The sequence below is a fragment of the Mauremys mutica genome, chromosome 2 (assembly GCF_020497125.1).
Source record: "Mauremys mutica isolate MM-2020 ecotype Southern chromosome 2, ASM2049712v1, whole genome shotgun sequence".
In the NCBI taxonomy this organism is placed as follows: domain Eukaryota; kingdom Metazoa; phylum Chordata; order Testudines; family Geoemydidae; genus Mauremys; species Mauremys mutica.
In genome coordinates, this window is record NC_059073.1 from 284,862,829 (window position 1) to 284,994,335 (window position 131,507).

General features: G+C 49.1%; 1 protein-coding gene across 2 annotated transcripts; it reads left to right on the plus strand.

The window, feature by feature from the left end:
• Nucleotides 1-72,495: 72,495 nt before the first annotated feature.
• GARS1 (glycyl-tRNA synthetase 1) lies at nucleotides 72,496-110,910 on the plus strand. 2 transcript variants are annotated; one of them, XM_045006728.1, is made up of 17 exons: nucleotides 72,496-72,650; nucleotides 76,876-76,977; nucleotides 81,218-81,320; nucleotides 84,014-84,155; nucleotides 85,400-85,488; nucleotides 87,005-87,081; nucleotides 89,134-89,279; nucleotides 90,438-90,587; nucleotides 93,347-93,509; nucleotides 95,400-95,564; nucleotides 98,630-98,737; nucleotides 99,571-99,716; nucleotides 102,578-102,663; nucleotides 105,147-105,256; nucleotides 106,425-106,518; nucleotides 107,755-107,945; nucleotides 110,600-110,910. In XM_045006728.1, exons 1-17 carry the CDS (start codon nucleotides 72,591-72,593, stop codon nucleotides 110,738-110,740), a joined length of 2,073 nt encoding a protein of 690 aa, XP_044862663.1. In that variant the 5' UTR covers nucleotides 72,496-72,590; the 3' UTR covers nucleotides 110,741-110,910. The 2 variants fall into 2 exon arrangements, with proteins under 2 accessions (XP_044862663.1, XP_044862664.1); XM_045006729.1 differs by lacking the exon at nucleotides 72,496-72,650 and having other exon boundaries at nucleotides 76,696-76,977.
• The last annotated feature ends 20,597 nt before the right edge of the window (nucleotides 110,911-131,507 follow it).

The window sequence follows — 131,507 nt, forward strand, 5'->3', positions numbered from 1 at the left end:
GCCCCGGTCCCTCCCCGCGGAGGTGCGCCGGTGCTGAGCTGCCTGGCGGGGCAGTGAGCTGAGGCTGCCGGGGAGGGGGAAGAGCTGGGGGCTAGCCTCTCGGGCCGGGAGCTCAGGGGCCAGGCAGGGCAGTCCCGCGGGCCAGATGTGGCCTGCAGGCTGTACTTTACCTACCTCTGACATAGATTCATGGATTCTTCCCAGAATAGAGTCTCCCATCCTGTAAGTATCGCCTATGTTCTTTGTTCCTGGATACGTACAGTTACATTTAGCCCTATTAAAACACATATTATTTGCTTGTGCCCAGTTTACCAAGCTATCCAGATCACTGTGATCTGTCCTCATCATTATTTACCACTCCTCCAATTTTTGTGTCCTCTGCAAACTTTATCACTGATGATTTTATGTTTTCTTCCAGGTCACTGATAAAAATGTTAAATAGCCTAGGGCGAAAAACTGATCCTTGTGAGACCCCACTGGAAACAGACCCACTTGATGATGATTCCCCATTTACAATTACATTTTGAGACCTATAAGTTAGCCAGTGTTTTATTAATTTAATGTGAGCCATGTAAATTGTATATTGTCCTAGTTTTTTAATCAGAATCATAGAATATCAGGGTTGGAAGGGACCTCAGGAGGTCATCTAGTCCAACCCCCTGCTCAAAGCAGGACCAATCCCCAACTGAATCATCCCAGCCAGGGCTTTGTCAAGCCTGACCTTAAAAACCTCTAAGGAAGGAGATCCCACCACCTCCCTAGATAACCCATTCCAGTGCTTCACCACCCTCCTAGTGAAAAAGCTTTTCCTAATATCCAACTTAGACCTTCCCCACTGCAATTTGAGACCATTACTCCTTGTTCTGTCATCTGCCACCACTGAGAACAGCCGAGCTCCATCCTCTTGGGAACCCCCTTTCAGGTAGCTGAAAGCAGCTATCAAATCCCCCCTCATTCTTCTCTTCTGCAGACTAAAAAATCCCAGTTCCTCAGCCTCTCCTCATAAGTCATGTGCTCCAGCCCCCTAATCATTTTTGTTGCCCTCCGCTGATGTCATGTGGTACCATGACAAGTGCCTTATATACGCTTAGTGTCAATGAGACTTCAGTATGCCCCCTAGTGGTAATATAGGGAGGAATTTTCTGGGTGTGTCATGAAGCATGACAGGGTCTGTTCAAATGTCTCAGGGTTATATGTAAACAACTCGTGGATCTTTAAGTCTTTACAAAGACCTGGACATCAAAAAAAGCTGGACACCTCTTTTTCCGTTGAGAGTTCACTTTCTGCATGTGATGTAAAGCATTCCTGCTTTAACTCCTTCCCCTAAGGGCGATGGCAAACATCCTTCGCAGCATATACGGGGGGCGTTTGATCCATACATCAGTGATGCCCCGGTGTGAATGGCACCACCTGAACAATAAATGGCTTACAGTGCGAGAGCCTGAATGAAACTTCCACATGCAAAGCTCTTCACCCACCACTGGAGTGCAGCTCTCTCTGGAGTGGGACCTGCCCATTGTCCAGCACCTTTGAGCAATACTTTAGACTGTGAGGTGCACAAGAATACAGAATCTGATGAAAGCACCGGAGGTGGGATTAAGTAGCCAGGATATAATTGCCAAAGTGGCAATTTGGCCAGAACAGTGAGGATTAGCATTCTGCTCTTGCAAAAAGTGCCAGGGGCCCTTTAGTGACCACAGTTGGTCAGGAGCTGGGTTTTGCAGCTCATTGGAAAGACAGAGTGGTGCTCCTCACCAGGCCTGGGGCAGTATGGCAGGACCTGGGCCCCACTCGTCCACTGATTATGGTGGGACACCTCCCAGCCGGAGGCAGCACTCAGCGCAAACAATGGGGGTCACAATCTAGCTCGCAGTCAGAAACAGCTAAAATCACCAACTCTTTCCTACCAATCCACTCTGCCCTTTCAGGTTCCTGCCAGCTGCAAACTCTCCTTCTCCCTCTCGTTCTCTCTCTCGTAATTATTTCATCAAATCAGCCTTTTTTTTTTCTTCCTGACTGTGAGTTTCAAGCCGTCCAACTCGGCTCTGTGATAAATCTTCCTAAAAGGACAGCTGCTTCCTCCTCCCCCGCCGGCTGGGTGGGTTCTTGTGTTTTCTTTTACACACATCCCCACTACATCAATATATATATATTTAACGTGGCCTTCTTTTCCTCTCAATGATATTTCCTGTCCGCCCTCTCCCTCTTTCTCCCTGTCTCACTCTGTGCTTCCTCTTTCTCCGCCCCCGCCCGGCAATTTGTCACTGCTCGAGTGTATTTTTCTTTTTTAGAACTGTGTTCGCATGGCTGTCTCCCACCAACACAAAGTGCCTGGCCCATTAACTTCAACGGCACAACTGACAACCTGAACGCCGAGTCACGTTGCTCAGTGATATACAAGGCCTTTGAGCTGCCGGAACCTGCCGGCAAAGCATTCCAGTCCTTGCTTCGCCCACACGCACTAGGAAAGCAAAGTACTCGTGGGGGAGGGGAAATACGCTCTTGAATTTTTTCTTCTGGCTCATGAATTATAATCTTTTACTTATTAAAGTTTTACTGTTTCCTAATGGGCGTTTTCTTGCAGGATTTTTAGCGGTTTGCAAAGGGTGCTAACTATCCCAGGAGCGCTTCAGCTCCGCTCAGTGGGGTTGGATCAGGTCACGCTGGTAAAGATCTATCCAGTCGTGTTGCCGTATTATTAACTCAGAGAGAGGCAATATTACGCAGATACCGTGACTTGCCCACATTGAAACGAGCAAGTGCGCATTAGAGGGCTCATTAGGCATCGCTGCTAATTGCACATTGCCGATAATGAGAGCGTTATACTGACATGTTGCTGTTGCTCCCGCCATCTTTTAAATGACAATTTAAGACATCTTAAAAGACAGCCAGCGAGGAGGCAGGGTGACTCCAGAGGTTGTTAATAGACTTTGGAGCTCGTGCTGCTCTCAGTTACAGATTTGATTCCAGCTTAACAGATGCCTGGGTAACAAAGACGATTATCTGAGTTGATGGCATGTAAAGAGCTGCCAGAGGAGGCCGTTTGCAGGGCACAGCAAAGAGTTTTATTGGTCCAACACCAACCCAAGAAGTATGTTACATATTCTTGAGACCCATCTGCTTGCTCCTTAGCTATTAACTATGTACATACTCACCGCCGTAGAGCACTCTTGTAACAACCAGAGGACAAAGATTGGCTGGGCCTGTGTAATCCACACCCGGAGAGTTACTTCTTGTCCTCTCTGGCGGCTACCCACATAGCAGTTACTGAGTCTGCTTTGTGGTGCATTGATTCTGCAGGCCTGACTGGCACCAGCACAGTGATTCATTCCTACAGCGAAAGGCTGTGCAGGTGCATTGCTAACAGTTTGGATCACTGGCTGGGAGACGCTGTAACTCCCTTGCATGTCACTTTTATGAAGGAAAATAGGTCACACCTCAGAGTAAGGGCACTGTAATGATAGTGCAGTTAATTGCAATTATACTGTGCTTATCCTATTTGCTACCTGTAATTAGCACTAATTCATAGAACTGGAAAGTTCACTACATGATTACACTGCATGCCATGTAGTTAGTATACCTGGATTCTAATGGCTTCCCCCAACCTCCATGTGACTGACAGCCGTGTCTGCTGGGAACATAAAAGGAAGCTTGCTCTGAGTAGGTGTAGGGCTGGGAGGAGCAGCAATGAGCTAGGAGGGGTCTGCAGAAGGCCTGGTAGTTGTTCTCTTACTGAGATGAAGATGGTGAAGGCGTCACGAAAGAGCCAAAGAAGATGCCTAGAGGCAGGCTACAGAAGGACTGTGAGGAGGGGGTTGTGTAGGGGCCAGGGGCGGCTCCAGGCCCCAGCACGCCAAGCGCGTGCTTGGGGTGGCACGCCACGGGGGGCGCTCTGCCGGTTGCTGGGAGGGCGGCAGGCGGCTCCGGTGGACCGCCCGCAGGCGTGCCTGTGGAGGGTCCGCTGGTCCCGCAGCTTCAGTGGAGCATCCGCAGGCAAACCTGCGGGAGGTCCACCAGAGCCGCGGGACTGGCGACTGGCAGAGCGCCCCCCGTGGCATGCTGCCCTGCTTGGGGCGGCAAAATGGCTAGAGCCGCCCCTGCTCCAGGCCCCAGCACGCCAAGCGCATGCTTGGGGCGGCATGCCGCGGGGGACGCTCTGCCGGTCGCCGGGAAGGCGGCAGGTGGCTCCGGTGGACCTCCCACAGGCAAGCCTGCGGAGCCGCGAGACCAGCGGACCCGCCGCATGCACGTCTTCAGGAGGTCCACCGGAGCCGCGGGATCGGCGACCGGCAGAGCGTCCCCCCGCAGCGTGCCGCCGTACTTGGGGCGGCAAAATGGCTAGAGCCGCCCCTGGTAGGGGCAGCCAGAGAAGAAGGCCTGGCAAGTGCCAGGTAATGTAGAAAGTGGCTTAAGGAAACCGCAGAGCAGAGCAGTCTTGGGCTGAAGGCAGAGGGCTATGCACAAGTTAGGGCATGAGCCCTGGGATCCATAGTACAGGGAGGGTGTGCCACCCACAGAAGTACCATGGGAGCCAGTGCACCACGGGAAAGGAGTGTTTAACCCAGGGAGCATAGGCACCGAATTCCCCTCTTCCCGGTGGGTGCTCAACCTCCCCCTCCCCTGCACTGCCCTCACCCCGCCCCTATTCCACCCCTTCCCCAAAGTCCCCGCCCCAGCCTCGCCTCTTCTCCGCCTCCTCCCCTGAGTGTGCTCCGTCCCCGCTCTTCCCCCTCCCTCCTGGAAAGTCCTAAGCAGCGTCAAACAGCTGCTGGCGGGGAGGGGGACGGGAAGCGCTGGGAGGGAGGGTGAGGAGCGGGGACGCGGTACGCTTGGGGCAGGGGGGAGAAGGAAGTGGGGAGGAGCTTGGCACCCACCTTGGGGGTGTGTGGAGCACCCACTAATTTTTCCCTGTGGGTGCTCCAGCCCCGGACACCCACGGAGTTGGCACTTATGCCAGGGAGGGCTGATGAAGGATCTGTTTGGTTTGTTGTTTGGACTTTGGCATTGGCTGGAGAGTGAAAAGCACTAACAATAACCCGGGGGAGACTATAGACTAGACCAGAGATTCTCAAACTGTGGTCCACGAGCTCCATTCAGGTGGTTCACGGATAGATCCCTCTAAGGTGCATGCCCGGGCGGTCGCGCACGGGAGAATGAAGGACCATCCACGTAATTACTGGAGCCGCACAGAGGGTAGGTGGGAGGGGGCAGTGAGATGAGAAGACAGGGTGGGGGAAATTTTGGATGTGCAGAGCTGTGGTGGCCAAAGAAAGAGGCGACTTTCCCCAGCTCCAGGGCTGCGGCTGCCAGGGAGAGATGGCCCTCCTTCCAAGGCCCGGCTCTGGGCTGCTGCGGCAGGGGAGAGAGGGAGAGACCCTCCTTCTTCCCTTCCCCAGCTTGGGGGCTGCCACGGCGGAGGAGAGAGGGAGAGACCCCACTCCTTCCCAGCCCCAGCTTGGGGGCTGCTGCCACAAGGGAGAGAGGGAGACACTCCCCTCCTTCCCAACCCCAGCTTGGGGGCTGCTGTGGTGGGGGAGAGAGGGCACATCCATCGCATTAGAAAGGTAAGACAACTGATATTAAAATATGAGTTGTGTGCTTTTATTTGTAGAACAAAAAAACGTTAATTATTATTACTTTTTTATATATAGCACTTTTATTCCAAGTGCTTTCCAATAGTTAGCTGTCGGTAGAAACAACATTTGGAAAGATCATGTAGTGGTCCGCTGAGACCCTCAGCAATTTTCAAGTGGTCCGGGAAAAAAAATAGTTTGAGAACCACTGGTCTAGATGGAAAAACGAGAGCGGGCAGGGAAACTGAGGCAGCAGGTCTAGTGATGTAAGAACTCATGACAAGTCTCCTTCTGACAAACTGACTGTGTAGAAATAACCACAGTATCAAGTGTTGCAAGCATGAGGGCAAAGGTACTTTGGCCCGAGCAATGAGAGAGCTTTGGCGTATAGCACAAACCAGGGAGAAGACCCACAGGTTTTGGTTTTGCTCATTACCACTAAACCATAAAGGGGGAAGTTTTAACTACCTGACTCATTTTCAGATAAACAATTAAGCGTCACAGATACTTTTTCTTTCACGAAATGACACGTCTTCCTCACCCCTCCTTAATACCAGCCAAAGATATGGCCTGAGTGCACTCAAACGCCCATAACTATTTATTCTGAACCTATTTCATTTTGAGTGTCTTTTGGGTTGGCAGGAGCCACATGTGGCTTAATTATTTTTCAGAAGTGACTAGTAATTTGGGGTGCCACAGTTTTCGGGACTCAACCTGGGAAGCCTTAAAAGGGCCTGATTTTGTTAGAGGACAGGTTCTCGGCACTCTCTGAAAATCAGGCTCAAGATGTCTCAAGCTGGGCACCCTACAGGCCTTGTCCCATCTGAAAGTGTCGGTCCTGTATGTCTCTTTATCAACCGGTCACCATAAGGCCCTCCCCCTCCAGTGCTTTGTTTCCCTTTCTTTCTTGAGGTGAATGGGTCACTTCTATAGGTAACAGGATACTTCTGTCTCCAGAGCTGCTGAAAGAATGTCCGTGGTGGGGAGAGGAGGTCAAAGTCTCTCCTACTCTTCTGCAAACAGGACCTACATTCTGCAGCAAGGATGCCTGTCTACAGTGCAACAGACAGGAAATTCTGTGGCAGCTGCAGGAGGATGGAGGTTTTCAGTGAATGCAATATGAAAATGAATGATGCAATCAGCACAGCATGCCTTGCTTTACTTCGTTTGAGGCTGAATTCAAGTTAGTTTATCCTGCCCCACAGTTTCTACATTGTGCTGATTTTTGCGGCAGCTGCACATAATTGCATTTGCATTGTAGAAGTTGTTGGGGACGCAGGGAGAAAGGGGAAGAGATAGGACTGTGGGACAGCACCTCAAACTAAGCCACTTCCTATGGCTTCTCGAGTGCCAAACACACCAGCTGGACACTTCTGCTAAACTGATCACCAGGCAAAATTGCTGGCTAAAGCTGACATTCTAAAGGCCAACATTAGATTTCAGAGTATAATACAATGGCTGCTGCTCATGTGTCCCCTTGTGGCCAGGGGTGTCTCCGCAGTGCCCTTCTTCAGGGCTCCTTAAACAAAACTCCACACAGTTTTGCTCGTCAAATCACAGCCTTTCTTGGGGTCTGGCGTCTTTATTAACACACAGTTCCAAAAAGCAACCATAAAAACAAATCTTCCACCCAGCCTCGAGCTGAGCACAGCCCCTCCTCCCTATGGCACTATCCCTTCCCGCTGTCTGAGCAGCTACCAGGCCTGGCCTGCCTTCTCCCAAAGGGAAAACAAAGCTTGCAGCTGGGTCTTCTTACCCAGCTCCACCTCCTCCTCCAGGGACCACTGCATGAGCCCCCTCTCCCTGCAGCTTCACTCTGCAGTCCTTGCTTTTCCACAGACCTCTGAGACTTTATAGCCCAGACGCAGCATGAGGACCTGCCCTGGCACAGGAACACTGGCCCTATTTCGGTCATAGCAGCCCATGACACAGTGTCCTCATCCCCTTGAGGTGACTGGGGCAGCTCACACCTCTGCTAGGATGACTGCAAATTCCGGAAGGCATCACTGCATCGGTTACATTTGGTTTGCCTTTTTAAAAAGCTTGTCTAAGGACATAAGGACTAGAAACAGAGTTTCCTATGATAAAATGGAGTTTAGATTCTGCAGCACAATTTTTCAACCAGGGGACGATGCTGCAGCAAATTCAGCAGCTGCAGAATATTTGAAGATGCATGATCCTGACCATGGCGGTGGCTGTCATGTGCACACATGTGCAGTAGAAAATGGACTGAAGCCATTATGGACCATGTGTCAGATGATAACTTGCAAACATTTCCAATCTGTATTGGGTGCAGACCAAGGGCCTAAGACAGCATTCTAAACTATCCAAGCCCATTCTTTCTGAGCCTTAACTCCATCTTCTTTACAACCCACAGAACAAGTATCCTCTGCTAGTCTATTAAAGCACGGCAGTGACATCCGGGGCCTATTTCATTTGCTATTGAGATAATCCCAGTGAGTTTTCCTCCTGGTACCCAAAAGCACATGTGCCTGATCCAAAGCCTGGAAAGATTCCACTGATTTCAACAGGCTTTGAATCTGGCCCTTTCGTTCCATTTTTTTAATAACAAAAATGAAATTTAATGTGATTATTAATGTGTGTCATAGAAGAGTGACACTAAGTTCTCTTTCAGTTCAATATGACAATGCAGGTTTGCATGTTAAGCCTCTCCCACCAGAAATCATCATCTCCATCAGAACAATGAGTGGCAGCATTAATGCCGGTGTACACGTGTGGGCTTCTGCTTTATTTAACCATATGGAAAGGAGAGGCATCACACCCCTGCAGGTGGGTCTTTGGGCACAGGAACAGCAGGTAGGCTGATAGTGACATAGGCCTGGTCTACACTAGGAAATTAGGTCAGTATAACTATGTCTCTCAAGGGTGTGAAAAATCTATACCCTGAGTGATGCAGTTAAACTGTCCTAACCTCTGGTGTAGACAATGGTAAGTCGATAGGAGAATTCTTCTGTTGACCTAGCTACCACCTCTTGGGGAGGTGGATTACCTATGCCAACAGGAGAACCTATTCCGTTAGCGTAGGTAGTGTCTTCACTGAAGCGCCACAGTGGCACTTTAAGTGTAGACAAGCCCTTAATGCTTTGTATGGATCACTTAACACCCTCTTGTGATGTATGTAAGGGCTAGTCTACACTTACGAGCCGGGTCGACGCGGTGAGTTCGACTTCTCGGAGTTCGAACTATCGCGTCTAATCTGGACGCGATAATTCGAACTCCGGAAGCGCCGCGGTCGACTCCGGTACTCCACCACTGCAAAAGGCGGTGGCGGAGTCGACCTTGGAGCCGCGGACTTCGATTCCGCGGCGTCTGGACGGGTGAGTAGTTCGAACTAGGGTACTTCGAATTCAGCTACGCTATTCACGTAGCTGAATTTGCGTACCCTAGTTCGACCCCGCTTCTTAGTGTGGACCAGCCCTAAGTGTCCATGGAGAGTATCACGATTGTGCTAACACTCAGAATTACCATCTCTGAAAGTTCATAGATTCATAGAGTTTAGGGCCAGAAAGGACCAGTATGATCATTTAGTCTGACCTCCTGCATAACACAGGCCAGAGAACCTCACCTAGTAATTTAGTCAAGCCCCTAACCTCTGTCTGAGCTAGATCAAGAGAGATTAGAAAGACATCCAGTCTTTAAATCAATACTTCAAGCGACGGAGAATTCATCACATCCTTTGGTAAGTTGTTCCAATGGTTAATTACCATCACTGTCAAAAATGTGCCCCTTATTTCTAGTCTGAATTTGTCTAGCTTCAGATCCAACTGATGGATCTCATTACCCTTTGTAGGTGTTAGTAGACTGTGATCAAATCACCTCTTAACTTTCTCTTGGATAGACTAAATAGATTGAGCTTCTTCTGTCTCACTATATGGCAGGTTTTCCAGATGCCCAATCATTCTGGTAGCATTTTTCTGATCCCTTCCAATTTTTATCGCTGTTGTTTTGAAGTGTGGGCACCAGAACTGGACACGGTATCCAATAATGGTCTCACCAGTGCCGTATATATTGGTAGTAACTACTTCCCTACTCCTAGTTTATGTTCCTCTGTATACACCCTAGGACTGTGTTTTCCCTCTTAGCTACAGGATCACACTGGGAGCTCATGTTCAACTGGTTATCTACCAAATGTCCTTTTCTGAGTCATTCTTCTCCAGAACCCAGTCCTCCCTTCGTATAAGTGTGACCTACATTCTTTGTTCCACAATATATGACCTTGCACTGGGCTGTGTTGAAATTTATATTCAACAAAGGAACCCACTTTACCAAGTAATCTAGATTATTCTGCATAATTTACCTATCCCCATCATTATTCATAATTCCACCCATTTTTGGGTCGTCTGCAAATTTTTCCAGCAACATGCCAGCTCTCTGAAAGTTTTCCTTAACATTCATGCAGGAGATGAGACTATGGGTCTGCAAATATTATAATGTTCTCTGGCTATTTGATCTTCCAACTCTTTCTTAGCTAGGCCCTCCTAACTTTCATTTTACATTTCACCTTCCAGACTTTTTTCCTTTTATTGGCTTCATTTGGCTTCGATTTCTGTTTTCTGAAGGATACTTCCTGGCTTGAATAACTGCACAAAATGGCTGGACCTTGGTCCAAAGCCCTTTGAAGTCAACGGAAGAGCTTCCATCAACTTCAGCAGGCTTCGTATTAGGTCTAGAACGCTTGTAATAGGTATCAGTCCCGCATTGGCCCAGAAATGGACTATATGGACTGCAACAACGTGGCAGTACTCAAAAAAAATCCTATCATTCTACCAATTTCAGTGACATTCCCTACACTTAAAATAGGGGGCTGGTAGTCGCTCTGAAAATCGAAGAAACTTTTCAAGGGCAGCCATTGGAAGTTAGTCTCCAGTGTCTGTGCTTCTTAGCAATGGGAAGTTTTCCTGATAGTCAAGCAACTGTCTTTTAAAAGTATTTTCCCACTATTCCAGATTGTTGGCAAATAGGTAGGCTTGATAAATGTTGTTAGCCATTTGTACACCCATAAACGGACAGAAAAATATTTCTATCAAGAATAATTGAAATTTACAGATAGGCAAAGCAAGAAAAATGCTTATTGAGAGCTTTCTAGAGCTTGATTGAAGGATATTTACTTTGTATATTTTGACATGTGATGTTGACAGTTTGTGTTTTAACAGTTATAGAACTTTAATTTTTTGAATCTCAATGTCTACTGGAATTATATAATTAGTGTGCTATCCCCCCATAATTGCCTGCAAGTGTGAAAGTGAATATAGATAAAAATTGAAAAAAGGCTTAAAAATAAACATCACTATTATTCATTGAAATTATGAGAAATAAATCAAATTCCATCCCATCTACAAATAGGGAGGAAGGGAATTGAACAGCTACGGACTAAACTAAAATACAACAGAAACTTTTTGTATAGATGGGTCTGAGAGGCAATTTGGGATTAGGGTGACCAGACAGCAAGTGTGAAAAATCGGGACGGGGGTGGAGGGTAATAGGAGCCTATATAAGAAAAAGACCCCAAAATTGGGACTGTCCCTGTAAAACCAGGACATCTGGTCACCCTACAGGGATCTGGGTCTCAGTTTATCAGAAGTTATTATTTTCCCCTCTGTTTGGAACTAGAGGCACTATTGGGAATAGATCTGAACAATTGTAAAAGGAACTGAAAGCAAAAGGTGGTGTTTCTAATCTCGTACCTTCAGTCCCAGGCTGGAAAACAGTGGGCAGTAATGAATTGCCCAGCTAGGAAAAATAGACAAGAAATGACTGTCTATAAATAAAGCCCTGTGAAAATTGTGATTTTTATGCCTCTGTGGAAATTGTGAAATTAGCCCAATACCACAATTTTTCCAATATTATTTTTTTAAAAGAAAGAAATGGAGACCAAGGTCACATGATCTTGTCGTGTTCTTCCCATCTGCTATTTTAGGTTGCAGCACCATTATAGCAAGAAAAGGAGACACAGTAGCCAACTGCTGCTGTCACTTGGACCATGAGCAGCCATGACTTCACTAAGAGAGACTAAGTGACATGCCTAAGGACACACAGGAAGTCTCTGGCAGAGCAGGGACTTGAACCCAAATCCCCGGCTAGTCCCCTAACCGCTGGAACAGCCTTTGTCTTTTCAGGCCATATGATTGGCCATCTATGTCACATGATGTGGTTTCTGTTCTCCCGACTGGCAGACCTAAGCTAATATAAAGAGGAGAACGCTACTCAGTTTGCAAATAATTTGTGATCCTTCATCATTGTTTGGATCTATTGTGCAAATAATAAAGAGCTTTTCAAAGTGGCCAGAGTGAATGGTCTCGTGCATATTTATTTACATTAGTATTTGTTTTCCATGAAAATAAAAGTGAGCTCACCTGAATAAAAGAGACTTTTTTTTGCAAGGATATTTTTTTGTTTCTGTCTGGCACTAGATACAATATATTACATTTGAGGCAGTAACTTCTATGTAACTAGAGTCTCTGTTGTAATGCCCTAACTAAGCATGATTATGTCTCCCTTTTTTAGCTGTAACGATCTGCTCCTTGCTGAGGCTTAGTAGAGTTTGCATTTGGCTCCAGGGTGGTGGCCTGCGGTTGTGCTGATGAAGATCCTGGATTGTATTTATACAAACAACCATAGTATCTAAGTGTTATGGCAACAGTGCATTGCAGAGATGTACAATGGGATAGAGCTAGATTCTAACTAGTTACTTATATGGCCCCTCATGCAGTAATAGCTCATTGCCTTGCAAACATTGATTAATTTGTCCTCACCTCCCTGTGAAGGAGGGAGACACTATTTCCCCCTTTTACAGATGGGGAACCAAGGCACAGAAGGATTAAGTGACTTGTCCAAGGTCACACAGGAAACTTGTAGCAAAGGCAGGAAATGAACTTACATCTCTTCTAGCCCACTGCCACTGTCATGACCACTCTGCGTGAGCTGGACTTCCAGCCCAGAGCCTTTGCTAAAAGGCTGCCCTGCACTGGAATTTCCAGGCTTTGGAGTGTTTAATTGTGCTACCTTAACGGTCACTGAGAGGCTTGTTTTGTTTGTCTGTGGTTTTGCATGCTGAAAGAAGGAAATAACTGGGAGGTTTCTGGTGAAATTATTCTAACCCATCCAGCAGACAATAATATTTAGTTGCTTTGATCAATTTATTGTTACAGTCTATTTAGACAGCTTGCTGCAAATTCCCCAGCAGCAGCTGTTAGCAACGTGGTATGTGAGGCAGCGCCCAAACTAAAAAGGATTCCTAAGTGCTCTGGAGTGGCACTCGAGCCTCAGCCAGGCAGCATGACGTCACCCCTCCTTTAATTTGTTTTCCAGAAAATTCATTTCGAAAAGTGGTCTGTGAATCACTTGGCAGCAGCAATGGGCTTGTAAGTACATCAGCTGCCATGCGCCTCTTCACCTGCAGGATTCATCCAGGGCCAGATCCTCAAGTCCAAATGCAGGGTGTATGTAGGTCATGCTAGATTGTAAGCTTCTGGGGGCAGGGACTGTCTTTTTGTTCTGTTTGTACAGCACCGAGCACAACGGCGGCCTGGTCTGTGGCTGGGGCGCCTAGGTGCTACTGCAGTGCAAACAATAAATAAGTCAGTGGCTCTGGAGAAGCCGATGAGAGTTTGGTTTGGGTAAGTATAAAGATGTCAGAATTAAGCCATGCTGTCTTTTCTGTCCTCTCTGGAGAGGAACAACTCTCCGTCTCATCCCCCACAGAATCTGAGCACCCAGCACTATCCAGTCTCCTCCAGCTACCGAGTTCCAAACCGTTCATAACAGGCGAAAGGATGTGCCGTGTGCACTGGGCCAGCCAATGTGGAAGAGGAAAGAGATGGGCAAAGTGACTCTGCCGGCAGCCCTGTCGGTGGTAGCTTGGTGAGTGGTTTATCTGTCCCTCGGCACCCATGGGGGGAGGGAGGGTAATAGGCCCTTCTTTCTTTGGGGAGGGAATTTCTTCCTTCAGCCATGTGGTAATCAGTTCCTTCCTACCGGCGCTGTTATTGGTAATGTGTATTATGACAGTGCCTAGAGGCCCAACCTGAGACCTGGGACCCTCACACTTGCCATACACACAGTAAGACGGTCCCTGCCTCAAAGAGTTTACAATCTACTTAGCCAAGACTGACAAAGGAAGACATCCTAGGGAAGCTGAGATGGAGAGGGAGGAAGTGACTTGCCCGAGGCTACATGGGAAGTCTGTGACAGAGCCAGGAACTGAACCCATATCTCCTGAGTCACGTCCTGCCTTACCATAGGGAAAAACAAGCCCTTCTTTCCCGCAGCAGGTGTAGGCTCTCCTCCTTTCCTCTCCAAGGCAGAGATAACCCCCTTCTTCCCTCTCTTGGAAGGACAATGGAAGAAAGGCTGCTTCTTCCCATGCAAGGTCTTTGACCTACGGTTGTGTATAGCTGTCTGGTGTCACACGGGAAATGTGCTGTAGGAATCTAGAATTCATTGATAATGCATATCTTCATTCTTTCCTGGGAGGAAGGGAGCTTCATTGTGTCCATCATGGTTTATCCATAGTGCACGTTCCATTCTGCCCCCTTGGGGAAAGAGGCCAGCCTTATGGATCTGGGAATTGGGATTCAAATCCCAGCCCTGCCACAGACTTTCTCGATGACCCTTGCTCACATGGGCACCTGGCCAGCAAAGCACGTCTACCTGTGTGTAAGCAGAAGCATGTGAGCAGTCCCATTGACATCAGTGGGATTTAACATGTGAGTCCAGTTACACACGTGCTTAAGTGCTTTGACGGAGTGGGGCCGGGGTTGCCTAACACTAGGCACCTAAATAAGAGCCTGATTATTGTAAAGTGTAGGGCACCCACTGCCCTCATTAATGTAATCAACTCTCAATGTCAGCCTCATGGGGCTTGAACCTCGGTCTGTAGGGACTCATCATGGGACCTAGCAGTTAGCTTGCATTACCTAGAACCAGAGCTCCATGAAGCCCAGCCAGTGCTTAATTTGTAATGAAAGAGGTACCAGGGCTCAAGCAATTAGATGCCAGGACTCAAGCAATTTTTCTACATTCATAACTAACGCAGCAATCTCAGAGGTGCCGGGGCTCTGAATGGCCGAGCCCAGAGGTGCCGGGGCTCTGAACTGCCAAGCCCAGAGGTGCCAGAGCTCAGCCCTGGTACAAATTAAGCACTGAGCCTAGCTCAGAAAGGAGGCTCCACCTCTGGGCCCCAACTGGTGGAACACTGGAGCTCAGACTGGCCTGCTTCCCCGACGTAAGCCAGAAGGAGGAACAGGATGTTGTCTGTACAACTGGGCAGGGCCGGCTTTAAGAGGTGCTTTAGGAGGTGCACGGCCCAATTTGAACAGTTTCGATGGGGCCCTGGCAGAGATGACTTAAAAGAAAAAAAACCCACATAAAAAAACACGTGGGGCTTGCACTCCCCGGGCGGTGCTCCAAGTCTTTGGCGGCACTTTGGCGGCGGGTCCTTCACTCACTCCAGATCTTCAGCGGCACTGAAGGACCCGCCGCCGAAGTGCCGCCGAAGACCCAGAGCAAGTGAAGGACCCGCCGCCGAAGTGCTGCCGAAGACCCGGAGCGCCGCCAGGTGAGTAAAAATGAAAAAGGCGCCTCTAGCCAGGGAAGGGATTCTCACTGGGCGCGGGGCCCTCTTAGGCGTGGGGCTCGATTTGGGGGGAATGGTGGAATAAGCCTAAAGCCGGCCCTGCAACCGGGCTCCATCCTGCTTTGGACTGTTCACTCAGTGCTAGCTCTTGTCTAGGGTTACCATATTTGAACATTCAAAAAAGAGGACACTCCATGGGGGGTGTCGGCCCCGCCCACAGTCCAACCCTGTTCCTCTCACGCTCCACCCCCACTCTGCCCCAGGTCCCGCCCCCTCCCCGCTTGGCCCCGCCACCGCACCCCTCCTCACCCCCTGGCCCGCCGCTGGCTTGCTGCATCCCTCCTCAGTCCCCCACCCACCGCTTGCCTCCGCCCATCCGCTACTCACCTCCTCACTCCCCTGCCAGAAACCCCCATGCCCGCCCCGAGAACCCCCGCCTGCTGCTGGCTCACCGCTTCGTGCCTCCTCACCCCTGCCCGCCCACCCGCTGCTGGCTCCCTCGCCGCTCACCTCTTCAAGCCCCGCTGCCCGCCACTGGCCTTTTCACCCCCCGTCCCCACTCACCTACTCAACCCCCGCGGCTCACCCCTTCGCCTCTTCACCCTCTCACCTACTCACCCCTCCTGCCACAGGTCCCTCTGGCTCCTAGGATCACGGGCAGCCCAGGGGTCTCCGTGTGCTGCGCCCGCCACGAGCGCGAGCTCCGTGGCTCCCATTGGCCAGGAAAAGCACCGATGGGAGCTGCCGGAGCCGCGGAGCACGGCTTGCAGGCACTGGCAGCGTGCAGAGAGCCCTCTGCCTCTCCCCGACCTGACCCGACCCTAAGAGCCAGAGGGACCTGCCGGGGGGCAAGGTGAGGAGTCCCAGCAGGGCTTACCTGGGGCAGCTCCCGGGAAGCATCTGGCAGGTCCCTCTGGCTCCTAGGGTTGGGTCGGGGGGAGCGGGGGGGGCGGAGGGCTCTCTGTGCGCTGCCCCGCCCCCGCAGCTCTGATTGGGCAGGAGGGAGCCAGTGCAGTACACAGAGACCCCCTCCGCCTCTTTGCCTAGGGGCTGCCAGCACTGCAGGCTCCTGACGGTGGACGGGCACCGGGAGCTGCTCCAGGAAGCGCCACCAGCCCCGGGACTTTGGACTTAGGGTTACCAAATGTCCGTATTTTCCTGGACATTTTTAGATATTTTAAAATTCCTCCCAGACGGCGATTTAAGAACTAAAAAGCCAGACATATCCAGGAAAATACAGACGTATGGTAACCCCGCTCTTGTCTCTTAGTCCTGATCTCTTGGTGTCCTGACTTGACCTGATTCCTGGTATCTGCATCATGGCTCCTGACCTGATCCTGAAGCTTGGCTGGTGTGGGGGCCCAGCCCCCTGCCCTAAGCTAACCACTAGGCCTGGGCCTGGCAGTCAGGCTACCATTATTTTGGCTCCTAAATGATGGATTCAAGTACCTAAGTGTAGGCACTGAAATCTTTGGCCTAAATGTCCCTGATCCTCTATTTCTCCTTCCCCATTATGGGACTAGTAGCACTTACATCACAGCGCTGCTGTCCAACTGAGCACATTAGCATTCATAAAGCATGTGGAGATCCTCATCTGGACGGTACAAGAGCAGAACCTGATCCAATGCCCCTTGACTTCAATGACAAGACTCCCAATGACTCCCAAGGGCTTTGGATTGTGCCCAAGTGGCACGTATTAAGGCTTCCTGCTGTAGGTGATTGGAAGGGCAGTGCATTCGTTCCAGCTACCTTTCTGCAAGTCACCTTGCCCATAATTCACCCAAGTCATTTGCTGGTGTGGGGGGAAGGGGGGATACTTGAAGAATTCAGTTGGCCAGATTGGGTTTTTGTCCATTTGGAAAAATAACGACGTAGCGATTTCTTTCACTCGCCCTCTCCTCTGCTGCACCGGTAGCTGTGCTGGCAGCCTCTGAAGCTGATTGATTAGTTTAATAACAGGCAGTTGATATGCAGCCATAAAATTATGCACTTTTACTCATCAGCCTGATTGAACTCCTCTGCTGCTGACAGACCAGGAGCAGAACAGCAGGGTTATAATAATGAGGGAGACAGCCAGGGGAAAAGCTAGGGTGTGGTATTTTGTTGGGATTTTTTTTAAAGCCAAGGAAGAAAATGACCCTGAGGAGCCGTCTTTGGATAATAAATACCGAAATACACAGGGAAATGTTCAGATGCAATTAGCACTGAAGTGCCGCTAAACATTCACAGAGCAGTGAGGCATCAGCATGGCTTCTTTTGTACAAACCCTGCCTCTGGTTTCCAAAGGTTGTGGGGCCTGATCTTGCGAAGTGCTGAGCCTGCTCCTGCAAATAGCTGAGCCGTCTCCATTTCCATGGATGGCGGTGGGAGTCATGGGTGCTCAGCGCCACGCAGGATCAGGCAGATTCAAGTTGGGTGCCATATCTGCTGGGACATGAATATGGGGTGCTGGACGACGTGGGCTTCCGTTCTTGCAGATTCCTAGCAAGGAGGAAGGGATAGCAGTAGCAGACTGGAGTGGAGGAGAACACGTGTCTGCAGCGTGAATCGCTTCCCCCAGGGCAGTTCTAAAGGGGGTGCTAAAGGGGGTAATTGCTAGAACCCAAGTGGAGAGAGGATGGAGTGGTGAGAGCCTGGGAAGATATTCAGTGGGACTAATTACTAGGGCTCCTGCTGTCTGGCCTGTGCCACATGTGAATATTCCCCGGCCTATCGATTATGCTTTTCAGGCTGAACTCTGCTCTCAACATCACTGGAGCCACTCCAGATTGACACCAGTGGAACTGAGATCAGATTCTGGCCCTTATAAATTACAGCATGCAAATGTAAAGCAGCCAAGGGGAAAAGAGAGACTTTATCTGGCTGCAAATCGATGTGCTGGGGGAGGGAGAGAGCTTCCTGATGAAAAACAATGCCGGGCGCCCCCCCCGCATGGATGGGCTCTTAAGAGTTTCTTTCCCTTTTACTTATTTTTCAGCACTGTTCAGTGCTCGAGTCTGCAGCACTGACTGTCACGCACGGTGCCTATTGCACATTTTATTTATAAGATTAATTTGTCTCTGAGCAAGGTGGCTGCTTGTTATATCTGGGATCCCTGTTTGTCTCACTGCCACGAAATGTTTTAACTGACGGTCACCGTGTGCTGCATTTCCAACAGGTGTATTACATGAGTGCCGGGACTAACAGGCAGGCATGGGCGTGACAGAACTTAGGGCCTGACCCAGGGCCCATACCAGCCTTCCCATTGACTTCAAGGAGCTTTCGGAGCAGGCCCTAGGCTGCATGTACAGCACTGTTGGACGTTATACATAGCATGTGTCCCCATTCAAATCCATGTCAGTGGAGTGTTTCTTTTTCTTCTCCACCTCCCATTTACCCCATTTATGGGTTCTGTCTCCAGTGAATCTGACCTGTTCTCATTGGTGATAGGTAATGGAGGCTGGGGGAGGATAAGTCTCCCCAAACCTCACACTGCTGGGAGGGGGCAGTGGTGGGTTTGGGGACCCCCTGCCATGGCCCTGGGGCTGGAGGAGCCCTCCCTCCCACGGCAATGGGGCCACAGTGGGGGCACAGAGCGTTTCCAGTCTTGGGTCCCCAGTGGGGGGGTAGTGTCCCCAAGGGGAAGCCTCACCCGCTGCCCATGCCTGTTCTCATTCTCCGCTTGTCATCCATGGTCTCACACTGGGCATGGCTACACTTGCAGATGTAGAGCGCTTTGAGTTAAACCAGCCTTCATAGAGCGCAGTAGGGAAAGCGCTGCAGTCTGTCCACACTAACAGCGTCAAGCACACTGGTGTGGCCACATTTGCGGAACTTGTAGCGGCATTGGGAGTGGTGCATTATGGGCAGCTATCCCAGCATGCAAGTGACTGCAGCGTGCTTTTCAAATGGGAGGGGTGGGGTGGAGTGTGACAGGGAGTGTGTTGTGTGTATGTGGGGGGGGAGAGAGAGTGGGTTTTGGGGTTCTGAGAGCGTGTCAGCATGGTGTCTTGTAAGTCCAGACAGCAGCAGACCCCACCCCCACCCCCGCCTCTCTCACACAGCATTCCACAGTAATGGCTTGCATAGCGGCTGTCAGAAATGGAGCTTTGAAAGGGCATTTCCGCATTCCTACAGTGATTCAAAGCAATGACAAGAATGACCACTTGACTTAAGGGGATTATGGGACGTTTCCAGAGGCCAATCAGAGTGCAGTAACGCAACACCTCATTCACACTGACACATGGGCATTGTAGCCAAGGTGCAGCAAACGTTATTCCTCTCGCCGAGGTGGAGTACCAGCAGCCCTGTAGCCACGGAGTCAGAGTGCTCTACTGGCCTTGCCAGTGTGGACGGGTAGTGAGCTAGTGTGCCCGGGGCTCCTTTATTATGCTGTAACTCGCAAAGGTAGCCAAGCAATCTGTGTCCACTGGCTACCACTGAAACTTTTGGCTACCACAAAAACAATGAGGAGTCCTTGTGGCACCTTAGAGACTAACAAATTTATTTGGGCATAAGCTTTCATGGGCTAGAACCCACTTCATCAGATGCATGAAGTGAAAAATACAGGAGCAGGTATAAATACATGAAAGGATGGGGGTTGCTTTACAAAGTTTGAATAAAGACTGGGAGTGGTTGGGTCATTACAAAACTCAGGGGCGGCGCTTGGCATGCTGGGGCCTGGAGCCGGCCCTGCAAAACCTAAACTTAATGTGCCCAATACTAATTTCTCCCTACAGTTACTCACACCTTCTTGTTAACTAACTGTCTTTAATGGGCTACTCTTTTACCACTACAAAAGTTATTTTTCCTCCATTGGTATCCTGCTGTTAAGTGATTTATCTCATTAGACTGACATCACACTTGGTAAAGCAACCCCCATTCTTTCATGTATTTATACCTGCTCCTGTATTTTTCACTTCGTGCATCTGATGAAGTGAGTTCTAGCCCACGAAAGCTTATGCCCAAATAAATTTGTTAGTCTCTAAGGTGCCACAAGGACTCCTCATTGTTTTTGCTGATACAGACTAACACAGCTACCCCCCTGAAACCTATTGACTACCACTATTTCTATGTATAATAGAGATCTGGATGCTTTTGTTGCAGACATAGGTCTGTAGTGTAGACCAGGCCTAAGTTTGAGGGTGTTTATAAGTTAATGGAGTCCACAGTTAGATTCCAGCACTCAGTGTAAATAGCTTAGGAGGGAGTGACTAACATTACATGAATCCCAGCCTAAGCCTTCTCCCCAGGCATTGTTGCCACTGCCTTCAGAACTGTCTGTCCCCGAACCTACCCATTTCTTCCGACCGACTACTTCCACCTCCCTTGAATTCAGGGAGGAGTCTAATGGGTCACATCTGCTCGGAGTCAGCCAGAATTACCACACAGCTCCCTACAGGGTTCCAGCACCTGCTGTATCATGTCTTTGCCAGTCTCTTTCTAGCGTCTACCCTTAACCCTGGGGCTAGTTCACTGCCAACTAAAATCAGTGGGAGGCTTTCTGTTTTGGAGTTGGGTCAGACCTGAAGAGGAATATTCCTGGCCGATCCCAAGAATTGGGGGAATGTGATCCTAGAACTAGAGGTGAATTAAGATTTATTGGGGTCCTGGGCACAAAGAACACTTGGGCCCCCCACATCCCAGGGACACTGGAACCAGGGAGCCAAGTCTCCCCACTTTTTAAACATGTATAGTCGCCTTGGGCAGGCGCAGAGCGGCGGCGGCAGGGGCTGTGCTTTTGATAAGCTGATAAGCTGATCAGCTCCCTCGCCGCAAACCACAGCCCCTGCTAGCAGCGCCAGCCTCTTCCCAGCGGGGGGGATGAGGTGGGCCTTAGTCCCCCCTCACCACAGGACCCTGCCCTAACTCCTCCTCTTGCCCCTGAGGCCCTGCCCCCAGGCCAGGCAGGAAGCCAGAGCTGGGCTGCGTTAAGAGCTGCCCAGGGAGCCCGGGCTGCTGTTGGGAGCCCTGGACTCTCCACCTGCCTTGGGTGGCATGCCCCAGCCAGAGATCAAAGTAAGCCGGTGCACCGTACCAGGGCGGCCCGGCTTCCCCAAGTGGCAATTTAAAGGGCCTGGGGCTCCCAGCAGCGGCTGGAGCCCCAGGCCCTTCAAATTGCCACCAGAGCCCTGCTGCTGGAGCCCTGGGCAGTGGGGCTCCGGGGGTTATTTAAAGGGCTGGGGCTCCCGCTGCCTCTACTGCCCTGGGCCCTTTAAATAGCCACTGGAGCCCTGCTGCTGCTACCCCAGGGCTCCGGGGGCTATTTAATGGGCCGGGGTGGTAGAAGCAGGGGGGTCCTGGGCCCTTTAACTCCCAGAGCTCTAGAGTAGCGGCAGGCCTCCTGGGGCTATTTAAAGGCCTGGGGCTTCCACTGCCTCTATGGCCCCAGCCCTTTAAACCGCTACCGGAGCCCCGGCTGCCACTGCTACCCCAGCGCTCCGTCAGGCTCTGGCGGCTATTTAAAGGTCCCAGGGCGGTAGAGGCAGGGGAGCCCCGGGCCCTTTAAATAGCCCCCGGAGCCCTGCTGCCAGAGCCCTGGGCTAGCAGTGGTAGCCGGGGGCTCTGGCAGTGGTTTAAAGGGCCTGGGGCAGTAGCAGTGGCCTAGCCCTGGGCCCTTTAAATAGCCGCCGAAGCCCCGGCTGCCACTGCTACCCCAGCGGGGGAAGGAGAGGGCACTTACCGGTACAGGGAGGGCCAGGGCTGGCTCTCACCCACCCATCCCCGCCCCTTCCACCCACGACCCCAACCCAGCCCCGTACCGGTAAGTCCCTATTTCTACTGTCACCCCTGGCCCCAGGGGATGGGGACACTAGCCGGGGGCTGCTCTCAGCCCCTCCACCCCCCCACCTAGGGCAGATGGAGGAGGGGCTGGGCCCCGGGGAGAAGAGGAGGAGAAGGTGGCAGAGCCCCCCTCACACTTCTACACAGTTTCCGGCACTCCCAAGGCCTCCAAATTGGCTTGGGCCCCCTGGGCACAGGCCCCATGGGCCCTTGTGTTAATCTGCCACTGTGTCTAGACCACAGAAGTAGAAGTCAAGACTCCTGGGTTTACTTTCTATCTCTGCCAATGAATTCTTGTGTTGTTTCTAGACACAAGCTCTCTGTCCCTTAGAGGAATGATTTAGGATGGTCCTAGATGAAAGTAATGGCATGGAACATCATTGCCGAAGATACTCTTTAGTATATATTATTTACAGAGCACCATATCCTTTCATGGCTCGTCACAGAGATAAATATGTGCTTCCTGTACCAAACAGCCTACTGTCTATGTGTTACAGCACAGAAGAAAAGGAAGACATGGTTTGTAACTGAAACTGTGGTGCTGTTGTTTTCAGAGGACTGCACTTTTCAAAGTCTAAGAACTCTGCCTATGGGCAGCCATCTTGCTCTCAGAGCTGTTGCAGCCTGTTACAGAGGTGAGGTTCTTACATACACTGTGCTCTCTCAAAGAGACTTTGCTTTTGTTCTTTCTTAATGTAAAATGAAAGTAGAGCTCTTCAAAACTTTTCAAACAAAAATTAATGCAGTTGACAAGTGACTTCTTTTTAAAAAGAGATGACCTTTGCAAAAAGCTTTAGGTTTATGTGTTGGTTTTTAAACAAAATCAGAAAACAAATTTTTCTGGTGTCTCAGGGTCCATTTCCTCCCTCAACTTTTTGGAGCAAATTGTGGAAAAAAATAAAATGACAAATTTTCACTATTCAAATTTTTCATGATTTTTTTAAAACAAACAAACAGAAAAATTATTCCTTTTCAAAGCCTATGGAACAAAAAAACCTTTTAAATTCTTTGTGGAAGTTTCCTCCTCATTCCCCACCCCCAACCAACTCTAAATAAATGTCAGTTCAGATGGAAACTCTATAATGGCATGTATATGGACAGCATAAGAGAAGGACAAGGCAAGTGAACATAACATGTGGACAGGGGCTATGACCAATAAAGATCAGCTGAGTCAAAAAGATGTTGCACAGAAATCTTACAAACTCGTTTGTATTTTTAAGCAGAGAGAGCAAGGGGGAGGGGTAGGTAGCACAGGAGCGGAGGGTGAAGAATACAGGGTTTGAATCGGGAATTCAAACAGTGAGGATTAGTACTAGCTCAGAAGAAGAGGGTTATTCTCTCAGGGCTGGGGACAGCATGAAAAGAGGTGTGGGCGGAGGACACAAGGGAGCGTTGAGATAGGAGAATGGGCAGAGGTGACACAAGGAAACTGATTTTGGGGCCTACGGTGTGGCCTGAGATACCTAACTCTAGGCACCCAATTTTGGCCTTAGTGAAGTTGCCAGCTATGCCACCATAATAGCGTATTCCTGTGGGGCGGGGCACGTCAGGCAGGCAACAGCTAGGACTACTGACTTAGTAAAGACACCTATCACTAGTGCATTCCTCGTTTGACTCTCTGCTCACCTGTTACCTGGATTTAGATAACAGGTAAGTCACACCCACTCCATGTGGTGCTCTGTCCCCTCGTACCAGCTGGACCACAAAGACTGGTGAGTCTATTGCAGCCTTGGCTAACAGAGCTGGGGTCTTCTAGCTCAAGCAGCAGAGCAGAGGTCGGCAACCTTTCAGAAGTGCTGTGCCGAGTCTTCATTTATTCACTCTAATTTAAGGTTTTGCGTGACAGTAATACATTTTAACGTTTTTAGGTCTCTTTCTATAAGTCTATAATAGAAAACTAAACTATTGTTGTAAGTAAAGAAAATAAGGTTTTTAAAATGTTTAAGAAGCTTCTTTTAAAATTAAATTAAAATGCAGAGCCCCCTGGACCGGTGGCCAGGACCCAGGCAGTGTGAGTGCCACTGAAAATCAGCTCATGTGCCACCTTCAGCATGTGTGCCATAGGTTGCCTACCCCTGCAGTAGAGGTTCATGCATTTAGACCCAGAGTCCTCAGGTTCGATCCCTGCTGCTGATGGGCCACCCACAGGCATAGTGTTACACTAGATTGTTAGCTCACGGGGCCAGGGATTGTCTGTTTGACTAGGGTGACCAGACAGCAAGCGTGGAAAATCGGGACGGGGGACGTGGGTAATAGGAGCCTGTATAAGAAAAAGACCCAAAAATCAGGACTATCCCTATAAAATCGGGATATCTGGTCACCCTAGTTTGGACAAGGGCCCTGAACCCTGTTTGTGATCCTTAGGCATGACCACAATAGTAATCATAAATGATAACCTCCTGTACATCAGGCTTATCAACTGTGAGGAGGAATACCTCCAAACACCGAGTCTCTGCTTTTAATTGAATCAGATTCTCTTTATTTATTGATGTGGAGGGTCAGCAGTGTAATGCCATACGGAAAGTTCCGAGAGAATTTAATAGGAAATGATCATCTTTCCCTAGAGTTTTAAAAGTCTCTGGGATTTTGGAGTAGGTCTTACAGAATCCAATTTATTTCTATGAAGTCCTCGCCATTTCATCCTTTATTTTTTCCTCAGGACTTCCCACAAAAGGATAGAACAACTTGCTCAGCTTCAGACAAGGGAACAGTGCGCCCAGCCAGCATACAGTTACATAAGAGCTTTCAGTCTTGCTGTCTGTCTCAAGCCCTTCACCATTTTGTTTTCCTTCATTAGGCCCCTGCTGCCCTTTCTCAGAACATCCCCCCCTGCTCTCTGTAACACAAACACCAACTGCAATCCAGCCAGAGCTGACAGGCCGCTTCCTCTCAGAACTGAAAGGTCAGGCGTCCTTGCCGCAGCCCGAGTTCCTGAGCCCAGACACCTTCTCAGATTCAGGGATGTCGGTTTTTTATTTTTCCTCCTGTACCAGGAGAGCCCTGTGTTTGCCAGGAAATTCAGAAAGTTGCAGGGTGAATAGGAGGGAAAGTGCCCTGTAGTGAAATACAGGTGCAGATGTAGTCACTGCTATATTTTTGGCACTGTTAATGAGGGTGTATGCTATAGAATTGTCCCTGGATTTGCTTTCTTCTGGCTGGTTATTATACTGCATGCCATGGCCACTTGCAACTTCAGCCCTGGAGACAGAATTCAGACCCCCATGCTCCACTTGAGAAGGCCCTGCCTGCCTCTGAAGAGAGCCTCCATTAGCAGATGAGAAGCTCCATTAGAGAGTAGACACAACATAGGGTGGGATTTTCAGACGCGCTCCGTGTTGATGGTAAAACTCCCATGGTCGTCAATGGGAGCAAAGTTAGGCCAAAGGTGAATAGTGAAGATGGAGCCTATGACACATAGCCAACCAAGTCTGATTGCCCTTAAAAATAGCGAGGGCCTCTTTGCTGTTCATGGAGGCTACATATCCTGTGTGGCACTTTCAATACAAGTCCAGAGGCAGCAAAAAACCTGACTGTACTGAGGAGTCCTCTTTCCCCATTCCCTCAGTAAAAAAAAAAGGGCAGAAGAATTATTCACCATGGGTCAGTTTTAAAAAGAAAGGAATCTTGTAAGTGCGAGTCATGGAATCAAGGTGTGACAGACAGCTGGATCCTTGTATGCAGTGTTGTAGCTCTGTCAGTCCCAGGATAGTAGAGAGACAAGATGGGTGAGGTAATATCTTTTATTGGACCACCTTCTGTTGGTCAGAGAGAAAAGATTTCGAGCTGACACAGAGCTCTTCTTCAGGTCTGGAAAACTTAGTCAAGAGTGTCACAGCTAAATACATGATGGAACAGATTAACATAAGTAGTTAACACATATTTCAAGGGACGATTCAAGGTGAAGTAGCCCGTTAACAGACAGCTATAGGGCAATTCTTCATTTGGTATCCAGCTACCACAGAGATGTACACGTTAAAAAGCAACTAGATCAAAAGACATAAGTTTGCCCAGGGCTAGGAGCTCAAGTGTAGATAAAATGCCAGTGGCCACCAGATTTCTAACACTACATTGATTAGATTAATAGGCTTCATATGTTTAAGTCCAGAAAAATATGAATGATAACTGTGCTAAGTATGTTTAAGAACAATTTATTAGATGCCCAAAAAGTCACAACCCCACAATTAAGAAAGGAAGCCATACTGGTTAAAAAATCCAACGTGCCTTAGAGAGGAAATGAAGGCAGGTCTAAAAAATAAACTAAGTATATAACCTTTTGAAGAATGAAGATGTTGATAGTCATGAATATAAATCAGAAGCTAGGAATTGTAGAAAATTGTAAGGAAAGCAAAAGGACACAAAGATAAATCTATGGCTGGTAGAGTTAAGGACAATGAGAAGGAGTTTTTAAAGTATATTAGGAACAAAAAGAATCCTAACAATAGTAGTGATACATTGCTAGATGGGAATGGTAGAATTGCCAATAATAATGCAGTCCAGTGACTTATTCATCTTTATCCATCATGAGGTCCAAAATAGAATTGCCTTATGTTGGGTACAAATACCTTTTGTGTTAGAAAAATCATCTATAATTTTTAAAATGCTAATGATACTTTACTACTGCCTGCATGCGTCTTCCAGCATATGTGTCCCAAATTGAAGTCCCCCAGAACAGCACAGTTTTTCCTTCCACGCATAACAGACCCATGCTTAGGCAACAACTCATCCTGGTTTGATTCAGTGGTCTGTAACAGACCTCCACAATTACTGCCTCCTGGGCTTTGTTAGTTAGCACACTGCTCTGTACGCATTCAAGATCTTGCACTTCTGAGCTAACTCTAAACATTCAAGTGGGCTTTTCAAAAGAGGGGGGTGTACGGCCAGCGCTGCAGCCAGGGAGTTGCAGCGCTGGATGTGCCCTGCAGGTGTGGACGGTTACTAATTGCAGCGCTGGAAAGCCTCTACCAGCGCTGCAACTTGCAAGTGTAGCCAAGCCCTAAGGGTATGGCTACACTTGCGAGTTGCAGCGCTGGTGGAGGCTTTCCAGCGCTGCAATTAGTAACCGGCCACACCTGCAGGGCACATCCAGCGCTGCAACTCCCTGGCTGCAGCGCTGGCCGTACACCTGGCCCTGACTGGGGTATAACGGTTGCAGCGCTGGTTCTGCAGCGCTGGTCATCAAGTGTGGACATTCACCAGCGCTGTTATTGGCCTCCAGGGTATAAGGAGATATCCCAGAATGCTTGTAACTAAATTATTACCTTTGTTTTGTTATGCAGCCTCTCTTTGTTTTGTTGTGAACTCTGAGCTCCGTCCTGAGCTCCGTTGATACCGGAGCTGCTTATAAAAACAAACTGACAGCTCCTGTTTGCTGTGATCAAACACAGCTCCTGTTTGCTGTGATCAAACTGTATCTGGCTGTGAACAATCAAATGAGATAACACCCTGTGGATGAGGCAGGCAGGAAGTGAGTGTTTGCTTGACAGAGAAAGGCAGTCCGTTGGGATGCAGGCTATTTGCAATTTAAGAGTTAAGACTAAGGGGTCGGGAAGATTTTATGATTTTTCAATGCAGGAAGCTAACTCACAGTGTTGGCTCCAAAAATCCACTCTCTCTCTCTCCCCCCGCTCCCTTACACACTACACCCCACCCCCCTCTTTTGAAAAGCACGTTGCTGCCACTTGAATGCTGGGATAGCTGCCCATAATGCATCACTCCCAACAGCGCTGCTAATGCTGCAAATGTGGCCACACACCAGCGCTGATAGCTGTGAGTGTGGCCACACTCCAGCGCTGCAACCTGTAAGTGTAGCCATACCCTAAGACAGGGAATAGCATCTTTAATGTAGAGCTCTACCCCCCACCTCTGTTATGCTCTCTATCCTTGCTGAGCAGTTATAACCAGTGATTTTGGCATTCTAATGATGCAAATCATCCTACCAAGTTTCAGTAATGCCCATTTACCCAGGCTCCTAGCTTTGGTATATAAACAGTTGGAAAAATGTCCTTTGTTGCACATTTCTCCCATCAATACCCCATCTTGTGCTGTTAGTTTAACGTCCTCCTGTCTTCTCCCGCTAGTCTCCAGCTGAGAAGATTAGCCCCTTGTTTGTGAGATGCCGGCCATCCTGTTCCTACAGCCCCCTCTCCCACTGGAATGTGGCCTGAAGCATCACAAAACCAAAGTCTTCATCTTCACACCGGTTGTGCCACCACCAGTGGTTCACATCCAGTATTTTCTGCCTTCTTTCAGTCATGAGACTGGAAGGATATTTGAAGATATCCCTTGGATTTTCCTCTTCTTCATCTGCCTTCTAAAACCCTGAATCTCTCCCGAATCTGTGTAATTCCACATGGGGCCGAGTCATTGGTTACAATGTGTATCACCACCAGTGGAGACTTGCCAGGTGTCTTCATAATCCTGCCCAACCTTGCAGCGGTATCTTGTAATTCAATCTACTCTGAGCAGAGTACGACCTGCATTACTCTCAAGCCTGCCCTGGATTGGTTGTACGGGGATGGGCAGACATGAGTCCAACCAAGTATAGCCCATCTGCTGTTCTTCATGCAGCTTTCTGAACAAGTGATGAAGCTGGTTCCCTGACCTGCCAAAGCTGTTTCTGAAGTGTAGGCAGGAGCTCAGTAGGATTGCACCGGAAAGACTCATTGCACCAGTGCTAGCTGCCTGCAGTGCATGGTAATGGAGACACAGTGCCTGTCCTCACTGGGTGCATCTCCACTCACCACCAGTGAGAGCAGCAGCAGAAACTGTACTGTTGAGGGGTATATACAGCATGGGGTCTAACCCTCACAGCTGACAGAGCTGCGCTCCTAGTCTCTGATGTGTCCTGCCTCATGCAAGCAAAGCTCCCTCATTGTCCATCTTCAGATCCCTCCTCAAAATCCAACTTTGATGTGATGCCTAAAAAGACATGACAGTGGTTAGGCTGCTGGTGCCTACCACGCTGACCAATATTGTCTCATTGTTTCTTGGTACTGCCCAACTGTTGTCTCCTGAATTACACAGTAAGCTCTCTGGCAGCAAGGACTGTATTTTTGTTCAGTCTTCTTACAGCACCTAGCACAGTCAGGTCCTGGTCCACGGCTGGGGATCCTAGGTGCTGTTGCAATGCAAGTACTAAATAAATACACGGAAAAGCGAGCACAGTCCCAAGGGAGGTGTGACCACCAAGGCACCATCATCAGAAATGTCATGTTTGGATTGTATTGTATGGTGTCTCAGGCGCGTGGGGCCATAATTCTCCGGTGTATATAAGCCCAATGGGGTAGGTAAAGACAGACAGTTTATTGCAGAATTAGCACCGCTTTTCCTGGCAGAGGAAAACAGTTTTGCTTATTTTCTGCGCAACTTTTATTTTGAGCTCACAGCGAGGCAAAATGCCAGGGAGCGACAGCCTGTTTACCCAAGAGCAGCTAAAAGAGGCATGTAGCAATCAAGGTATTGAGTGGGTAGGGCTGAAAATAGATCGGCTTGGAAAGGCTTTGATCAAAAGCGATCAGCAGGGGACTGGATGGCTCAGAGCACTGGTAATGAGATACGGTGACTTTCGTAGTCAGGAGGCAGGCTCCAATCTAGCCCAAGCTAATGAGTAGGCTGGGTGAACTAAACTGGTGATCTCAGTCTGGTTCCTTGTGAGCTGCTGCCCACCGCATGGTTGGAAGGCCCAGGATGAAATGGGCCATGGAGACTGAATTGCCCTCTCTGCCCCTACTGGATATAACCATTCAGCCTCCAGAACTGTCAGGGGGTATTTTTCACTATGCCCAATGTCAGAGTCTCTCTCTTTTCTTATAGTCAGTAAAGTCGGGCAGAGAATGAGTTATCACCATCTGTGCAGGCTAGGGGAAGAGAGAAGAATGCTGAAACAGGGCAGCATGGACAGGCCACTGGCCCTGCCATCAGGGGCGGCTCTAGCCATTTCGCCGCCCCAAGCACGGCGGCACGCCGCGGGGGGGCACTTTGCCGGTCACCGGTCCGGCGGCTCCGGTGGACCTCCCACAGGCGTGCCTGCGGATGCTCCACTGAAGCCGCGGGACCAGCGGACCCTCCGCAGGCACGCCTGCGGGAGGTCCACCAGAGCCGTCTGCCGCCCTCCCGGCGACCGGCAGAGCACCCCCCGCGGCGTGCCACCCCAAGCATGTGCTTGGTGTGCTGGGGCCTGGAGCCGCCCCTGCCTGCCATCAGCTGAAGTGGCGCCGGAATGTGCAGCTGCCATTAGGACTGATACAGACTCCGAACAAGGAGTTACAGGCATAGCCTGAAGCTGACTCGAGGAAGCCTGAAGGACAGATGCAGGTGTAAGCAGAGTCAGGATGAGATCTACCCTGACATCTGGTGGTACATTATGAGGAGTGGGCAAAGGAATTTTAGGAATGTGCATTTGCATTGGTAAACCCACTCCACTTAGCATAACACACGGCAGCATGGGATGGTTATTTTCACACTGTGGAATCCCCAATTTCTTTGTTATTGGGGCAGGAAGGAAAAAAAAGTGCTGTTACCTTAATTATGTGAATGAGGAACTATGAGACTGCTTTATGACAGAAATGACTCAACCTACATTAAATAGTACTTGCTAGACAAGGGACATGGGTTCCAAAACCCAGTGAATTGAGAGAGGCTGGGGACAGGTATCTGTACTTGGTGGTGCAGGCTCCTTGTGTGAGCCAGAGGCCCCAGTTTTGCCTATGTCTCTCTCCACTGTGGAATGTCAGAGTTAATTTTTGATTCCCTCAAGAATCTAGATACAGGTTACTGAGCTGAACTCACTTTGGACCAGTAGTGCACTGGCACTGGGCTCCCCTACTGTGAGCTGAAATCACTAAAAGCTGAAATCACTAAGAGCTGAAATCACTGGAATCGCTGAGCTAAGAGCACTGAGTACTGTGCTAACCAGTGGGGGAGCCTGAAGCTATACTGTGGAGCAGAGCAGCTGGCAGAGTGGAGCGAGCAGTTTCCGAGGACGGCTGGAGCGGCTCACAGGACAGCTAGTGGACCAGAGCAGCTGGTAGAGCGGAGCAGCTGTGGGACGGGTGGAGCAGCCCACGGAGCGAGTGGAGCTGAGCAGTTGCGGGGACAACTAGTGGAAGCAGAACCCCATGAAGAGGCAGGGCAGTTGGCCCCAAACCACGTAAGGTGCCCCTTTCTACCGAGGCTGGGGAGGGGGACCTCTGCAGGTAGACTCTCGAACTCTGGGGCTGCCTGACCCGGGGCAGAGACTTTTGGATTGTGGGACTTTTGGGACTGTGGGTGATTTGGGGGGTTGCTGGACTCAAGAGACCAGAGAGAAGGACACGGCCCAATTTCCTTGGGTGGGTCTTTGCTCACGGTTTGATCTATGAACTCTAGCTGAGGTATTTTCCCAATTTAATGCTTGTTGTTTACCTCATGTAATTAAATCTTTTCTGCTACACCAAGACTCTGTGCTTGCGAGAGGGGAAGTATTGCCTCCTTGAGGCGCCCAGGGGTGTGTGTAAGATTTTCCCAGGTCACTGGGTGGGGGCTCGAGCTGGTTTTGCATTACATTGTAGGGAAGGGACCCATATGTATTGAACCCGGCCCTTGCTGCTATTGTTTCGGCCTGGCAGAAGGGTTACACAGGTGAGAACCCATGAGACAGAGAAAGTCCTTCAGCTGTGGTAGCCGAGCAGCTAGACCGGGGCTGCAAGAGCAACACCCAAACCCAGAGAGCCTGAATCACCAGTCTCCTGAAACCTCTCTGCCAACTCTCCACACTGAGATGATGGGTTTGCTCCCAGGCCCTGGCTCTGCTGTGTAAGGCCAGGGATCGAAAACAGAGAGGTTTCTCTAAAGAGCAGTGGGGAGACACCAGTATTTCTCTTTGCTGCCTGATGGACAGAGGGCACACCCAGAGCAGATGTTCAAGGCAGCCATGTTGGGAACATCCATTTGTTTATGTGTTCTCCTCGCCTGTTCTGGTCATTCCAAAATGGTCACGCTCCCTCCATTCTAGTGACAGCCTCATCTGGTCCTGGTTGCAGGTCCATTGCCATGGCACAGGTTCCTCCTTTGAGCCACCCATGCTCTATATCAGGGGTTCTCAAATTTAATCGCACCGCAACCCCCTCCTGACAACAAAAATTACCACATGACCTCAGGATGGGGGACAGAAGCCTGAGCCCGCCCATGCCCCAGCTGAACATAATTTCTTAGTGCAATAATGCTGGGGCTGAAAGGGCTAATCCTGGGATCCATAAACAGGGGAATCTCGAGTAGGAGTAGAGAGGTTAATTTGGCACTGGTGTGACCACTGCTGGAATCCTGTGTCCAGTTCTGGTGCCCAGTATTCAAGAAAGATGTTGATACGTTGGAGAGCGTTCAGAGAAAGCCATGAGAATGATTAAAGGATTGGAACCCATGCCTTATAGTGACAGACTCAACAAGCTCAATCTATTTAGCTTAGCAAATGAAGGTTAAGGGGTGACTTGATCACAGACTATAGGTACCTCCATGGAGATGAAATATTTGATAATGGGCTCTTCAGTCTAGCAGAGAAAGGTCTGCCAAGATCCAACGGGTGAAAGCTAAAGCTAGACAAATTCAGACTGGAAATACAGGGTACATTTTTAACAGTGAGGGTAAATAGTCATTGGAACAATTTACTTAGAGTTCTGGTGGATTCTCCACCAGTGGTAATGTTTAAATCAAGAGTGGGTCTTTTTCTGAAAGCTCTGTTCTAAGGATGATTTTGGGGACAGTTCTCTGGCCTGTGTCATAGAGGGAGCAGACTAGGTCATCACAATGGTCCCTTCTGGCCTTGGAATCTGTGAATCTATTAATCATAGATAGTGTATAAGAATAGATGGGTTGTGGGTTTGTTCCACATTGTAATTCCTGGGTTCTTTGCCTTTAGGGGTGGGGTTTTCAAAGGTGTCTAGGAGATTTAGATGCCCGGTTCCTATTTGAAATTAATGGGGACTGGGCATCCAGCTCTCTCAGATGACCTTGAAAATCTCAGCCTCGTTCTCCACATCAGTTCTCCTATGCTTATCTAGTCTGACCTCCTTTATATCACAGGCCACCAACACCACCTCATCCCCTCACACTAAACCCAACAATCAAAATTAGACCAAAATATTGCGACCCACGGGAGATTCAATTATTATGTACCACAGTGTCGTTGCAGCCATGTTGGTCCCAGAACACTAGAGAGACAAGGTGGGTGAGGTAGTCTCTTGTATGGGACCAACATCTGTTGGTGAGAAAGACAAGTTTTCTCTGAAGAAAGCTCTGTGTTGCTTGAAAGCTTGTCTCTTTCACCAACAGAAGTTGATCCGATAAAAAGTATTGCCTCGCTCATTCTCTCTCTCTGTTATGGGCCACAGGCAGAGAAAAGGAGGGACTGAGGTGCACCAGTGCCTGAGGCCCCCGCCATGGCAAGGAAATAATTAAAAACTACAAACTGCAAAACTACAGCAGTGAGCAGCTCAGAGAAAGCTGCCAGATGTCTGGACTTTCCCACAGCATCTGTGCTTAGATAGAGAAATCTGAATGGAAAATAAAAATAACAAAACTTTGCAGCATGGCTATTTTTGCCCTGGGATCATGACGCCTTTCCGGTCTCCTGCTCTCAGATAAAACTGAGTGGATCTCCAAATGCACTAACTGTATAAATATTGGCAGCTCCCCGGCTGGCTTTTCATCACCAGCCAAATCTGCGGATGGCAGTGAGTTCATGACATCTCTTATGTGAGCTTAAAGGGGGTTGTTGAATACTCCGGCTCACTCCAGCTCTGCAGAGAACAAGATAGCAATAAAATGGTGTGACCTTCCGACTTCATTTGAAGGCCTTTCTTGCATGCTGGAAGATGGGTGTGCTGGCTGGGTGTGTCTGTCCACTGGGAAGTTGCATATGTCTGTGTCCTTCCTGTATAATATTTGAAGAATACATCCTCTTAGTTTTCATCCTTTCCATATTCTCACGTACACATATGATACTATCTCTGTCAGGGCCTAAATGATCAAAAGGTAGGCAAGCTGAGGGCTCCATCCGAATCCCATTGAAATGAATGGGAGCCTTTCCCTTGACTTTAGTACAGGTGGGATCTGGCCCCAAAGGAACCTACATAAAGGTTGGATTTTCAGAAATGCAGCTATGGGCTGCTTTGAAGTTTCAATGAGCTGTCAGCAGGGAACCTTGTCAAGTGGAATTTGCCTAGCTGCACGGCTACTGTAATCCTAGGTGTGTTGTGATGCTGTAAATGTTGCAGATTAAAATACAGGGACAAAACAAGGGGGTAGACCGAGACATGCCCTTGGACAGTGGTTGATGGAGGCCGATATGATTTAGAACAGGGGTGGGCAAACTATGGCCCCCGGGCCGGATCTGGCCCATTAGGGCTTTGGATTTGGCCCATGGGATTGCCACCCCTGTGGCGCTGCGGCCCCCGTGCTGCTGCTGGAAGCGGCCGGCACCACATCTCTGCAGCCCCTGGGGGAGGAGGGGCAGAGGGCTCTGTGCACTGCCCTCACCTCCAGGCACCACCGCTGCAGCTCCCATTGGCTGGGAACGGGGAGCCGCAGCCAATGGGAGCTTCGGGGAAGGTACCCACAGGGGAGGGCAGCACGCAGAGCCATCTGTCCCCCATCCCCCAGAGGCCACAAGGACATGGTGCTGGCCGCTTCCAGGAGCTGCGCAGTATGGCGCAGGGCCAGGGCAGGCAGGGATCCAATCTTAGCTCCACTGCACGCCACTGTCACCCCAGAGCCGCTCCAGGTAAGCGGTGCTGGCCCGAAGCCCACACCCCGAACTCCTCCTGCACTCTGAACCCCACCCCCTGCCCTGAGACCCCTGCCGCACCTGCACCCCAATCCCCTGCTGCATCCCTCCTGCACCCCTTCTGTGCCCAACCCCCCTGCCCTGAGCCCCCTTGTACACCCCGCACTCCTCCTCTGCCCCAACCACTTGCTCTGAGCTCCTTCCTGCACACCGCACCCCTCCCACACCCCGCACTCCCTCCTGCACCCCAGCCCCCTGCCCCAGCCCTACACTCATGGCCTTGCATGCAATTTCCCCACCCAGATGTGGGCCTCAGGCCAAAAAGTTTGCCCACCCCAGAGTTAGACTGCAAGTACTTTGAGCCAGGGACTGTGTCTTCACATATGTTTGGACAGCACCTAGCACAGCAAAGCTTAGTTTAACATTTGCCAGTAGACTAGATTCCCTGATCATATTTGTGTCTCTTGAACAAGTGCTCGTTCTAAGCCATTGTCAGGGCTGATTCCCTACTCTGGCACTTCGAGTGCAGAAGGTGGGGCCCTCAAGGATTCTAATAATTAATATTGGCCACTCCAGGCTTGTGTTAAACTCCCACGGTTACAGCTTCTCTCTGACCTTGGATGGGTAGATGCTGCCACCACCCAAGTGCAGAACCCCTTTGAGAGTCCAGGAAGGCGCACTTGGGAATTCCTTCCTGTGGGGTACCCTCAAGCCCTTTGTCACACACACACACACACACACACACACACACACACACACACACACACACACACACACACACACACACACACACACACACACACACACACACACACACACGAAAAAAAAGGGAAATCTGCCAGCTAATTAAGTAACACGTGCACAAACCTCTTAAGACACACACAAAAAACAAAAAAAGAAAGAAAATACATCTGGAAACTCAGGCTAGATTTTAAAAGAGCAACTACAAGGTAAGTACCAAGAATAGCTTCTGGAAGTCCAGCTTAAAGGTTACAAGTAAACCAAAAGCACCTGAGGTTAGCACAGAGGAATCCACAAGCCATAACAAAATAAAAGGGATAAACCTAATCGTGTCCTCCTAGACATTTCCTGATCTACTTACATATCTGGGGTTTTAAATGAGTAGTTTCTAGGTATGATACTGATGATTTTTTCATACCTGGCCCAAGCTTCTTACAGTATAGCTGCTGCCCTGTCTGCCTCTCCCCAGGAGAACAACCCCACAGACAGACAAAAGGGGAGTCTTTTTTTCTTCTTCAATTTTAAGAAGTCTTAGCCTTCCCATTGGCTCTTCTGGCCAGGTGCCCACTCCCTTCCTTTTACCTATGCAGAGCAGTGAGACTTTTTAACCCTTTACAGGTAGAGCAATTCGAGAACAGCTACTAAGAGAGATTTTATAGCTGCTGGCTGGCTGGGTGTCCAGAAAAGAAAGCTACCCTCCCTCCCCCCCTCCCCACGCTTCATTTATCACAGTACCTTGGACACCTTGAAGTTGTTGTGTTTTGGTTTTTTTTAAATCTAGCAAAAGCCTAAGTTCCCAGATGTATTTTCTTCCTTTTTTTTGTTAATAACATTTACCTCTTTTAAGAACAGAATTGGATTTTTGTGTCTTAAGAGGTTTGTGCCCCTGTTTAATTAGCTGGTGGCTACAGCTGATTTGCGTTTTTTTCCTCTCTCTCTTTCTCAGCTCTTCCCTGGAGGGAGGAAAAGGGCTTAAGACTGGAGTCTGTGCTGCCCCTCCTCAGAGGCACGTACAGAAGTGCCTAGGAGGGCTGCTCTAACTTATGGGCTGGGCAGCAGCCCATAATCCCCTGTAGTACCCTTCATTATGGCATCCCGCCCTGTGTGCTACAGCTTAGGTCAGCTCTATATTGCTCCAACACCAGTATAATGCTCCCCTGGCTCCTGTGTGGCCCCATCACTTCACCAGCAGTGTACATGGACCCAAGCACGGGGAAGAGTTCACCCCCTAATTGGCAAATATCCGGGCACACCATTAAAATTCAACCTTAGACTGACAGATTTTAAGGTCAGGAGGGACCATCAAGATAATCTAGTCTGACCTGCACATTGCAGGCCACAGAATCTCACCCACGCACTACTGTAATAGACCCCTAACCTCTGGCTGAGTTACTGATGTCCTCAAATCATGGTTTAGAGACATCAAGCTACAGAGAATCCACCATTTACATTAGTTTAAACCTGCCAGTGACCTGTGTCCCACACTGCAGAGGAAGGAGAACCCTCATCTGCAGGATCTCTGCCAATCTGACCTGGAGGAAAATTCCTTCCCAACCCCAGTTATGGTGATCAGTGTGATCCTCTGTACAAATAGGATTGCATCAAAGAAATACCTGACTCTTTCATCAATTTCCCCTCCTCACTGAGACAACCTGCAAGCTCCCATAATTTTGGCTAATGATCTGGGTCAAAAGGGATAACAATAAGAGACTCTGGAGTGCAGTGGAGTTTAAAGTTGGCCCACGAGGGAATTTTGTGAACACTTCTTAGAAAATGTGTTTTCTTTTGTTTTAATTATGAAAATTCATCCGTTTCAAAAATCCAAATCTTTTGATAGCTGAATGGCTGGTGACAAAAGGAGGCGGGGCAGGGGCAGATTTCTTGAAAGTTTAATCAAAGGCTTTTCCTCGTGTCTTTTTTGAATGTTGAAATATGTGGCGGAGAGTTTTCTTTTTTTTTTTAAGTCTTGAGAATGGATTTGAAACTGGATTATTGCTTCTCTGATTCCCCTGAGGCTGCAAGGCTGGGCTGGCAATCCGGTGTGAGAGCTTCAGATAAAGTCTGAGTGAGCATCTCAACGGGTGTGTTTCTTATCCAAACCAAACCTGCCTAGCTTCTGAGGACGACTCACTGATTTATATTATACTTAGCACCACAGGGTATTCAGCCTGGTGACTGAATGTTCTAATGTCTCTTTCCAGGAAAAAGCCTTTGTGAAACAGAAGCAAAAACAGGTCATTGCCATGGTTTAGGGGAGTCGATTCTTTGCCAGAAACGTTACCGCTTCTGTTATGTCTATAGCTCGGGCAAACAAAAGGCCAGATTGTGAAAGGTGAGGAGAAGCTCCAACTCCTGCTATGTGAAGTCAATGGGAGCTGGTGGATCTTGCTCACATGCTCAGAGCCTAACTGAATGCTTCATTTGGGGTTGGGAAGGAGTTTTCCCCCAGGTTAGACTGGCAAACCCCTGGGGGGGTTCCGCCTTCTTCTGCAGCGTGAGCCATGAGTCACTAGCTGGTTTGAACCAGAGCAAATGGCGGATTCTCTGTAACTCCACAGGCGCCGGCTCCGTGGGTGCTCCGGGTCTGGAGCACCCATAGGGAAAAATTAGTGGGTGCCCCACCAGCAGCCAAGCTCCCCTCCCCCCCGAGCGCGCCACATCCGCGCTCCTCCACCTACCTCCCAGTGCTTCCTGCCCAGCAGGCTCGGTGGGGGAGGAGCAGGAATGCGGTGCGCTCAGGGGAGGAGGCGGAGCTGGGGCGGGGATTTGGGGAAGGAGTTGCAATAGGAACAGGGAGGGGGCGGAATTGGGGGGGGTCTTTGGGGAAGGGGTTGGAATGGGGGCGGGGCAGGGGCAGGTCCTCACGGAAGGGGTGGAGTAGGGGCGGGGCTGGGGGCAGAGTGGGGGTTGAGCACCCACGGGAAACAGGAAGTCGGTGCCTATATGTAACTTTGTAACTGTAAGTCTTTAACCCATGATCTGAGGACGTCAGTAGCTCAGCCAGAGGTCCTGGGTCTATTACAGGAGCAGGTGGGTGAGGCTCTGTGGCCTGTGATGTACACGAGCCTTCTCTTTTGGCTGTCTGCACCCAGGTCTGCGCCAGCGTGGACTCCGAAACGAAGCCGTCCCAAAGAGATCAAAAAGCTTCACAGATTATTCAAAATGTCCTCAACAAGTTTGCAGGCGAAACAACCCAGGGGAGAGCTCAGATTTCTCCTGAGGTGGCCGTATAGAAAAGTGTATGACCCCACCCCCCACCTCCATCACAATTCTCGGGGAGAGTGGTGAGTGGAAGGGAGAAATAGATTGCATTTGGAGGGGATTGCATCCAAGTTTTGCCATTGCCCGGTGAGGGGGAGAAAGGAGTGCTCTGTTACTGCCATCAGCCCTGTGGTTTCGTCCTAGCTAGGGTGGGTTGGGCTGTGCCTTAAACGAGGCGAACATCTGGGGTTGTGCCAGGGCTGTTTTACTGTAAGCACATCTGCCAGATGCTGGCTCGCCAGTCACTCAGCAAGTACATCTTGTTTGTGTTTTTTCTGCAAGTACACTCCCGGCGGGTTATGTCAGAGGTGAGGAATGCGGGCCAACCTCTGTCATGAGATCAGCCTGACATTTTTTAGGCTGAACATGTACCGTATTTTCTGGAAGAGAGCACACACATTGCGCAGGGGATTTGAGGCCTGAGAGAAAACAAACGACTCCCCCCCTCCCTGCTTCATCGCCAGCCAATGGGGTAAGCTGAATGTGACTGGCCATTGGGCCAACCTCCCCTTTTGCACCCATAACCAATGAGGAAAGAAATGCCACCGAACAGATAAGAATGAAAGAGAAACAATTGAAGTTTATTAGGCCCCACCCAGAAAGCTTTGGAAATCTAGTTGGAGGCAACACCATGGATATGTTATAGATTTTCTATTGGGCTCAGTCCCCATTTTATTCACTTAAAACACAGGGCCTGATTCTCAGCTTCTCCATCTCTGTGGTTGTGGCAGGTGGCAAAGGTGGCTGTGACCTTTCCACCCCCTGTATTCTTGGGCTAGCTGGGCGCCGCCTTATTAACTTACTTCCCCTGGTATCAATCAGAGAAGCCTCCAGGCACATTTAATTTAAGCTCCTCTTCCCATGCCACAAACCCTGCCCACCCCAGTTGTCCTAAGCTGAACCTCCTCAAGGCTAAGAAGATGCAAACATACGTTCAGAGCAGTGAGCATACAGAGCAGGCTCCTCTATCTTATGGGTCACTGCACCATGCCGACATGTTGGGAAATACCTACCCTGCAAGGAAAAACCTACAGCACTGAGAGCCCAGGTCAACTGACTTAGGCTTGCAGGGCTAGGACTGCAGGGCTAAAATAGGAGTGTAGACATCAGGCTGGAGCCAAGGCTCAGAGACTGCTTCAGGGCCCAGGCTCTAGCCCGAGCAGGAACATCTACACTGCTATTTTTAGCCCTACAACTTGAGCTCCGCAAACCTGGGTCACTTGCCCCGGGTTCTGAGACTCAGCACCGGGGGGGTTTCTTTGCATTGTAGATGTCCCCGGAGGAGCCAGGAGGGCTCTTAGTTGAGCTGGTCAGAAAAGCTTTGACAGCACCATTTTCCATTAGGAAATGAAGTTCCATTGACATGGAACGGCTTCCCGAAATTGTGTCAATTTCAATAAATTTTTGTTTTAGAGGGAAAAAAATGGGAGAAACATTCCGGCAATGCTGAAATGCCCCATTTCAACATTTTTCAGGGTGAAACGTTTTGATTTTTCATTTTGAATTTTTTATTGTGTATATTATATATGACAATATACAATGTTTTTTAAATGTCAAAATTGATATGATACATTTAGATTGATCCAATAAATTTCAAAATGTTCCGCTTTTGTTCTGAATCAGAATCTAAACAAGTTTCATAATCTTTTGTGAAATGGATTTTCCATCCTCTGCTCATTTGTAGTCCTTAGTGCCCTCTGCGCACAGCCACTATGTGGGGCAGAGGCACACCCCCAGTGAGAGGGGCCTGTTAAAGGCACCTCCTCTTCTTTTGGGTAAGAGAACAGAGAGACAGGAGAACTGAAGGATGATCTGAGCTGGGCTGAAATGATGGACAAGAAAATGATCTGAATGACATCCTCATTCTGCTTTGCTCCAGTCGCTGTTTGTTGTTCTTGCTCATTGTGTCACGACAACATTTAGGCCTTGATTCTGCATTCAAATTCTTTTTGCCAGTGTAAAACTTCAGTGGGACTCCTGTCAGGGTTCCCTCCCCACTCTGAACTCTAGGGTACCGATGTGGGGACCCACATGAAAGACCCCCTAAGCTTATTTCTACCAGTTTAGGTTAAAAACTTCCCCAAGGCACAAATTCTTCCTTGTCCTTGGAACGGAAAGATTTGGGAAAAGGACCACCTGGAGTTCCTGTTTCCCCAAAATATCCCCCCAAGCCCTTCCACCCCCTGTCCTGGGGAGGCTTGAGAGTAAACAAGGTGAGCACAGCCCAGCCCCTTGGGTTTTTAGGACACTAAAAGCCAATCAGGTTCTTAAAAGCAGAACTTTATTATAAAGAAAAAGTAAAAGAAGCACCTCTGTAAAATCAGGATGGAAGGTAATTTTACAGGGTAATCAGACTCAAAACACAGAGGATTCCCCTCTAGGCAAAACTTTAAAGTTACAAAAAAACCCAAAAACAAACAAACAAAAAAACAGGAATAAAGCTCCCTCTTAGCAGAGGGAAAATTCACAAGCTAAAACAAAAGATAGTCTAACGCATTTCCTTCCTATTACTTACAATTTGTAATCTAAGATGCTTAGTTCGGGTCTGGCTTTAGGAGATGTATTTTCCCTGCCCTGGTTCTTCGCTGTCCTGGAGAGAACACACAAAGAGAGCACAAAACAAAAACCTTCCCCCACAGATTTGAAAGTGTCTTCTCCCCTTATTAGTCCTTTTGGTCAGGTGCCAACCAGGTTATTTGAGCTTCTTAACCCTTTACAGGTAAAGGAGGGATTTTATGCTACCCTTAGCTGTATGTTTATGACAACTCCATACTGGCATCAGCATCCACCCATGCTGATCCAACGGCGGGACTGAGGTCTTACACTGTAAACAGCTCAGAGGAAGGATCTTTCTCCAAGGTGCTCGACATACCTGTGGAAAGTATGAATAATTAATACTAAGCGTGGAACATGCACGTTTACGTTTGATAAGAAATCAGTGAAAAATAGTGAACTCGTTAATTTTTGTTACGCTCCTCCTTCAGATTGGGGGAAATAAGCCAACATGATATAGAGACCCTTGATCGCTTTGGGGAAGGTGGTCCAGAAAGGCTGAAGCTTGTATGCAACTCTTCCCCAGGTGGTAATCTTGATCACCAAGGTAAAAATAAGCATCTTTAACCATCTTTGGCAATTCATTACCGATCAACATGATTCTCTGAATCACAAATTAACAGGATGGAAGGCACATAGATTGTTTTTAACTTTATCCATCTGGGATTGTTATCCCAAACAGTAACAATATTAGCTTTAGCCATAATATTGCAGACTGATCCAAGAACACTATTCTGCAATATCTATCCGCTCTCTGCTTCTGACCCAAGCAAGCATCAGGGGACACCAGTTTCATTAGGCAGTGCTGAGCAGTTAGAGGCTCTGTTTCTGCCAGTACACACACTGCAGGTTCTTTATTGCCTAATTGTCCCTTTTTCTGAGATGGCTTACAACAAATTCAAACGCCATGGAAAAAGCAGTGCTTTAGCTGTCAGGAACAGGACTGTCACAGTCTGAGAAAAGGTGGGTGAGGGAATATCTTTTATTGGACCAACTTCTGTTGGTGAGCGAGACAAGCTTTCAAACCACACAGAGCTCTGCCTCAGGTCTGGGAAAGGAACTCCCAACATCACAGAAAAACGCAAGGTGGAACAGATTGTTTAGTGTAAGTAGTTAGCACATATGGGCAGGGACCACTCAAGGTAGGACTGAAAAGAACAGAAGGAGGCAGAAAGAAAACGGGTGAAGAAAGCCTTCAAACCCAGGGGCCTGATTCTGATCCCACTTGCAGCCGTGTAAATCAGCAGTGGTTTTAGTGGAATTGGTTGTTGCACTGGTATACAACTGATGTGAGATCAGAATCAGATCCCACATCATTAAGGCAGTAGAGCAGGAGTTACATATGTAATACCCATTATATTATGGTCTGTGGGTAAAATTTTCAAAAGCGCCTAAGCAGTTAGGGACTAAGTCCCATTGGCTTTCAATGGGACACGGGCTCCTAATGATTTAGATGGTCTTTGAAAATTTTACCATATATAATATAAATATATACTGTAAGGATTCCTCTTCCCCAACAGTTGGGTTGCTGGTGAGTGTGGTTAGAGGGTTAGAGAAAGGCCAGGAAATTGAAAGGGAAAGAAAACTCTTTCATGTGGTGCTGCCTGTAGCCAGGTGTAGTGGACACAGGCACTTCTGGCTTCCTTATTTTACCTAGATTCATAGATTCCAAGGCCAGAAGGGACCATTGTGATCATCTAGTCTGACCTCCTGTATAGCACAGGCCAGAGAACTTCCCCAAAATAATTCCTAGAGAAGATCTTTTAGAAAAAACATTCAATATTGATTTAAAAATTGTCAGTGACGGGGAATCCACCATGAGCGACCCTTGGTAAATTGTTCCAATGGTAAATTATTCTCACTATAGAAAATTTACACTATATTTCCAGTCTGAATTTGTCTAGCTTCAACTTCTAGTCATTGGATCGTGTTGTACCTTCACTGTTACATGGAAGAGCCCATTATTAAAAATCTGTTCCCCAGAGAGGAACTTGTAGACTGTAATCAAGTCACCCCATAACTTTTCTTTGTTAAGCTAACTAGATTGTGCTCCTTGCATCTGTTAATATGAGGCAGGTTTTCTAATCCTTTAATCATTCTCATAGCTCTTCTTTGAACCCTTTCCATTCTTCTTGAATTGCGGGCACCAGAACTGGATGCAGGATTCTAGCAGCAGTGGCCACACCAGTGCCAAATACAGAGGTAAAATAACCTCTCTATTCCAACTTGAGATTCCCCTCTTTATGCATCCCAGGATCATATTAGTTCTTTTGGCCACAATGTCTATTAAGAGCTTATGTTCAGCTGATTATCTACCATGACCCCCTCCTTTTTCAGAGTCACTGCTTCCCGGGATAGACGCCCCCATCTTGTTCGTATGGCCTACATACTGAGCTGGCCCCATCACTATAATATCAGAACCATTTTTTAATTTATTGTCACAATGCTCTTGTGAGGCAGGGAAGCACTGTTATTCTCATTTTAATGATGGGACTGAGACAGGGAATGTCTACACAGGGATGTGATTCCCAGCTGGATGAGACATATGCATGCTGGCTTTGATTTTACTCTGCTTGTTCTTCAGGCTAAAGACAGGCTGCTACAGAGACATCCCTCTGAGAGCCATTGGACAATATTTCATAAATTTCCTCCTCGATTTCTTCCACAGACTCCAAACCCTTGTTTTATTCTTTATTGCTGTCTCTGTAGGCTTGGAGATAGATGAACAGGACCATGATTTATGGACTCTGCCTGTGGAACAACTGTTTGATTTCTAATGTAAACAAACTTCACATAATTAGAGATGGGCTCAAGCTATAAACCTCAATTCCAGATTTCAAATAGCCCAGACTCCAGGGGGTGACTGGATCCAAGCTTTTGGTTCAGCCTGTTAGAAATATGACATAGGGAGATATACACCTATTTCATAGAACTGGAAGGGATGCTGCATTTGCTAGGCAGGACCAAGTACTAATTTTGCCCCAGATACCTAAGTGGCCTGCCTCAAGGATTGAGCTCACAACGCTGGGTTTAACAGGCCAGTACTCAAACTACTGAGCTATCCCTCCCCCCAGAAAGATGGGATTCTTTAGCAAAACTGGGATCAGGACCTAGATTTGAATGCTGAACAACCCCAAAGTTACACCGATGGGAAGCATCAGGTAAACAGATGATTTAAAAAAATGTGGACTCATGAGACATGCTAAATATACTGGCCTTTTAGTACCATCCCATCTATAGCTGCAAGGAGCCATTGGTTTAGAACCTAGAGGGTTGGTGGTCCTTGCATGATGACCACATCTACACCACCACTCACAGCACTGGGAGGGCCCTGAGTCATAGACTGTGAGCCTTGTGGGCCCGAGCACCACAGGATGTACCACCCACAGAAGGCCTGATTGGCAGCGCTACTAGGGTCCCTGATTGGTCCAAGGACACTATTTAAGACTGGAAGGGACACCAGGAAGTTGTCTGTGCAACTAGGTGGCTCCTCAGCTGTTAGCAATGCCATATCTTTACCCTACTCTGTTTTGTTCCTGTCCTGCTCAATTCTGGTCTGGCTCCGGATCTGGTTACTGACTTCAGCTCTGATTCCTGACTTCTGACTGCAGCTCCACCCACTAGACCTGGCTGCCCATGCCCAGGCTGTTACAATAGCCTTGTCTAAGCCGGGACATTACCTTAACATTTCCCACCTTTGCTACTCCTGCTGCTGGTAAGAGTGTAGGAAAGACCCGAGTGTAGACTTATTCTGAACAGGGTTCCTGACACACTGCTTAAAACACCTTGTCTGTTTTAGTGCATCCATCAGCAGACACGTCACCATTCTGTGCCTCGCCTTCCCCAGCTGTGAAATGGGAGCACTGATACTTGCCTCCTTTAGGCAGCACTTCGAGATTTAGGTCTAGAAAGTGCAATAGAAGGGCTAGGTGCTATGATTCCGTTCTGCAATTTTGAGAGACCTTTGTTCAAAACAAAAGCATAATCGAGATTTCCTTGCATCCTAGTGCATGGTGCGGAGAGGAGAGAAAGGAGGGAGCAGAAGAGGAGTGATTGCTGCAACTGCTGGCCTCGAGGAAGGCTTTGCTTACTGGGAAACTGTGAATGGCACCAAAGCCAGGACTGTAGAGTGAAACAAATTCCAGCTCTGCCTTCCAGCAGGGCCTGATTTAAATTGGATGCTGGAATAATGGAGTGACTATCATCACATCTACCCAGGGACCTGCCTAGATGCAATAGAGCAGGGGCGTGACAGGTACATCCATATACAGTCTATGCAAAGGTTAACGATGTCTTCCTTTCGATTCCCATGTATAAATGTGACTCAGAACATCCCCTTAAAAAGGGCTTAATGGCATGTTAGCCTGGAACATGAAACGTTTTCCAGGATCACCTTAAGCAAAAACAAAACAAAAAACCAAAGTGCCCACCGAGTCAGCACCTATGCATCTTCTGTTGGTGGAAGAGACAAGCTTTGGAGCTACACAGAGGTTATTGTCAGCTGTAGTATTTTGGACCATTTCTGTAGATTTTTTTTTTAATTAGGGTGAGGTTCCGATGTATCTTTATGATCAAATGAAGTGCAACAAGTATGGAAATCTCATGCCGTCTCTAGAGGGCCTCTTTTCCTATATCAAAACTCCCATGCAGTAGACTCCTGGGCACTTTTGCTAACTGATTCAGTAATGAGTGCAAATGCAGTACAGGCAACACCCAGAGTTCAAATATCATGAGATGGGTTGGTTTAAATATCATAGAATCATAGAACGATAGGACTGGAAGGGATCTCGAGAGGTCGTCTAATCCAGTCCCCTGCACTCAAGGCCGGACTAAGTATATTTTCTAGACCATCCCTGACAGGTGTTTGTCCAACCTGCTCTTAAAAATCCCCAATGATGGAGATTCCACAACCTCCCTGGGCAATTTATTCCAGTGCTTAATCACCTTGACAGTTAGGAAGCTTTTCCTAATGTCCAACCTAAACCGCCCTTGCTGCAATTTAAGCCCATTGCTTCTTGTCCTATCCTCGGAGGTTAAGACCAACAATTTTTCTCCCTCCTCCTTGGAACAACCTTTTATGTACTTGAAAACTGCTATCATGTCTCCTCTCAGTCTTCTCTTTTCCAGACTAAACAAATCCAATTTTTTCAATCTTCCTTCATAGGTCATGTTTTCTAGACCTTTAGAAAACATGACCATGGGTTTGTTCATTTTAAATAACATTCTTTCGGGGTTTTGAACCTTTACGGTCACACCTTCAACTGTTCCCTGTAAGCAGCAGGACTAGAATCTTCCTTTGCTTTTTAATGAAAGCTGAGATTTTTACCGAATCATGTGACTCAAAGAGCTGGAACTTGAAAAAAAATACCAAATATTGTGAGACTCATGATAAAATAGCAAAAACTGGCAATGCTGCAAACATTAACTAGTTAATCTTTACAACATCTCTGAGATGGATAGGCAGGCCACATACCCTGCATGTCACAGATGGGGAAACTTCTGCACAGAGTGCAGGATCCTTGGTTGTTGTAATTAAATTAATTAATTCAGTGATGTTCTGCTAATTTACATCAACTGAGGGAATTGAGAGATTAAGTAGAATACTCAAAACCTTAGAGCTTGGATTAGAATTCAGAAGTATAACTGGGCAAATAATGAATTTTTCATTTTGTCGGCTATTTCAAAAAGTTGAAGAAAAAAACTATTCCAGGTGAAATGAAATGTCTTGTTTCAATTTTGATCATATTTTAAATGTTTGGGGATTTTAAAAATAAAATTAAAAGAAATATTTGAATCAAAAACTCATTTGAAAGCAAAAGATTGACATGTTGCATTTTGAAAATATTGAAGTGAAACATTTTGATTTTTTTCAGATTTTTTTTTCAAAATGAAGAATTCAGCAAAATTGACACCAATTTGTGGAATGTTTCGGTGTTGCTGAATCTGCATTTTTTTGCCAAAAAAAGTTTCAGCTGACAAATTTTGCCCAACTCTATTCAGGAGTTCCTAGTCCTGGTCCAGTGCTTTGTCCACTAGACAAGATTGTGTCTCAGTTAGGACGTAACAGGCTCATCTCTCCTCAGAAGAGGCGCTGCAGGGGAATAACAAGGCTGAGGTCGGGGGTGACCTGGATCAGGCTTGATGCCTGGTTGTAGGCAGAACTATCAATCTTCTGCTCATGAAGACAGATACGGGGTGGAAGCCCCAAACTCAGTGACGAGCTTAAAAAAAAAAAAAAGAATAAGCACAACAAATAAGAATTTGAAAAAAATCAAGCAGTGGGCAATTCCATTTTCCTTGCTATCCCTTCGCCAGCTGTAATGATTATTTCTGATTTGTATTGCGCTCATGCCTAGAGACACCATTCAGAATCAGAGCCTTGCTGCGCTAGGTGCTGTACATACACAGAGCAAAAGATTGTCACTTCCTCAGGATAGTGACTATCTATCTGGCTTTAGCCAGCTGCTGTTCTTCCAGGGCTGGTTCCAGCTAGTATGGAGAGAGCTGGGAGATGGTGCTGTTTGACAGACGGGAGCTGTAGGTGGGTGTCAGCTGCATACCGTTGGCCCTGCAGCCTGCGTTCCCTATTGGTGCCATGCAGATGTTGAGTAACATGCGGGAGAGAGCTCAGCTCTGCAGGACTGTGCAGGTGCCGGCTCCAGAAATGGAAGAACAGTCCATAGCATCCCTCTGTGTTCGGTCCGAGAAGAGTACCTGAAATGGCTCAGGCTGTCTCCATTACCCAGGCACCTCCTGGAATGTGTATCTTCTGCCACTGTATGAATGTCCTACATTTATAGACACCGACTCTGGGGGTACTCCTGGGCTTGAGTACCCACAGAAAAAAATAGTGGGTGCCCAGCATCCACCAGCCACAGCTGTTTGGAGGAGCTGCCGATCAGCTGTTTGGTGGCTGGCAGGAAGCGCTCGGAGGAGTGGACAGAGCAGGGGTGGGAAGAGGCAGAGTGAGGGCGGGGCCTCAGGGGAGGGGGCGGAGCAGGGGCCGGAAGAGGCGGAGCAAGGGCAGGCCCTGGGGGGAAAGGGGCAGAGTGGGGGCAGGGCCTTGGGGCGGAATGGAGGTGGAGCACCCACCGGGAGAAATAAAGGTCAGTGTCTGTGCCAGCATTCACGCCATCCACCCAGAACCTGATTCGAATGACAGTCTTAAATAACAATGGTGACGGCAGAATTTGCCTCTGCGATTCCCCTCAATGGATCTCAGCTCCTTTGCTGTCCTCGGCATTTGGACAGAGCAGGGCGGCTGTGATCCTTCACATGCATCGTGGAGGAGGATTTCACCCTGACTGGAAAGCGTATAGAGAGACATTGCCATTTAGAAGTCCTGAAGTCCCTATAGTCCTAGTGCCCCCCACAACTGGCCCTGTGCTCACTGTGAGAGGTGGAGGTGCTGTTTGGTGTCTGCTGGCCTGCTCCATCCTCCCAGGCACGAGCAAGAGTGACTGCAGGGAAAGTATTGACTTTCTTTGCCGAGTGCTGAAGAAGAGAGCCAGATTGTCAGACAAGGGAACTGTGGCTGTCTCTGGTCACAGAACAAGCAGAGCAAATGCTGCCTGGTACCTGCTTTCCCTGCATAATCTTCCCAGTTCACAGCAATGCTGCCAGGCTGGTCTTTTGTGTGAGCAACGTGGGCGACCCCGTGGGGCCCTCCACAGGCTCACAGCTCGCATCTCACTCCCTTCTAGGGCTTGGGGCCACAGCAGGTTGAAGGCATCCCCTCTAGGAGGGGAAGGAAGGTTGTCGCTGTATCAGCTGGCCCCTGGACATCTCTGCTGAAGCACTCATGGGTGGCAACCTGTCTGCTAGGAAGCCACCAAAGAGCCAGCAGCTATTAGCAGCTTTCAGTCACTAACAACCTGGGCCAGATTCATCCCACCAGCCTGGCGATGCTGTTTCCCATTGCCAGTCCTCGAACCCGCCCTGTCTGCTGTGAAGGATGTATGCCAGCTGCCCAGGCTCTCCTCCTTGACTAGCGGTTCAAGGCTGGGAGATGGCAGGGAGTCAGAAGTCAGTGCAGGGAAACAGATAACTGACAGGACAGGAGGAGTGAGGTGGAGAAGCCTGAAGGTGCAACAGAGAGGGACAATTGTATTTGGCACATTTATAGTGCCTGGCACCTGAGAATTCCAAAGCACTTTACAAAGGTGGGTCTTACTGGGCAGAACAGCAAGGTAGGGCGCACTGCTGCAGTGTGCGTAAATCCTCTCTCTCTCGAATGCCCTTGGGCAGCGTTCTGACGCCGTGCACACGAGGAGGGGCACTTTATATCGTCTCGCTTAAAAAGTTTGTCTTAACTAAAGCATTACAATTAAAACTCAACCCTGAATAATTGAAAAGTGCCTGAGCCCAGAGCCATGAATACAGGAATGTACATTTTAAATTATTTTTAATATGCTCTGCAAGGCATCCATAAAAGACCCCTTGCCAATAGGCATTTGAATTCCTTGCGTTAGGCTTTGCAGAATTTAAATTCATTACACTGTGAGGGATTGGAACCCCCCCAGCATTTCAATTAGATGCAGCTCTCATATCGTCAAAAAAAAAGGGGAGGAGAGGGAAGACTGAATGGGGGATTGGAAACAGGACACAGCAGCTATCATCTGTAGGTCACTGGTTTCAATCCAGGCCAGGCCCTTAGCGATCTGCCTATGTTGCAATGAATTGTTAGCTTCAGCCCAGTGTCTCAGAAACAGGTGTCACATCACGGACACTGATATTTATTCATGTTTGTAAAGCTCTTGGAGATCCTTATTTGTACGTGCAATGGGCACCTTTCTTGGCAGCTAGGCCTATATCAGTATTAATTGGCACCCTTGGCTATGTAAGTATTAGCTGTGACCCCCTTGCTGGCAGACAAATCAGAGATGCCAAGGATGGAATGGGTCATGGAGACCGAGCCATGGGATCTCTGCTAATCTGTCCCCCAACCTAGCTTTTTAAGGGCCTCCTCTCCCTGAATAGCTCCAGGAGTGGGCTCTGTATTATATTATATTATATTTTATATTACTGTAGTGTCTAGTAGTCATGGACCAGGGCCCATTATACTAGGTGCTTTACAAACAGAACAAAAAGACAGGCCCCACCCTAAACAGTTTACAACCTAAGACAAGAGACAACAGGTGGATAACAGACAGACCACTGAGGCAACACAAAGAAACAATAAGATGCTATTGTAATATTACATAAGTACAAATTCAGAGCAGTGTGATCTTCCTGAGTCTGCAGACAGACAGCACGAGTGCCTCTATCACTATTCACAAGCATCAGTAGGGGGGAAATGGCATGATTCTTGACAATTTTACTGATGCCTATAGAACTCTGAATACCAAACCAAAGTGATGTTCAGTTCACACTGCCACTGCTTGGTAAATCTCTGAGCAGCAGCAGAGGCACTAGTGCTGCCAATCTGCAGACTGGGGAAGGTGAAACTGCACTGTTTAAACTTGTTTCACATTCAGGAATTTAATTTTGCAACCTTAAAGGCTAGAAAAGAAATTTAAAACCAGAAATTGGAGCTAAAACCCTGCATACATTGATGGTTTATGATCATGTAAGTGGTGATGAGCGAACCTGACAGTGATTCAGTTTGGCAAAGCATCCAAAACGCTGGACCCTTCTCAAAAGTTCATCTGAACTTCTGCCCTGTAGACACTGGCCTGGCAGAAATCACAAGAAAACAAGATTTCTTATAGCTTTTCCAGCAACTCCTCTTTTCAACCAGGGGGCCAGGAACTGGTGTTTTGGTATTTTTGCCCGAAAGGAGGAAATTCAGAAGCATGTCAAAATCTTTTCTAGTGTGGTGAATCAGTTCTTATTTTATCCAAACTGGTTCATTCTCCATCCGTCATCGTAGCCACATTCCAAGCATGCGACTACACTTTTGGGGGTCCCTCCCATCCCATCAGCCTCCCCAGCCTCCTGGCCCAGCAAGATAAAGATCCAGACCATCCCCGAGCCTTAGCCCCCTGATTCACTTCCCTGCTGGTCACATCCAGATGGATTCACGCTCCCAAATGACAAAATACTCCTGACCTCCCCCATGACAGTGGGGCCATCTGACTGCTGCCAAACCCTCCTCCCCCACACTTTGCTAGCGTCTGCTTCAGGCGCCCACATGCCTGGCTTGTCTCAGAGCCCTATAGATCCTCAGGCCAGAGCCAAGGCAGCTGACACGGACTGATCCCAGTTTAACACAGGGCAAGATGCATGGGGATACCGATGTAACCTTTCCATTATTGTGATGAGAGCATTAAAGAGGCAGCTACTGTCTGTCACCATTTGTGCAGTGTTCTAGACAACGTGGTCCGTGAACCTAGCACGGCTGTCGTTTCCGACTCCCTTGTGTCCTGAGTTGGGGGATGGGGGTGTTTGTGTGTTTTCAATGCATCTAATACTAGGCCAGGAAAAGGCAGATCAACAACAACAACAAAAAAGATGATTCTCTCTTCAGGGAAGAAAGCGCGAGGGGCAGCGAAAGCTCACAGGAATGTCTAATCCCTTTCAACTGTTAAGGGCCTTTCTGGGTTTGCAAGTGCCCCTCCTGTGAGGCACTCCAGCGTGGAGACATTGTCGCAGGCTGTGTAGTCCAGAAAAACAGAAATTTTGAAAACTGAAGAGGCCCCGTTCCTGGGGAGGAAAGAACCGTAATGTCTGTGAAGAAGAAAAACACGTGGAAAGGGAAGGAGACAGCCTGCCATCTAGCGGGATTTGCAGGCTGCTTCATGGCAGCAGTTATATAACCTGAAAATGGGAGGCGGGGGAGGACAAAAACCACCCCAAACTGTTTTTAATGCAAATCCAGTCCGAGCATTGAAACACAAAGGAATGTGCCTGCACGCTGGGGAATCTCAGGTTATTTCCCCATGTCGTTTTCTCTACCCGTTGAACTGCACAACCCAGCAATATTAGTGGCTGCACGGCCTTTCTCCCAAGACGTACAGGGCTATTGGGTACATCTGCTAGAGAAATGCAATGAGACATCGGAGCATAAATGCATTAAATGAAATACACTGATCTCAAAAAGTTGAATCAAACGGCTGTGTGTTCTCTTGCTTTTTTCCTTCCAGCCTATCTTCCCCTCTCCTCCCACCTGATTCATTCTATCCATCTAAAGTCCCACTGGCTTTTTCCTGCTCTTTATTACATTTTTTTCTCTGTTTTTTAAATTTAGGAATCATTAACAGGGTTACCAATCCTTGCCATGCAACCATCAGAAACAAAACAAGAATCATTACAACAGTGAGCTTTTGTTGAAAGAGACGTTATCCGGGACTGTAGTGATCAGATCTCTCTCTTTAACAGGGTGTTTACCATAGAACAGAGCGAGCATCTTTACAACACCTATGACATGTGGTTTCTAGTGATTGGATTGAATTGAGCAAAATCGTTGATTACACGCATTGAACAGACCAGGCACGTCTATCAAATGGTAATCGTCACAAAAAATGGACAGGTGTGTTTTTGTTTTTGGCAGGTGAATGTACTTTGTCGGAGTCTTGAATAAAAGGTAACCAAATAGCTAAGTATCTATTTGTTCTTGGTCTATTTTGCTGGGTATGTAATTGGTGTGTTAACTTTTCCATAATGTCACCCTGACATTTTTTGAACCATTCCTCGCTAGCTGGACTTTATTCCTTTATTAAACAAGTCCTTCTCCTTTCCTTTCTTTGAAAAGCAGCTTCTCCTTCCTCGCCGTTCCTGTCCTGTCTCTCATTTGCTCCACACTGTGTTACCTCTGCCCTCTTCTGTCTCCTAGGTTGTTTGCCTCCCACCTCCCCTTCTTCTCTCTGCTTGTCGCAGCATCATCTCTGTCCCCCTTGCTCTTACCTGCACTCCCTTGAATGTCCCTGCTCCCTTCTCCTAGTGGGCAGAGCACTGACTGAGACAAAGACGACCTGGGTTCTATTCCTGGCTTAGCCACTGGCTTGCTGGGTGACCTTGAGCATGTCATATCGTCAAGCTCTGCCTCAGTTCCCCCCGTGTAAAATGTCAGTAATGTAAAGTGCTTCGAGGTCTACTGATAAAAATGCCATGTACCAGCTGGGTGTTATTGAGCCATATACCAGCTCCCTCCCTTCCCCAAACCTGAGTCTGTCTCTTTCTTCCCTCTTCTGGAGATTTCTCCGAACAGCCTGGAGCCTCTTCTTCCCTCACTTGGTTCTCCTTTAGAGGGGAAGGGGGAATGCATTTGGGAAGGTGAAAGGGGCATAATCCATCTGGGGGACAGCATCAGATGGGAGGAGGCAAAGGGTGAAATCCTGGACCTACTGAAATCAAAGGCAAAGCTACTGTTGACTACAGTGGGGCAGGATCTCACACTGTGAATCAGATGGAGGAGAAAAAGTGCGACAAAGAGTCCACTGGCGGGGGGGAGTGGTGGCTTTAGCATGTAGATGCCAAAATATATTGATGGATACAGGCTTCCCCCTAAGCATGGCGGGGTGGGGGGAGTAGAAACCCCTGAGACTTCATTGCAAGGTGGGGAGAAGCCTGATAGGCAGGTGCGTTGAGTGAAGGGAGGGGATTGCCAAGGTCTTATGGTGGCCTCCATTGTTGCAGATACACATCTGAACCTCTGGGATCCTAGCCCTTTGGAAGTTCTCCCATCACTAGCTCACAGGTCCTGTTACAGCACGGAAGAGGGTTTGACACGAGGCTGTCCAGTTTGAGGCCATGATCATTAAGTTTCACATTAAAAATAACCCAACAGTCATCAGGATATGCAGAGAGCCCTGTGGCAGCCCCCATCCCCTGGGGAGGTGAACCTGGGAAAAACCTGAAAATTATTGATGAGAAAAGCCTGGATCCCTTCTTCATTTGCCCCCCAACCCTCATGTTGCCTAGCAGCTTCTTTTTATAAGAAGGGACTCCCCATATATCAGGGAGTCTATATAGGTCCGAGTTTATACTCAGGATTGTAAGGATCCATGGAGTGGAACCCAGGTCTGCAGAGTTTATATCCCTTCCAAACCTACTGGGCAATTTTTGTTTTGTTTTGTTTTTAAATCCTTATTATTACAACACTGGATGTTCTTGCTATCCGTAGAAACGTACAATCTTTATTTTTTAAAGTCATGCTAAGCTGTTGGCTTCAATGATACACTGGCAATGAGTTCCACCAGCTAATTGTGTGCTATACTGGAAAGTATTTCCTTTTCCCTGTCTCAAATTTGCTGCCTTTCAGCTTCACTGAAACTTGTATTTTTGTTGCTGGAAAGCACAAGTGCCCAGGTTATGGTCTCTGTACCATTCAATATCCTGTCTACCTTTATCTTGTTCCAGCCTATTCATTTCCTCTCTTAGTGATAGAGTCAAGAAGCCCAATCTCTTTAACTAACCTTGACTTGATCACAGTTGATAAGTACCTACCTAGGGAACAAATATTTCATAATGGGCTCTTCAGTCTATCAGACAAGGCTCTAACAAGATCCAAGAGCTGGAAGTTGAAGTTAGACTGGAAATAAGATGTGAATTTTTATCAGCAAAGGTAATTAACTATTGGAATAATTTATGGAGGGTTGTGGTGGATTCTCCATCACTGGCAATTTTTCAGTCAAGACCGGATGTTTTTCTAAAAGATCTGCTCTGCTTCAAACAGGAATGAATTCAGGGAAGTTCTCTAGCTTGTGTTATACAGGAGGTCCGATTAGATCAGAGGTAGGCAAACTATGGCCTGTGGGACCCTCCTGTCTGGCCCCTGAGCTCCTGCCCCGGGAGGCTAGCTCCCCCACCCTCCTCCCCAGCGGTTCCCTTCCCCCGCAGCCTCAGCTCGCTCCACCGCTGGCGCAATGCTCTGGGTGGCGGGGCTGTGAGATCCTGGGGCAGCGCAGCTGCAGAGCCCGGCCTGACCCAGTGCTCTGTGCTGCGTGGTGGTGTGGCTGGCTCCAGCCAGGCAGCGCGACTGTAGCACCGCCTGGTGCTCCAGGCAGCGCAGTAAGGAGGCAGGGAGCAGGAGGGGTTGGATAGAGGGCAGGGGAGTTTGGGGTGGTGGTCAGGGTGCAGGGGTGCGGATAGGGGGCGGGGCAGTGAGAGGGTGGGGAACAGGGGGTTTGAATGGGGGCAGGGATCCCGGGGGGCAGTCAGGAATGAGAGGAGGGGTTGGATGGAGCAGCGGGAGGCAGTCAGGGGTAGGGGTTTAAGGGGCGGTCCCGGGGGGGCCGTCAGGGGGCAAGAAGCGGTGGGGGTGGATTGGGGGCGGGGCCGGGCCACACCTGGCTGTTTGGGGAGGCACAGCCTCCCCTAACCGGACCTCCATACAATTTTGGAAACCCGATGCGGCCCTCAGGCCAAAAACTTTGCCCGTCCCTGGACTAGATGATCACAGTGTTCCCTTCGGGCCTTGGGATCTACGACTCTGCAATAAACAGCTTCAGTCTCATCTAGTTCACTTCAAATGTAGGAAAAAGAAATGTTCTCTAGGCCCCAGCTCTACTGGTGTGCTCACTGTACGGAAGAAGGCAAGGACACGCTCTGCGGATTTTTAGCCAGGCCACAACTTTATTAGTCAAATTACATCCAAGGTTCCCATCCGGGGACAGCCCAGCGCTGTCATTTACATCCCATTTTTTGGCCAATTCTTTGGGAGCTCCCACTTCAGGGGGAGCCGATCATCACACTAGGAGAGTCTCTGGGAATCTCCACCCACCTGCTAGCATCCCTCCCTCTTTCAGAGGTTGAGACGAGAGCAGACCTCAACACTCAGCCAGCACCACCAAACAGCCCTTCGGTGGGGGCGGTCTGCCTGGGGGTAGTGTGCTGGCTCCTGGTTTGCATTTGCTACCAGGGGGTTAAACACGCTGCCTCCCATCTTGCAAGGAGATGCCATCGGGATGCCCACTGTGCCGCTTGCCTCAAAATTGTAAGCCACTACGTTACATCAATGCCTCACCATGTGAGAACTTTGCTGCTGCTAAGCTGTGTGTCAGCCTCCTGCCACGCCAGCCTGTCTGCCTTGCCAGCAGGGCCGGCTCTGCCTTTTTTGCCGCCCCAAGCAAAAAAAAAAAAGGGGGGCGGGGCCACCGGAGCAGCAAAACAAGGGGGGAAACACGGCGCGGCTGGAGCGGCAAAGCGGGTGGGGGGGAACACGGCGCGGATGGAGCGGCAAAGCAGGGAGGGGGACACGGCGCGGCTGGAGCGGCGGGACGGGGGGAGAAACAACGGCGCGGCCAGCAAAGCAGGGGGAAAACAAAACAAAAAACCCTACAGGATGACCGGAGCCAGGGGACTCCCTGTGCTGCAGAGTGTGCACCCGGTCTAATGGGGGGGAAGAAGAGGGAGCGAGGGGGGAGAGAGAGAAGGGGGCGGCCAGTGCTTCAGCGGGGCACTCACCCCACGGCCCCGATCGCTGCGCCACCTGCCAGGAGGGCTCCGCTCCGGTCGGCGGGGAGGGAAGGACGCGGGCTGCCCTGCCGAGTTTGCTGCAGGGCACTCCCCTCCTCCGCGCTGCCGCCCCCTACAGGGTGGCCGGAGCAGCAAACAAACAAAAAAAAAGCGGCCGTGCCGCCCTAGGATTGCACGGAATGCCGCCCTGTAGAATCTGCCTTGCTCAGCTGGTGCCCGGAGCTGGCCCTGCTTGCCCGCAAACTCCTTGTAGCTCTGCCAGTCCAAACCTTGCCTTGCACTTGCAGGTACCAGTCAGTGAAGCCCTGTTCCTTAGCTCCAAGAGACGTCTCCCTGCAGTATCCAGTCCCTCTCACTGGACACTCACAAAAGTTAAGTTCACTCTCTCCAAAGAGCCAGAGCATATGCCAACCTCTTAGTTTGGCTGAAGATTCACACAGCAATTCAATCTAACAGCACTGAGATGGTTTTGTAATACAACAAGAATAGGTTTATTAACAAAGAACACAGATTTACGTGATACCAGGCAAGAATCAAAGAGGCAGAAAAGGGTTACAAAGAAACAAAAAATAACAGGCCTCAGACTTCCCTCTGCAAGCTAAAGCTTTGCCTAAAACTGTTTCTCACTCACAGCAAGTTATCAACAGCTTCTATCCTTCACACCAAGAAGATCTACCATTCACAGGCTCAGAGGGTGCTGTTCCCTGGGGTTCTCTCCCCTTCTTTGTATAGTCCAGTGAACCTTTGAAATGTATTCCTTTGAATTCCCTCTTATCCCATGACTCTTGTCCCCAAATAAAGGTTTTCTCTCCTGCTGCTTGTGCAGATGCCATGCTGTCTCCATCCTCCTCTGGCCAAGTTGCCCTCTAGAACATAAGAACACAAGAACGGCCATACTGGGTCAGACCAAAGGTCCATCCAGCCCAGTATCTTGTCTTTCAACAGTGGCCAACGCCAGGTGCCCCAGAGGGAATGAACAGAACAGGTACTCATTAAGTGATCCATTCCTTGTCCCCCATTCCCGGCTTCTGGCAAACAGAGGCTAGGGACACCATCCCTGCCAATCCTGGCTAATAGCCACTGATGAACCTATCCCCCATGAATTTATCTAATTCTTTTTTGAACCCTGTTATAGTCTTGGCCTGCACAACATCCTCTGGCAAAGAGTTCCACAGGTTGACTGTGCGTTGTGTGAAAAAAATACTTTTTTGTTTGTTTTAAACCTGCTGCCTATTCATTTCATTTGGTGGCCCATAGTTCTTGTGTTATGAGAAGGAGTAAATAACACTTTCTTATTTACTTTCTCCACACCAGTCATGATTTTATAGACCTCTATCATATCCCCCCTTAGTCATCTTTTTTCCAAGCTGAAAATTCCCAGTCTTATTAATCTCTTCTTCTATGGCAGCCGTTCCATACCCCTAATCATTTTTGTTGCCCTTTTCTGAACCTTTTCCAATTCCAATATATCTTTTTTGAAATGTGGCGACCAGATCTGCATGCAGTATTCAAGATGTGGGCGTACCATGGATTTATATAGAGGCAATATGATATTTTCTGCCTTATTATCTATCCCTTTCTCTATTATTCCCAACATTCTGTTCACTTTTTGACTGCCGCTGCACATTGAGTGGATGTTTTCAGAGAACTATCCACAATGACTCCAAGATCTCTTTCTTGAGTGGTAACAGCTAATTTAGACCCCACCATTTTATATGTATAGTTGGGATTATGTTTTCCAATGTGCATTACTTTGCATTTATCAACACTGAATTTCATCGGCCATTTTGTTGCGCAGTCACCAAGTTTTGAAAGATCCTTTTGTAGTTCTTTGCAGTCTGCCTGGGACTGAACTATCTTGAGTAGTTTTGTATCATCTGCAAATTTTGCCACCTCGCTGTTTACCCCTTTTTTCAGATAGTTTATGAATATGTTGAATAGGACTGGGCCCAGTACAGACCCCTGGGGAACACCATTATTTACCTCTCTCCATTCTGAAAACTATTTATTCCTACCCCTTGTTTCCTATCTTTTAACCAGTTACCAGTCCGTGAGAGGATCTTCCCTCTTATCCCATGACTACTGAATCTGTAAGCTTAATCACTTTGTTTACCTTAGATGTAAATGTATTTCCGTTCCTCATCTTGCTCACTTTGCATTGGAGACACAGCAAAACAACCATCCTTTGTCTAGAGCAGGCTTGGGTATCCAGTGCCTCTAGAACATATTTTAAGAACATATTTCCAGCACACATAGATAACTCTTTGTACACAACCTGTACATAAACCACGTCATTATATTCATGACCAGCATGTCACCAATGTCCGTACAATACCTTACAAGACACTCTTTGGCTAAGTATTCTGACAACAATGTGCTGGGTGTGTCCTTTGCCAGTTGGCACAAAGGGGCTGTTAGGGTCACACCTACTGTGTTACCTTTTGGGAATCTGGAACATAAATCAGCAAGTTCCTGCACTGGGCACATGCCACAAAGAGGTGACAGCATCAACTTGTTTGCCTCCATCCCACCCCACATGGACTACCTAGGAGTTTGGCAACCCAATACTGAGCTCATCCCATATCAGAGAGGTGTGTGCCATCCTTTCGATAAAGCTCGACCACGCTCTGGGCTGTGCAGCCATGTCCAATAACTGAGCCACCTTGCGACTTCAGCCATGTTGATACTTTCCGGCTGGCCTTCCTCCAGGCACCCTCTATCTTTTGTGGATGGACTGCAGTCTGCCAAACCCTGCAGACTACTGTCTCCAACCAAGCTATCCCCACACCAAGAAACATATTCACCCGCAATCCAATAGCCCTCAAGACAAAAGTGCATCCTGGCTGAGGCAAAGCTGTGAGCTTTTCATTGAATTACACTCTCTCTTGTAAGCCCAATGCACAACACTGTGCCTGCAAATCCATATCCTCAGCGGTGGGCTTGTTCTGATCCATTCTATGTGATAGACATGGGGAAAGTTAAAACCTGTGGTGCCTACAGCCCACCACCTGCACTGGCCCCCATCAGCACCCTGAATCGCCAGCATCCTATGGCCTGGACCTGTGGCGCACCCAGACCCCACTCTGTGGAATCTGTAGGAGCCAGACTCTCCTGGTAGCAAGCCCAAGAAGGAAAGCCCCTTCCTAAACACTCCCACAGACTGGAAATTGGTTTGGCAGGACCAGTCCTCCAGGCAGGAACAGGGGACCCTCACCTGGTGGCCATCCAGCCACATAAGCCCACAGTGCCAGTCCAGGACATAGGTCCATCTCACCAGAGCAGTGCAGAGCAATAGCCTTACCAAGCCTGGTTTGATCTGTTTTTGACCCACGGACTGAGATGGAGAGAGTCAACCTCCCACTGCACGTCCTGTCATTTGAGAGCTGCCCCGAAGTGTCTCCCTGGTCGAAGGGACTCAGAAGGCTACGAAGAAAGCCAACCGACAGGCTGCGTTGAAGAGTATAGCCTAACCTCACCGCAAATGGCAGATTGGAGGTAGGACCTCGACTAACTGCATAAGGACCTGCAAGGACTAGCTTCCTGACATCACTCCATGTCCCAGCTCTCCGGGCCCAGCCCTCCAACATCTTCTGCGGACCATGAATCCCCAACAGGGGTCCAGATGACCCACATACCTGCAGTCAAAGGCCACCTCAGTGAACCAGTTAGCTATTGTAAATCAGAGCTGTGTAATGAGCCCATGAACCACCACATTTGGGGTTCTGGTATAAGCCAGACCCTGGGTAGACCCACCCTCACCCGAATGCCTGAAACACCTCAAATACCATTGTGTAACCTAAAAGGGTGCATGGTGCAAGTTGTGCGTTGGCTGCAGATACGGCTTCTAGCAACCAAGTTTCTATAGGGCTGCCAGCACCTGTTCGGGCACTTCCTTGGTCTTTGGTGCTAGTGCTCAGAATCTGTTGGCCAGCAATTGAGAGAGAGCATGGGCTATGCCAGGGTTTCTCAAACTGGGGTCCTCAAAGGTACTCCAGGGGGTCCGTGAGTCATGCCCAGGGCCGCTGGCCTGCTGATCAACTCCTCTCCCTCCCTCCCAGTGCCTCCTGCATGCCGCTGAAGAGCTGTTCCACCGCATGCAGGAGGCACTGGGAGGGAGGGGGTGGAGCGGGGATGGGGCGCACTTGGGGGAAGGGGTGGGGCCTTGGGGTAAGGAGTGGAGGGGGCAGAGCCTGGAGCTGAGCGGGTGGTTTGGGGGTCCGTGAAAAATTTTAAATCAAAATGGGGGTCTTCGGGTTGCTAAAGTTTGAGAACTACTGGGCTATGCCATTGTTAAGCCTAGGCTCGTGATTGCCAGTGAAATAAACAGTGCATTCAGGGCAACAGAGTAGGAAAGGCCTCACCAGCCTCATTATTCTGGGAGATTTAGCGGACTGAGAGTTCACCATCAGGACAATTGCTTGATTGTTGCACCAAAACCTGACTCTCTTCTCCCTACACTCCCCACCCCAGAGCGTGACTACCCCCAGAATGGGAAGAACTCCAAGAATATTAGGTCCTTTACAATTCCAGCCTCCTCCCACTCCCAGGACCACTTGTGGACATGCCAACGCCTCCTGAAATACAAACAGTGCCAGGTCTTCCTTCATCTCCGTAGTGACCCTTATAAAGGGATTCAGGGCCTGTACCCTTCTGTACCCAGTAGCGAACTGGGCACAGAAGGCGCACCGGGGGCTAGGACTTTGCAGGAAAGTCCAAGTGGCCCAGCAGGGATTGGAGATCCCTTAGATGAATTATTTTGGGGCCTGCTGATGCTGACAACCATATGGGTTAGCACCATAAGCTTGTTTCGAGGAAGGCAGGATTGCCCCCTGCACCATGCCAGGCTCAATGCTTAGGTATGTCAAAGTGGTGGCAGCGTCCTCAGTTTATAAATTGGAGAGGGGAACACTCAATGAGCCCACCAGCTCCAGAAGAACCCAAAGTAATTGCTCACACTTCCACACCCCGGTCCTGACCACAACGAAGAAATGATCCACGTAGTACATCATCTGTTGGCATCCTGAGCACCTCCGGGCTGCCCAGGCCAGTGTTGTACTGAATTGTTCAAAGGCTGTAAACGAAATCGCAAAGCCCAGGGGCATTGGTTTGTCCACATCAATCTGGCCATCAAAGGAAAAGCCCAAGAGGTTAAAGTCTGCTGCATGGACTGGGAGGAAGCAAGAGGCCAACTTTATGGTGCTTTTTGCAAGCCAAGCAGCAGGGCCTCATGAGTGAATCATGTGTCAAACGATGCATCGTGCACAGTTGTGAGAAATGAAGGGGTCGGGGGTAGCTCCTTTTATGGACCCAGCCAGCCAGTTAGCTATAAAATCCCAGTTAGGAACTGTTCTCTACTCGCTTTACCTGTAAAGGGTTAACAAGTCCAGTTAACAGGTAAAAGGAAAGGGAGCGGGCACCTGACCAAAAGAGCCAATGGGAGGGCTAGAACTTTTTAAAATTGGGAAAAAAACTTTCCCTTTGTCTGTCTGTTGTTGTTCTCCGGAGAAAGGACACACAGAACAGCAATACTATGGGAAGCTTTAAGCCAGGTATGGAAAATGGTCAGATCATACCTAGAAACTACCCATTTAAAACCCCAGATATGTAAGTAAATCAGGGAATGTCTAGGAAGACACGATTAGGGTTATTTCTTTTATTTCTTGTTGGCTTGTGGACTCCTTTGTGCTAATCCCCAAATGCTTTTGTTTTGCTTGTAACCTTTAAGCTGGACCTCAAGAAAGTTATTTTGATGTGTAAGCCTTATGACTGGTTCTTTTTAAATCTAGCAAAAAGCCTAAGTTCCAAATGTATTTTCTTCTTTTTTGTTTTGAATAAAATTTACCTTTTTCTAAGAACAGGACTGAATTTTTGTGTCCTAAGAGGTGTGCATAGGTCATTTAATTAGCTGGTGGCAACAGCTGATTTCCTTCTTTTCTTAGTTCTTCCCTGGGGGGCAGGGTGTGTGTATGTGAAAGGGCTTGAGGGTACCCCGCAAGGAGGAATTCCCAAGTGCGCATTCCTGGATCCCAATGGGGTTTTTTGCACTTGGGTGGTGGCAGCATCTACTCATCCAAGGTCAGAGAGAAGCTGTAACCTTGGGAGTTTAATACAAGCCTGGAATGGCCAGTATTAATTTTTAGAATCCTTGTGGGCCCCACCTTCTGCACTCGAAGCGCCAGAGTGGGGAATCAGTCTTGACAACGGTGTGCAGCTCGAGGTTAATCGCCTCGTTCAGCGATTCCCCCTGTAGGGCACAAGAGATGGTGAATGGGGCAATACTCATCAGGCACTTTCTCATGGTACAAGGCCCAGGGGGGAGATATGGAGATTAGGCAATGGCATTTGGCAGAAAGGACCCACAACCCTGCTTCAACGAACCTCCTTTTGGATCTCATCCCTGGCCAGACCCTCCATGCCCTTAACCCATCTGAGGTTATTTGCCATGACGTTCGCCCTCTCCCCTTCATACAGGATCCTAAAACCCTGAACAAAACCATCTCACAAGTATATCACATTCTCCTTCTTGGGACACTCCCCTAAAAGGTGGGGGCTAAGACACCCAAGTTAATTGAAGACGTTGCCTTTGTCAGCCGGGTTGGCCCCAGTCCTACTCCACATGGAGCAGCAGCCCACGCCTCCCAGGGGAAGGTATGCTTAACACATGGGTGACCAGAAGATGCGTGCCCACCTCTACCATGCCCACACTCACGCCAGGGTCGGCTCCAACTTTTTTTGCTGCCCTAAGCGGAAAAAAAGAAAAAAAAAGAAAAACCCGATTGAGCTGCCGCCAAAGTGCCGCCGAAGAGGAAGAGAGGGACTGAAGGACCCACCGCCGAAGACCTGGATGTCCCCACCGCCGAATTGCCGCCGAAGACCCAGACATGCCGCCCCAATCAAGGACGGAGTGCCGTCCCTTTGTATTGGCCACCCCAGGCCCCTGCTTCCTTCGCTGGTGCCTGGAGCTGGCCCTGACTCACACCAAAACCTAAAGGATGCACACAAACATTTCCCTATCCCATTGTATTCCTAGCACGAAAGCCTTGGCTGGTCAGGTGGCACGAGCCCCCATCCCTCCTTTCACACCCTGACTTTACCACTGTACGGCCGCTATCGGAGTGGGGTCCCGTTAGAGGGTGCCCCCAAGCCACGCACTCCAGCCACAGTTCCTGGTCAATTTTATCCCAGGACTGGGAGGGATTCAGGGCTGCCCTCATTCTGAAGCGCTCATTGTACGAGAGCCATGAACTGAATTATATGCTCCACCTATGATATCCAGGTACCTCAGCAGGGGCCCATACGCTGCCAGATATAACTGTGCCTTCACCCCATGTAGGTGATGCAGGCTCCAAGGCCGGTGTCCCAATTCCTCTCTCTCGGGACATCCTGTGTTTTTCTCTCCTCTTGGCCTTAGCCCTCTCCTCCTGAACAGCAGGGAAGACACATCCATGTGTTCCACCCGCCATATCTTCTCATGCATGGACCGGAGAAGATGGGCCCCCAACTCATCAGAAGCAGCTGAATATGAAACCACATGGAGGCCAACATTGGTACACCAGCTACATTGCTGCAGTAAAGGCTGTGGGGCCAGGAATGGGGGAGCCAGAGGTTGTGGAGCCCTGGGCTGTGGGGCCAACAGCTCGCAGGCTGGAAGCTGGAAGGCCATCAGCTGAGGAGCCAGAGGGCCGATGCCTGGGGGGCCCGGGCTCCCCCACTCCATACCTGTAGATACTCGGCTTGTTCTGTGATTCCCCCCATCCTTCATGTGTTCCCTGTGCTCCCCCACGGGCCTGACTCTGAGGACACCCAGAGCTCCACCATTGCTCCCACCAGCGCTGCCTGCCTGAGACCCTGCAGACACATTGCAAGAAATGTGCTAAGCCCCACCTTTGCCTGAGGGGACCAGACCACCAAGGCCTGCCCCCTGCTCTCCCTTTGGGCCCTGACTATTTGTGAAATCGCCCTGCTGCAGGGATTGGGGGGCTCCTGTTGCGCTCAACCGCTGTCTTCCAGGGCTCCAAGCCGATCCCAAACGGACTGCGTCATCTTCCTGAGTGCCTCTTTCCCTGTCACCGCTCCCCTCCCGTCTTCTTGCTCTTTTGTCTCTGCTTCCTGACCCTTCGGCTGCCTCCTGGTCTGAGATCTGCACCACACCGGCCCCTGCGTCAAGCAGTTGGAAGGGGTCGGTTAGCCAGCCCTGCTGCCCCACCGGGTCTTGAGGCATCACAGGGTATGGCTGCCCTTCGAGCTCATGTAGCCCAGCCCTGGCAGTTGTGCTGTCCCATCCTGCAGCCAGCCGGCTACATTCCAGCAGAAGTGAGCAGGATTTGGACTGTGTCTATGATCCATGCAGAACTAGGCTGCTGGACAAACTGGCAAACAGTAAGTGGCCCTGAGCACAGGGCTCCTTTTATGGCTCCAAATCTCATGCCAAGTCTTGCAAGACCTCCGGCCCACCCCTGGAAGTCCTGTGGGAAATGGAGATCTTGCAGGGATCTGGAGCACCCTATCCTTTAATGCCCTCTCCCCTTGTGGAAGCCACCAAACTCCCCCTCTCATTAGGCTCAGGACCGGTCTCCCTATTCTGGAGCCCTGGTGACTTTCTTTGTGGCTCTGGAGGTTGGGACCAAAACTGGATATAGGGTGGAAAATCAGGTGCAGCTTAAACTCTGGAGTGCCTGCCATCAATGCTTCCTCTCCCTGCCCCCGAAGTGGGATGCTGCAGCTCAGTGGGGGAGCCAGCTCAGCTGCAGACAGCAAGTGTGACCAGCTGTCTGGCACAGTGGCAGAGCTTGCCCTGATGCAGAACAAGGTGGGACACAGGAAGGTCACCCAAAGGTCAGGCAGTAAAAGAAACAGCTACTGAAACTTGCATATCCCCAGACAAAACTAATGGAGGTAACCCGCTTCACTGGGTTCTTATCATTCACCACAGTTTAGTATGCCACTTCACAGGGGAATAATTTGCAGCAATTAACAGTGAGATAGCATACGGCCTGGGTGTGACAGGGAGAGCTGAAGCTGCACTGAGTGATGGACGCTTCCAGCAGAATGTGCCCCTGACGTGTGCATGAAGCTTACAAGTCGGTTTAATGTCACTCCCCTCCTGAACCGCGCCCTGAAGTTGCAGCCTTATGTTTGAAGTCAGCATGAGCTGCCGGAAACGAAAGGAATCCTACTGACATACTGTATCCTTCTAGCCTGCTGAAACAAGCCATGGTGTCAGACTAATTGGAAGCCCCTGCCTACGCCACTAATATGGCTATGCCTAGGCTTTTTGCATCCAGATTGATTTGCAAGTCGAGCCACCTCCCAGGAACATGGAAGGGTGGGAGGAATCAGACAACCTGTGGCCGAGAACTGTTCTCATCCTTATAACCAGCTTGCCCTCTGATGGCTGGTTTCAGATGAGAGAAAACAGCAAAGGTCCTTCTATACAGTTCAGCACTGACACAAAAGTTTGCCTTTAACTCAGATATTCGACGCCTGGTCTATCTGAAACTAAGGAGCAGGTTTCTAATCCCAGCTTTGCAGATGTGTGGTTTATCTATTAATGGTGTGGTTTGTTTATGACAATTGATCTGTCACAGAATGGTGTCCAACTTTTATTTTTTTCCTGTAAAATCTAAAGACAAGTAGTCAATCTGTTTTAGGGTTAGAGACCATTAAAATGTACCATAACTATTGCGCTACTCAGTAGCAATTCCACACTAGAGGCTACAACCAGGATTTCGCTATAAATCACTCACCTTAACTTCACACAGGAAAATTGTCCAGCTTTTTCTGAATTCATTATTTAAAGACAACTCGACTGTAAAACTTCAAACTCAACGTACAGTTAAATCACATGAAAATCTAGGGCATCTAGGGCTAGGTTCAAATGTTGTTAAGGATTTATTTACAGGAAGTGGCCTTATTGCTTGATCTAGCAATAGGGGCTAGATAAAGTCCACAGGGCCTGATAGGTGCTCTGTAATTCCCTCTTAAAGACACCCTTCCGCCAGGCTGCCTATAATGAATCTAGATTTGCAGTCATCATTCTCCATTTTTATTTCCCTTTCTCAAATATCTATTAATCAATCTATCTGAAGGTTTTATACTGCTGTCCATCACTGTAATATCAGAGCAATATGGTAGCAACCGTGAAATTCCTGACCTCGTCGACTTCATGGAGTCTCAGGCATTTCTCCTTTTGCAGGGTCAGGATTCTGCTTGGGGGTAGGCTTTTTGGTGGGGAGGGATTGGACAGAGTTTTAAAATAAAAGGGGTGTTCAAATTGTGAGCATCACTTATGGTGGAAAGGCTTTCTCCAGGAGGAAGGTTGTGACCCAAGAACCTCTGCATGTCAACTGGCAGAGTGGGTGGGCGGGTGGACAAACTCCGGTCCATTGGCCACATCCGACTGGCCCGCGGGACCGTCCTGTCCGGCCCGCCTGAGCTCCCAGTTGGGGAGGCACCCCTGCCTCCCACCCCCACTGGGCTGCAGCGTGACGAGCTGCTGGTGCCAGCGCAGCTCTGCATGTCCTGCCGCTTTGAGTGGCATGGTCAGGGGGCTGGGCCGGGGCTGGGAGGAGGGGTTGGCAGAATCTCTGAGGCTCCCCCCCGGGCCCGCCTCCGCTTTCCCCCCACCCAACCCCCCCATTCCCCGTCCTCTAACCACCCCCCAGAACCTCTGCCCCATCCAGCCCCCCCCGCTTCCTGTCCCTGGGACTCCCTGCCCCTTATCCAACCCCCCCGGCCCCAGCCCCTTACCCCGGTCTCCCCCCTCTCCTGGAGCCTCAATGCGCCGCGTCCAGGAGTGGCCCTGGACAGTGCAGCAGCGGCGTGGCTCCAGCGGGACCTGAGCTCCTCCCGCTCAGAGCCGCGTGGTAAGGGGGCAGGGCTGCGAGCTCTGGGCTGACCGGTGGGAGCTCAGGTCCCGCTGGAGCCACACTGCTGCAGCGCCGTCCAGGGCCGCTCCTGGATGCGGCGCGCTGAGGCTCTGGGAGAGGCGGGAGTAAGCGGCATGGTAAGGGGCTGGGACCGGGGCCAGGGGGGTTGGATAAGGGGCAGGGAGTCCCAGGGACAGGGAGTGGGGCGGGGAAGGGTGAATGGGGCAGAGGTTCTGGGGAGGCAGTCAGGGGACGGGGAACGGGGTCTGTGTGTAGGCGTGGGCATTCCAGGGGTCTGTCGAGGTGGTGGTGGATGGGGTCGGGGCAGTCAGGGGACAGGAAGCGGGGCAAGTTGGGTAGGGGCTGGGGTCCTGTGGGGCAGATAGGGTGTGGGGGGGGTCTTGGGATGGGGTGGTCAGGGGACAAGAAGCGGGAGGGTTGATGGGTTGGGCAGTCAGGGGCAGGACATGGGTTGGGGTCGGGTGTGGCGGGGCGGGGGGGAGACAGGCACGTGGGGCTTGTATTCACCGTGCGGTTCCCTACCGGATCTTCGGCGGCACTTCAGCCACAGGTCCTTCACTCACTCCGGGTGAAGGACCCGCCCCCGAAATGCCGCCGAAAACCTGGAGCGAGTGAAGACCCTGTCGCCGCCACCGAAGTGCCGCCAAGGACCTGGTAGGGAACCGGTTCTTAGGATTTGGGGAGCTCATCACTGGCTGCCATCACGTGTGCGCCCCCTCCCCTGCTGCTGCCCCTCACTGTAGTCTCACTGGGGGTGGAGGATGGGGCTGCCCAGTGCCCGGCTTGGGGCAGGAGTGGTGACTGCGGGCGGGGCGGGGGCGGGCTGTGCTGGTGGAGGGTCCCGCCGGAAAAGGGAAGGGTCCGTCCATCCAAGGCGGAAGGGCAGGGGCAGGGTCAGCCTGCCCTGGCACTAGTGGGGAAGGGGGCGCTAGGACCCTGTGGCGACAGTTGATGCAGGAAGCCGGCAGAGCCGAGCACAGTGCGGCACAGAGCTGCAGGAAGCAGCCGCCTGCTGCCCAGGGCGCAGGCAGGGACGCTTGGGGGAGGCGCCTGGGGGCAGAAGGTGGGGCAGTGGGGAGACCTGGCCCCTAGGGTGACCAGATGTCCTGATTTTATAGGGACAGTCCCGATTTTGGGGTCTTTTTCTTATATTGGCTCCTATTATCCCCCACCCCCTGTCCTGATTTTTCACACTTGCTGTCTGGTCACCCTACTGGCCCAGGACATTGGTGGAGCAGGATCAGGCCCTCCATCTGTATGTACTTATACATGATGGGGTGTGGAGATGATTTCTAAAAGATGATTTTGTTAAAGCCATAATGCAGTGATTTCCCATGGGAATGCTCCACGCTGGGGTCAAATAGCCGGCTGAAAGAGAGGAAGGGCCAGCAGGGATCAATGAAAAGCAAAACACCTGAGCTCAACTACTACAGCAGATTGAAAAAAATAACAAGTTCCCCCTTTAGTCTTTAACACTTCCCTGATCTTCTCCAATAGCCATCCTGCCCGGGAAGGGTGATGTCAGAGGCAGGAAGGGCGTTATGAATCAACCGGGTCCTAGTGCTGTCTGGCAAGCAGGTTCTATGCTCAATTCTAAGACCAGTCACTTTAATTTTTGAAAACGTTTCTCTGTAAAATGTTAATGGTATGTCATGATAACATGCAAGGCAACCAAGGCCTCTCTTCTTGTGCTCACACTTGAGGACAGCTAGACATGTATGTGTGTATGTTTGCTCTAGACCTGCAAATCAGGTTCTTAGATTTATTATTATAATTTATTCCAGTACCCCCGAGAGGGCCCAAATGAGATCAGAGCATTGTGCGTGCAGATAATAAAAGAGAGTCTCTGCCCCAAAGGGCATGCAGTCAAAATGGACATGACAAAGAAATGAGATTATGCCCCATTGTACAGATAGGGAAGCTGAGGCATAGTGGCATCAATTTGGGGCTTAACTTTAAGCACGTGCTTCAGTGCTGTCCTGAACAGGAATGGACTTAGGGATGAGTGCTTTAAAACTGTCAGGGCTAGAGAGATTAAGCAGCTTGTCCAAGGTCACAGAGGTAGCAAGGTGCTGGGAAATGACCACACACCTTCTGAATCCCAGTCCACTACCTCGCTCACAAAACCATGCTTCTTTCTCAAAGGCTTGATCCAGCAATTGAAGTCTCTCTGTGTGTTTGACAGTGCAGTCGTCTTCCGAACGTGGGGCTCAGACCCCCTTGGGTGTAAATGGAAGGCTAGAAACCCCCAAATGTGGGGCTCAACTCTTAGTGTATGTGTGCGTGGGGTGGGGGAGATCAGATATGCATAATATATGGGGCTCAGGGAATGTGTGTGAGGAGCACATGCTCCCAGCATAGAGGACTCAGGGCTCTGCAGTGCGCATGTGGTGTTGGGATCCTGGCACAGGCACCCCAGAATGTGGGATGCAGACCCTGCAGTGTGTGTCTATGGGGAGGGACAGGTCATGTGGCTGAGACCTTGGTGTGTGTATGTCAGGGGGCACAGACACGCTCAGACGGTGGTGATCAGACCCTAGAGTGTCTGTATGCCCACGGTGTGTGTGTGTGGGGGGGCACAGACATCGGGGCACTGGAACAATTTGTATAGTGCGGGTGCTGAAAGCCACTGAACCAAATGGTAAACCTTGGATATGATGGAAACCACTTCAAGCCAGAGGGTGTGGTAGCATCCCCAGCACCCCTAGTTCCAGCACCCATGACAGACATGCCCCAAATGTGGGGCTCAGACCTGTTGTATGTCTGGAACAGACACACCAGACTCAGGGCTCAGAGCCCAGGGGTGGGGGAGGGAGGGCACAGACACCATCAGACTGTGGGGCTAGGACCCCTGGGGGGAAGAGACACCCCTGGGCTCAGATTGTGAGTGGGAGCACAGACACCCTCAGGCTGTGGGGCTTGGATCCTGGGGGAGGGCACAGACACCCCCTGGCTCTTATCCCAGAGAGGGGGCACAGACACCCCAAGCTCAGACATGGGCACAGACACCCCAGGCTCGGATCCCACAGGGGGGCACAGAAACCCCCAGGCTCGGATCCCGGAGGGGGCACAGACACCCCAGGTTTGGATCCCATGGAGGGGCACAGCCACCCCAGGCTGGGACAGGGCACAGACCCCCCCAGACTTGGATCCCGGGGGGGCACAGACACCCCCAGACTCAGATCCCGGGGGGGGCACAGACACCCCCAGGCTCGGTTCCGGGGGGGGCACAGACACCCTGAGGCTCAGATCCCGGGGGGGGGCACAGACACCCCCAGACTCGGATCCCGGGGGGGGCCACAGACACCCCAGGCTCGGTTCTGGGGGGCACAGACACCCCCAGACTCAGATCCCGGGGGGGCACAGACATTCCCAGGCTCGGTCCCGAGGGGGGCAGGAACAGAAACCCCCAGACTCGGTCCCGAGGGGGGCAGGAACAGACACCCCCAGGCTCGGATCTCGGGGGGGCACAAACACCCCAGGCTCGAATCCCGGGGGGGGGCACAGACACCCAGGCTTGCATCCCGGGGGGGGCACAGACACCCCAGGCTCGGATCCCGGGGGGACACAGACACCCCAGGCTCGGATCCCGGGGGGGGGACACAGACACCCCAGGCTCGGATCCCGGGGGGGGACACAGACACCCCCAGGCTCGGTACTGGGGGGGCACAAACACCCCAGGCTCGGTGCCGGGGGGGGGCCCAAACACCCCAGGCTCGGATCCCGGGGGGGGGGCACAAACACCCCAGGCTCGGATCCCGGGGGGGGGCACAGACACCCCCAGGCTCGGATCCCGGAGGGGCACAGACACCCCCAGGCTTGCTGCCGGGGGGGCACAGACACCCCCAGGCTCGGATCCCGGGGGGGGCACAGACACCCCCAGGCTCGGATCCGGAGGGGGCACAGACACCCCCAGGCTCGGATCCGGGGGGGGGCACAGACACCCCCAGGCTCGGATCCCGGGGGGAGGCACGGACACCCCCAGGCTCGGATCCCGGGGAGGGGGCACAGACACCCCCAGGCTCGGTGCCGGGGGGGACACAGACACCCCCAGGCTCGGATCCCGGGGGGGGGCACAAACACCCCAGGCTCGGATCCCGGGGGGGGGCACAACCCCCCCCCGGCTCGCTGCCGGGGGGGCACAGACACCCCCAGGCTCGGATCCCGGGGGGGGCACAGACACCCCCAGGCTCGGTGCCGGGGGGGACACAGACACCCCCAGGCTCGGATCCCGGGGGGAGGCACAGACACCCCCAGGCTCGGATCCCGGGGGGGGCACAGACACCCCCAGGCTCGCTGCCGGGGGGGCACAGACACCCCCAGGCTCGGATCCCGGGGGGGGCACAGACACCCCAGGCTCGGATCCCGGGGGGAGGCACAGACACCCCAGGCTCGGATCCCGGGGGAGGCACAGACACCCCCAGGCTCGGATCCCGGGGGGGCACAGACCCCCCCGGCGCGGATCCCGGGGGGGCACAGACACCCCCAGGCTCGGGTCCCGGGCGGAGGCACAGACACCCCCAGGCTCGGATCCCGGGGGGGGGGCACAGACACCCCCAGGCTCGGATCCCGGGGGGGCACAGACACCCCCAGGCTCGGATCCCGGGGGGGCACAGACACCCCCAGGCTCGCTGCCGGGGGGCACAGACACCCCCAGGCTCGGATCCCGGGGGGGGCACAGACACCCCCAGGCTCGGATCCCGGGGGGAGGCACAGACACCCCCAGGCTCGGGTCTCTCTCCCGGGCTCACCCCACGCCGGCCGGCGGGCGCCCCGCAGCGGCCCCTAGCGGCGCGGCGCGGCGGCTGCCGGTGGCGAATCTGCGGCGCGGCGGGGCCGTGCGGAAAGTGCCGCGCGGCGGCGGGGGCTGCGTGCGCCTGGCGTCCGGGATTTCATCATGCGGCGGGGCGGGCCGAGGCGCGCGCCGCTCCATGCCGCCCCTTAGCGCCCTGCTGCTGCCGCCGCCGCTGCTGCCGCTGCTCTGCCGCCGCCTGCCCGCGCTGCTGCTGCTGCGCCCGCCGGCCGCCCCGCTCCGCTCCGCCCGGCCGCCGGCAGCGCCCCGCGCCCCGCCCCGCCCGGCCAGCGCCGGCACCGGCACCGGCATGGACCGACCCGCCGCCGAGGCGCTGCTCCTCCCGCTCCGCCAGGCGGTGCGGCTGCAGGTACCGGGCTGCCCCGCCCGCCCCTTTACCCCCCTGTGCCGCTGGGTCCCCTGCCGGGCGGGGCTCTATAGCGTCCCCTGTGGAACTGGGTCCGTATGGGGGGGTGTCTCCCCTATAGAGCGGGGCTCTGTGGCGTCCCCTATGGAACTGGGTCTATATGGGGGGTCGTCTCCCTTATAGAGCAGGGCTCTATAGCGTCCCCTGTGGAACTGGGTCCGTATGGGGGGGTGTCTCCCCTATAGAGCTGGGCTCTGTAGCATCCCCTGTGGAACTGGGTCCGTATGGGGGGTGTGTCTCCCCTATAGAGCTGGGCTCTGTAGCATCCCCTATGGAACTGGGTCTGTATGGGGGGTGTCTCCCCTATAGAGCAGGGCTCTATAGCGTCCCCTGTGGAACTGGGTCCGCATGGGGGGGTGTCTCCCCTATAGAGCGGGGCTCTATAGCATCCTCTGTGGAACTGGGTCTGTATAGGGGGGTGTCTCCCCTATAGAGCGGGGCTCTATAACATCCTCTGTGGAACTGGGTCTGTATAGGGGGGTGTCTCCCCTATAGAGCTGGGCTCTGTAGCATCCCCTATGGAACTGGGTCCATATGGGGGATGTCTCCCCTATAGAGCAGGGCTCTATAGCATCCCTTGTGGAACTGGGTCTGTATAGGGGGGTGTCTCCCCTATAGAGCTGGGCTCTGTAGCATCCCCTATGGAACTGGGTCCACATGGGGGGTGTCTCCCCTATAGAGCGGGACACTGTAGCATCCCCTGTGGAACTGGGTCCGTATGGGGGGTTTCTCCCCTACAGAGCTGGGCTCTGTAGCATCCCCTGTGGAACTGGGTCCGTATGGGGGGGCGTCTCCCTTACAGAGCTGAGCTCTGTAGCATCCTCTATGGAACTGGGTCCGTATGGGGGGTGTCTCCCCTACAGAGCTGGGCTCTATAGCATCCCCTATGGAACTGGGTCCGTATGGGGGGGGTGTCTCCCCTATAGACCAGGGCTCTATAGCTTCTCCTCTGCCCTATAGGACTGGGTCAGTATGGGGTGGGTGTGTCCTTGGGCTCTATAGCATCCCCCCTGCAATGAGACCCTTATGGGGGGTGTCTCCTTGGGCTCCATAGCTTCTCCTTTACCGATGGGACTGGGTCTGTATGAGGTGGCAACTCCCCTTTAGAGTTGGTCTCTATAGTTCTCTCTGCCCTACAGAACTGTGTCCATATGAGTTAGGTATATAGGGTGTCTCTTCCCCCATAGAGCAGCATGGTGTCTCTCCCTGTATAGAGTTGGTCTATATAGGCTCACTTCCTCCTGTTCAGAGGTGGGTCTATGGGTTATCGCCTCTTCCATTCCATAGAGCTGAGTCTCTGTGGCATCCCCCACCCCGCAATTTAGAGAGCTAGATCGGTATAGGGTCTTTGTTGTATATGTGTGTGTTCCCAATGTAACGGTGGGGCTTCACGGTTCCCTTTTAAATAAGAATGCCTTGCTCCAGCTCTCCTCCCTTTTATAGCTTGGCATATAGGTGCATATATCTCTTGTAATAAAGCTGGAATTATATGACTGTGCCCTTCTTATCCCTGTTATAGCTGATCTGTGTCTGTGTTTTCTTCCTCATCTAGAGGGATCTGTGCATTCCCCTTCTCCTTACACAGCTTGATCTCTCTCTGTGCACCCTTCTCATCTCTATGTCTGCATATACCTCTTACGGCTTGTGGACTCTCCACACCTTTTCATAGCTAGACCTAGATCTCTTATGTGCCTGGGTTGCCCTTCATGCCTTCTTAGCATAGCTAGTTCTATATAGTCTCCCTGTTTAACCACACACGTGTGTGTATTCCCTATATACAGCTGGATCTGTGTGTGTTTGCCCCTTACATATTTCCGTTATGTAAATGGATCTATATATTTTTTTTAACTTACATCACTACTTCAGTGAGTTTTTGTTATGACTCATTGTACAGCAAACTGAGTGCCTTGGTGGGGAATCTCCGAGTAATTGCAATTATAATAGCTAAACCCAGCTGACTCACTTTCTCCCCATGCCAGTAATTTGGGAGTTGCCACCTGCCTTTAAAACAGAAATATATGAATGTCCCTTTCCCTGTGCTCTTGGGAATGGGACAGAAATGTGGGGTGTAAGAGAGAGGTTTGGGAGGGAGGGAGATGAATGATGCAGGTGCAGTCTTCCATGGCGTGACATGCTATGGTAATAGTAAAAGGAGGGTGTTTAAGGTGTCTTAATAGAAATAGAATAAGGAAGATAGATGCTCTCGTCCAATCCAAACGGAGGGTAGATGCAATTTAATTAAACCTGAGGGAGCCTTGACCTAGAGAGAGAGATTGTCCCCACGCGACCAAGCCGGTGTTTTTTCCTGCAGCAGTGCCTGATGCAATAAGCTGCTGTGATCCTGGGGTGGATCCCTCTCTGCTTCACTGTTGTTTGGGACAAAGCTGCAGCAAAATCTGCCACATCAAATAGTGCTGTGTGCTCCTCCTCCTCTGGGCTGGGCTCATGTCTTTAATTAAATTGTGTCCAGTCAGCAAGCATAATTGTTTGCTTCATTTTTTTTTCCTGCCCTGTGTCCGAGTCCTTTTCCTTGTCGTACGGAACAAAGAGCCACTGCATACCACTCTTTTGGTGCTGAATGCACAGCAGTGTGATGAACTCTTTTGAGTCTGCAGTAGTTCCCTGGACCCTTTGTCTTGACTTTCTTTCCTTCCAGATCCCCTAACTCAACAAAGAGGGGTTTGGTTTACTACTTTTCTTTTTTTCCTCCTTCAGATCCCTCCCTCTGCCACGTTAGCCTGGAATTGCAGTTCAACCCAGCAGCCCTGGAGTGAAATTTTCACATTTTGATTACACTGGTTAACAGGAAGGAAGCAGTCAAGTGCAGTTGCCAACTTTCTTTATCCACTGTGTTATAGTAGCTGACATGTTAAGTTTATTAGCCCAGCCGGTCACATTTTTTGTTCCCTCTTTATTTAATTCACTTACTGTCAGTTCTTTCCTATTATAAAGTCAGCCTCCCTCTTTCCCCAACCTGAAACATGAAATCCTAGTTGCAGCCTGTTCCTCTCTCGTTGCCTGTGTGCAGTGATTTCACTAGGGCTGAGAAGTAGATTGTAAACAAAGCTGGCAGGGTAGAAAAAATAAAAATCAGGTTCACATTTTTTTAAAATGAAAGAAGAGTAGGTACAGGAAAGATGCTAAACTGGGAGCATTAAACTAGGGAAGTTATTGATTTTTTGCATGTACTTCACATCTGTAGCTGTCTCTTTTCGCTTGTTCCTTGCCTCTCAACATTTCTTCCTCAGTAATTCAAGATAAACAGGTTTTTTTGGCTAGATAATTCCTTTTGGGGGGATGGAGGGAAAGACTGTTCATTCACTTAAAGCCAACGCAGGCAAGAAGCAGAACTAAGCTATCTACAGCCACTGCTTACAGTTTATACTGATGCAGCTGTGTTGGTCAGGGGTGTGAAAAAACCACATCCCTGATCGACGTAGCTATGCCAGCAAACCTCCCTGCCTAGATGCAGCTATTGACAACAGAAGAGTGCTTCTGTCGAGGTAGCTAATGTTGTTCAGGGAGGTGGTGTTTCTACACTGGTAGAAAAACTCCTTTTGTTGGTGTCAGCAGCATTGCGCTATGCTAAATAGGCTCTGAAGTGTTGACGTAGTCCCAAAAAGTATTATAAAGCCATATTATAGAGTATGTAGGGGTTAATAATTCCACATGATTGTTTGCCTGTCACATTTCCTGGGTTGTGGGGGACGGGAATCCTTACCATGTGGGATAGGGAAACCCTTCTATAACTCTTGCAAGATGATGGTAATTAGTCAGGTTCCAAGGCCCTACTGTGTCTTGCTTTCTCATAAAGTTGTGTTCATTTCCTATACCTCTTTGAAAAAAGCATGAACATCAGAGAAACTCTAATAACCATAATAATGCTTGTGCCTATTCAAACAGACTTTATTTTTAAGGGGGTGTAGTCACATGTTGAGATAAAAATAATTGCAAGTGGGTGGGAAACAGTTACTTCTGAGGTTGTTTAATGCTATCAAACTCAGCTGATGCTCACTTTCCAATTTCAAAGTGTTCCCCCACCTCCAGGACCTTGGCCAGTTTCCACATGGTTGTAGAAACTCTCAGGCAGCCTTTAGAGCGTAATGTCCCTCACCCCTGCCTTTCAGAATGGAATCCATATCTTCGATTCTCCTGTGTTCTTCCTCAGGGGGAACTGGTAAGAAAGCTGAAAGAAGAGAAGGCTCCCCAGGTGGATGTAGACAGAGCTGTAGCAGAGCTCAAGGCTCGGAAGAGGATCCTAGAAGCCAAGGTGAGTCTGAGAATTAGATCTGTGGTCTAGAGGGTTTTGCATGAGCATACTTGAATTCCTGCAGTCAAGTGGGGGTGTTTTTTAAATGCATATATTTAAAAGAGAAAGTGGAGCTCAGGGAAAGCTTGTTTATCTCACCAACAGAAGTTTGTCAATAAAAGATATTATCTCACCCACTTTGTCTCTCTATGTTTATGCTAGACTGTCTTGACCAGTAGATGCAATGTTCCAATCTACTTTTTTAACCTAGGATTCATGTTGTTATATCAGCATGGGACTGTGTACTCTTACCTTTTAATTATAAAGTGGTCAGTTCAGTGGCACAGATGGCAAAGGTAGTGATTGAGCGCGCTTGATAACTTCCCTTACCTTAGTTCCTCCTGTTTGGCTGACGCATCAAGCAGTTCAGTTCCTCCACTGATTATGGTCGCTGGCTAGTTGTGCTACTTCTTTCCAGATGATGCCAGCGTATTCAGTATCCTCTGTCGCTGTCTTCGGACACTCCTTCCTTGGCCCCTCTCGCTTTCTCTTTTCTTCCTTGCTGTTTGTGCCACGGGGATACAAGAGCCAGTCACTGTTGTCAGTTTGGATGCCCATGACTCCTTCCCAGCCAGTAGAGTTGTTTTATAACTTGCAGTCAACTTAAAAATCACATGTTGTAAACAAATATATTTCTTCCCTACATTGCTGATAAGAGCTTAGATTATCAAAAGTGAAAGAATTTTTAAAATCCAGTGTGCATGTCACTATTCTTTGTTTACTTTTTGCATTTCTGTCAGCTAGCAAAACGAAACCCCTGCAAAGTCACTTTATATGTTTCACTTTCAGATTCTTTAACACAATGTTTGAGTTACAAACCTGGCAGGGGAGATTTTTGTTTAAAAACAATTCTGTTCGCTGTAACTTAACAAATTTTTTAAAAAATATTTCCAGTGACCATATTTTTTTTCCAAATTGAAGGCCAAATTTAAGTTGTCCATTTTTAAAATACAGTACTGTTCTGAAAAGAGGCTCTAAAAATGACATTGCGGGGTGCCAGGTTTATTGTCTTGATTTCCAGATCAGATTTGCTCAATATATGAGTAAAAATGTATCTTCCCCACACCCCCCAGCCAGCTCTGCAAACTCACCTTGTGATCTAAGAGCAGGTTCTGGGTACTTTCTGGCTTGTATATTACCAGATTAAAAAAAAAAAAGGTGGTGGGGGGGAAATTCTGTTATTAGTTACATTTGGGTAACCTTATTGTCTTCAGTGGTGGTGCACTTCAGAGGGCGGAGGCTGCTCCTGTGCTTGGAACTCAGCTAATAATTAGAGCACCAGAATCAAATCTAAATAATTCAATTAGTTCTTCAAAGCAGGCCAGAGTGAGAAGTTATTTGTCTCTTAAGTCAGCAGCTATGACTGGAGATGCACAAGGAGGCAGTCTGAGTAAGACTGAGTCACTTTTCAGAGTGGAACCACGCTTTAAAACCCACGAATTGCTCACGGCTAGTCTCAGTTACCGTGACTAATTTTTTAAAATCTGTTCTCTGGTTATGTCTTGTAATCCTGGCAAACTTCATTTAGAGAGGCCATGAGTCAGGTTAGGAGTCTTGGCACCCCTTTCAGCCACTCCTTTTCCATGGGAAAGGCGTGTGTAGGATCTGGTGCAGAGGCTTGTTTGTCAGTTACACAATGTGTGTGGGCTGTATTCATATTTATTCCAGGATGACCTTGCAACACCGTCACGTGTCCTTGTCAGCACAAGTGTTGATTGTTGTCATTCCTGTTTGGCAAGGCTTCCAGCCGTGAATGTTCATCAGTGGCAACTTGAGTGGAAGGCAGCAGTGTGGATGCCTGCTGATTGGAGCCACTAGACAGTATCACGCTGGCCCTGTGACTTCCACATTGGCTGCATGTAAAGGGGAGGTGTCGCTCTAAGTGGGCACAGTCGGCTTCCAAACCCTTAACGGTGCAGGGCACATCTGTGTTTGAGAGTTCCTCTGAGAGGATATAGGCTGGGCTCAGATACCAACTTGTTTCCATTTTCTCAAGTCAGTAGATGACCGAGCCCTTATGCAGGGCCCAAAGATGTAGACATTCCCCTTGCAGCTATCACATGCTCCCCTCTCCGCTTCTTAAAAACAGTGAAGCCAAATAGTTTAGAGTCTCCACTCCTTCCTCGGAGTAACTGCAACATAGCCAGCTTAGCACTGAATCTCTAATAGTGACCCAACGCGTATTGGTGGTAGTGCGTGGAATCTCTATAGTCTCCTATTGTTTGAGGTCTCTCCTGAAGCGCTAACCATCTTTTGCCATTCAATGTCAGGCCATGCCTCTATCATTTCCCTCTTCCCCCATCTCCTTGTCAGAAACTCATTCCTCCCGCTGCGAAGTCCTGGCAGTTTTTGAGATGTCTCTAGTCCTTACAGAGTGTACTTCTCTCCTTCCTCAGTCTGTACTTTAAAGCTATTGTTTTGGCACGGTCAACTATCTTTCTTTAAAAAAAAACCTGATATCAATTTAATCAGGCAGATTTACTTATTGGTAGGGCCATACCAAATTTATGGTCCATTTTGGTCAATTTCATGGTCGTAGGATTTTAAAAATAATAAATTTCTTGATTTCAGATATTAAAATCTGAAATTTCACTGTAACTGTAGGGGTCCTGGCCCAAAAGGGGGTGGGTCGCAAGGTTATTGTAGGGGGATCGTAGTATTGCAACCTTTCTGCTCTGCAGCTGGTGGCAGCGCTGCCTTCAGAACTGGGCAGCCAGAAAGCAGCGGCTGCTAGCCAGGAGCCCAGCTCGGAAGGCAGCAGTGCAGAAGTTAGGGTGGCATGGTATGGTATTGCCACCCTTACTTTTGCACTGCTGCTGGCAGCGGCAATGCCTTCAGGTCTGGGCACTTGCCAGCACTTGCCGTTCTCCAGCCACCCAGCTCTGAAGGCAGCGCAGAAGTAAGGATGGTAATATCACAACCACCCACTACAATAACCTGCAACCTCCCTCCCCTCCCCCCATAACCTCCTTTTGGGTCTGGACCCCTAGTTGAGAAACACTGGTGTCCTCTGTGAAATCTGTATAGTATAGGGTAAAGGTGCACAAGAGACCAGATGCCGTGGTCCGTGATGCACTTTTCACGGACGTGAATCTGGTAGGGCCCTACTTATTGGCCTGAAGCTCATGGGAGCTGCAGAGGCTTTAGCATTCCTGAAAATCAGGCCTCTTTTGTTTATATGCTTAAATGTGGGTTTAGGTACCTAACTGCAAGCACCCAAGTTTTAAAACGTTGGCCATAGCGCTTTAAGTTAGTGATATAAGCCAAAGCAGATTCAGAGTAAAAGGTTTTAGTTTAACCTTGCCAGAGTACCTTAGTCCACTTTATATAGTTGTTTTAGAAACAAAAAATTCTGTAAGTCATTTGTCAGAATAGATTCAGTTGCTCAAATGTCTTAATGAGGGGGAAAAAACACTGTCAATAATGAATGGGGTTGGTGATCAGATATCACAGCAATGTGCTTGGTATAAGAATCTATATTAGGCGAGTAGACTGAAATTCCTATACACTTGTTTAATGAAAAGTAGGTGGTCTCTCTGCATATCTTTTGTCATAATGTGTGTTGATAATAGTTATTAAAACTTAATGGGGAAGGTGACATCTAACGCATATGTTCTGAGTCTAAACTGTTGGTTTTTATTACCAGCATCGTTTTACAGTAATCATGTGGAATACATGGGATTATATTTGCTTTGTCTGATATTTGAATTCAGATCACAAGAGGATGGTATAAAACACATTCCTAGTCTTCAGTCAAATGCTACCATTAGACATCTGATACCTATAGCTTATATTATGTTATACAGAAACCCCAAGTGTCTCAGAGGAAGTGTGCTTTAGAAGTAGTCGTTGCTCGTTGTACAGATGGCTAGGAAATTTCTCCTCAACATATTACAACATGGATGCTCTTCATAATCCTCATTATCAAAATCCCAGTAGCATCCAGAGCCTCCCAATACTTGTGCAAGTGTTTAAGCTCACAGAGCTCACTTTTCAAACTTGGTGACTAAATCTGGCATTTGGACATTCACTTTAGCAGTTAGGCACGTACCTTCCAATTTGAACATCCCGATCTGGGAGGTGCCTGTGAAGGCTACTTTTGAACAGAGGCCATTTTGTCCCATAATGGTGATTGAGGAAGGACTCATTTTACTGCCAGTAACTGGAACCATTGTTTATTTTCTCCCTGCCTGTTTTACAGGAGTTGGCTTTACAGCCCAAGGATGACATTGTGGACAGAACGAAAATGGAGGACACTCTGAAGCGGAGGTTTTTCTATGATCAAGCTTTTGCTATTTATGGAGGTACAAGCTTAAACAAATTTACATTCTAATCACTTTAGAGTAGAGTGTCTGTATACGATTATGAAGTGCCATGTTCACCTGACATGTTACATTGTTGATGATGATAATTAGGGCTCCGTGTCTGTCATGGAGGTCGCTGAAGTCATGGATTCCATGACTTCCCGCAACTTCCGTGACTTCTGCAGAAGCCAGTGGGGCTGATCCCAGGGCCACCAAGCAGCTGGACTGGCTCTGCAGCCAGCTGTTCGGGCGGCCTCACAGCCAGCCACACTGGCTGCTGCTGGAGTGGCCCTGGGGCCAGCCCGTGCAGCGGTCCCTCAGGCGGCCGGAGCAGCCACTGCTCTGGCGGTCCCTGGCTGCTGGTGCTGTGTCTCGCCCCAGCAGCAGCCCCCTGGGGTGCTCCCCCCCCGGGGCGTCCCCCTCTGCAGCAGCCCTCCCAAGATTTAGTTGGGTATTTATAGTAAAAGTTATGGATAGGTCATGGGAGTGAATTTTTGTTTATTGCCCGTGACCTGTCCGTGACTTTTAGTAAAAATACCCGTGACTAAATCGTAGCCTTAATAATAATACTATGAAACATCACTGGGTTTTTGGAAAGTTGGCTTTACCCTGTCTCGAAACTTCTTTCAGGTATGTGCGGGTGCGAGTTCTATCTTGTGCTTTCGGAATGCAAATAGGAAGATCAGAGAGAGAATGTACACTGTCCAAGGAACTAATGGAAATAGGGTGGCTGGGGATTTTTTAAAAGCCAAGTGATTACCTTCTTTCCTAATATCCGCACGTCTTTCTCTGAACTTTCCTGGCCAAGTTAATGTTAACGTCACTCAAATACCAGATTCTGCTGCTGCTCTCGATCCTGTTACTGCGGTGAAACTCTTGTCAAGGAGTTGCACTGAGCAAGTGGTTAAATATGGTAGTCAAACCTTTTCAGATAACCAGATGTGGTTCTCAACCAGGGGTATGTGTAGGGTATGCAGAAGGGGTACATCAACTCATCTAGATATTTGCCTAGTTTTACAGCAGGCTACATAAAAAGCACTAGCCAAGTCAGTACAAACTAAAATTTCATGCAGACGATGACTTGTTTATGCTGCTCTATATACTATATACTGCAATGTAAGTACAATATTTATATTCCTATTGATATATTTTTAATTTACCGTATATACTCGTTCATTAGCCTGTTCATTTATAAGCCGACCCCCCCCCAAAATAGCTGGGTAAAAATAGCAAAAACTGAATGACCCTTTCATTAGCTGACCCTGTATTTCAGGGCTTGGAAGATTTTGGCTCCTGGCCAGTCAGGGTAAGCCGCTGGCGGGTCGGGACGTTTTGTTTACTCGGAGCATCTGCAGGCATGGAGCCCCTCAGCTCCCAGTGACCACGGTTCGCCGTTCCCAGCCCAATTAGGACTCCATGCCTGCAGATGCTCCAGGTAAACAAAACAACAATGTTTTGTAAGCACCCTGGCGGGCTGGGCCGGTTTGTTTACCTGCTGTGTCCGCAGGTTTGGCCGATCGCCGCTCCCACTGGCTGCGGTTCACCGCTCCAGGCCAATGGGGGTGGCGGGAAGCGGCGGCCAGCACATCCCCCAGCCCGTGCTGCTTCCCGTTGTCCCCATTGGCCTGGAGCGGCAATCAGCCAAACCCGTGGACGCGGCAGGTAAACAAACCAGCCGCTGGCGGGCTGCGTGCCAAAGGTTTCTGATCCCTGTATTAGATATTCAATTCAATGATTCCATCGAGTTTAAAATCATCAAATTTTGGTGTAGACCTGTTTATAAGCCGACCCCCGCTCTTCGATGCATCACCTCTTTTTACCAAAAATATTCGGCTTATGAACAAGTATATATGGTATATGGTAAGAATGAGAAAGTCAGCAATTTTCCAGTACTAGTGTGCTGTGACACTTCTGAATTTTTATGTTTGATTTTGTAAGCAAGTAGTTTTTAAGTGAGGTGAAACTTGAGGTACTTGAGACAAATCAGACTCCTGCAAGGGGTACAGTAGTTTGGAACAGTTGAGCGCCACTGCATTAGAGTAGCGCTGTCTGTCAGGCTGTCTGTCTTTCCTGTGGTGTGACCTCAGATTCCGGAGTAAATTTTCAGTGTCGCGTTTACAGGCTGACAGTCTGGGCCTTCCTGCTCTTTTCTTTCATTGTAACGTATTTGCTACTCTCCTTTCATCATTAAGTATAAACTGGTGGGTGTACGTAGGATGCATTGTGTTACAGTATAGCTTCCCCGCAGAGTATACGAGTGTCCATCTTCTCTCTGTACGCAGCTCCCTCCTCCAAATACATTTTCTTCCACGCACTCCCCACTGGAGGAGGAAGTGTGGTTTGTATATTTATAGACCATGTATCTGAATCTGGTTGAGTTTTGGCCACAAGCTGATCACCCAGTGCACTGTGGGACTGAACTGTATTAACTTTCTCACTTAGGGCCCAATTCTTGTAGGTACTGAGCACTTCCAACACTTGGCAGGATCGATCCTTCCCATTGTAAGCTTTCGAAGGCAGAGCCTGTTTCACTCTGGTTCGTACGAAGCAGCTCGTACTCCGAGGGTGCCCAATAAATAACCTTGGACTGACACCTAAAATTTGAAACATTGTCATTTGCGGGCTTTGGTTTTTTTAATCAAAACAAAACTGCTGTGTAAGATGGTGTGACCCATATTTTACTTCTCTCGTAGGTGTTAGTGGCCTGTATGACTTCGGGCCTGTTGGATGTGCTTTGAAGAACAACATTATCCAAGCTTGGAGGCTGCACTTTATACAGGAGGATCAGATTCTGGAGATAGACTGCACCATGCTCACCCCAGAGCCAGTTCTGAAGTAAATATGTGCCCTTCTTCTTGCAGTGTGTGTTCATTTCTGGTAGTGATAGATTTCTTTGCAAGCCCTTGTAAAAATAACCACAGGAATATGAGACTAAGTCACCCAGTTTGCTACCCTGTTACCTTGTAGCAATGCAGAATATCTAGGTGGCTGCACTTAGCTAGGTAGGTAGTGGAAGCTGCTGTTCAAGTAGATATCTACCAAAGGTTTGTATGTGGGCCCCATTATCGTAATAGCTCAGAGCCCCACAGTCTGTAATGGATTTATCCTCATAACCCCCCTGTGAGTTAGGGTGGTTCTCATATCCCCATTTTACAGATGGAGGAACTGAGTCACCGAGACTGTGACTTGCCTCAGGGTCTCACAGGAAGTGTGGCAGAACAGGGACTTGAACTCAGATCTCCCAAGTTTTAGACTAGTGCCCTAACCACTGCACATTGCTTCCTCTCCATGTGGAAGCCTGGCAGAAACCACCACCATCCATTAACGGTACAGCTATAGTACTAGTGAATGGTACCAGCCGTGGAGACTGAAGTCCTTTGTTTATCCACAGCACAGGTAGAGCAGAGAAAGCAGCAAAGCAATAGGCCTCATACAGCTCCCGAAGGGTGCCTCAGCCCTGCCCTGGAGGCAACACCTCGAAGGGTGAGAGTGTAATTCAGTCTCCAGCCCTCTCCTGTCCCTAGCACCTCTGCTCAACTGGCAGCCAGGGTGCTCAAGGTGCTCATGGCTGTATGGTGTGGTGTGGGTGCTTTCTGGGAATTGGACTGAGATCACTGAGATGGGTCAATGAGCCAGCACTGGATAGTAAAGACTTTCACCTGGTAACAGCTTGGGTCACACTCAAACCTGTGACAGAAGAATGAGTGTCCAAGTGCCACCGCTAGTCACCTGACCCATCGAGTTCCCCCCACAAATGCATCCTTATCTTGCTCCAGTAATTATGCAGTAAACAAAAGAGAACGTGGTGCTATTTTACTCGCCCAATGTATGAACCTAAAATGGATTTGGGGTGGGGGGGGGTATCCAGGCTTTCTCAAGGATCCTTATGGCCACAGACAATTTTTAAATGAGGAAACTACTAAATACAGGTCTGTAAACTGAAGCAAGAATGAGCCTGCACTTTGGTTGCTTGGTTTAGAGGAAATCTCTTTAATGTCGGTCTTCATTGTGGGCTCACATGCTACTCTGGTGCTGTCAAGTGACCATATGTGTTTCTAAAGTAGTGTCTTCCGTTCCAGGACCTCTGGCCATGTAGAAAAATTTGCTGACTTCATGGTGAAAGATGTGAAAAATGGGGAGTGTTTTCGTGCTGATCATCTCTTAAAAGGTACATTCTGAGGGCAGGACTGGCTGAGAGATTCCTTGTGAGTGCTTTTTGCTTTGTAGGGGAATGCCCTGCTTATGAGGATAGACGAGATGACCTAGTAAATCTCTTGCATATTAATATCTATGGTTCAGTAAGGGAGACATTCACCCCAGCGTAGGTGACCCTTGCAAGCCCTCCACCCCATTTAAACATTGTGTTAAGGTCTGAAGTGATGCATGGGACCCCTGCAGTGGAAGGATTTTCACCTAATAGAAATAGTGTACAACAAAGATCTCATTTTTATTTTCTAGTAATTCATAGATTAAGCCACAAAGGATCATTGGATCATCTAGTCTGGCTTCCTGCATAACAAGCCTGACCTTCCATCTAACAAATCTAAACAAAGCACACAAAGGCCATGCTTTGGTCTTATTTTTCTGGTGTTGGCTGAAACTTGCTTTTTGATCGAATCTCAGGTTAAATTTACTAGAGAGATGGTTGCAGGACAAAGCTGCTGGACTGGACTTGTTTCGTGGAAGAGGCATTTCGAGGGTACTGTTGAGCTTTATATGCTCAGAATCTAGCCTACATTGGAGGTTTTAAACATGTACCCTGGGCATCTTCTCGGGTTGCAAAATCAGTGTGATTCTTTACATTGATTTGTGTTAAACAAACCCTGGAATCCTAGACATTAGAGATGGAACAGATCTTCACTTGACCAGGGGATGGACGAGACGTAGGATGGGTGCAGTCTAGCTTTAAATGGCTCATGCCAAAGGGGCTTCCATCATTCCCCTGGTCATACTGTTCTGCATCTAATAGATTTTAGCATTAAGAAGTGGTCTCAGAATATTCAACTTAATATTTTCTTTGCCTTTATGTAACCTACTAACCAAGAGTGTGTATGTCCCCTCTGTGGCTGATCCACAGAGGAAAGCCACCTGTGTTACTATTTGCTAGTGGACCAAATCGTTTTGTTCAAGTGGTAGAGATCTGTACTTTGGATCTAGAGGTCCTGGGTTAAACGCCGCCCTGATCACTTGTCCTGTGGAGGGTCGCTACACTTAATAAGAAAAGAAAAGGCTGTGCAAGCCAATAGCAGTGAATTCGTATGTATGTGCATGAACACACGATAGAAGGAAAAGCCTTTCTGAAATGGGAATAGATTCCAGTGCCTTACCCAGAGTGGGTTTAAAATAGGGGGCGGAGGAGGAAAGAGTGACAGGTCCTGTTTGCTAAATATACACAACATACCCCATCGTCCTCTCTCAGCAGGAAACTAGAGAATGTCAGAAATGACTAATTAGAAACACTGGGCCACATCCTCAGCTGGTGTAAATCAGCATAACCCCACCTACTTCCATGGAGCTACAGTGATTCACATGAGCTGGGAATCTGGCCCATTGCGTTTTGTCCGGTGGGACTGTACATGTACTCTCATGCTTTATAATCCTCTTGATTCATACAGTTTTAGGGTTAGAGTGGTTCGGTGATATTGCTCAAATGCGAACTGATTCCCTACTTCCAATGCTTACAGCTCACTTGCAGAAGCTGATGTCTGACAAGAAATGTACAGCTGAGAAAAAGACAGAAATGGAAAACGTTTTAACACAGGTCAGTGCTTGAACAGAGGAGGATGAAAACTGGATAGATGACGTGGCAGAGATGAGGTGCGGTACAAACATCCAAGAGTGGCATCCTGTCCCGTCTCCCTAAGAGAAGAAGCACGTGCCACTTCCCACATCTGTTGTTAACCTTCCACTGGGCACCGTTTTTTCAAGCAGACATGAAGGCTGTAGCATTAGACGTAAATGTCCAAAACAAGCAAATCCCCCTATATGCCCACCAGTCTCCTAAATATACTTAAGATGCTGCTTTCCTTAAAGGAAATGGTCCTTTGGAAAACAGCTCAGAGGGCCCTGTTGGCATCAAAACTGCTATAGCATCACTTTGTGACCGGGGGCAGAATTTGTGGACCTTGCTCAGATGTCTGCACCCCATGTGCCCATTACCTCACCGGGCTCACTGTGCCTCTGTGTACAGGAGGTTTTTTGGTTAAGCAGATCCAACACCTATTGCTCTTCAGAGAGACTGGTCTCATGCATGCTTCTGCAGCCAGATGGTTGCAGATCTGTCCAGAGAGCATCTCTGTGGCCAGCCTCGTGAAGAGGATTGCACCCCTGTTGAGCCTCCCAACGCCCAGTCAAACGCAAGGCTCAGCCATTTGGGCCGTATGCAAGGGACAAGAATTATATCTGTAAGGTTTGGTGGATGCTTTTTAAATAATTTTTGTACTGGATCAAAACCTGTGGTGATGTCTCTAGACACTTGAATTGTTTCTCTGTTTAAGATTCTCAGTGTGTGGTTGCTCCTGTTTACCATTAGCATAGTTAGTGCTGCAGGCTAACATTCCTGGGCTGCAGTGTGTAGAGATTTGTCTTCGTTTAGTTGTTTGTTTTTTGATGTTCGTTCCCATGGCTTTTAGAATAAGTGCTTTCACAGCCGCATACAGTGCAGATGGCTCTCTCCAGATATAGTACTGTGTATCTCAGTGTATTGCATCACAGAGTCCTGGTCAATAACTCTTCCACAGTACAGTACTGAACTTTGACCCTGTTACATTTGTCCCTTTGTGCTGTCCCCTGCTGTAGCTGGAAACTTGATGTAAAGCTGGCAGTGCTCTCACAGTGTTAGACACTATTAATATGGGAATCTCCCTGTCTGCTCCTAGTTGGGGAGCTCTCTCTGATATGCCAGGGATCATAGAAGTTAGGGTTTGACAAGGCCTGTTTGATCACCAGGTCCAATTCTCAATGATCTCTGCCACTGTGAGGTGTGGTTACCTTGATAGAGGACCTATCTAATATTGAACACTACAGGTTAAACTGTAGTAGTTCAGCAGTTCTTTTAAATCAGTCTTTCTCACACAGCTGTCTGGGATCTCCTTCTGCTCTGATTTATAGGGGAGACGGGAGGAGGCAGGGCCCTGTAAGGGTGGCAACATCTCACTCATGGAAACCTCCAGTTAACAAATTGCTGTTAGAGCTAGTACGCAGTATGCTTGTGGAACTTCTTTACTGCTGCAGTCAGCTTCTCTGCTGCAGATCTGCTCGGCAGCGCTGTCATGCAAGGTGTGATGCTTGGCATGGGTTGTCTGGCGCAGCAGGTAACTACAGGGCTGTGGAAGGAAGAAGACATGAAAGGAGGCAAAACATTGCAGAAATTGTAGTTGACTTTCTTCTTCTCCCTCCCAGCAATTCCCTTTTTTCTGCCTCCCTCCTGCCCTGGCTGGTTTGATTGGAACTGTTCAGAAGGAGGTTCTCTGTAGGTGGTGGTGCCATCCTAGTGACTCGGTTGCCACTTCATACCCAACCTCAGAGCTTGCACCTCTAAAAAGATTGCAGGCTGTGAAAGGCTCTGGCCTGCAGCTGAGCCATAGACCCCCAAGGTTAACTTCGGCCCATAGTTTTTCAAAACATGTTCTTCTATCCCTGCTACAAACCTTAGCTCTCACCCCAAATAAAACACAGGGTTCCAGTCCTATAACAATCTCTTCCAGTGTGTTCCTGAACTCGTGTTTAATAATAGATGGGAAGGGGGTGAACCATCACCGCTTTAACCTTGTCTTGTCACTTTAAAATAACCATCCTTGTGTTTTGTTGCTAGTTGGACAACTACAGTCAGCAAGAGCTCGCCGATCTCTTTGTGAATTACAACGTGAAGTCTCCCGTCACAGGGAACGACCTGTCCCCTCCTGTGTCTTTCAATCTGATGTTCAAGACCTCCATTGGGCCTGGAGGAAACATGCCAGGGTAGGTAGCAGCCTCATGCTGCCCATTTTCTTTTGGCATGTGGCTATGAGTGACTGTAATTTTCCACTGCCCAGGATTGGAAATGAGATCTGTACGAAACTGAAAACAAGCTACTCATGCAGCCTTCCCTCTGCAATTCGCTCCTGCCCAGTCTCTTTCCCAGCCTGCTGTAGAGCTGCTATTGCAAAATAGACTCATGGACTCTTAAGATGAGAAGGACCATCATGGCTGCAGTCGCCCATGCAGTTCTTGTGCACCTGCTCTACTTGAGAGGCTGTCGTGGCTGGCGGATGTATGTCATTGTAGGCTAGATTGTGTGGCACAGGGCAGGAAGGCCCTAGACTCCTGTAACAGAAGTCTAGACCCATGCAACAGAACATTATTGGTTCCACAGGTGACCTCTGTGGCTAAGCAGGAAGGGGCGTGAAGCTAGTCTGTCGTAATGTTGGTTACGTAGCAAAGGTAGCCATCATGTGTGGTCCGTGGCCGCCATCTTGGTTGATGCTCCAAAGATTGACCTGGGGACCTCCGGAGCTAAACGCATGGGCTGCTACGGCTTGGGGTAAAGATCCAGGCTCTCTAGCTGAGGCTGTAACAGACTCCTCCTCTGTGGACTGGCCCAGAGCAGGACATGGAACACCCACTCACCAATGGGCTATGTAAGCATTAGCGCCGGAAGCCTTAAATGAGCTTAGAAAAAGATGAGGCCATGGCTAATCTGTGTATATAATTACCCTGGGAGGGTTCTATAATTGCTGGGGTTCATAAGGGCAGCATTGCTGGACTTGCTTCACTTCCGTATGTGCCAGTATTGGAGGGGTACAAAGAGGATAAGCATGGCCCCTGAATTTATAAGAAAAGCTGCAATCAGAAAGGTGAGTGGACCATCCCTTGCTCTCCTTGAACCCTAGGTGCAGCACCTGAATCAGCCTTTGCTGCTCTAAAGAAAGCAAGTCTTGGTGCTTGTTGATAATCTGTGGTTTCCTGTTGAACTCCGCATGGTTGCTGCTGCTGAGAACTACAGAGCATGTTGCCTTGATGTTTTGTGCCTGGAATTAGAGACCTGAGATAAAACAAGGCTGCCTCATTTTTTGCATCAAAACAAAGTTTGTCTTGCTTCCCCTCCATTCACCCACCTATGTCTTGTTTTTCTTTCAGCTATCTGAGGCCAGAAACAGCACAGGGAATTTTCCTCAACTTCAAACGCCTTTTGGAATTTAATCAAGGCAAACTGCCTTTCGCTGCTGCCCAGATTGGAAATTCCTTCAGGAACGAGATCTCACCCCGTTCTGGCCTCATCCGAGTCAGGTACTGCAAACCTTCTCCCCCATCAGAACATCTGGCAGGTGATCAGCTGCCTCTCGGGAAATCAAAGCTCCATTTGGTCTGGGTGTCCTTTTCACTGATTTCCCGTCCACCCTGCTCTTTGGGAGAATGTCTTGTGCCTTGTAAAAGGCTCCGAGTAGCTGCATAATAAACGCCTTAAAGTAATCAGAGTTCACTGGCAAAAAGTATCTTGGTTATGAGACTCTTGGTTCAGAAACATTGATAAGAATTTGTATTGGGCATGAAAACTTGGCATGAAAACCTGGTTAGACCTTGAGACAAAAAAAACTACTCCAACCTTAGATCATATGACAAAGAACAAACAGGGACTTTATCTCTTAGATAAGGTGCTACCGGACATTAGTCAAGCAAGAGACCCTCAGATCTTCAAAGCCTTCTGCTTAGGATACATGGCATCTGAAGTGGGTACAATATTCAATTTCCCTGCCCTAGAATGCACTAGGAGTACCTCCTAAAATGTTCATGGAGTTTCCACAGACTTCAGTGGGTGAGAGATTGTGCAGCTAAAGCTTTGAGGAATTTACCTGTAAGCTGATCGCTTTGTGCGTGGCTAGTTGGAAAAAAAAAGAAACCTGCCCACCTGACAAAGCTCATAAAAGCTTGGTCAAGAAACCAAAAATGGACCTATTTCACTTTTTAATGATGGCCTTAGTATTGAAACTGTGTCTTTTCTATGTAGATATCTTGTCCCCTGGTATGTTTGGCATTGCAGCTCTGGTTCGCAGACCCAGATTCTGATCTCTGATTGAAACTTCTTTAGCTTCTGATTGATGTCAGTGGAATTACTCTGCAGTTACACACAGTGCATGTTGTAAAATTGATAACTGATTAACATAATGATGTTTTATGGCATTAGCAGGGTGCAGTGGCATTACTGGTACTGAGGTTTTTTCAGCCCTCCTGTTCTCCTAATTACATCTGTAAACTGACAGTTCTTGTCACCGAAACCCTTATCCAATACAATATAAATTATAGACTTGTGATACTTTCATAGGAAATTGTGCTGTAATTTTCTGCAATAGAATAACATCCTGGTGCTTGCAAAATAAACTTAAAATCTTTAGTGATTATACAAAACTCTTTCTTTAAGGTTCCTGATCACAAAGTAACTCACTGCTAAGCAATTTGAGGTACTGAAGTTAAGACCTAATGTATAAATATATACATAGTGAAGCAATAATGTAATAATGCACCATTGTTTAATATGGAGATGCACCTATCTCATAGAGCTGGAAGGGACCTTAAAAGGTCATTGAGTCCAGTCCCCTGCCTTCACAGCAGGACCAAGTACCATCCCTGACAGATTTTTTGCCCCCGATCCCTAAATGGCCCCCTCAAGGATTGAACTCACAACCCTGGGTTTAGCAGGCCAATGCTCAAACCACTGAGAGATCCTTATCCCCTTGAGCAGGTGGGTTTGCTACATGTTGCTATCTTAGCGCTTCTCTTGTCTGAGGCTCTTTCACTTAAACATGATCTCTGAGGAAAAACAATGAGATCCACCTTTGGGGAAATATGGCCAGCATTTTCACCATGAGTGCCTGTTAATGTATTTACTCTGTTTTACTACAGGCAAACCAATTGCAAAAGTATCTTGCATGACAAGAGCCTTCATTGTAAACACTCAAACAGAAGGCCTGGTTTTCAGAGGGGTGAGCCAGCTGCAATGTCTGCTGAAGTCACTGAGCACCCACATCTCCCATTACCACCAGAAGTCAGGCTATTCAGGGATGTAAATATGGATTTAGGTGCCCAGCTTTAGTCTCCCACTTCTGAAAATGTTGTCCTGTGTCACTGAGTTGTTCCCCTGACACAGCCATCTCAATGTCATGCAGTTAAAATTTGGCTTGTTGGATGGGGGATCGTGGACTATTTCTTAATTTCTGTGTTTATGATGCCATGCAGAATACTTTTGCCATCTGTTTGCTTGTTTGCAGTAAAGCAAAGTAAGTAAACAAATGTTTCTTGTTAGACGGCCTGCGTTGAATACTGGAAAACCTTGCAGTTTTAAATCTCATCTATGCTGTTAAACAGACTAGTGCTGCAGCTTCCAGTATTGCATTTTTAAAGATGTGCCATGAGTGGTTCTCTTCTCCCCCCCCCACCTCCCATAAAGTTTTCTAACTAGATTTCACAAGGTTATCAGGGTGAGGCCAGGTCATAACTTGGGTGAGAGACCTCCAGAGGATACACATGATTTAGGAAAGGGTTTGGGTATTTCAGTAGGTGGCATTCTTCCCTCTGAGTCAGTGATGTGATAACCAAGGTCTAAAGCAGTGGTTCTCAAACTTTTGTACTGGTGACCCCTTTCACACAGCAAGCCTCTGAGTGCGACCCCCCCTTATGAATTAAAAACTCTTTTTAAAATATTTAACACTATTATAAATGCTAGAGTGAAGTGTGGTATGGGGCGGAGGCTGACAGCTTGCGACCCCCTGAGGGGTCCCGACCCCCAGTTTGAGAACCCCTGGCCTAAAGGCTTCCAAGAGAATTTGTAGGTACCTTTTAATAGAAGCTAAAGGGGGTGGGGAAACGCTCCAACATCTGAAGAAAAGTGGTGTGCTATCTAATCTGTCTGTTCCCTTGGCACTGCACTTGGTGGTGTTTTAACTCCTGATTTGCGTTTTTAACAGGCTAGAGCACATTTAAAAGGCTGGCGGGGAAGGTTCTTCCTGGGAAGTGTGCATTAATGCTAGCATGTGGCTCTGTGTTCTGCTTAGAGAATTCACCATGGCAGAAATTGAGCACTTTGTGGATCCCAGTGAGAAGTATCACCCCAAGTTCCAGAGTGTGGCAGATCTCCACATCCTCCTGTACTCCTCCAAAGCCCAGGTCAGTGGGCAGTCCGCCCACATGATGCGTCTGGGAGATGCTGTTGAGCAGGTAATGTTACTCGCGTGACCATTCACAACTTAATTCTATAGCAAGCTTGCAGGGGTAAATTAATTCCAAACTTGTACATCAGGAGTTACTCCCCGTGGGCACCTGTGAGATCAAAATCTGGCCTTCATCAGTACTGAAAGGACACAGTCAGGTAGCACTGTTGCATAGGTTAGGCTTCCAGGTTAGTTTTTGGGAGAGGGAGCACGTTAGGGGTACAAGACCTGCTAAAATCTGGGGGCAGCCTGAGAATCCAGACCCCCTTTTTGCATCACCTGGCACCAATACGCTGTGTGTTGGGTTTGAATCCCGAAAACCCTGATTCTTCATCCGAGTGAGTTAAAGAAAGAACACGGCTGGTCACCTATAAATAGACACTGAATGATCTAATACAGAAACGCATTTTGACTGAAAATCCTTTAGGTTGGGGGCCATCTTTTTGTTCTGTCTGTGCAGAGATTAGCACAATGGGGTCCGGTCCATGCCTGAGGTTGATAGGCGTTACCACAGTGTAAATAACATGCACTGTTGTATAAAAATATACTGTTATGTCTGTACGTGTTGGAGACTTTTTGGTACAATTCTTTGTTGATACTAGATGTTTGTAACAGAACGCTGGTGACTGTGTTGTATTGATGGTATGAGATGACTGGTAGCACATGAGGAGGGGTTTGTCTTGCAAATTAATGCAAAAAGAACAAAACAACCTCACACAAACTGTCACTACGATCATTAAAGATGATTCATCAATAACTCTGCTCAAATTCCCAACAGCCAAAGTGATGCCCCTTTGGAGGGGTGGGGCCAGAAGCGATGGGAGGGAGTAAGAAAACTCTTTCCCTATCCCCTCCTTTTCATCTTAGCCTCTATGTATTTTGTTCTTTAGGACCTGATCTAAACCCTTTGGACTCAGGTTCTGGGCCAGATTAAAAAAAACACTTGCTCCTCCAGACCCTCTAATCCTGTTAATGGTTTTTCTTTGAACTCTCCCCATTGTGGGGCCCGTGCATTGAGCCTGGTAGGCATGGATTCCCACTGCCTTACAGGCATTCCAAAACACCCCCTGAGGTAGCTTTGTAGAAACCCCATTTTAGAGGTGGAAAATCAAGTGCAGAGAGGCCGAATGACTCGCCCAAGGACCCACAGCAAACCAAGGGCAGTACCGGGAACAGAACCCAGGAGTCCTGACTCCCAGTTTCTCTGTCTTAATCATTAAACCTTCCCTCCATAATCTACAGAGCTACACTTCTGAACTCCAGTATTTAAAGGTGGCCTTTTCATAGATTCCAAGGCCAGAAAGGATCATAGTGATCATCTGGTTCTGACTTCCTGTATAACACGCACCATAGAACTTCCTCGAAGTAATTTCTAGAGCGCCTCTTTCAGCAAAACATCCACTCTTGATTTAAAAAGTGCCCGCGATGGAGACTCCATCATAACCCTTGGTAAATTGTTCCAATGGTTAATTATACTTGCTTTATTAAAAATTTACACCTTGTTTCCAGTCTGAATTGATCTTGTTTCAACTTCCAGCCGTTGGCTTGTGTTATACCTCTCTCTGCTAGACCAAAGAGCCCATTGTCAAATGTTTGTTTCTCTGGGTACAATGCAAAGACGTTGTGTGGTGGTGTGCTACATGGCAAGTTCAGTAGTTTCGGTCACAAATGATGCGCTCGCAGCACTTCCATTGGGAGATGTTACTGCGCAGTACAGAGATTCTGCTGTACTGAGCTCATGATGCAGTGGGTTTCAGGAAACATATTGTATCTCAGTTTACCACATGCAAGAAGTTGTCCCTCTAAAGGGAAGTAATATCTGCTGTCTCCAGTCTTTCTGAGGCAACAAAATGATGTTGTGGAAATTAACAAAGTGTTTTTTTCTCTCTCTCTCTAGGGTGTGATCAATAACTCTGTACTAGGTTACTTCATTGGCAGAATCTACCTCTACCTTATAAAGGTTGGTGTATCCCCGGATAAGCTGCGCTTCCGACAGCACATGGAGAACGAGATGGCTCATTATGCCTGTGACTGCTGGGATGCAGAGTCCAAAACATCCTATGTAAGTTGCAGGATTAAACCTACCAGCAGGGTCTTGAGTTGCGCTTTCCCCATGCACTGATACGTTCCTAGCCTGGCACGCCACTAGTAAGATGGCCTCCCAACTCTGTTTATTAAAGTGAAGAAATTAAACAGGTAGGTTTAAGGCTGGCTCTCCTCTCTGTTCAGCTTCATGCTCGCACAGCTCCAGTGGAGTCACTCCTGATTTACGACTGCTGTAAGGGGAACGTTCACCGCCGTGCAGAAGGAACATGTGATGTAAACCCTAGTCAGAGAACATAAGTGGCATGTGGATGAATTGCACCCAAGTGAGAAGAGAATTAGGCCCCTGTGGCTTCCAGCTTGTTACCCCAATAAAATCAGTGGTGGAGGAGACAGTACTGCTGGAACTGTTTGTCCAAGGCAGCTTCCTTTCTGCTCCATCCCCAGCCCCACTTTGACTATGAGGGCTAAAAAAAGGGACTCCCTGCTGCTGGGCCAGCTAGTTCTACAGGAGCTGTTTTCCCAGCACCTCTTTTCCTACTCCACCCCCGCTCCCCCTTTGCTGCTGGAAGAATTTTGTGATGTCGGGACTTAGTGTACACTGTGCTTTCCTCTGATTGTTTGTTTGGGCTCTTAAGATCTTGGGTGTGTGTGTGTATTTATTTATTTATTTATTTATTTATTTTAAGTGACCAGGAAGGTTTGTTAAGGGTGTAGCAGATGTTTAAACCCTCCTTATTACATGTTTTTAGAGAGCTTATTGCTACTTCTAAAAATCTCGATGGCGCTCTTTATATTAGTCAGCAGTGATATTTTTGAATGGAAGCTTCTTAGGGGGTTCTCCTATTGATCACTTATGGCAACTGGAAAGAGAAGAAGCCTCACGTGTAAGAGAATCAGATCAAATCCTTTGGCTGGAATTGGGTAGGGAAAATGAGCAGTTTTCCCATTAGAGTAAAGCCCTCTTTGCACCTGACTAGTCTTTTCAGGTGGGACAGGGTCCACTAATTTTCAGACTGCTGAAACTACTTTGAGAATTCCATGGAATTGAATCACAAGACACGGTCAGAAGGCCAATGGGGTTCTGCTAGCCACTATGAACGTAGGCCCTACCATCGCAGTGAGCTTCTTATGGCAGATCCCTGTGAGAGGCTCCGTTGAAGTCAAGAGGGCCAAACAGGGTTGTTTTCTGCATACTCAAAGGAAGGCCCATGCAGAGCTCATTACAGGATGGGGACTTTAGGAACATAGTACCAGAAGGGACCTCCTCGGTCATGGAATCCAGTCCTCTGCTCTTCTAGGGTTGGATAGATGGTTCTGTTAATTAGGAGTTTGCTTTAGTTTAAGGTATGAGTAAGGATCTCTGGGTTTGGCTCTGTATAGGTAAAAATACAAGTGTTCTGGCTGAACATTAATCATCTCAACTCCTTATTGAAATAGCTGTGGGGTTGGCCATCAGTAGTGTGTCATCACAACCCACTAATGGATGTTGGTACTATGTGTAAGGTTGTACCAAACTTCTAAGCTCAAGAAGCACTGGAGCTTGCCTGAAACTGAATCATCCCTTCATAGAAGAATCCTGTAGAACTGAAGAGAGAAGGATTTCTCTGTTCCTACAGAATGTTTAAACCAACTTACAGAATTGTGTAGCAGTGGTATAATTCTACAGGATGGTTTAAAAATTCTGTAGAAAGGTTATCATTGTCTAGTATGTCTAATAGGTTTTTCTGTCATACCCTATTGGTTTCCTCCCTGTAAAATTCTGTAGGACTTTCCTGCATAGAATGTGTTGGAGCACAGGGATGTTTCCTGTACACACATCCTCGTTGGGTATGCCTACCCTGAAGAAGAGCTTTGTGTAAGCACGAAAGCATCTCTCTCACCAACAGAAGTTGGTCTATTAAAATGCATTACCTCACCCACCTTGTGTCTCGAATACTCTGGAGCCAACATGGATACAGCAACACTGCATGCAGCACATTTAGATGTACCCAAGCAAGCTTTGAGCTAGCTAGCTCAAATAACAATAGCAGTGAAGCTGCACAAGCCTACCCTGATATGTACTTGAATGGCTGGCCTGTGCTGAGGTGGTATCTGGGCTATCTTCCGAGCCTGCTTGGGTATTCACACCTCTGATTGCATCGTAGACATGCCCTTTGAGACCTTCTCTTGCCAATTGGAATTTCATGCAAGCGGGTTTTGACTGCATGTACATGTGCATACACACACACTAGCACAACAGAATGAATGGAGAAGACCAACGCACCTTGTCTCATGTATGGCCACATTGTAAACCAAACAGCTCACTGGTTTTGCTAAAAAGATTTGGAATTCATGGGCAGTGCTTCGTGCCAATTAATTTGTTTACAGACGCTTCCTTTCCACAGATATGAACATATACAAGGAAATGCTTCAGTCAGTTGTGAATCATGTTACTTAGCTCTTAAGCATGCATCTTTGACGGTTGTGCAGAGGCGAGTTGGTTACTCTTCCCCAAGCTCATGAAGTGATAAAATCCCCAATGATACCCAGTTACTTAGCCCATCTCCTGCACGCTGATGTGAATCTAAAAAACGTACGCTGTTACCCAGGTCCTCAGCTGGCATAAGTCTGTGTAGTTCCACCAGCCTCACTAGAGAACCTGGCCGTGCATGTGCACCTCTACCTCGATCTAACGCTGTCCTTGGGAGCCAAAAAATCTTACCGCGTTATAGGTGAAACCGTGCTGTTTTGAACTTGCTTTGATCCACTGGAGTCCGCAGCCCTGCCCCCCCCCCCCCCCCCGCCCGGGAGCACTGCTTTACCGCGTTGTATCCAAATTTGTGTTATATCGGGTGGCATTATATCGAGGTAGCGGTGTATATGCACCTTGTATTTTACATAACTGGTTACTTCTCGAAGCAAATGGAGGCACATTCAGATTAGGGAGGAGTTGGTGGAACTAATGCTGCTTATCATAACAGAGCTAATTAGGTAGAAAAACCAGCCCTGGGAGCTTGGTGGGCTTAGGGGCAAACAAACATGTTTGATGGTTAAGCGAACAAAAAGACAGACTCTTAAAAGCTTCCACTTTTGCTTTTCTAGGGTTGGATTGAGATTGTTGGTTGTGCTGATCGTGCCTGTTATGACCTCTCCTGCCACGCCAGAGCCACCAAAGTTCCTCTTGTAGCTGAGAAGCCTCTGAAAGAAGCCATATCCTTTGTGAATAAAACTGTTCTCCCTAAAGCTAGGTAGCATCTGAAACTGAAATGTCCCAAGGCCTGTGCAGGTCTGTTCAAAGTTAGACTTGTGAGTGAGTGTCGAGGTTAAATCAGGCGGCCTTGATGCTCGTAGCAGTGTAAAGAATATCTTTGGGGCTGACCCAGCAAAGACTTCAGCATATGAATAACTTTACTCAAGTGAGTAAAGGAAATACAGGCCAAAGTTTGTTTCCTGGCTCCTTGTTCTCGATTTGTTTATTTTCATAAACACAGTTTAAACATTACCTGAGTTACTTGCAAAAGAACTTTGGCGCATTTAAGAAGGGTGTGAACCTTTGTCCCCTACAGGGGGTTGGGAGGGACTGCTTCCCAGATTGCCCTGGTACCCGTCCGGCGTGTTTCCACTGAGGTGATGAGCGGCAACTGGCACTGGGTCAGTGGGCCTTTTCTTGAAGATATTGGATTAGATTCTGTTCTTGGGTGCACCAGTGTAAATCTGGAGTAACTACACTGAAGCAATTGGTGTCACTACAGATTACTCAGGTGAAACTGAGATCAGAAACCAGCCCAGTGTGTAAAAATAATTCTTACTCTAATAGCGACCCTATTAGCTGCATGTATATGCTGATCTAAAGTACTGATAGGGACTGTTTACTTCCTGCTCTGAGGTAAGTTACTCAAACCGGTGTCAGCACTGAATAAGAGACAATGACAAAACCCAGATTCTGTAGGTGTTGCAGTAATTGTATTTGTTACCCAGTATGAACTAATGAAAGTGTCAGGTCCCAGTGGCCTCTGAGCTCTGTTTCCTTAACTGCTCTGTACAAAACAGCCAACGTTGTTCAGTTTGAGGGAAATAAGGGAGCCATTGGCAAGGCCTACAAGAAGGATGCGAAGCTGGTGCTGGAATACCTTTCCATCTGCGACGAGTGTTACATCAGCGAGATGGAGAAGCTGCTGAATGAGAAAGGGTGAGAAGGCACTGGGTGTGGGGCTGAATACGGTTTTCTTAGCAATTACCTATGCCAGGGATACCCCAAAAGCCACTCAAGTAATCTCAGTGCATCCTGCACCAGCCTTGCCAGTAACTGAAGGCCATGATAAAATGGTTCATCTGCAGTTTTTACTGCTGGTGGCTCAGCCAAGAGACAATTCTTCACTGATGGACAGAATACAGTTACATGTAACTATTAGGGTTTTGTGTGTTTATGCTTTGGTTTTAAAAGGTATGTGCATTTACATGCAAACTAGGTGCAGCCTGCTGGCTCTTGGCAAGCTTCCCTTTGTGTCACATAGGAGCCAGTCCTGCAAAGTACCAAATCTCACCTGTGAGGGAGTGAGAGCCCTCAGCTCCCACTGAGTTCGCTGGGAGACGAGGCTGTTCAGCGACTTGTGGGTTGGGGCTCATGAGCTGGCCAGCGCCGACAAAGGCAGTCAGGTCTATTTTGAAATAGACGTTCACATGGGAATGATTCGTGCCCAGTATGGCTTGGTTCATCAATAGGCTCATAGGAATAAGAACATGAGACTGGCCAATGGTCCACCCAGCCGAGTATCCAGCCAGATGCTTCAAAGGGAAAGAACAGAACAGGGCAATTATCAGGGGATCTTTCCCCTGTCCAGTTCCAGCAGCTGGCAAACGGGCTTGTCGAACTATCGTTTGGTAAAACACTGGTGGGAGTAGCACAGGCGGCAGCGGTCAGTCTGACTTTAGGTGCCGTTGGGATTATTGCGGTGCTAGAGAACTGTGAATATGGAGGGGTTGGGCACAGCCACGTTTCAGTAGGTTTTCCAGTTGGTGAGTTCGGATTCTCTGCCTGACTTCAAAAAAAGCTTCGTTACATTTCCGAGCAGCGTTAGCTTAAAAAAAATAAATAAATAAAGCTGTTGCTCCTATGTTATTTGAAATAGCTTGTGCAGAACAAGTCCAATGGTGTAACTGATGCACTGTGCGTTCCTCCCCCCTCGTATTAGAGCCAGTTTGGGGGTTTTTAAGTGTTTTATGAGTGTCAAAATAACCAAAGTGCAAGAAAAACAGTACTTGTAATACATCCAACCCAGGCCTATGAGACTGAGAAATTACCACTGGGTGCATTGGTCCTGCAGAAGTCCAAACCAGAAGAAAGTTAACCCAATTCCTTAACTCTCCAATTGAGCAAAGCAATAGCAGCATTTTTCAGTATACGTAGCTTTTATGGCAAATGATGGCAGTAGTCCAAACTCGACTCCCTGATATATCCACATTCAGGATGTGCCTCTGTAAACATAATCTCCTCTGGGAAATAGGTCTCAATGCAGGCAGCTTGGCACGTAGCCTTTCATAAATGCACCCATTCCTGTATTACGCACACTCCTGGAAGCCATCAGTGTAGTATACCTGAGACACCACTACTGATTCACCAGCATGGGTGCTCTCAGCCGGCTGTGTGCTGAAGTGCCTGTGGCTAGACCTGTTTTGCGGGTGGTCAAGTTTAGATGATTCTATTCTGTAGGCGGCTGCCATACAAAACGAGGCAGAGTTTGTACTATAGCAGCAATTTGCCAGCTGGAAGTTTAATACAATAAACCGCTGTTTGTGAACGGGATATTTAGGGCCAGGTTGACATCGGTGGGAATTCTGCCTGACTGACGACAGCTCGGGGGTCAGGAAGGGATTTGCTCCCCCTCTCCCAATGTATTTTGGGGGGTTTCTGGGGGGGTTTGAAAATCTCCCTTCTGAACATCAGGGATGGCCACGGCTGGAGACGGGACATTGGGTGGGGGAGGCCAGGGCTCCGAGGTGGCACCATGCAGTCACTCAGGTGCTTGGCTGGCTGGTTCTTGCTCAGATGCTAAGGGTATAACTGAGCGCCATATGTGGGGTTGGGAGGGAATTTTCACAGCACAGGTCAGTTTGGCAGTGACCTGAGGAGTTCTGTTGTTGTTGTTGCCTTCCTCTGCAGCATATGGGTGCAGGTCACTTGCCAGGATTAGCTGGCTGTATCTCGCTCCTTCCCCTGCCATAGCGGGGGCCTCAGACTGGTCCCTCCTATTCTCTGCCTGTGGCACATGTCTAGTCTCCTGTGGGCTGTAATAACTTGGCATAAGTTAGGTTGTTGAGTTTAATCTGGGGGTGCTGGGTGGTGTGGTGGTGGTGGCCTGTGCCATACAGGAGGTCAGATTAGTTGATCTGGTCGTCCCTTCTGGCCTCATACTCTGACTCTGTTACCGATTTGGCCCTGTAGCAGCTGTGGGTTAACTTTTTTGTCAGCGTTAAGAGAGAGTAACACCAAAAGCTGTAGGAATCAGTCAGAAATGGATTTGGGCCCATCCGCTCGTTTGGGAAGCTTTAACAGATCAAAAATATCTTTGATTTTTCCAGTTCCCATGCAGAGGTCAGGTACTCGCCATCAGAACTAAATTGACACAAAAAGTATGTGTGTGTTACAGTACATGAAAAGTCTGTAGTGAGCAAATGAATGTCTGGTTGTCTTGTGATTAATTTTTCTTTTTATGTATTTCACCCTGGAACCCTTCCATATTGTAATTGAATTTGCTCCTGGCTATTAACCACATTGCTTTTATGTTCACCAACGATTATGAAAAATTTTATTTTACAACAATAATAAAAATGCTAGATAAAAACGTTGAGTATTTTAAAAAAAAAAAAAGAAGACACGCTACATGTTTCTTCCTTTGATCCCTGGAGTCTGAGCGGACTTTTCTGTATAGCCCTCAAACCAGTTTTTCTTTATTTAAAAAAAAAAAAAATTAAACCAGCGAAACCACCTGAGGGAAAGTGACATAACTGGTTTTGTTGACTAATACTAAAGCACTGGTATTTTCTTTACAGGGAATTCACTGTTGAAACTGAAGGGAAAACTTTTCAATTAACAAAGGACATGGTCAGTGTGAAAAGATTCCAGAAAACACTGCATGGTAAGTTTTATTTACTTTTTAATCTTTGAGATGGGAAGCTGATCACAGTACATGTTGAATGCAGGAGAGTTAAGGAAATCTGAAAGTTGTGGCCAAAATGTTGAGACTTAGGTGCATAAAATTAAACACCTAAACCAGTACATGGGTTCCTAAGTAACTGGTTCAATCCCAGAGGTGCTGAGAATCTGCTGCTTTTATTGACTTCAATGGAAGCACCTTGGTCAATCAAGCCATTTTTATTCCGATGCCTAAGTTTAGGTACCAAGCTTTGTGGCTAATGGTTTTTTTTTTTTTAAGAAATGTTCCCTCTGTCTTCAGATGAATTATTTCCTTTCAGGATAAGTTCCAGCACAGGATCAAAGTTGATCAGACAATTATTTATAGGATTCCGTCTTATAAAAGAATAATTTCTGTAATTAACAGTAGACAGACAGTCTTCTATCTATGGTACTTGTATGGCCGCCATTACCACTATAGGTGAGGCACTTACAATGTTCAATGTATTTAGCCTCATAACATCTCTGTGAGGTACGGCAGTGCTATTCTCCCCATTTTACAGATGGGGACTGAGGCCCAGAGAGTCTTAAGTGACTAGAGCTGGTTGGAAAAATTCCCCAAAAACATTTTTTTCATTGTTTGCTGATTCATCAAAATGTTTCGCGAAACTGTTCAGTTTTGACAGACTTCTGACACAACCCAGGCTTGGTCTAGTGCCTGGTCTCCCACCTGGGCTTCCAGGGCCCACGGCTCCAGGATGGCTCGCCATGAGGATGGCCTCAGAGTCAGGGACCCCAGGGCTTGTGAACTCTTGGGCCAGCTGGCTCCTCAGTCTGCTTTAGGAGTTGCGGAGCTGTGAGTGTTGCAGATCCCTGCTCCTCAGCAGCCCACCATCAGATTCCCCACCAGGCTGAATACAAGAGTTTGGTCACTTTCATTGCTGCCATTCAGTGATGCCCAGTAGTGAACACTGACAGTCATGTCAGTTTTAGTCAGAAGCTTCCATTTAGTTAGGGTGCCTGGCCTCACTGCAGCCTGCCAAGCAGGTGGCTGGGGATCCCAGGGGGCAAATGTCACTTTGGAAATACCATGTGTCTGAGAGGAAAATATTGCAGGATTTCAGTTCTGCAACGTTTTTTGAGGATTTGGCTTCGTCCCGATTTTTCCAAAATCCTGACAACTTTTGTGGAAGTGAACTTCGTTTTGCCAGCCAGCTCTATTAATGACTTGACCAAAGTCACATGGGAAGTCCGTGGTCGAGTTAGAAATTTAACCCATTTTCTAACCCAGAGATCCAAGTAAGCATCCTAACCACTGGACCATTATCCTTCCTCACCATTTTTTTAATCATTTAAGAGCCAGTCCTGCAAGATTCTAAGTGATTCTGTTAGGTGCAGAGCATCCTTAACTCTTACTCCGCCTCGGAGTCTGCTGGCATTAGCAAGGTCTCTAAGTGCCTGTCAGTCAGTGGTAGAAAGTAATTACACTCGTAGTCCATCTCCGTTTTACTGTCTCAGAGCAGTCAGTTGGAGTTTTGGTTGCTGGTCACTTAATTTGTATTAGTACAGACTCAGAGTTCAGCTTATCCAGTGCTGGAAGAGGAGGCATAGCCAGAGTGAAGGACTCTGATGTTCTGTATTCACCTTCCATAGGGCTATGGCTCTGAGAAACAAATTTAAAATGGCATAAGATGTCCTGTAAATATTATCCCGGAGGGAGAAGGTGTTGTGGCAAAGTGGCTGGCAGAGCAGAACTGGCCTGTTTCACAGAACAGTTACTTTCCCAACCAGTGAAGATGGGAACATGAGGCTAGTACATCAGAAATGGCTTTTCAGCATCTAAACAAAATAATTGTCGCTTAGTTTCTAGACCCAGCTTATGCTTCTAACAAACTGTAGCTTCTCAATTTGGCTGCCGAGGCTTTTTCTAAAATGCTGTGCCGCCTCTAGCCAGCGCAGGCATTAGCTGGGCTAGGCTGTGAAAGCTCCTATACAAACCAGGAGGACAGCGGGTGGGGGAGAATCCTTTTAAATAGTACTTTGGTGAGGGCTGTACTGTGTTTAAATGTGTTCTGTAGAGAGTGTAGTATTGCTTACATAGGACGTGTCATCTTCAAAGGGCTTTACAAATACAAACTAATCCACGTGCCACCTCTGCTGGCATTTCACATATAGGGACATTGAGGCAGATAAATGGAGAACTCAAAGGGAGTCATTGATGGAGCTCAGGTTGGAATTTAAGGGTTTCTCTCCCCCTCTCCTTTGCTTAGACTAATAGATTCATAGTATAATGCTAGCACCCATATAAGCACGTGTAGTCCAAATCTTGATCTCCAAGTAGTCCCATTGGAAGCAGAGCTATTTAAACCCGTCTCTTTATACCTTCAACTGCAGTAAATCCAGCCTTGTGTGAAGGAGTGTAGGTTCACTCAAATAACGGTGCTTTTGTAAACTGCCTTTCTGAATGCAATGTGTTTTGTGCTCTAGTGGAAGAAATAGTCCCGAATGTGATTGAGCCCTCATTCGGAATTGGAAGGATCATGTATACAGTGTTTGAACACACGTTCCGTGTCCGGGAGGGAGATGAACAACGAACGGTGAGCCTTCACGTGCCTTTGGGTTGGCTGAGAAGCAGCTGTGGGCGTTTGATTCCATGGACTCCCACCACCAGATACAGCTGTGGGATTTGAATTATACAGGGAAATACACAACAGATATAGGAAAACCCTGTCAGGTCACCTAGTTCCTCTCCCTACCAGGGCAGCTGCGAGTTGTGCCCAGGCACTTACAACGATCTGGGACAGTCTGCACTCTAAGCTCCTACTGCACTACTTTGGAGGGGAGAACTTTTCCCTGTGGGCAGAAACTTGGCAGGTCTCCCTCTAGGGGAGTGAAGTCCTTTTAAATGATTTGGCTGTGCTCTTTCACAGTCTTGGTACCGTGCAGGCAGACTCACAATCCTGGATTGTGAGACCTCCCTGCCACTGAGGTCGGAGGGAAAGAGTGCATGTTATATGTCAGACCGTGGCGGTGTCATTGATGCCCACGCTGCAATCCACGGAGCACTCTCTGATGGTCCATGGAGAGCTATCTAGCTCCTGGTGCCAGCTCCCTTTCCTTGTTTCCCGCTGCTAAATTGCTTTTAAAGAAGCTACATTCCTTTTCCAGCTGAGGTTGCTGATGTGATGGGATTACAAGTGGGCGGGGGGAGGAAGAAATTGTCCGTTATCTAGTCTTTCTGTTAAGATGTGATCCACCTGTACAAATACTTGGGACCCTGCGCTGTGTGCAGTCGGAAGGGATGGGATGAGGTGGAGTAAGATGAGAGCATGAAGGCTGGGGAAAGAATCTTCCTCTCAGTTCCCCTCCCTTTGGAACGTTTTTTTGTGTTAACTTTGTTAATAATGAACTAAATCTCAGTAGAACTGTTTACATCGATGCTCCCGATCTTAATCAAGTCTCTGTTTGAATTGGAGAGGGGGTGTCCTAGATCCTAAGCACCACCATCGAGGGAGATGCATTGGGACTAAATATTTTAGTCCCCCCCACACACACCTTCGGTTTCAGGTGTTTCGGGTGAAGCACGCCGTTACCTCTGCCGCTGTAATGATTTACAGAAGGCCAGCTCCTCAGCTGGAAGAAAGTGGCCTACCTCTCCTGATTTCACTGGAGCTCTGCTGACTTACCCCAGCTAAGAACCTGGCCCAAATTGTAGCTGCGTAATAATGACATTGGTGTGTGTTTGTTTTGACTCTGTTTGTGTAGTTCTTCAGCTTCCCTGCTGTTGTAGCACCCTTCAAATGCTCTGTCCTTCCTCTGAGCCAGAATCAGGAATTCATGCCGTTCGTCAAGGAGCTCTGTGAGTAAATGCAGCGCCGCGGATACCCACATGACCACGGATTGGAAAGATGACTTTTCTGTTTCAGGAAGATAGGAAAGATCCAAGCGTGTGGGATCTTTTCACGTTGCTTTTTTAGTTGCACACACCTGAGGTGGAGGGAACTCCAAAGCTTTCAGCAGCTTCTGTCATTTGAGACCGCCGCATTGATATGAGCCAGCCTTGCAAATCTGTCACATTCAGCTTATCAGTGTAGGCACAAAATCTGCTCCTGTGCTCTGTACCGTGTGTCCCGATGAAAAAACTATTCTTTACTTGCATGTCAAAGTGACTCACCCTGCCCATGTAATGGCTGTGGTGGGTAGTGTGTTTATTGCTTAGGGCAGGGCAGGAGCCCAGACTGCTGCGTCCTGTTCCCAGCTCGGCCACTCGCTTGCCACGTAGCCTCTGAATAAAACCCAGACCTCTTTGTGCCCGGTCCTGCCCCTCTGGGTATGTCCAAGCACTTTGCAAAGTGGTACAGGAGAGCACAGTAGCAATTGCGGTGTCAGTCAGTGGGACAGCCGCAATGTTAGGAATCAGGGCTCGCTTGCAGCTTTTTGTTTTCAGCTCTTTGAGATAACCTGTCTGGGCCCAGACACCGAGATGAACTGCTGCTTCAGTTAGTGTTTCGCTGCGACCTTTAATGTCAGGCTTGAGAGACCCGTGATCCAGTGTCATCTTTGAGAAGAGACTTGGCAATGCATCATAGAGTGCTAACCCTGCACTGTAGTGTCTGCCTGGTGCCTGGGTATGAGCCTGAACTCTTGTGTGGGCCTCGAACCCAAAACCTTCTGTCAACATAGTCACTTTTTACTTTCTAGCCCCCAAACGCACACAGCCTCCCCCCAAGTTATTACTAATGCTGTACCCGAATTGCGCTAGGTGCTTTATAGGCAGAGAATAGGGACCAGTCCTTATCCTGAGGAGCTTAAAACATAAGGGCCAGAATCTCCCACCCTTGCTTCGTGGGCAGCCCCACTGACGGCAGCCAGGTGGCGACACTGCACCGTGTGAACAGCTTCCAGTTAAGAGTTGGGCTGAGCAGCAAATAACCGGCTTCGGGAGTGGTTGTGGGTCCGCCTTGCCGGGACAGTAATGCCTGTCCCTTGGTCCTCCCCTCCCCCTTTTCTGTTTGTCGCCCTGTGGTTCTGTGTCCTTCCGATCCTCCAGCCCAGCGGGGCTGTTGCTAACCCTGGGACTCTCCGCTTCTTCCAGCTGAGGCGCTCACCAGGAACGGCATCTCCCACAAAGTGGACGATTCCTCCGGGTCCATTGGCCGGCGCTACGCCAGGACCGACGAGATTGGTGTGGCTTTCGGCATCACGATAGACTTTGACACGGTGAACAAGGTGCCTCACACAGCCACTCTAAGGGACCGTGACTCCATGCGTCAGATACGAGCCGAGGTAAAATGCCTGCATGTGTGTGAGGGAAGGAGTTAAATGTATTTAACTAGAGCAGGGACTGGGCCTGCTGCCTCTGAACCTGTGGGTGTATTGGCCTTGCTGTGACCCGTGCAGGACTCACGTGCGAGCCGTGTGTTCTGAAGGTGAGGGGGTGTTACCCACCAGCCTGCCAGTGAAACGAACAGAGGAGTTGCTTTCGATAGCCAGAGGGAGAGGTTACCCCGAAAGGAGCCTTGACCCGTTTAGGCCCTGGTTAGAAGGCCGACTTGCTCACTGTGAGCATGGGCCATTGTGGGTGTAGTTGCTGACTTGTGTATGTAGCACTGAGCTGTCCTCCAGACAGTCCTGTGGTGACCTGTCACTGGGGGGGAGTAGGCCTCCGTGAGGCCTCAGCATGGTGTCTCCGCAGGCCGTTTTGCAGGCTGTTCAGTGAGCTGACACAGACAAGTGACCATCCTGGACCCTCTCCTTCTCGTGAACTAACCCCTGTGGCCTCTTGAGGTGCTTTAAAAGCCCTGTTTTCACTTGCTCAGATAGACCTTTTCAAGTGACAGCTGATCCCACTGCCAGGGTTACTGGGCTGGTCCCTCTCTAGTCTCTGAGTGTAGACTCTGAGCTCTTGGGTGTCTCTCAGGGAGGAATCTCACAGTCCTTGCACTCAGACCAGGACCTGAGTACGCCACCTTGTGTACATCAGCCACTTACCGCCCTGCAGGTCCAGCTGGGCTTCAGGTACCTGCATTTAGTGATACTGACCAACAGCATTTTTGAAATGCAGGATTTTTATTCAGCAGTTGGAAGAAAGCATTAGAGAGAAAAGATTTTCAAACAGCCAACACACATAGCTAGTCTGATCTGAACCTTCACTGCAAACTAAGTTTGGGGGGATTTACCAGCAGACCTATACCAGTATAACTATAGCAGTGAACCTACACCAGTATAGTTCTGCTGGTAAATTTCCCTGTGTAGACAAGCCCTTGATTACATAGGACGACTTCTCAAAGTACAGGAGCAGAACAGAACCAATGTACATTCTCCCAGCAAGCCCAGATTTTCCTGTGTCTCTGTGGGAGTCTGTCTGGGTCTCGCGGGGTTGGCCTACACTGCAGAGGCTACAGCAGCGCGGCCGTGCGACTGTAGCACCATGGTGTAAACACTTGCTGCAGCGACAGAAGGAGGTTTTCCATCACTGTAGTGAATCCAGCCCCTTGAGAGGCAGTAGCTAGGCTGACAGAAGAATTCTTCCATCAACATAACTTGTCTATTCCGGGACCTAGCTTGGCTTACCTACATCTCTCTAGGTCGATCGAGGGTTTAGGTGTAGACCAGGCCTGGGGGTCCGTCTGTCTGACCCACCACCTGTTCAAAGTGGTTTGGATGCTGCCCAGGAGTGGGCGAGAGCCATTCAAGCTATTTGCTCTTAATAACCCTTAGTGCAAGCTGTTAGGTGGCTATTAGAAAGGGTCTCCTCCCCCTTTCCTGAGGTGGGTTGGCTTGGCTCAGCTCCCCAGACTGAAATATTCACACACACACCACGATATGGCACAGACACACCTGAGACAGCTGCAGCCAGTACTGCTAATCATTCAAGAGCACCCAGGCCAACGTCACCGTGACATCCTTGGGATTCTCCATAATGAAGGGAGCCACAATGGTGGCCACAGCTGATGTGGGGGACCTGCAGTGGAGGAGTCTCCTGTTGCTCACAGGCCTAAAGGGGACGGCCCTGCATGCACTGTGAGGAGCAATTGCTTGATGGGCCCCTCAGACAGGCAGCACAGTAGCTGTCCTAGGCCTGATCCAAAGTCCATTGAAGACACTGGAATGACCCCCATTGATGTCAGTGGGCGCTGGCCCCAGTGTGACTAGTATGTCTGACTTTTCCCAGTGACCCGTCAGTCAATTCATACATGGTCTCTGTGACTCTCAAACTCTGCCCCTATGAGCACACAGTCATGATAGCAGAGAGAAAACTCAGCAGGTCCCGAGGCAGCCACTGTTTGTACTCATGTTACATTGCCCCAGGGCCTGTCGAAATCCCCTGCTTGCACGTTCATTCTTCTCTGCCTGTCCCAAAGTGGTGTTGTGTGACAGGGCTCCGCCCAAGTGATGGCTGCATTTCACTAGTGAATCTCCATGCTATGAGTAGCTGATCAGTATTCGCTATGTTGAAAAGTGATCTAGAATTAAAATGCCCTGTTGCTTGGAGGCACGACCACTTGATGTCCCAGAGTTTGAGGAAGAGTTTATGGCTGTAAAAATATTACATGAAAATGTTGGACAGATCTGCTCTCATCAGATGGTAACAGTTGATCATGTGGCAGTATTTGTAATACAGTGCTAAACATTATCCATGTACACCAGTGGTTCTGGTGATCCCTTTCACATAGCAAGTCTCCGAGTGTGACCCCCCCCCTTATAAATTAAAAACACTTTTAAATCTATTTAACACTATTATAAATGCTGGAGGCAAAGTGGGGTTTAGCGTGGAGGCTGACAGCTCCCAACCCCCCTGCCACATAATAACCTCACGACCCCCTGAGGGGTCGTGACCCCCAGTCTGAGAACCTCTGATGTACATGTAGGATGAAAGAAATCAACTTGGTGGTGGTGTGGTCTCATGTCTTGCCTCTTTGTGTGCATTCTCCTCCTAGGTCTCTGAACTTCCTACCATAATCCGTGACCTGGCAAATGGCTGCCTAACTTGGGCTGACGTGGAGATCAAGTATCCACTCTTTGAGGGACAAGAGACTGGCAAAAAGGAGACAATAGAGGAAGACAATTACCTGAAATAAGCCCCAGATGTCCACTTTTTACTGTTCATGTTAATATGAAATAAACTATCATGTGTATTATTCAAAGCTGCATTGTTTGTGCACCCAGGGACTATGTTTTTTCCTCAATTGCTGCCTGATTTTAACTTTAAACTGAAATAATGGCAATTAAAGGTGTTATGAATAAAAAAGCCATTGCATTTGCTTGCTTTTCCGTGTTCGTGGAGCCTTGTACTTTGCGAGCTTTGACTTTATCACCCACTTGTTTTGTTAGTTCTTGTGGGTCCAAATGGGAATTGTGAGTGTATAAAACGGGTCGGCAACCTATGGCACGCGTGCCAAAGACGGCACGCGAGCCGATTTTTAATGGCACGCTGCTCCCTGCCAGGACTCCAGTGTGCCATTAAAAATCCTGCCGGTGTGGCAAGCCGCAGGGTCCACGCTCCAGGGCCAGAGCATCCGGCCGAGCGCAGCAAGCCGCCAGCCCCTCCCCCGCCTCCCCCCCCCTTCCCTGGAGCCCTGCCGCTGTGCGCACAGCGCTCTGGGGGCCGGGGCTGCGCGCTCCAGCGGTGTAATGTATCTGGCTCTGCTTGGAGCCTCAAGGTAAGAGGTCCGGGGCTGGGCGGGGAGCAGTCAGGACAGGGAGCATGGTGGGTTGGATAGGGGGTGGGATCCCGATGGGAGGGGCTAGGGGTGGGGGTCTCTCTGGAGGGGGAAGTCAGTGAGCGGGGGGGGTGGATGGGGCATGGGAGTCTTGAGGTCTGTTGGAGGTGTGGGGTGGATAGGGGTCAGGGCAGTCAGGGCACAGGGAGCAAGGAGGGTCCTGGGGGGGCAGTTAGGGTGGGGGGGGTCTCTGAAGGGGGTGGTCAGGGGACAAGGAGCTGTGGGGGTTGGATGAGTCAGGAATTCGGGGGGGGCTGTCAGGAGGCAGGGGTGTGGAGAGGGGTTGGGGCAGGCAGGGAGCGGGGGGGTTGTATGGGTCTGGAGTTCTGGGGGTCCTGTCGGGGGCAGGGAGCAGTTGGATAGGCATGGGAGTCCCGGGGGGGTCTGTCTGGGGGGTGGGGGTGTGGATAAGAGTCAGGGGACGGGTAGGGTCCTTGGGGGGGCAGTCAAGGGACAAGGAGCAGGGAGGCTTGGATAGGGTCCTGGGGGGCAGTTAGGGGCAGGGGTCCCAGGAGGGGGTAGTCAGGGGACAAGGAGCAGGGAGGGTTGGGGGTTCTGAGGGGGGCAGTCACCCAGCCCTCTGCCCTGAGCCCTGCACCCCCCCACACACACCCCAGGCCCCTGCCCTGAGCCCTGTACCTCCCTCATACACACCCAGCCCTCTGCTTGACTCCTTCACCGCCCCCCCACAACCCCAGCCCTGACTCTGGCACCCCCACACATACCCAGCCCCCCGCCCTGACACCTGCACCCCCTCACATGCCCTCTGCTGACTCTTGCAGCCCCCCACATCTCCACCCTGAGCACCAGATGGGAGCTCCTGCACTCCCCCATTCCCACCTGCACCCCTCACACCAATGGGAGCTGCCCAGGTAAGTGCCCCCACATCCAAACGTCCTGCCCCAACCCTGAGCCCCCTCCCTCATTCTAGCTCCCGGCCAGACCCTTCACCCCCAGCCCTGTGCTCAGTGCACTCCCACCTTCAGCTCAGTGCAGAGAGAGGAAGAGAATGGGCCAGAACCAGGGAGAAGGTAGGTACCCACTGTATGTGGGCAGGGCCGGGACCCCAGACCGGCAGCGGGCTGAGCGGATCCAGCAGCCGGGATCCCGGCTGGCAGGAGCCGGCGGATGGAACCCCTGAGCGGCAGTGGGCTGAGCCACTCAGCCCACAGCTGGTCTGGGGTCCCGGCTGCTGGCCCCACACAGCCCGCTGCCGGTCTGGGGTTCTGGCTGCCAGACCCTTCCCAGCTGGGGTCCCGGCCGCAGGCCCCACTGCTGGCCTAGGTGAACAGAACCCCAGACCAGCAGTGGGCTGAGTGGGCCAGCAGCGTAAGATCAACATTTTAATTTAATTTTAAATGAAGCTTCTTAAACATTTTGAAAACCTTGTTTATTTTACAATACAACACTAGTTTAGTTATATAATATATAGACTTATAGAGAGAGACCTTCTAAAAAACGTTAAAATGTATTACCGGCACGCGAAACCTTAAACTAGAGTGACTAAATGAAGACTCCTGGTATAAAAGAATGCTGTGCCAGAAGGAACTCCTTCACCCTTTCTGGAGAGAGAAATACAACAATCTATTGGTTTGTTGGCAGGAGTGGGTATTTCTGAAACTTCATGGAGGGACGAGTAGCCTCAAGCCACAAAGCCTAACCTCTAGCAGTGCTTTGCACTCTCCCGCTGGAGAGTTTGACGTGCTTTGTGTCTCAGGTTAAGTGTCATTACTCCCGCTAGCCTTGCACAGCCGACACCGCTAAGCAAGAGAGTTGGATTGGTCCTTGTACAAGAGAGAGCTTGATTTTCCCCGATTGACGTGAATGGCAATACTACTGTTGACTTCAGTGGCACAGGGTTGGGTGCTCACAGTGTGGTTTACAAATGTCAGGTGCAGCTGTCCAGCCCTGTTGACAGTAATACGGCTGCACAGATGTCACAGAAGCCTGCAGAACCATTACCTTTGCGGACGAAGCACAAAAGGGAAATCCACTTGGCTGACGGAGAACAAGCAGAGTGCAGCCCTGGCAGTTAGTAAATATCTTTTCACGTGTAAACCGAGCCAGGCCAGAAACTTCCCATCCCTCAAATACTTTTGAGAGAGTGAAGTTTTGTCATCCTCAAGTAGGGCCAAAAAATGAACCTTAAATGTTCGCAAACTGAAACAGAACTTTTTGTTTTGGGTCAATCAAAACATCAGTTTGATTTCACCCTTTTTTTTTTCTTCCACTGGTATTTTCAGTCTAGTTAGGTTACATTTTGAAACAAGAAGTCATTAGACCAGAAGTTTTCATTTAAAAAAATGTCAAAACACACACTTTGACAATGGAAATTTTTCAACGTTTTTTGTTTTGGAAATTTGTCAAAACAGACCCTGTTACTGAACAAACTCCGGTTTGACAAATCCATATCTGACGAAAGGATTTGTGGGAAAAGTTCCCAAACAGCTCTGTAAAGCACACGTGACATGGCAACTGTCACAGGGCAGTGAGCATAGAACCGCACAATGCCATTGTAACTATGTGCAGCTCTGCTCTGCAAACCCTCCCAGATAACCTTTAACTCTTTAATGCCAACACCCTGAGGCAGGTCAGCACTTCAAGCTACAGTTGCTCAGCCAATGGGTCACAAACTGGCTTCAGATGGTTGCAACTACCCTGCCCTTCTCATACTGCTAAACACGTGAGAGGCCTTACTAGGAAAGAGGCAGAGAACCACAGCTCTAAATCACCCATTATCCATCTACAACAGGTTCACTTCAGCAGAGACTGGCATTAGAATTCCACCCTTCTGATGATACTGGCTGAGCGGAGACTCCCCTTATTTACAGCAATATACAGTGCAAAGATGCACTCCACCAATTTCTAAGTAGACGCAGCCTATTGAAGGCAATTCACCCCATTCACAAAGATTGGGTGCCATTGACTGCACAAATAGCGCAAGCTGCAGCTAGTATTATGCACTGAGACTGTGACAGTGAGTCATTACCCTGGAAAGAGCAAAGGTTAGTGCAGTGACAAACTGTGGTGTGTGAGACGGGAACTTACTTTACCAATCCGCTGACTTTCCAAATCCAAGTTGTCCCCAGCGGGAGGGTGGAATTTTCTTTAAGCCCAAAGAAAGTCTTTGATCTGAAACTAACACATCTTACAAAGGATGGGAGATGGGCATCCCAGGGGGAGCAGAGTTAAGGATGGTTGGGGGAACAAAGCAGGGTCTCCATAGGAGGGCACCTGATGGTAGGGAGCTGGAATTCTGCAGAGCCTGAGACCTTCACAGACTTCCCGGCTGTTTTCCCAAGCTTGCTCCTCTGAGCTCTATACCTTGAGTCCTCCCACCTGTGGACCTTTTACTGATCTCTGTACATCAATAGGAACCATGGTTCCTGGTGTGGACTTTGTAAGGACTTCAGAAATAGTCTGCAGGAAGCACTCGTCCAGCCATGGTAGCTGTGGAGAAGATGATGGCGGCAGATTATAGGGGCTGTTAGTGCCAGGAAGTCTGAGCCGTGGAAAAGGGGCTAATCAATAATCTTCAGGCTTTTGCTGTTGCACCTTAAAAGTCTGCAGAGACCTGACACCCATCTTGCAATTCCAGATTCCCCATAAATAACTTTCCAGCTGTGTCTAACTCTGCTCCCCCATCTCACAGTAGCTCTTGGGCACCTGAGCTTGCCCAGAGCTTTTAAACAAAATCTCATTTGAACTTTCTAGGAAAAGCCACATTTCAGCTAACAAAACCACCCCCTGCTACACCCTGGAAGAATTTTCAAATCAAGATGAATATTATTTTTTCTTCTTTTGGCCTGACTTCCCACATCTCACAAACAGCTCAGATTTAGGCAAGACGTTGTTCACGTGATCACCCCCTGTAAAACCGGGAGTAGAAGAGAACTTTATCGAACATAGAGGAGGAGCGGCCAAAGCTGGGTCTGTCAACATGATGAAAGCAACAGTTCAAATAACCAGACCTCTCATGCAGCTGAGTTAAATTTCCTAAGGTGCCCACACAGCAGAGAATTGATTATAGTATCAAAACCATTAGGGTGGGATTTAGGGGGAAAAAGCCTCTAGGACATAGCCGCACAAGTCCCACTGCCTTTAAATAGGACTTGTGATCCTAAGTGAAATGCCTGAACATTAACGATCCAGGGACTACCATGTCATCTGAGGGGAGGGCACCAGGAATGAACGTGTCCCTGCTGTGTGTGCCTTTCATGAAGCGTGGGGGAAGGAGAAAAGCCTCCAGGAGCATGTGTCTGAATCCCTTTGCTGCAATTCTTGGGGGACACGGGGAAACGGCACAGACAGTAGGGCAGCCTGAGGGTGTTTAACAGGGCACAGCAGGTTAGGACAAGACTCCAAGGTCTGGATTATTTCATGACTCCAATGGATTAGGCCAACATGGTCCGAAGTGACAGGTGACTCTGGATGGCTTCTTGTTTTGGGTGCCCAGCTCGATGCACCTAAAAGGAGCCTGGTTTCTGCAGCACAAGTGCTCAGCACTTTCTGAGAATCAGACCCCTTAAAAATGTCTCAAATCAGGCACTCAATATCACAAGTCACTTTGGAAGATTTTGGCCAGCGGCCTCAGGGCCCCTTGAACACCATGCCAGGGCCTCAGTTTACTGCTGATGGGGAAAGAAGAGCGCCAGCTACTGAAACACTCACCTCTTCTGCTTCGTAGGGCAGCAGTCGCAGGGCTATGCTTGAAGCTCCAGCCGCTCTGTCAGCCAGTGGCAGAGTTGTGAGACTGGGTGCAGGCCCCAATGCAAAAAGCAAAGAAACCTGGAATTGCTGCTCTTTATTCCAACTGTTGTATTGATGGGTTTTCATTATGCTGTTCAGTGGACCATGGCAGGGAGAGCAACTTCCTATTGGCTCAGGAGAAATACTCCAGCCCCATTCCCACCAACACCTGAAGTCATGGAACATGCAGGCAAAATTGCTCAGGATCTTTAGTGAAACACATAACATGAATTCATTGGGGTTTCTCCCCCCGCACCCGCATTAGGAGGTTAGGCAGATTTGTAGCGAGACACAGGGTAGCAGACATAGAATGAAGCTGAAAACTGCAGAAACACTCCAACCACCCAAAAAAATCACATCTGATTTCCCCTCTCCCCGATCAGATGCTGCTTCTGATGCTCAAGTGAGTGAATCTGACAGCAGTTAATTATCGTTAAGGTACCGGAGTGGCTTTACAAGAAACATAAAATCCTGTTGGCATTTCAGGTGGCAAATTGTGGCCAGCTGATGTGAATCAGAGCCACTTCTATTGAAGTCAATGGGATTCCTAGCAGAAAGGTGCTTTGGGGGATACCGCTGTCAATTGAACCAACGGAGGGAGCGGTGCAAGGATCTGCTCCCCATGCATTCAAACCAGAAGGCAAGGTGCATGCTCACACGAAATGCTTTGAAATGAGCATACCACATCTTACTGACTGAATTCAATACAGCTGTACTGTAAAATATATATATCAACCACCCTGATGGTTTTAGCCAGCTGCAGTGCAGTGCAGCATACGGTTGGGTTGTGCAATACATTGTTCAGTGGCTTTCCAGTTGAGGGTAAACAATCAAATACAATGAAATGCCGTACAAGAAGTGCCGGTGCTAGGCCAGTCCTAGCCTTGAGGCACTGTTCTTCAGCATGCCCTAAGGACCATGCCTGCTAGGGGATCCCATTTTTGCAGGCCTTTTGGTGATCATTCAAAACAGGGTTGGTTGGTTGGTTGGTTTGTTTAAATCAGATCATTCAGAACCTGTGCGGCTGATTGGCTACACGAGGTGCATGGCTTGTTCTCACCACCTGATGGAGCTGTTGCTCTATAACTCACTCTGAAAATGCTGTCGGTCATTTGGGAATACAGTCAGCACCAAGCTGCCAAGGATCTTGTCCCCTAGTAATAGAGATTGGGAAGTCCTGCTAAATCTTGCAATATTTGGTGCTTTTTAAAAAGCCCCAGCTCCTGGAGTCAGGTGATTACAGGAGACTCTCAGCTTTCAATTAAATTAAAAAATAAGTTTCTAGCCCTCATTCATTTAGAAAAATGCTTGAAAACGTGAACAGCAACTGCTTAAAAACCCATAGGTAAATAAAACGAACCCAACATGATTGTAACTTTATATCTCATGATTTTCAAGTCAGTCTCATGTTTTGGCTCTTGGTTTTCAGATGGCTGGGGCTAGCAGTACTGGCATTGTTTATAATATGTATTGTAGCATCTAGAGGCCCCAGTCAAGATCAGCGCCCCATTGTGCTAGGTGCTGTACAGACTCCTGGTGAGAGGCAGTCCCCACCCCACAGAGCGACGGTCTAATGTATCTGCTCAGCGGAGTTATGCCCGGGATCAATTTGGCCCAACATTACTAAGCACGGGTGTCCCACCAGGCTTTCCTGCCCTGCTTTCTTTTCCTGATGTAGGACCCAGGAAAAATCCTTAAGGATCACAGACTACAACACGGCAGTACTTGCTGCTTCCCCTCTTTTCCATGGCTCTGGGCCGCTTTCTGCATTGCTGAAACGCGAATTGAACCTGGGAGGCGTTGTCACGGATCCCTTGCTGAATGGACAGATGAAGTGCTGAGCTGTTCCATTTGATAGAATCTCCTTTGCCAAGGCTGCGTCCTCGTAAATGTCAGCCTGGAGGAAAGCAGAGAAATCTGACGGCGCCACGTGGGCTTTTTGAGAGACAATCCTGTCCGTGCTAGCAAGGGTGGGAGCCCTATGCCTTACCTCCACTGGGGATCTGTCTGAATTACAGCCACCGGTTAGCAGCTACTGACACAGCTGCACCAGCACAACCTGCTAGCGTAAAGAGGCAAAGCTGTGACTTGCACTTCCCCTGCTTGACACTGAGCTGCCTAGGTGCAGAATGCAATTTATCCTGCCTGCCCTGGCAACTAGCCTCCGCTGGCCGAAATTGGAGCTAATCCCTGGTGGAGCCTAGGCCCTAGTGTAGCCAAGACTCCTGCAGCCACTGCTGTTTTGAACAGCATGTTGGGTACACGTGCTCTGAGCAGTGTGACAGAGCCTAGTCCCTTGCCCGAACAGGCACCGCTGTTCAACGAGGAACGCTTTTAAAAGAAACGCAAAGGAGGGTGCCTGGAAATTCTGTTTCCGTGCGAGACCAGAAGCCGGCTCCCCTGCAATGGCTGTTGCTGGGTTCTGTGGCTTGGCAGCTAAATAATGACTAACAAAGGCTTCTGACTACTTTTCTTTGTATTTAATTAAACCTGTGCACCAGTAAATGGGGAAGAGGGCGTGGGCGTGAGTCAGAGTGCGCCTGTTAGCGAATAGAAGTTTGCTTTGTGGAGCCACTCAAATAATCCCCCCTGGTTATTTAGTTTTGTTTTCAGGGAATAATTTGCACGAAGCCACGTGAGTGCTGACAAGATGCAGGCAGCTGCGTTTGGCCAGAGAGTCTGGGGGATGCCCTGGGTTGAATTAGCTCAACTTTAGTAGCATCCCTCCTAGCCGAAAACAATTGCAATTGCTTTCTCGCGGTGCTTTGTATGTGGTCCAAACAAGGCAGGTAAACAGCGCCTTCTGCTCAGTTATTAGCGGGGTGCTTAGTGTCATGGCTGTGCTGCCTTAGTCAGCTTCGCCACGTTGCTGTATCTTTGCCACTGGAGTCCTAGACCAACGATTGCCCAAGAAATGCCTGCAGAGATGCACCATGTCTCCGTTCCGGGTAACAGCCCCCGTATCTCCCCTCAGGGCTCCAGCAAATGCCATCCACTCACCGGTTTCCGGCTCCCCTGGCTGTCACCTCTCTTGGGCGGAGACATGTCTCTCTCTCTCTCTCCAGTCTGACCATGAACCTGGTTCCCGGCGTTGTTCCCAGGAAACAGTCTGCCTAGCAACAGTGTAACTGGTCACAATTAAGCTACCACGCGGCTCTTTCTAAGCAAGCACATTTGTTTCGAGAAAACCTACTAAAAAAGCTGCATACATGCTAATATCTTACCAGAGATCACCCCAACTCCGACAGGGGCTCTGGCCTGGTCACACCCCAGGACGGGGTCTCTTCTATGGCCACAAGACAGCCTCAGCTCACGTGCACGGAACATTTTAACCCCTCCTTTATACACTTCAGGGGTCTTTGACCTGGAGTTCCCAGACCAGGGGATCGGTAAACGATGGGTTTTTCTCCCCAGGACTGAGCTACAAAAGGCCCCCCAAGTATCGCCTCGGAAACCCACATTGCACGTGTCATCCCAAACAGTTCTTCGGAGATCCTAACATCACCCCACGGTTTACGTTCGTCTGTCTCCCAGACCAGTTACATAGGACTGTACAGTGCTCCAAGAACACATACACAGTTGCATTTGAATACTGTGGACCCCGGAGGTATTAACCTGATTCAATGAGGTTTACCCAGGATATTGCAGGAAATCACTCTCAGTCACAGAATATGCTGCTGCTCGCCCATTTATTCAGAGCATCTGGGTCTGCGTTTGCCAAAGCCTTTAGTGGTGCGCTGGCAGTTCCTAAGTACAAAATTATCTCTTCCTCTCTAGCCATTCTGTGCGGGTGAAAACAACCAGCACTTCACATCAGTTCTATTATAACATACTAATCTGGCATTTAAGGGCTGAGCCAAAATCCATTGAAGGCAATGGGCAGCTGTCCTTTAACTTTGGGATGGGCTTTGGATCGGGCCATAGTAGGATGACCAGATGAGAGACATGAAATATCAGGACATTGGAGGCGGGGGTCCGCCGGCAGTGGATCAAAAAAAAAAAAAGAGCCTCCGGAGCATAGGAAAAATTGGTGGGGGCTGAGCACCCACCGGCAGCTCCCTCCCCTGCCCCCCACCACACCAGCTCACCTCCGCCTTCCCCGAGCGGGCTGCCGCATCCTGCTTCTCCCCCCTCCTCCCAGCACTTGCACCACCATACAGCTGATTTGCGCACGCCTGGGAGGGAGGGGGGAGGAGGAGGAATGCGGCGCGCTTGGGGAAGAGGCGGGGCCAGGGCAGGGATTTGGGGAGGGATCCAATGGGGCAGGGAGGGGCGGAGTCAGGGCTGTGCCGGGGCTGAGTTGGGGGCACGAGCCCCCTCCGCCTGTGCGCTGGAGTGCAAAATATCGGGACAAACAAGTAAATATTGGGACAGTCCCGATAAAATCAGGATGTCTGGTCAACTGTGGCCATAGGAGAGCCTGCACTGGACTAAACAAGAACAGGCTATTCCTCTCTTGATAGGTGGAGACTTATACTGTGCATTTCCCTTTGCTTTGCCACTGATGGACGTCTCTTTAGCTCACCTTTCCGCTCTTCCCATAGAGTCGTTCATAGGTTCTAAGGCCAGAACGGATCATTCTGATCATCTAGTCGGACCTCCTGTGGGACACGGGCCAGAGACCCGTCCTGAATTCATTCCTCTTTGAAAAACCTTGAGTCTTGATTTAAAAATTGCCAGCAACGGAGACAACAAAGAGTCTATACAGATTAACACGGCTTATGCCCAAATAAATCTGTTAGTCTTTAAGGTGCCACCGGACTCCTTGTAGTTTTTGTGGATACAAACTAACACAGCAATGGAGAATCCACCACAACCTTGGTAAATTGTGCCAATGGCGGTTAATGACCCTCACTATTATACATTGGCAGTTTGAGTTTGTCTTCAGCTTCTAGCTGCTTCCCCCACAAGAACTTTTCAACCATTTCTGTGCTTCCCTGAGCTCATGGAGCCACCTCTCCAAATCAATGCACACAGCCGCTACCCTCTCCTCCTCCCAATGCCTTCTCAAGAGCCACTTCTGCCTCCCTGTCCATTTAAACCCTGCTTCTGAGAATGGCTAGTGCAGGTGGCGTCTCCTGACTGTCCCGTGTTCATTATCTTAGTGAAAGGGACAAAACTTGGAAGCTTCCAAATTGTTCCCTTGGCTAAGAATCTACATAAAACAAGGCTGTGGTGGGGCCAATATTTTGGTTTAAACCCAAAGAAGTGCATCCACATACCCTTTTACACTGGTTTAACTAAATCAGCTTGAAACCCCACTTGCAGGAAGGATGGTCCAGTGGGGAGGGAGTGAACCTGGCGCGGCGGAGAGCTGGGTACAATTTTCTGCTCCGCCACAGACTTCCTTGGGCAAGTCACTTTGGCCCAGATCCTCAATGGGACTTAGGCACCTAATTCATCGGGAGCTTGGCTCCTCAATACCTTTGAGGATCTGGGCCGCAGGGTGTGTCCTCACCAAAAAGAAGAAGAAAAAAGCAGCAACCCTGTCAGAAACCGAGCTAGAGCAGGGTCAGAACAAGGCAAGCACAGGGCTGGGAGCTGGACCGGAGCGAGCTAGGGTCTGTGGCATCTGTCACCGCTAGCAGGCAGGGTTCAGTGCCAGGCCATGAAGTGATACCAAGGAGACTGAGTTGCTGTGTCTGCTACAAGGCTTATATACCTGCCTGAGCATCACCAGCCCAGCCCCCGGCTTGCGGATTGGCTGAGCCTGGCACAGGAGTGACTCATCCCCACTTCTGGCTAATCAGGCCCTAGCTCAGGGATGACTCATCACCTCCCAAATTCCAGCTCCCCTATAGGTGTTAACTGGAGCTGTTAACCCAACTTAAAAGCCAAGATGCCCTGTCTTCACTGCTCGGTCAGCTAACTCGAGGTAAGGACACCCCTGAGTCCAGCGGTCCCCAAACTTCTCAGGGTCATGCCCCCCTTACTCCTAGCCATGCCCTCCCCCTGGATGGGGGGTGGACAGAGACAAGGGGACCGAGGCTGCGTGTGGAGCCATGGCCAGGCTGTGGTCAGGGGCTGAGACTGGGCACAATGCTGGGAGAGGAGCTGGACTGCTTTCAACTACCTGAAGGGGGGTTCCAAAGAGGATGGAGCTCGGCTGTTCTCAGTGGTGGCAGATGACAGAACAAGGAACAATGGTCTCAACTTGCAGTGGGGAAGGTCTAGGTTGGATATTAGGAAAAAAAATTTCACTAGGAGGGTGGTGAAGCACCAGAATGGGTTACCTAGGGAGGTGGTGGAATCTCCTTCCTTAGAGGTTTTTAAGGTCAGGCTTGACAAAGCCCTGGCTGGGATGGTTCAGCTGGGGATTGGTCCTGCTTTGAGCAGGGGGTTGGACTAGATGTCCTCCTGAGGTCCCTTCCAACCCTGATATTCTATGATTCCCTCCCTGCCCCCTAGGGAGGCACACCCCACATTTTGGGGACCTCTGCCTTAGTCCCTCTTGTCTAGATCCTCAAAGGTATTTAGGTTCCTAACTTCTGCTGCCATCAGTAGGAGCCGGGCCTCAATTCCTCACCCATCAAAGGGGGGAAATTGCACTTCCCTCGTGCACAGGGTTGCTGGGAGGGAAAATACATCACAGATGGTGAGATGCCCAGGCTGACGGGGGCTGGATAACTACCTGGCATACTTAAACTGGTGCCACTTACAGATGGATCCTCCGGCTGCTTTGACCTCTGAGATTCCTTACTCACAAGAACGGACCCATCCTTCCTGTGACCTTTCCAAGCCTGTTCGATTATAAACCTGTTGCATCCTGTCATGATCTTAGACTCTGAGCTCCAGGGCAGGGACTGTCTGTGTTACCCGCTTGCCCAGTGCCTAGCACTGTTAGCTGCTACTGCAATATAAATAATCACAGTGGTGATTCACTTTGTGTGAGTCATTGCATTGCTCGGTGCCTCAGTTTCCCCACCTGGCGATAATGATATTTGCCTTCATTTACAAATAGCATCGAGCTCTATGGAGGACAAGTGCTGAGGCTCTAAGTATTATTATTTATTATGCATATGGCAGGAGTGCATAGCAGCCCCAGTCCTGAGTCCGGACCCCACGGTGCTGTACAACCAGGGTAGAAGTTGCACTGACAGTGGCGAAGGAGTAACAAAGGGCACGGTGTTCAAATGAGACTAGTGATTTGGGATGCATCAGGTTTTTTGGGGGGGGATCTGAGTTATAGAAAGTGCTAAGCACCTGCTCTCTGCAAACCAGGCCTTTTTAAGGCACCTCAAGTTGGACACTCAAAATCGCTGGTCACTTCTGGAAGCTCTTGACCCCAAACTTTTCCTTTCTGGAAGCTGGCAGAAGCTTGGAATTTAGTGCCTGCTCTTTGTGCAGTTCTGCCTCCCCGACCCGTCTGCCTTCTCCAGGTGCCTGTGCTTCCATCAGGAGGCTTCTTTTCATCCCTGCTGCTTGGCTGAGAAGAAAAAAAAAAAAAGAGTCTGCAATGACAAGGTGTTTATTGTTCCCTCCTCAGCTGCCACTTCAGCTCATCTGAAGCCAGAAAGAGGAGAGGCTCCGCTCAGTCACTGTCAGTCCTCAGCTCTCATTTCAATACACTAACAATAATAACAGCCTTGCTAATGCAACACAGCTTGACAGTTACAAGAACAGGGGCTTTTCAAGTGGATATTATTTTAATTTAAAAGGACTTTGTAGGTTCTTATGTTCTTCCCTCTTCCTCCCCCTTCCCCCGCCATCTTCTTGCTTCTAGCCCAGGGATGCCTGGTTTTTCTACGCACTTTGTCTTGTCTCTAAATGTGCAACACCTGAGTGAGCTGTGGTCAGGGGCGGCTCTAGGAATTGCGCCGCCCCAAGCAGGGCGGCACGCTCTGGCAGTCGCCGGTCCTGCGACTCCGGTGGCCCTCCCGCAGGCACGCCTGCGGATGCTCCACCGGAGCCGCGGGACCAGTGGACCCTCTGCAGGCATTTCTGCGGGAGGTCCACCGGAGCTGCCTGCCGCCCTCCCGTGGCACGCCGCCCCAAGCGCGCGCTTGGCACGCTGGGGTCTGGAGTCGGCCCTGGCTGTGGTGTCCAAGACACTGCTGGTTGTTCTGGTTAGAGCTGGTGTATCGAATGCATGTCCAGAGCTGATTAGATTCTCCAGACAGAGGGATACTGTGGGTCAAATCCTGCTCCCAGTTAAGTCAATAGCCAAACTTTAACCCATAGTCCATAATACCAGCACGATGCAGGGAACCACAGTTTTTCTTACACAAGAAGCATTTCTCATAGAAAACAGCTACAACTATATAGACCAACACAAACATCTTTCCACACAGCTCAAGTTCCAGCTTGGTTTTTCTTGTTTGCCAGCAACTATATGCTATACTGTGATATCTAGTGGTGGAATAATATACTGCAAGTAAACATGTCATTACAAATTCCTGGAAGGTAAGCACTGCTACAAATTTGGAGCCACCAATGGGAATCCATGCCTGCAGAACTAGTTAGGCTACTGTCTGTTTCTCAACTTCTCCACATTTGTTCGAAAGGGCAAATGACATGGGCTCTAAATAAGGGTTACATTTGAATTGGTTTATCAGGTGTTACTTCAAGCAGTGGATTCAGCTACACTACTGTGCTAGTTTGGGTGGGATCCTGGCAAAGCTATCCCAGTCCAGAGCATTATTAACACTTTTCATAGCTAAGCAATATTATTGCCAGAGATGCAGGGCAACAGGCTGGAATGTCCAGTATTAAAGATAACGGAATAGCTGCTCTGTGCAAACATAAAGGTTGCATAGCCCCTCCCCGTCTCCTGCAAGACATCCCAGTATCTTAAAAGCAGCAAAGAGTCCTGTGGCACCTTATAGACTAACAGATGTTTTGGAGCATGAGCTTTCGTGGGTGAACATCCACTTAGTTGGATGTACCTTAAGAATCTCAGCAATGAAGAACAATCGTCTCTGTAGACTTCATTATTTTAGACACATTAAGAGAAAAGTAGCTAATTGTGCATATTCTTCCCTTGATTTACATCTATGCCTGTAAAATCAAAGCGATTCACACAAAGTCAGGGCCTCAACTATTTATTAAGAGAGTTAAAGAAAAAAGCTGGATCATGACCTAAGAGGTGTATTTAGTCTGACTGTAAGGGCCATGTTCATTAGAATGCTCCAGCTGCTTTGTGCAGCTCTAGGAATGCAAAGCAGCCAGGAGCCAGGTTTAAACTGCTAGCTGAGCTGGATTCACAGCTGTTTTGAGTCACGGGAGAAGCCCAAAGCAGCCATAAAGTACTAATTAATTTGGCCCCAAGCCTTTAATTTTGAACTAGGGGACGTTTACACTGTGCTTCACCATCTCACCACAAGAGGGCGCGGTGAATAAGACAATAGCAAGCCCAGCTGAGGTTGCATTATTGATAAGGATAGAAATCCCTTGAGAAACAAAGCATCATTTTAAATCCCTTTCTTTTCCCGAGGTGGCTGGCTCCCTGCTCCCAGCACCTCCTACCCATTAGTTCAAGAACAGCATTGAATTCATGAATGACTTTCAACTAAGCTGCTGTAGTATTTCCAGAGTAGCCCCAAATCAAGGGCCCTTAACACAGGAATCTGGTTCAGCTTCCATGGAGTACTGGGAGGGGGCTGGAACCCAGGTCTGCAGCCAGGCTTCAGCCAGCAGTGTGCTGGTACCAGCAAGGCGTGGGGGCGGGCGCACCCTAGCTCACCACAGGCAGCCCCCCACAAAGCTCCCAATTGGCTCAGCCGCACTATTTAAGCCAGAAGGAGGCACAGGAAGTTACCTGAGAAACGTGGGGAATTCCCTGGTTAGCAGCTGCATTGGGCTCTGTCTGACTCCTGAGTCCTGTTTGGGTCCTGGTTTCTGCCTCCTGCATTTTTTCCAGATTCCTGCTTCTACACCTCACTGCTGGCACTTGATGCTGGCTTTGACCACTAGGCCTGACTGCCAACTTGTCTCCAGCCAGTACGCAGGGCTTGCGGTAGAAATGTTAATTTTCATTGAGATGCCCTATCTGATGGTTGTTTTCCCATCCCCCCACCATGGAGTCCAGCCCTGATTCCCTGATAGCACAGAGTCAGATCTGAATCTCAAGCAGGCAGCTGGGTTTTTTGTATGGGAGTTCTTTAAATTAATAAAGTTTTAACACCAGCCGAGCCTCTTGCTGAGCACTGGGGGAAGGACGAGGTTGACCATGTGTGGGGCTGATGGAGAAACACGGCAGGGCCGAGTCTGCTCTTTGTGGTGCTGGTGTAAATCTGGAATAACTCCATGGGGTCAGTGGAAAGGCTCCAGATGTGCATTGGTGTCACTGAGAACTGGCTCCAGCCTATGACTGCTGGAGGCCCAACACCAGCCCCGTGTCTGGAATCAGAGAGATCTGTGTCTAGAATGGGATCCCCTCCCCAAGCAGTGGTACATGGGCCCCAGGGGGCCAAGACCCATCACTGCAGCAGGTGACAGGCAACATCTAGCAGTGAGCACAGAGAGAGCATAAAGAAGGTACCAATGTGGATTTTTTTTCCTTAAAAGGCCGGATCCTGCGCTGAGCTGAGCTCCCTCCAATACCATTGACTTTAGTGGGAATCGAGGGCGTTCTGTACCTCCCAGGAAGTGTCCATCGCCTTGCTAGACCTGGCCCCACGTGTCATGTGCTAACGGTTGAAACCATCTGCTATGTTCAGGTATCTAAAAGGGTGTCATAAGGAGGAGGGAGAAAACTTGTTCACCTTAGCCCCTAAGGATAGAAGAAGAAGCAAAGGGCTTCAACTGCAGCAAGGGAGGTTTAGGTTGGACATTAGGAAAAAGTTCCTAACTGTCAGGGTGGTTAAACACTGGAATAAATTGCCTAGGGAGGTTGTGGAATCTCCATCTCTGGAGATATTTAAGAGTAGGTTAGATAAATGTCTGTCAGGGATGGTCTAGACAGTATTTGGTCCTGCCATGAGGGCAGGGGACTGGACTCGATGACCTCTCGAGGTCCCTTCCAGCCCTAGAATCTATGAAAAAGTCCATTTTGGGGGGATCCCAGGCTGGACGCCCCCATCTGAGTCCCAAACAGGAGACAGCCTGGCTTCCAGCGACCTGACCTCTGACATGCCTGTTGCCCCTCCTTCGGTCTTTGTCTCACTTCCCGGGCAAAGTGTCACCTGGTCAACCCCTCCCCCCCCAGTTCTCTGGTTACAAAGGGCATTGGCCATCACTTACGTGCAGGCAGCTGGAGCCTCCTCACCTGCCCCCGAGGGTCTCAGCAAAAGTCACGCACGGGGAATACACAATACACAGGGAAACTGAGGCACACACTGTATTCCTGCAAATCAGTAAGACTCACATAGGCTCACATACAACATAGCAAGGGAAAACTGGCTTCTAGTCCTGGTCTTACCATAGGCGAGTCACTTCATCCCTCTGTGTCTGTTTCCTCATCCGTCGAATGGGAGTAATGACACTATTGTAAGGCACTTGGAGATCTACAGCTGGAAAGAGCTGTGTGGGCTTGACACAGTGCCCACTGAAGTCCATGAGAGTCCTTCCACTAACTTCAGTGGGGGTCAGAGCAGGCTCTGTCATTTTTGCTCTGTTCCTGTAATAAGTTCTCAATTTCATCTTTAATTAAATGGAGAGGTTAGCAAAGCTTTTATTTTCCCTGTATTAGATGCGCTTTCCTCTAAGCAGGAACCTAACAGCGACTTTCACAATCTGTAACCATCTGCAAAAAATAACATCATTCAATCTTCTGACCGCTCTGGGAAATCAGATATGAAATCATGCCTATATATTATATTTGCAGGGCAAAACGTCTCTGCTCCCTAATGCCTCCAGATTAATTGTACTGATCCCCTGTCATCAAGAGAGGCTGATAAGCTACTTCATTTGACCAATAATAGTTCATTGCTTATGAAAGGCCCTGTATGAAGAAAAAGTCTTTACATAACTTTAATCATATGGTTAAGAAGAGGACTAAGCTGGCCAGGAACATTTTAATCTTTTCTGCAGATGCTGCCTATGAATTTTGACTTGATTAAATAACATGAGAGCATAATCATTTGTTCCCAATGACAAATATTCCTCTTTAGGAGGTGGAGGGGAAATCAGGCTCCTTGACTGGCCACCCAGTCTGGTCCAGATCCAGAGGTTGCTGGTGGGTGACGGTCATAGAGAGAGGATGTTCAGTTTGCATTGGATCAGAGCACAGAAGTTCACATGCTTAATATCTACACACATCTTTCAATGCCAGGCCAGAGCTTCCGCTTGGGAGACACGTGTGGTCCAGTGAAGAGGTGACTGAACGGGATGGCAGGAGGATGATCACAGGACACACCACGTTTAGGTCAACCAAAAGGGAGTGCATCGTGGGAAATATTGTCCAGTCATGGAGCTTAACCCCCTAGAAGAGAATGGGGGCATGAAGCACTAATGAGACATTGTGGCAGCTCAGGCAAACACAGATTAACAGGGACCTGCCCCAGAATGAAATATGAGGTTGGGATTTTCCTGATGGAAGATCAAAAAATGTCAGCAAAGCTGCATTTTCAATGGAAAAAAACACTGCTTGACAGTTGTCAGCCAGGGCTAGCACTAAAGGCTGATCTCTCGCCTCTTAGTTCATGGATAACAACTGATCTGCTCCCTTTCAGGTGAGTCCCTGTTGCTGGTACGTGCTTATCACTGTGGCATTAAGGAGACACTGTCTGAAAAGAGGTGTCTGTTTCTAAGCATTCCCCTGCCACTTAGTCCCGGTCTGAAGTGCTAATCTTCTGTTTACAACATCAGCATCGTTTGCTCTGGCAGAACCCCACCAGGATTAACAGAGGGCTAAGCAGAAGGGTTCAGGTGCACTGGTAAGACAGAGGGCCCGATTCTCTTGTCATTTGTAGCTGTAGGAAGGTACATTGAGTTTGGTAGGGAGACTTCCGCTCACAGTGTGAGTGGAGACTTGGGCCCAAGATCTTATTTCCATATAAATCCAAGCCCGCTTACTGGAAAAGAAAAGGAAACAGACAAGTGGCACGAAGAATTGTTCCAAAGCTTTCCAGCTGGTGCCAGCTGCTCTTTCATGCTGTGGACAGTTGATCTCCCAGCATTTCATGACCAGTTTCCTTTCCATGGACCTCTCATCTTTTTCAGTTTGATTCCTTTTGCTGGCACCCTCAAGGTCGCAAACAGAGGGGACATTGTGGTGCCTTCTGGAATGTCACTTCTAGGGTTGTTGCATTTAATCTGGAAGAGCTCCTCACTTCCTGCATGTTCTCATCCTTTTCCCTCCCTGCATTGCTGGGTCAGAGCCCGTGCCGTTCGAGAGGGCACACGGGATCTAGGAAGTGTCACAGTGGGAACACAAGCGATCCCAGTGGACAGATTGCTAATTTGGAGACAAAGAGGAAGTCCTTTGCTGTGTGTGGAACCCGGAAACCCCAAGGATGCTCGTTAGAATGGGTGGATTAAATGTTTGTATTGACACCAGTTATGGAGCCTGGCAGTTGTATTTTCCATGGATGACACTCAGCTGTAGAACTCATTACTGTTAGACAAAGTCCACTCTCCCTGCCTACCTTGGCCAACTAAATTTGCCGCTTCGTCGCTGCTTCTCTCAGCTCCATGTCTCTAAACCAGAAGTGCTTGTATAGGAGCAGCTTTGCCCGATATGCCTCTGTCTCTTGTATTGCCATCCTTGGCTTGGCTCTCCCATTTCCATCCACTTTCTGTAAGCTTGGCTTCATCCTTCCATTCCCACATACCTCAGATCTGCCAACCTGCCTGTCACCAGCTCCTAACCTCACCCCAGTGCCTAGATTCCACTTCTGGAGAGATCCTCACCCTCGCCTGCACTTCCCATTGCCGCTGCCTCACCCAAGGCTCTCTCAAGACCCAGCTGCTGCCCACCACCTTGTGCACAAAGAACGACAGCGGTCCTCATCCCCAGACAACTCCCTCACTCCTTTCAGGATCTAGTTCAAATCTACGTCCTTGTTTTCAGAGCCATTGATGGGCATGAGCCACCCTGCCTCATGGAGCTTTCCTCTTCCACTAGTACCCACCCCAGCTCCTCCACTTCTCCGGCACTGGACTCTTCTCTCTGGTCACACAGCCTTACCATTGGGGGTGAGACAGCCTTCTCCTGCATAGGACCTGCTGCTTGGAACAGGCTACCTTTGTCTTTTTGGCTGCATGAACTGGGCCGCGCATGCCTAGCCAGTGCTGTTCTTTACCTCACAGAATATTTGGGTTGGAAGGGACCTCAGGAGGTCATCTAGTCCAACCCCCTGCTCAAAGCAGGACCAATCCCCAGACAGATTTTTGCCCCAGTTCCCTAAATGGCCCCCTCAAGGGCTGAACTCACAACCCTGGGTTTAGCAGGCCAATGCTCAAACCACTGAGCTACCCCTCACCCCCTCAATCTATTGGGGCAGGTCCTCGACCTCCATCACTTGTCCATCGACTGCAATGGGCTCTGCCTCTCTCCTAGCCAGCGAGCGTTCTGAATGCCCATGATGGGTTTTCCCTGGAGGAGGGGGTGACAGGTTCGCATCAGTAGCTGCTTGAGAAGATGTCTAGAATCGATATGAAAGGATGAGCCTCTCCTTATCCCACAGGGCTAGGACAGGGGTTCTCAACCTTTTCTCTTCTGAGCCCCTGCCCCCCAAGCTATCAAAACTCCACCGCCCACCTGTGCCACAATAACTGTTTTCTACATATAAAAGCCAGGGCCGACGGTAAGGGATAGCAAGCAGGGCAACTGCCCAGGGCCCCACGCCACAGGGCATCCCACGATGCTAAGTTGCTCAGGCTTCTGCTTCAGCCCCAAGTGACAGGCTCAGGGCCCCGGGCTTCAGCCCTGCACAGCAGGGCTTAGGCTTTCTGACCTGGACCCCAGTGAGTCTAACTCTGGTCCTGCTTGGTGGACCCTTGAAACCTGCTCATGGATCCCCAAGAGGCCCCAGACTCCTGGTTGAGATCCGCTGGGCTGGGAGGCCCCAGGTGGGTCAGATCAGATCAAAACAGATACACTAGTTAATGTAGCAGACCTGGGGGGCCGAGACGGGTGATTGAAACAACCTAGGAAAGCAAGACATTTCTTTCTGGGGAACCTACACTTTTGCTTGTCACTGAATCTGAGCCCCGTCACGCAGGGTACAATAAAGTGAAAGTCGCAGCTAAGTAGGATTAAAAGGACCTGAGGTCTTGTAACAGGGTAGCAGGATCTGGTGCTAGACGGTCCTGTTCAGAGCTGGAGCCCCGCTAAGATCAGGTCGTTGGGCCTGGCAGACGGGATGACCAGGCCCAGCTGGGAAGGGGTCGGGTGGTTCCTATAAAGGGCCGAGAGAGCGCTGCTGAAGAGCTGCATGGAAGAAGCTAGTTCCTGTGGCAGGTCCCAGGTTCTCATGGGGAAAGGCCTCTGGAA

Coding starts and splice junctions, on each gene's coding strand:
- GARS1 (XM_045006729.1), top strand. CDS start 76,696: ATGCTATCAAACTCAGCTGATGCTCACTTTCCAATTTCAAAGTGTTCC. Junction 90,588..93,346: donor TCTGGCCTCATCCGAGTCAG/GTACTGCAAACC, acceptor TGTTCTGCTTAG/AGAATTCACCATGGCAGAAA. Junction 98,738..99,570: donor AGAAGCCTCTGAAAGAAGCC/ATATCCTTTGTG, acceptor ACTGCTCTGTAC/AAAACAGCCAACGTTGTTCA.